This window comes from Lontra canadensis, unplaced genomic scaffold (genome assembly GCF_010015895.1).
Source record: "Lontra canadensis isolate GAN:19392208 unplaced genomic scaffold, GSC_riverotter_1.0 scaffold71, whole genome shotgun sequence".
NCBI classification, from domain to species: Eukaryota; Metazoa; Chordata; class Mammalia; order Carnivora; family Mustelidae; genus Lontra; species Lontra canadensis.
Genome location: NW_022631065.1, coordinates 1,376,101 through 1,519,033, shown reverse-complemented (window position 1 = coordinate 1,519,033; position 142,933 = coordinate 1,376,101). Strand labels below are relative to the sequence as shown.

Below are 142,933 nucleotides of genomic sequence, written 5' to 3'. Positions count from 1 at the left end.
GGCAGAAGAGAATCTAAGAATGCAGAGTTGGTATGCCCGTGAGAGGAGCTTGTCTCAGGTGGCCAGCGCACTGCACAGATTGTCTGGAACAGGAAGCAGGGGTCATCACAAGCTCAGGAGGAGAGAAGGAAATAAGCCAGCCTTGGTAGGAGAGAAGACAGAATGAGGGAAAGTGGAGTCACGCTCAGGGTGGTTAGACCGAAGCTTGTCAGGCAGAGATCAGATGGACAGTGATCTATTGGATTAGGATGACTCCAATGGCCACTTGGGGACTTTATTGGCCTGAGGTCAAATAGTTGGTTAGTCGCCCCCATTGGTTCTTTTTGACCTAACTGACCACTAGTATTAGTAAGTACTGACTTGGGGTCACCTGGGCCTGCCAGATCACCTATGGTGGTTGAACTGACTCATCAATTCCACAAGACAACTGATTTTACTATTGTTTCCAGGAAACAGGTAATTGACTGAATTCACCAAACCCAATAACTGTTCTGGCTTTTCCGAGACAGTCTTTAGATCCAATCTCTTTGGTCCTCAGACACTTTTAGGCTACCTGCTACTTACCAAAAACAGCCAGACCCTTGAGAAGGCTGGGGGAAAAAAAACAAAAACAATAAACCTATGAACAATAAGCTTGGGGACTCAGTCTCTCCAACAATAAAATGGGAAGGTTGGACTGGATCAAGAGTGGCAAACATATGGTGTGAATACTACCACTGTTCCTATTTCATCCATGGCAGACATTCCTAATCAATCGCAGCACTCATTCTCATGGGATCAGATGCAGCCTCAGACTCCTTTTCAACACAGGGCTTTGGGCAGCCCTACCAATCAATTAGATTTGGCATGCATGATAAAAAGCATTTGTCTTCTGGGCACTAGCTGGTCTCCAAGCCTCCCTCCAGCTGTGCTGATCTAGGATTGCAACTGATTAGGTATCTGAGGTCTCAGCCTGGAGACCACCAGATCGACAGCTGTCCCTGGGGCTTCCCAGGTCTGTGGAACTGCCCTTGAGCTGGGCCTGGGCTGAGCTGGTGCCTTATTAATTTTCCTCACTGCTAATAAATGTGCATTGCGTCAGCCCCACTCTGCCCCCTCATGTTCTCCGGCTGCCGCCAGCAGCGGGGACTTTTTCAGAGAGCTGTAAAAATAGTTTTTTTAAGGAGCTTGCACAGAAGAAGCAGCCAAGCCTTTTTTGTTTCCTTTCTTTTCTGAGGGAATGGGGGAGATGGGTAGGGAATACTTCACAATGAAGGAATGTGCTCCTTGGGGAATTTAAAGTTGTTTTCCCTTTTCTTTCTTCTTTTTTTTTTTTTTTTAAGAAGTTATCACACTCTGGTTTCACATCTAGCCACAGAGCATGTCTGTGAGGATTGGTAACCGCTCCCCGGAGATCACTGGCTTAAGCCAGGTCTTGTTAGGCTGTTGACAACTTGGTGCTGATGAGCGAGCCCTAATGAGCCGCTTGCTTCCTCCCCCCCCACACGCCGCCGGCTGATCCAGCTTCGGTGTTCCAGGGGGCTTGATGGCTCCATGAGACAGCTTTTCTTGCCTGCAATAGAGGCTAGGCAGGCAGGAGAACTTTCCTTCCAACGAGTGAATGTTTTACTTTTCCCACTGGTGTTCTGGGTTTTGCAGAGGTTGCTGACCAATGCTAAGATGCTAGGGTTGGAAAGGGTCTCAGGAGAGGTAGGCTCCAGCTCCCCCTCACTCTTCCCATTTCGTAGATGAAGAACTGGAGCTTCAGTGGGTAGGAAGGCAGGGCAGGAGCCCGAGGGAGGGCACTCCGAGTGGATCCTGGGAAGAGAGCGCCTCTCTTGCCTCCCAGACCACCAAGTCAAAGCTACAGAACTCTGATGAGGCTAACCCAGAGCTTCTCGAACCTGAGGAACATGTGCCGTTGTCTGAAAAGACAACACATCATCACTGAGTCCTGGGACACAATTGTACTCTTCTGCTTTACGCTTTTAAATTGTTATATAATTATCAAGCAAAACAAATCAATAAATTAATAAACAAAACTACAAAGGTGGTAAAACATTCATGACATTAAGTTAGTACGAGGACAGGAGATGGGGAGGCCAAGTCGGACATTGCTCAGAGGAAGCTGGGAGCCTGGACACGGAGCTCCTTCAGGCCAGTCCTCTTGTCCTCTGGCTAACTGTTTCTTCCTTGGGCAGGTCTCCTTGACGCATAAGATGATCCCGTGGCTTTTTAGCAAATTCTCCAAAGCAGGCAGTACCATGTGACCCTCTCCCCTCTCCTCTGCCATCCCACCCACCAATGGGAAGAACTCTTGTTGGGCTTTGCAAGGAAGCAAGTGCTGCTCCTTCCTATCTCCTTTGGGTGAGAACAGACCATGAATATGATGCTTAAGTAGACCATCTAGGGTGTTAGCAGCAGGAAAGCGCTGGTGGTTTAGTCGTAGAGAGGTGGCCTCAGCAAAGAAGTGACATGACAACAAAGGCTTGGAGGAGGCAAGGGAGCAAGCCATGGGTGTTTGTCAGGGAGGCGGCCTGCTGAGCCGAGTCCCAGTGCTCTCCAGCATGGTTTAAATGTCCCTTCCTCCAGGCAGTCTCCCAGAGTTGTTCCACCATGCTCAGAACTCGCATGGCTTTTCCTGCGGCCTGGAGCCCTGTGCACCATGTCTTGGAGCTCTTATCAGGCTTGAGTTATCCTTCTACTGGACCAGGAGCCCCTTGAGGTTGGACATCACACCTTCCCCCTCTAGAATGTCTGCCCTCTGTGGGCAAGGGTGTTTGCTCTCCTCACTGCTGTATCCCCAGCCTCAGTTGGTGACCTATGAATGCAAACTGATTTGTCAGAGGTGGACCAAGTAGGGGATGGGAACAGTCTGTCGTTTGCACTCAGGCTCCCGATTTGGACACTTCATCTCTCTGCCCCGGTCCCATCATGAGACCTGAATGGGTCCAACATTTGTCAGAGGAGTGGACGACTGCTGATTAAAACCCATCCTCCTGGGGCGCCTGGGTGGCTCAGTGGGTTAAAACATCTGCCTTCAGCTTAGGTCATGATCCCAGCGTCCTGGGATGGAGCCCCACATCGGTCTCTCTGCTCAGCAGGGAGCCTGCTTCCCTTCCTTTCTCTCTGCCTGCCTCTGCCTACTTGTGATCTCTGTCTGTCAAATAAATAAATAAAATATTTGGTGGTGGGGGGGGAAACACCATCCTCCTCCACTCAATTTATCAGCAGAGAGGCCAAAAGTTAGAGAAAATAGGCAGAATCTGACAGGCGCACCTGTTTCCCGTGGTCGGAGCAGCCATCCCTGTATAGAACAGGCTCTGTCTTGGGATCCACTTGCTCTTCTGTCAAAGCAGCTGGTTGGGCAAAAGTTGAGCAAGCCAATATCCTAGCTGTGCAGCGGGCCTTTGTTCATTCAGTCAGTACTTTCTGAGTGCCTACTGTGTGCCAGGGATTTTTCCAGTGGCTGGGATACAGCAGTGGACCAGGCAGGCCAAAACCCCTGCCCTCAGGGTAAGTGTTTGAAAAATGAAAGCAGGGAAAAGGGAGAAGGGGAAGGGAGACATAAACTCTACCTGGTGCTCAAAGACAACCTCACTAAGGCAACACAGAAACCCCAGAAGGGAAGAGGGAATGAGCCATGAGGATATCTGGGGGCAGAGCACAGCAAAGGGAAGAGTCAGTGCAAAGATCACCTGGACGGAGGAAGGTAGAGGGAAGAGGGGAAAGTGAGTCCAAAAGAGCTCCCTGCCTGGATGTCTCATCCCTGTCCCCTGGGCCAGTGTCCTGCTGATTAATGGTGGCCATGTGGACCCTGTGACTGGGAGCTAAGGAGGGGCTTTGGGGCCCTCAGGCTTACTGTATCCTACTTTTTGCTCACTGCCCTGGGTGGTCCTATCTAGGGCTGCTATGAGGACGACTCTGGGTGCTCTAGTCATATGTACCCCATTTCCTTGTGCCAATCCAATTTCCACTCTTGCCCCTTTCTTTTTTTTTAATTTTTAAATTTTTTTAAAAGATTTTATTTTTTTATTTGACAGACAGAGACCACAAGTAGGCAGAGAGGCAGGCAGAGAGAGAGGAGGAGGAGGAAGCAGGGTCCCCGCAGAGCAGAGAGCCCAATGTGGGGCTCAATCCCAGGATCCTGGGATCATGATCCGAGCCAAAGGCAGAGGCTTTAACCCACTGAGCCACCCAGGCACCCCCCTTTAAAAAAAAAACATTTTATTTTTTATTTGACAGAGATCACAAGTAGGCAGAGAGGCAGGCAGAGAGGGGGGAGGAAGCAGGCTCTCTGTTGAGCAGAGAGCCCAATGGGGCTCGATCACAGAACCCTGGGATCATGACCTGGGCCGAAGGCAGAGGCTTTAACCCACTGAGCCACCCAGGCACCCCTCTTCACCCCTTTCTTGATTGGCTGATGGACACACCCACTTTGGAACAATCAGGACAGCCAGCAATGAAGACTCCAGGTTCAGGAATATAGAATTTCATGCAGCAAGTGTCCAAGGTTCCATCCCATCCAGCTAAGAAGATGGCAATTGCTGGATGTCACCCTGCCAAGCTGTCCTATCCTCACCCATGGGTGTTGCGTGGGCACCAAGAATTTTCTGGGCAGGTTCCACTCAGCAATGCTGGGAGGGCTCCAGTGCTTGGATGCCAAGATCTGAGATGCATATGCCTGAGACCCTCGAATGTCCAGAAGTGGGGCCCTGGCATCTGATCCTGACTTGGAACGAGCCGGAGCACTGGGCTGGTCCAAAGGCAGGCCAGTGGCTCCGGCTGAGAGGTGGACAGCAAGAAACTCACCCAGGCTGGCAGCACATGCAGGGATAAGCGAGGATGCCGAAGAGCCCGGCACTATATGTAGCCCAGCTACTCAGTCCCCCAAATGCAAGTCCCTAAGTTCTCAGGAGACAGCAAAGCATGATGATTCAAAGCTTGGGAGTTTTGGTCAGTTGCCCTGGGCTCAAAGCCCACTTCGGTTATTTCCTTTCTTCTGGCAAGGTTTTCCCTCTGGGAATAGTTTCCTTATCTGTAGAATGGGTTTACCTCCTTGGGTCATCATAAGGATTTAGAGAAACAGAGCCTGTCATCAGTCCCTGTGGAAGTAATGATTGCTGCCCAGCTGTCTAGTATTTTTTCCCAGGCGCCTAAGACCCAGAGCTCTTGCCTTCCTTTCCCTTTCTAGCTTCATTCTTCTTTGGAACAGCCATCCAGGGGATGTGGACCCTCCCAATGGCACGATCGTGCTAGCCCAGGGTAACATTCAACAGTTGAGTCAGTGGGGGGATGTTTTTAATGTAGGGCATAGGTTTTCTTGGGGTGTCTGTGTAGTGCCATCCCAAGCAGAGGGTGAGACCACCTTGAGCCTCAAGAGCCCTTTTATCCTGGCAACTCTATGAATTCACAAATTCCATATTACTGTCATCGCAAGGCTATCACTGGTGGCTTCAAAAAGAGCAAGTTCCTTGCAGGGAGATGTGCGGTACAGGCAGAACATACCACCAGGGGGCGCTGCCTGGCTGCTCTCCGGCGCGCGCGCGGGCGCTCTCTCTCTCTCTCTCTCTCTCTCTCTCCCACACACACACACATTTTCCAAGGAGGCTGAGGGAAGGCAGAATCAGGAGCCTTGGGATGCAAGTTTACCCTGAGGCTGGGGGTCTATGGGCAGCTAGCCTGGGCCTTGAAGATCTGCCACCTGGTGGGCTGGGAATGACATTAACAGGGACCCTCCGCATCACTTGGGTCCTTTACAGTTTGCCTCCTGTTCCATTCCATCTTATGACGCATTCCATCTTATGACTAAGGGGATAATGCCCAGAAAATGAGCATCATGGGATTCCAGCGATCTTCTCTAGTTTGGGGGACAGCCGGTGAGGCGCTCAGGCAGCATGAGTGGAGCCCTTGATACTCAGCCAACATAGGTGCTTTCCCTGGAGCACAGCCTGATTTTTCAGTCCTGCCAGTGACTTCCAAGCTAGCCACCCCAACTAGCTATAGAAACCCCAGCCCGCAACTGTTCCCTGAGTCTGGGGACAGATGCTGGGATGCAAGGAGCCCAGGCGGTCTGCAAACAGGAGGTGCCTAAGGCCACTACTCACTCTACACGGTCACTATGGGCAAAGCTGTACCCGCAACCTCATGTAAGCCCCGTGACTGCCCTATGAGGCACAATAGCATGATCTCTATTTTGTAGGTGAGGACTCTGAGGCTTAGAGAGCACCCCTGCAGCTCTGGGTGAGGGTGGGGTGCCTGGTTTTGCTCCCATGTCTGCCACCGACTAACTAGATGCACAAGGAAAGGGCAAGCACGGATCTTAGCCTCTGCTTGAGTTCTGGAGAATGTAAAGGACAGGAGAGCTGGCTGTCCTCCAGCAAAGGTCTCCTGAGCACCAACTCTTGGAGACAGGGAGGAAGGAGACTGTGGGCTTTCAGGAGCTCACAAACTAGGGGGTCAGCCAGGTCCTCAATGGAGGACAGATTGCAGTCAGACTTGTGAGCGAGACTATGCAGAGGCCAGCAAGGGCGACAGGGGGCTGTGGGGGTCAGCCCAGGTTTACAGGAGGAAGGGACACTGCAGCCAGTCATCAAAGGGTGAGGAAGAGCGTGCTCCGCAGAGGGGAGATGTGGGAGACCTGTGAGCAAAAGCCAAGGTGTTAGGGTCCCGGGACTGGGTTGGGGAGACAGCAGATGAACAAGGGCTCCTCTCTGGGGCACACCCTTGGTCTTAAAAGAGAGAAGGAAGGTGCGGGAAGATGCTGGGTGTGCATGGAGGGGCATGCCTCAGAAGGCGCATGCATTATGAAGAGTCCTCTTGGTGGAAAAAATGAGGTTCAGGATTTACTATAGTCAGAAAACTGCTTGCCTCTGTGAGTGTGAACATGTACACATGAGGGTGCCTTTGAAGCGTTAGGTCAAAGTCATTTTAAATCTCCAATCTCTTTTTACTTTTCCAACTACCCTGAGAGGCTGGCTAGACAGAAATATCCTTAAGGACAGAGGAGAAAACAGAAGTGAGTGGGATGAAATGTCTGGCCTATGGTCATGAGGCTCAATGGTTGAAAACCCAAGATCTATCATGGGCTCCTGGTCCCAGCTCTGTGCTCCTGCCCCAGACTTCTGTCTGGACTATCATCCTATTTCCCAGGACCCCACATGCCACAGGCCACCATGCCACCTGCCCCCTCCTGCATTTTCAGAGGAGAAGCCCCACCAGGGAGCAGGAGTGAAGGACTGAAACAGAAAGATGAGGTCCCACTGGCTACACAGGCCAGAGCCCAAGACCAGGGTAGAGGGTCCATCTTCTTCTCCCAAACTGCTCCATGTGCCCGTCATGGCCTTTAGGAGGAACTGCTGCAGAGAAGGGACCCAGGAGGGGTGAGGCCCTGTGCTGGTCCTCCAGGGCAGACTTGGGGAAATTGGCCTTGGGTAAGAGCTCCCTAGTTTGACCTCTTCTTTCCAGAATCTCCAGGGGGCTGGCACTGAGGATCGAAGGTCTGGAAAGTGGACCTCTGCTCCCTGCCCATGCTAGTGGGCATGTGCAAAGCTCTCCCTTAGCACCAGGCCCGGCTCTGAGCACTGGCACACATACTCTCAATTTCCACCCCCCTCCAGGGGAAGGTTCGATTGTTACCTCCCTTTTATAGCCAAGGAAAGGGAGGCACAGAGAGGTGCAGTGACTTGCCCAAGATCACTCAGTTTGTAAGTGGCAGAGCTGGGGTTGAACCTAGGAAATCTGCCTCTAGGAGCTACTCTGTCCCTGTTATTAGTAACATTCATAAGCAGAGCCGTCATTTGACCAGTACTTCCTGTGTGCCCAGGTTTAGTTGCTCACAGCAGCAAGCCTGGGACTTAGGCACTATGCTCTGCGCACTTCTCATTTCATAGATGAGCAAATCCGGGCTTAGCAGGCAGCCTGGGGTGAGGTGCCTTCAGAATCTCACGGATGCCAGGTCTACCTGAATCCAAAGTGTCTACCCTCCCCAGCCTCTCTGACTCGCAGTGTGAGTGGGAAAACACATGCCTTTCTGAGCCTCAGTTTCCCTAGAGCCTAGGCCTTCTACTCCCGGCTCCCTGCTCTAGCAAGTGACCAGTGGGTGGGGTTGTGGAGCTGTGGCAGTGAGGGTCTGGGCAACTCAGGGCCTTTCCCTTCCCCCAGCAGGCCCCCTCATCTTCCCCCTCGCAGAAGTCCCCGCTCCGTTTTTTTGTTTTTGTTTTTGTTTTTTCTTAGTTGGTGATTTGGGACGGGGAGGTGCTGGGTGCAGAAGGTCCCTCAGAGGTCAGCTAGGCTGGGTAGAGAAGGCCCAGCTTGGATCTGGGGAAGGGCCGAAGGGCCCAGAAAGCCACGTGCTCGGGGTAGTTCTGCCGGGGAGCGGACGGTCCTCTGGGGAAAAGAGAGCGCCCCGGACTTGAGGAGGGGCGTGGAGGGAGAGTCAGAGGAGGCAGGTTCTGGACAGAAGGGATGGGGGTGGGGGGAGGTAGAGAGGACGCGGACAAAGGAGGCGGCCGGCAGCCCAGCTGTTTTGAAAAATGCTTCCTGTTTCTTTAAAGGCTCTCGCGGCTCGGGCGGCCGGGGCTGGGGAGGCGGCGGCAGCGGGAGCTGCCTCCTCTCCGGGCGGCGGCGCTGACTGATCTCGCGAACTGGGCTTCTGTGTAAACTGAGGCTAAACAAACACAGATGGAGCGCAGCGGGCGTTCTCCAGAAATGCTGGCAAGGCGGCAGCGACTTCAGATGACACTCTGAGCGCTCCGGGAACGGACAGCCCGGCGGCTTCGCGGAGCCGGCGGCGCAGCTGCCCCGGGCGAGGGGGAGAAAGGGAGGGAGGAGGGCGGCGCGAGCAGGGGGGAGAGCCCGAGACTCCCAGGCGCTGAGCGCGGCGGCCGCCCGGGCAGAGCCGGCGCGCAGTGTGCAGAGCGAGCGCGGCGGGCGCGCGGCCCGGGCAGCCCCACGCCCCTGCCTCGCGCGCTGCCCGCGCCATGAAGCACATCCCGGTTCTCGAGGACGGGCCGTGGAAGACCGTGTGCGTGAAGGAGCTGAACGGCCTCAAGAAGCTCAAGCGGAAAGGCAAGGAGCCGGCGAGGCGCGCGAACGGCTATAAAACTTTCCGATTGGACTTGGAAGCGCCGGAGTACGGCGCCACCGCCACTAACGGGCTGCGCGACAGGACCCAGAGGCTGCAGCCGGTCGCGGCCCCGGTGCCAGCCCAGCTGGCGCCGGCTGTTCCTTCAGGTGGGGGCGCGGACCCGGCTGGGGAGCGCAGGGGCGCTCGGGCGCCGGAGGTCTCCGACGCGCGGAAGCGCGGCTTCGCCCTGGGCGCAGTGGGGCCGGGACTCCCCACGCCGCCGCCGCCGCCGCCGCCACCGCCACCACCGCCGCCGCCGCCGCCTCCGGCGCCCCAGGGCCAAGTCCCCGGGGGTCCCGAGGCGCAACCTTTCCGGGAGCCCGGCCTTCGTCCCCGTATCTTGCTGTGCGCACCGCCTGCACGCCCCACGCCGTCGGCGCCCCCTGCGCCCCCGGAGTCTTCCGTGCGCCCAGCGCCCCCCACGCGCCCCGGGGAAAGTTCTTACTCGTCAATTTCACACGTAATTTACAATAACCACCCGGATTCCTCCGCGTCGCCTAGGAAACGGCCGGGCGAAGCGACCACCGCTGCGTCGGAGATCAAAGCCCTGCAGCAGACCCGGAGGCTTCTAGCGAACGCCAGGGAGCGGACGCGGGTGCACACGATCAGTGCAGCCTTCGAGGCGCTCAGGAAGCAGGTACCGGCTCCCAGCCGCACACCCTCACTGAGCCCGGGGACGGTTGCTGGAGTGGGTGGGTGAGTGGCGGGGAGAATTTAGGGAGGATGAGGGTGTGTGCGAGGAGCAAGTTATTCCCGCCCGGTTGGCCCAAGGGTCCAGACGGGTTTGAGCCCTCCTAGGGCAGTAACCTTCGCCACAGCTTTGGTACGGATCTTAGGGTGCAAAGTAGGGGCAAAGGGTCGAGATCTCTGGCCCAGGCACGACCAAGTTCTCCCGCCAACCCCCGGCGCGACCCTTCTGCGCGTCTGACTTTAACCCTCATAGTTCACTTTTATGGCAACAAGTATTTGTCTTCCCGAGTCCCTTGGGCTCGGTGAGGAGTGCAGAGAGGGAATGTGGGAATCTTGTCTTCAGCGAGGAAGCGGTGGGCCGGGGGGTACACTTCGTCTTCAGGCATTTAGCGTGGTCTGGGTTTTGGGAGGCCTAAGATGCTGCAGAGGGGTGGCCCTGGTTTTGCCAGCCCCCCTTCAGCCTCTACCTCTCAGAAGGGATGCCCCTGCACCCTGGCTGCTTTGGGGATCTGCAGCCCATCCCCTGGTATCCTTAAGGATCTGGGTTACAAACCTACATCCCCTCCCCAGGGTCAGCCTCAGGATCTGGCTGGTGAGAGCCTTCCCAGGGGATTCTCCCCTGCTGCCTTTCACCTCATGGTGAAGCAGCAGGTTCTACTGACAAGACGGTTGGATTGGGGGACCTTCAGAGCCTAGTTTGGTGGTGGGTCAGGGCTTCTCAGTTTGGGGCTGGTGGGTGCTGCCCTCACCAGACAGCGTCCTCTAGGGGGTTGGAGAAGAACATTTATCTGAGAATTACCCGCAATGGGGAGGGGCAGTTTTGCAATCACACTTTAAACAAGACTGGGATTGCCCTGGGGTTCTAGACTTCTCATTTTCTTAGAAAGAAGGGAAATCTAAGAAGAAGGTAGTACGTGCCCACTGCCCCCACCCCCAAAGGGAATGGGGAAGGATTGGTGTGGATGTGACAGGTTTGGATGGTCAGGTTTTTGCTTACTCTACAGCTGACTTCCTGTATGACTCCAGGAAAGTTACTCAACCTCTCTGGTTTTAGCCAACAACAAAGCATTTTAGAAAACTGGATCTTCTTTCTGGATCCCACTTTCTTCTTCCTTCTGTGGGCAGAATGGACAGGTGCATGTGTCCATCCATGGGAAGGGAGTTGAGCTCCTGGGAAGAAAGAGACTCTATGACTTGGGCCAAAGTGTCTTGCTTGGGTTTGGGTAAGATGCTTGGTCAGGGAGGTGGCCAGCCATATACCGGTTGGGACCCTAGGCAGTGGGCCAAGTGGAACATTCAGGGTTACTCTTGGGCAACAGCTCTGTGTCTGAATGCTTGGGGAGGGCAGCCTATAGAGCATCAGGCCACCCACGCCCAGGATGGAAGGCTGACAGCCTAGGCAGAAAGATGCCTTTCCACTGGCTTACCTTGCAACTAGGGAAGATTGGGGAGGCCACAAGCCAACAGCATCACAGCTGGTGGGTAGCCGGGTAAGACTGACACCTAGGTCCTCTGACTGCCAGTTCAGGGCCCCTTTTGTCCCTCTGGCTGCCACTTTCATTTCCGAGAAAGTGTCCTGGTCTCTGTGTAGTCAGCTCCACTAAACATCTCATTTACCCAGTGGTTTTTGCTTCTTTCATATTCTACCTTGCTTGATCTTAACATCCCGTCAGGTTGAATTACCCCAGTTAATGGAATGGAAAACTGAGGCCCAGAGAAAGAAGAAAGGAGACTTGTCCAAGATCACCTAGTGGGTTAGGGAAGATGACAGCAGTTTCTGGAATGCCTGTCTGGCCAAATGTGTCCCACAGTGCCCTCTGTATCTGTCATGTTTATTAACAATCGGAAGCTGGTTTACCCATGACTGGATCTGAGAGGAAATTATTTAAATCCTGGTCTCCTTTCACTTCTCCCCTTTCTGTGGGGGGCAGTTCTACATAAAAAGGACAGATTCGGGGACGTACCTATGCCTGTACACATGGTCATTACCCATGCCCAAGAGCACACACAACACATGGCCACAGAGGTGCCTGCCCCTGTTTGTTTCCTCCTTGCTCATTCTGTTCCTTCCCCGGAAAGCTGCTGGGTCAGAGTGGGCATCTGCCTGCTGTCTGCCACGGAAGGAAATGTAGGTAGGGCACTGGTGATCTCCGAGCTGGGGGCTGAGGCCATACCAACCACAGCTCCCATCCATGGAGAAAATCCTCTGACCTGAAGGAGCTCCTTCCTCCTCTGGGCCTCTGTTTCCCGCACGTTTAAGAGGCACATGCGAGTACACTTGTGCACACATACACGCTCACACACCCCAATCCAGACAACCTGTAGCCCTGGATCTAGGCTCAAGTTTGACTGTTTGAAATGGGCCCTTGGCAGAGAATGGAAAAGCAGAAGGACTATTCTGCCTGAAATGAAGGCTTGACCATCATGGCACCAAGATCAGTTCTGGGATTGTGACTCTGGTCCAGGGTTTTTTTTTCCCTGAGCAGCTTCCTGATGGGGTTAAAAGAGCACTGGGCAAGGAGTCCAGAGGGCAGGGTCTGAGTCATGGCTCTGTTGCCTCCTTTCTGCCTAACCAGGAAAAGTCACTTTCCCTCTCTGGGGCTTCAGTTGCTAAAGCTGGAAAATGACCCTAAGTCTTACCCCCCCCCCATAGCTTCTTTGCAAAGAGCAAATGAAGAATGGAATTGGGGCTGTAGGAGGAACAAATACCCTTGAGCATTCGTAGTGTCCGCAGTGCCAGGCAAGGCCTTGAGCGATGTGGAAATAAACATTCTGTAATCATTTTAATAACAATCATAGGAACTACCGTTTATCAGATACTTGTTTTGTGGCGAGCACCGTGTTGGGCATGTTATGTGTGTTAGTTCATTTAATGAAATGGGTGTAATTATTATCCTCTCCCCATTTCACAGATAGTGAAACTAAGGTTCAGAAAGCTTACCTAAGTTAGTCGAGGTCTCGCAGCCTTCGGCTAGTGCATGGGGCCTTGTGGGTTCTGTACTGCCTGGCTCCTCATCCCGCCATTCGCGGGATGTGGGTGTGCTATGCCTCCTGGGCCTGGAGCCGTCAGGGCCTGCATAGCTGTGTGTCACTGTCACTGTCGAGCCTGGATTCAAATCAGAGTCAGTGAGTCACTCCAAAGCCCAGGCTTTTAAGGGCTCTGCTTCTCAGCCTCTTGAATGCCCCGCAGCTGTCCACCCTCAGCACCCACCCACCAGGAAGCCTTCTGTTTGGTCCAACCCACTGTGCTCTTAACTGGGAAGGGAAGAGAGGGAGCTGCTTGGCCACGGAAGTGCAGGTGGGGAAGAGGCCCTCTGGTCTGGTGGAGGGGGGAATGTGTGGGGCAGATGGTCAGGCCACAGCACATGCCACTAGCCCAGCTGCGTAGGGCCCTTCCTGCCGCCTCATGTGAAGGCCATGTGTGCACAGCTGGGCCTGGCCCGTGTGCGGGGCTGCTCCAGGGCCAGGTGGGAGGGGGTCGAAAGGAAAGTCTGGCCTTGCTGGGGGGACGGGGCGGGGGTAGGGGAGAGGCCAGCATCCTGGCTTTGGCCTCCGGACGGCACATTGGGACATCTGGTGTGTGTGCAGCTTTCCTCCTTCCCCTCAAAACTTGAAGCCCCTCAGCTTTGAAGGAGGAATGGCGGCCTTGCAAGGCTGAGGCTGGAGGAGGCTGTGAGGAGCCCTCAGGACCTGCTGAGGTGACTCTTTAGGAAGTGGGTGCCAAGCAAGTCGGGCCTGGGTCCCCTTCTCTGCTGCCCTTGGAGTCTCCCGGGGGATCCTCACAGAGGGAACTCACGATGGACTATGAGGGGGGATGGGGTGGTGCCCCCAACCCTGCCCTTCCCTCAGTCACAGACCTCACAGCCTGCCAGGGGCCCATGACCCCACAGCAACCAGTGCGTGCCTCCCCAGGGAATGGGGACAGGCCTGCTTTGGGGACTCCATCCACATGGTTGAGGGGTGAAAGAGGCGTCCACTCTGCTCCCTCAGGACCACTCACCACAGTGGCTCGTTACTGAGCCTCATTGCACTGGGGGAAGTGCCCTACCTGAGCCTGTTGTTAAGTGTCTTTATGGTCCCCTTTCTAGGCCTGTGTGGCCCTGGGGCCATGGCTCACAAATACCAAGACCCAGGTTCTCAAGGTCCAGCCTCATGGCTGTGTGGAAAAGGGATTTTAGAGAAACTATTTCGGTAGAACTTGACAAGGACCTTGAAGAGCTCTGCACCAAGGGGTTTCACCCAGGAAGCCAGCCCTCACGCCGACACGAGAGGTTAGAGAAGACGTTCCAGTAGAATCGGGCGCTCAGAGGTGGGTCGTGCCCACAGTGCTCTGGGAGCTCTGCAGACCCAGGAGTCCCGACAGGCTTCCAGGAGGGCATCGCGGGCAGGATCTGAAGCAGGGGATGGCTTTGAGCACTTCACTGCATGGGCTGGTAGCTTTTCGGCGCTGTTTCTCTGTAGCAACTGCCTGGATTTGCTTCCTCACATCCCCTTCTCAGGTCGTGGGGACTTTGGTCATTTTGTTGGTAAGGAAGCTGAGATCCTTTAAGGTCATAGGGGACCTTGTGACAATCCCTACACCTGGTCCTCTGAAGCTTAAAAATCCTTACGGCACGGGGTGAGCACAAGGCAAGTCCTTTTACTTCCCTAGAAGTTGGGCAGTGTTAGGAATAGAAGACACGTGACTGTGCTGCCTCCTTTGCCCTGTGTCCTTTGACTAGTGGAGCAGACCGCTGCTGAGGGGGTCCTCTGCAGGTGGTGGGGCGGCTGGTCATGCCCAAAGGCTAAAGGCCCATGGGATCATCAGTCCAGAACTCTCCAACCCCAGGTCAGAAAGGTGGGCTGCCAACCCCCGAGGGCTATAAAGGCTTATCCAAATCCACAAGCTGTTGCTTCCAACTAATTGGAAAGAGCCCAGCTAAGGCATCGGATGCTTCTCTGCAGAGTGGAAGAGATCATTTCTACCTCACTGGGCCGTTTAAAGATAAATATAGGCATTGTATTAAAAATACCCTTAGTAGGTCACATAAGCAGCCAGGGGTGGCCTGGGTTCCCAGACATTGTTGTTCCCACTCTCCAGATGAGGAAACAAAGGCCCAGAGAACCAAAGGCACCTCCCAAAGTCGCTGGAAGTGCCTGCGCTTCAGACCAGCTCCTTCCACCCTTCTCCCCCTCCCAGAACTAGGATCTGCTGCCGGACTCTCACTTCGTGGGGGCTGGGCCAGGCCAGGGTGCTTCTGAACTGGGCTTCTGGGGGCACAGGACTACATCCTAGGGAATGGGTACCAGGAGGGTCTGGAATTAACCATGCGAGCCGAAGAGTATCTCCCACCCAGGGCAGGAGGATGAGGAGGGGGGTGGAGCCACCCAAAAGTTGCCCTTGGCGTCCTACATGTGGCCACCTGTGCTGGAGGGAGTCTAGGGAGCTCAGTGGCCATGAACCTTCCTGGACTACTAGACAGACAAGCTCCTGGCATGGCTTCAGGTCTTAGTTCAGTGAACTGGGGCCCAAGATGTCCACCTCTTTTTATCTTCATGTGCAGATGGGATAACCGTCTTTATTTGGGAGAAGGTTTTAAATGGGACAGAGTGACAAAACTTGGCCCAGACCCTGGACTGGAGCCCCTAGGTTGGTTGGCCACATCTGTTGCTCTGTAATCCTGCAATGACCCTGGCTTCTCATGTTCAGATCCTTCCCAAGATTCCTTGCCCACTGGCAGGAAAGCCCATCTGTTCAGGGGCCAAGAGCTCAGTGAGCCAGGTAACTCCCAGTGTGGCCCCTGGGAAAACACCAGGAGGGACCTGTGTCACGGAGCTATGCCCAGTCCCCAAGGGCCTCTGGCAGGTAGGCACTCCCTCCTGGGTGCTGGGTTGGCTCTTGAGACACCCCCCTTCCCCTGTGCCAGGACTCCAGGGAACCTTTCTGTCCCACTAACCTTGTTTATTTGTTCAGGCTGATAAAGCAGGATTCTCTGGACTCTGGTTGGGAACAGGCAAAGTGCATTGTTCTGCCAGCTTTTCTTGGATGGGTTTGGAGCCACAGCCGGGACTGGAGGGTAGGCGGGGGTGGGCACTGCACAGGAGGCGGCATTCTCTTCATCACCAGCCTGCCCCTCCTTCGGTTTCCTAGTCCAGTGAGTGGCAGCTCTGTGGCTGCTGGAAGATTTTAAAAGGGGACAGCAAACCTTGCCTCTGGTGTGGGGGCCATTTCAGGAGCCCAGCGGTGGGGAGGTGGCGGTGATAAGCAGGCATCTTGTCATGCTTCTCACCTGCTCCAGAACCCTGCCTCGGGGACCTTCTGCAGCCCCGCTCTTAAGGACTTACTGACTTACCTCGGGCCTCACTCTCTGCCGTGCGCCTGTGGTGGTGGGTGCGGTCCTGTGAGTAGATGGAGAGGAAGCCTGCCCATGGAAAGACGAGCTCAGTGGCCTGGGGTCTGCTAGCCCTGGACAGCTGGAGTCGGGAGTTGAGCCCAGATGGCCAAAAGGTATGTGGGCTTCAGCTCTACACTGAAAAGCTAAGTCTCCATCATCTGGGAGAAGAAAGGGTTTTGAACACTTTTCCAAACATTCCGCAGCCCCCTGGTGAATGTAAAGGTAGGCCGGTCATTTGTTCATTCATTCTCTCGTTCAACAAACTCTTTGGAGGGTCTGTTAGGGGCAAGATCTGTGCCAGGCCCTGCAGACGTGGGCCTCTGCCCCTCAGCTCTCTGGGAGACTGCCTGTTAAAGGAGTCACAGTAATCAGAAGTTGAGGACAGTCGGGGGGCTATTAGTGCACTCTTAAGGGCAGGGCCTGCTCTGGCTCTCCTCCCCTCACCCCCTAGTGCAGGATTGGGAAGTGAAGGTCCGAGAGAGCTCCAGGACAACGTGAGAACAAAGTGGACCATGCATTTTGGGTCCCCATCTGAGGGGACTCCCTTAGCCACGCTTTCTCAATTTCTGCACCAGTGACCATTCGGGCCGGGCAGTTCTTGGTGGCGGGGAACTTATAGTACCCTGTGCACTGCAGGATGTTTAACAGCCTCCCTGGCCTCTGTCCAGCAGGGGCCAGTACCACCTTCCCTCCACCACTCCCCAGTACTGCCAATTAAGAATGTCTGCAGATATCGCCTACGGTCCCCGAGGGATAGAATCATCCCCGGTTGGCCCAGAAGAGGGGCTGGTATATGGGGGACACTCACCAAATACTTGTTGAGTGTTCATGCTGGGGCAGCCCACTCTGCGGGATGGGGGTTAATGGGTCCCAGAGTCGGTGGTAGGGGTGGGTGCTGTGTCTTGATCTGGATGCCAGAGAGAGGAGGAAACTGGAGCCCTGGGGGCTGGGTAAGCACGGCCCAGCCATTCGGGTGAGTGGTACATCAGAGAGGGGATAGGTAGCACACATCAGATGGACGGTGTGGGAGCATTTCCACGTCTCAGCACAGTCTTCGTTGCTTTTTGCTTGTGCGGTTCCAGCACCGGCGGACGGTGTTAGAAAGTTAGATGCTTTGTCTCTTCACCCCGTACAAACCCCTGTGCAAATTAGTGAGCAGACGTCTGCTTGGCGATGAGTCACTGACAAGCACGTCAAGTCTGGTTGCGGCTGTAAATATTTATTATGCACCTGTTGCCTGCCCAGCAGCACCTGCAAGTCCAGAGGGCGTAAAGAAAAAGAGAAAAGAAAAAGGAAGGCCCTCCCGGCTAAGCACGGGCACTTTCCTTCCTGTATGTCCCCAGAGTCCTGGGTCCCTAACTCTGTTATGACACTAACATCTCTCTCAAGTGTGAGTTCTCTGAAGTCAGGAAGCAAGTTATTATTCAGAGTGGGACCCGCGAGTGTCTGACAAAACAAGGTCCGCTGACTGAGTGGGTGGGTGGTCGGAGTATCAGAGCCAAAAGAGAGGAAGCATGTCAGTTTTGTCAGAGAGACTCTCTCTTAGGGACTGTGGGGGACGGAGCTCTGTCAGCGTGGGACCTTACATGCTTCATTCCTGTTGCCCCGTGGGTGTGAGATGAGCCACTGTTTCTTCCCCTGCAACGGTGGGAACGCGGGTGTCTCCTGGAGATTGTGAGTGGACGAGTTGAGATGCGTGCAGGCACACAGTGGGTACTGAGAACAGAAAATAAAAGCCAGGTCAAAGGATTCAACAGGCCATCTTTGCTGCCCGGGGGTCCCCTCTCGGGCAGCGGGACGTCATTGTGAGTGGCCCCATCTGCCTGGCCAGGGCCCAGAGCCCCACCTCCCCCCCCACCCCCCCGCCAGCAGCCCCTCCTGACACCTTCTCAACCCCCAGGTGCCGTGTTACTCCTACGGGCAGAAGCTGTCCAAACTGGCCATCCTGAGAATCGCCTGTAACTACATCCTGTCCCTGGCGCGGCTGGCAGACCTCGACTACAGCGCCGACCACAGCAACCTCAGCTTCTCCGAGTGCGTGCAGCGCTGCACCCGCACCCTGCAAGCCGAGGGACGTGCCAAGAAGCGCAAGGTACATGCCAGCAGCCACTCAGCAGCCTCCCGAGTGGGGTGGGAGAGGTGGGAGCGGAAGTTGGGCATTCTGCTCTCAACCAGGCTTCTGATGGGGCCAGCAAGGTCAGCCTCCTGGAGGTTTGCTGGGGGTCGCTCCCTGGGATTACAGGGGTGACCCTACTCCTGGTCATGGGGTTGTCGGGTACCTTGCACAGTCACCCCGGGCCTCTGGGTCTGGGTGTGCTCCCTTCATGGGGAAGGTTGTAGGTCTGGAGCTCTTTTCTGGTTTTCCGTGCTCTGGTGCTGATGTGCCCAGGCGGCCCCTGATAGGTGTTGTATCAGAATGAGCCAGACTAAGCTCCCCTGAGCCGGGTCACAGGACTGGAGAGCTCTTCAGCACGTTTGGGAGTATGACTTGGCCTGGGGATTGCCTGCGGCCATGCATTAAGGCGAGTGACGTTTGTAATTCATTCTTTCATTCTGGAGAGATTTGCTGATCCCCAGCCCTGTACCAAGCATGCCAGACAGGACTATAAAGGTGACAAATGTGGTCCCAGGGCCCATGAAGCTCACAGGATGGTCGGAGTCATTCTTCTGTCAGTGGATACGGGTGGCAGAGTATGACAGGGTAGTCTCGGAGGTCTGGGCTAAGGGCGGTGGAAGGCCAGGTGGAGGAGGGAGAGCTTACTTCTGCTGCCCAAGGGGGTTTGAAAGTGCATCTTAGGGTAAGAGGTCTTTGATCTGGGCCCAGAAGGACAACCAGGAAGTCACTGGGAAGATGAAGCAGGGCCTAGCATCGAGACAGAGGAACCAGCCTGCACGTAGCTCAATGTGTTTGGAGAAGGATGTGCGGGAGGAAGGGTGGTGGGCCCGGCTATGGCCCCTGAATGGCCTGTGCTCCCCTGCCTTTCCATTTGGGGGTCCGTGCCAGGTAGTACTGAGTAAGGCTTACGGCAACCCTCTGGATCTCTGTTCCAGGGGAAGAGACACAGAGGGTGTGTCCACGAGGTGGATGGAGGCTGGGGGAGATGGCTGCCCCCCTGGCCATCCAGGGCTGGAGAGGGTGAGGGAGCCCAGTGACTGGCATCCTCCATCCTTCCTTCCTGGCCTGCCTCTCCCTCTCATCCCTGACATTACCCGCCTAGCCCCCCCCCCCCCCGCCAGCAGGCTCTCTCTGGGTTCCCCAGGTTTCCCAGAGACCTCTGGGCCCAGAGCCAGGAAGGCCTCCCCATGGACCGTCCTGCCTCCGCCAGGGAGGGCCCCACTCTGTCCCCGCTGCCAGCCAGCCACTGCCGCTACTGCGGTAATTGTACGTTGCATTCCTGGGAGTGATTTAACGTGGACCAATTAGATGAAATCCTCATCAAGTGGGTGAGAGAGGAAGCGCCACTGGCTGCTGGCAGGACCGCTTTCCTCTGGAAAGTGACACGGGTAAATTAAGGGCGTGATTGATGGCTCCGTGCAGGGCTCTGTGACAAAGGAGGTTTGTAAACTCTGGGTGAACTTCCCGTGGCATTGGGGCAGCCCGGAGGTGTGGATGGGCAGGGTGGGCAGGCGCCCGTTTGCTCCAAATCCACCTCTCATCCCCTTCCCCACCACCCCCCGCGTGTCCCCCACTCACACACCAAGACGGGAGGGCCGGCCCTTCCCTTCCCTGTTCCTTGATTGGAGTCCTGGCTGCGGAGGATGGGAGGGGAGCGGGGTGAAGATGCCAAACGGAGATGAGCTCATGGCTTCCCCTCAAATCCCCTCAGATCTGAGACACATTAGAGACCATTGTGTCCAACCCCCCATCGCCCTGATTGGGAGAGTGAGGTGGCAGGTTGTGGTTTGTTGCTGATAAGTGGGTACCGTGGGAACCTCATCAGTGATTTCTCAGGCCCTTTCCAGCCTCCATGTCCAAGTGGAGGTTTTGCCTCACCTCAGAAGAGCAGGGGACTGCTGGTACCCTGCGTCCCCTCCTGCTGCGTGGTGGGCCCGGGGCTGCTCTCCCCCAGCAGCTGTGTCTGCAGTCAGCACTGCCGGGAGGACGTAGATGGCCAGGGTCCTGAGGTGCCAGGATATCCAAGGACCTGTCCCTCCCCAGCGTTCTGCTCTGGCTGGTGGGTGGGGCGGTTCACAGGGCCACCCCTGTTTCTGTGGCTTGTGTTTTCCTGCATGTCTGTCGCCATGCACGTAGGTGAGTCCTGAGGTGTCCTCAGGGAGGGTCTCCAGTGACCTGCCCAGTGGCCCTGAGTGGCTGGGGCAGGCCCCCGTTTTGTTCATCGGAATCAGGGGGGCTGGTGCCCCTGGAGATCCCCTGATGGTTCATTCATTCAGTGTTTATTGAGCATGTGGAGTGAGCTCCGAACGGGGGACTTCACCCTCCGCAGTCCCTGTAGAGGGATGGTTTAGGGGCTGAGATCAAGTCTCTGTCCCCCTCCCCCGTGGCCACTGCGGGTTTGGGGATAGGAGTGAGCCAGGCTTACATGCTAAAGAGAGAGGGAGAGAGAAGGCAAAGAAGGGAAGAAACTAGAGAACGCATGCCAGGGTAAGTGAGTGGCTCAGAGGAGGTCCTCTGTAAATGGCAGCTGTGATGATGGTGACCCTCACCAGCTCGACCAATAGCAATTTCAGCCATTCCCCTCAATGGCACCCTCACAGTGAATGTGAACCCAAGAGGCCGGGTGACCCTTTCTTGGGATACCTCCATGAGAGACAGCGCACAGTGTCCTCTAAGATCCCTTGTATCTCTAATGAGCTGCCTTGACACCCCCCACCCCCGCAAACCTGTGTTAGGAATGGGATATAAAGTGAATTCCCCCCGCCCCCGTCAGGCCCCATCTCAGCCCTTCCCTGGCAGGGCTGGAGACCCTTGACCAGTGGGTCCTCTGTCTCTGGGCCTCCCAGGGCACAACTTTGAGGGCTCAGAGCCTCGTTAGGGAGCCAGGTCGTGCAGGGAGGCCCATGTCAGAGGCCGCCCAGCCCAGGGATGGGGGCAGGGGCAGGGGCGGGGGGAGGTGCGGGGGGAGTGGATGGGCCCTGGAGAGCTCAGTTCTGACTCTGCTGTAGCTGAGATAATGCACGCTAAGCACCTGGCTCTGGGCCATGTTTCTGCAGCTCCTGTTTTTAAAGCAGCAACTCCCGGGAGCTTCGGAGGAGGAGGAGGAGAAAGAGGAAGAACAGCAGGACTGTTTCACACCTGGGCTGGGGGGGCCTTGCCAGACCTGCAGAATAGCAAGGGACCGGTCTCCCACAATCCGGGGTGCTCCTTTCCAGCCACTTTAACCCCTGGAGTACTAACCAGAGGAAAATAACGGCTACTGACATTGACAGCATAGTTTCGACCCTGGTGCTAGATGGCCAGCAGCAAGTCCCTGCCTTCGGGTTGCGTGCAGGCCATTTGGAGACGGGGAGAGAAAAAAAATGTCCTGATGCACTGAGTGAAGGGCTCTTCCGGAAGCCTGGGTGGTGACTGGGCACCCCCCGGGGCTGTGCCGGCTGGGGGGTGGGGCTGGCTCTTCGAGGCTTGGTGGCTGGACCTGGTGGTTCCTGCTGTGTATGTGGACCATGCCCAAGCCCCAGAGCACAGGAGGCAGAGTTTCAAGGGCTCCTGCTCTGGCTGGATCTGTGTGCAGGGCCTTCTGTGTCCCCAGAGTGTCCACTGAGGGGCACTGTCCTGGCTCTGCCCCCACCCACATGTCCATGGTCACCCCTGCTGGGGCCTCCGTGTCCACTTCTGTAAGGTGGCTTACAGAACCTTACAGGCCCTTTGGGGTCGGGCTTTTCCTGTTTAATGACTGTCCGAATGACCAAACGCGTCGCTCTTACTTTCCCTGTGCCCCGCCGGGTGTTTCACACAGACCTGAGAGTTGCTCCCAGAGACTGCTGGGACCCCCAAGCAGTGCGTCCCAAGAACACTGATGATACCTGAGCTTCTCAGAGCCTGGATTACATGCTGGGCATGGAGCTTAGGTCTTGTGATGGATTGCCTTGTGACTTCCCGCCAAGTCTGCGAGGTGGGCATCAGGGCTGTCCCATTGTCCAGATAACAAAGCTGAGGTTCAGAGGCCTGAGGAGCTTGACCAAGGTCACTTAGCCGGTGAGAGAGGCATGCGGGGGGGCCTGCCCTTCCCTGTCCTGCCTCCCACATGGACATGGGTGCATGAGAAGAGGTTCTCTTTCCACATCCTCCTGGCGAAGTTACTGAGTTAAATACCATTTGCCTTCAAAGCCCACAGAGTCCATCTATGCTGGGATAAAAGGGGGGTGGGTGGGAAACCACCATCAAATTCCCTTCTAGTCATAAAAATGGATGCAATTTATTTTTTCTGGCATGCCAATTACAGAGACGTTTGTCACCAGCTGTTTGCTCTAACACAGAGTGTTCTCTCAGCTGCCGCTTCTCCTCTCACATTTGACATCATTAGTCCACAAGTCTGGCAGGGACTGGGCTGGAGAGATCATTAGCTGGGGAGCCTCACAGGTGAGCTCAGAGCCAGCTCTCCCCAGAAGGCAGAACTCGGCCCTCTGGAGTTCCGCAGTGGTTCCCGGGTAGGGTAGAGGTGAGGTGCTGCTTTCCTCTCTCCTCTCACACTCTCTTCACCGCGCTCCTGTCCCCTTCTCCAAATTGCACCCCTCCTGACATGCACTCACAGATCCCTCCCTTCTCTCCACAGCAAGGAAGAATCAGAGCCACAGAGCATGGGAAGCCCCCTCTGATTTGCTAACGTATCACCCTTTGGGATCCAAAGACCCTTCAGAGAACCCTTTCCCTCCAGAGCACCCCTTTGAGCCAGGGTGGTCCTCTGGAAATCCCTGCATAGGCTCAGTGACCCTTAGTCCAGGACACTGGAAAAAGGGTGTCTGTGTAGTTGCGGGTTGAGTTGAACCCTACCATTCCTGCAATTCTCCATGGTGCTGGCATTTAACTCTAAGGCACATGAAAGCATGACAAGCAAGACTGTGAAGTAGGAGAAGTAGAGAGCTTTGGAGCCAGAGACCTGGGTTTGAGTCCTGACACTGGCACTTTGTGGCTGTGTGACCTTGGGCATGTCACTTAACCTCTCTGATCCCAACCCCCAATCCTCTCTCATCTGTAAAGTGAGAACCCACATGCCTTCCTTGCCACCTTGCTGGAAGGATTAAATGAGGTCCCATGTGAGAAAGGGCTGGCATTTTCTCAGTGAGTGCCAGAGAGGAAATCTCAGGAATTCACAGCAATAAGGTAACAACTTCCTGTGGAACCCCATGAAGGAGTATCTCAGGGATGAGGCCATGCCATGGGTGCTGAATGACTGATCAACAAAAAGGCAGATAAGGATAAATAGCTCCGAATGGGGAATCCGTCCCTCTCTAGCACTTCAGCCCACAGCCCTGGTCCTGGACCCATAACGGGAGGTGAGCGTGCAGCCCACCCAGAAATTCCCAGGCTTTCGAAGTTCGTGGATTCATAACCACAAAACATGCCCAGTGTTCGGTTGCGCACGCTAATAATTCTGACAAACTGTCGCCAAGAGTCGTGTCAACCACGTGCTTAAGTGCCCACTGCTTGCCAGACTCCCACGTATGTCATCTGTACCTCACGTTTCACTGACCCTGCAAGTGAGGACCACTTCTCCCGTTGCACAGAGGGGAAACTGAGGCCAAGGGGGGTCGTGTGCCCAGGGCCATGTGCCTAACAAGCAGTGGAGCCGGTTCAGGCCCATGTCTCTTGGGTCCCAAAGCCCCCTGCTCTTCAACCTTGGAGGCCTGCCGGGCCCTCGTGCTCGCACGCTGCCCAGCGGGGTGGCCCGCACCCGGAGGCCCCCCGCAAATAGCGGGATGGCGCGTCTCACCCGGAGCAGTGGCTCTTATGTAAGCAGCCGGGGCAGCAGCACGTGGAGGCTCCATTTAGCTGTAGGGAGCCAAGAGCCGCTGGCGGTGGCATGGGGGGTGGCGCCGGGTGGGGTGGGCCCGGGGTGTCGTCGGCCCCGAGCGCCCCCAGCGCTGCACTGCCGGCAAGGCCTGACACCGGGTTAAGTCGCCTGGCGGCCTCTGGCTGCAGCTGGGAGCACGCCTGGTTCCCATTCGGGGCGCTGTGGTTTTGATTAGCTGTTCTGCGAGGCAGGCCTGGTGGCGAGTACATGGGAGATCCGCGGGAACAGAGGGTCCCCCGCCCGGCCGCCGCGGCCCCCCCTCCTGGCAGCCCCAGACTCCAGATGTTCCGAGCGCTCGCTGGGAAGGCCTGCTGGCGCCACGGAGGGCAGAGGGCAGGGAAAGCACGCGAGCTGGAAGCCCAAGCACTCAGTCACCGCGGGCCCTGGCCGCCCGCCCAGCCCGCTGCTGGCACATTCCCCAGCTCTCCCCTGGCCATCTGTTCCCAAAAAACCCTTTCAGAGCCTCATCATCACTCAGGATACAACAGCGCGAGCAGCTGGTTTGGAGGCAGAAGGGAAAACCGTGCAAAAGGTCCTTTGTGAGAGAGGAAACTCACTTATGAATAACAGGGCTGGACACTGTAAAAGTTGGCGGCTGGGATCCTTGTTTCTCAGGCGCCGCTGTTTTCTCTGGACTTTTTATCTCTGGTTTTTATTTTGTTTCCCCTTGTTTTCTTTTTATGTTGTTTCTTCCTCCTCTTACACCCCGTGTGACTTTTCTTCCTCCTCGAAGGTGCCCGAGGACTGTCTAATTGGTTCTCCTGGATGCTGCCAGATTCTCTTCCTTCTCGAAACTGTTAAAGTCGGGGATCGTTGGAAGGGACTGTTTTTGTAAAACCTCGGCTGGAGGGGACAGACGGGAAGGTGCCTGGGAGGGCACGCTGTGGGCAGGGCCCAGGCCGTCAGGGTTCAGGTCTTGGACAAGAGGCTCAGAGACGCCAATAGCATTGGGACCAGTGGGGGGAAGACAGAGATGACGCTGAGACCCCTGTCAGCTCCTCGGAGAGCAACACGGAGGTGCTTGGGGAACACAGTGACGTTAATAAACACCCTTGTGCTCGGGCCTCTCGGCTGATTGCACTATGACATGAAGCCTTTTTTAAGAACTGGCTGTCTCTGCCAGGAAGCTTCTGGGAGATGTCTGCCTGGAATCTGGGCACCTCCTGGGAACAGTCACCGGGTGGCCTGTCCGGAGCCCGTGGGGTGTTGGGGCAGGGCTGGCAGCTGGGACACCAGCATCAGAGAGGAAGGGAGATGGCAAGGTGTGGCCTGCCTTCCTCACACCCCCTGGAGCCCAGATGAGGAGCTGAGAGTCAGGCAGGGGGATGCCAAGTGAAGGTGGGAAAAGGGATGCCTCCTAAGTGTCAGAGGCTGGTGATTTCATGGCGGGGGAGGTATGTCAAGGCCAGGGGACTGGGGCTCTTCGCTTTCCTTTCTCAATTCCCTGCACCCCTTTTCTACTGCCCCCCATCCCAACAGACCCAGAAGCTCTGGAGCCCCTCACAGCCTCAGTGGGGAAAGCCTGATGTCCCGTGTGGGGGGCTGGCTTCTTGCAGCCCAAGGCCTCGGGAGTTGGAGGGCGTCTCTGTGTCTCATCTGCATTGTACCCAGGCCCCTGCTCTTCCTTCCTTTGCCCTCCTTTCTCCGCTCCTTCCTTCCCCATTTTAGCTGGAGAGAGGCAGCTCCGGAAGGACCAAATATTTATGTTGATGGCAGTTTCAGGGCCATTAATCTCACCATCTGAAGGGTTCAGAGAGGGTTGAGATCTACCCTCCTGCTTGGTCTCCACGAGCAGGTGTCTGGGTCTGGACTCTGAATCTCACCTCAGCTCTGCCCTGGGGTTGTGTGACCAGCAGACTTGCTCACGTGTCCTATCTGGATCACACCTAGCCTGCCTCCCGGACCTGCTCAGGGATGGAGGCACAAAGTATGCGAAATTGTTTTGTCCAAGTCCCTCCTTCTTCCCCTGTCTTCTGCCTGAGAAATGGGCTTTGTGGGGCCAAAGATGAGGAGAGCCTGGGCAAGGAGGAGCAACCACTGGCCCAGGCCCTTGGTTGTACTGTGGAGTCAGCCCAATGACCAGAATTTGTTTTCCAGCCTGAGGCCTCCAGAGGACAAGGGAGGCAGGGGGAGGACAAGCTTTCCCACTGCCTGGCCCTGAGCCCCTGGACCCAGCACAGTGGGAGGCCTGGATGAGAGGGGTGTCAGCAGGCCCCAGTTCTTCCCTTGCCTGGGAGCTCATTATCCCCTTTCCACCTGCCCTAGCAGACCAGAAAGCTGGTTCTAGGGGAAAATATTAATCCCTGCTTTCCTTGAGCTCCTAGTAAAAATATTTCTGGAGGGAGAAGTAGGAAGCCACTCCTTCCTTCAAGACCCTCCTGCTCTCTGCCCAGAATTCACAGCCACCTGGGACCTGGCCCAGCTGCCCAGCTGCTCAGTCGGGCCCCACCTGAGCTCCTCCTAGCCGCTCAGCCACAATCCAGGTCTGACCGCCTCGTTCCCTGCTCAGGACCCCCAGGGGCTCCCCACAGGCCAAGAGTAGAGGCCACACCCCTCCCCCAAGTGACCTGGCTCCAGCCGGTCACTCCCTGTGTCCCAATTTACACTCTAGCAACAAGGAACTCCTCGCCCAAAGGGGTTATTTTTGGCCTCTGCGCTCATGTTGTCCCTTCTGCCTGGAATGCCCTTTTCCCCTGTCTGTCTGACTAACTCCTGCCCATTCTGGAAGGCTCCGTTCCTCCTGGAAGCCCTCCCTGACCCCTACCCAGCCTCCTGCTCAGGGCCTCATAGTGGCCACTCGGCGACCTTTACCACAGGGGTGTGTATAGTCCGTTTCAGGAGCGCGTCCTGTGATATGCTGTGAAGTAATGATATAAATGTTCTGTGATGGGATCTGCCAGAGCTCGTGTTACGTCATTACCTTATACTTTTAGCTGGTACGTTATATGATATATTACATTATATTGTAACCCCCGTGCTACATTACATCATACAGTTTTTGTAGTGCCTGCTTCTCTAGCCAGACTGGGTGCCCTTTCGTTTTTGAGCCCCAGCTTCTGGCACACAGTAGGCCCCCAAATAATGACGCACCATTCCTTCAACTAAAATCTGCACAGTGGGGGCTGTATCTTCCTATGCTGAAGGCAGAGACTCTAGGGAAGAATAAACTAGGAGCCTCAGGACACAACAGGGAAATGCCCCCATGTTCCCTTACGTCCTTGTTCCCTTGAATCATTGAATAAAGCTTTGCAATGCAGATCACAGAACCCCCCCAAGCAGCAGCTTAAACTAAATAGGGGCTCCTGTTTCTCAGGAAAGCTGAAGGGAGACAAATGTTTCCGGGGCTCCAAGGCTTCTTTTGGTGTTTGCCTCCTGACTGCATAGTGGCTGCCACTGCACCGAGCACTTCATCCTTATGCTGCATCCAAACGCAGGACAGGGACCTTGCTGGAAAGAGCATTTCTCCTCCTCACTTCAGTTGCCCTGTCCAGACATCCCCTACCTGCCCTGGAAGAAGGGACACTCCCCCTGAAACAGAAAAACAATGGGATCTCTATGCTGGGAGTGCAGTAGGCTTAAACAGCCGCATGGCTCCTCCCTGGAGAATTGACCGTTTTGTGACAGTGGTTTTCTTCTTGGTGGGACTGACCAGCATCACCACATTAACTGCAGACTCTTTACCATGGCTCCATGAAATCAGTGCCAGTACCTCCATTTTCGGCTGCCTGCACTGAGGTTCAAAGGAGCTAGAGGGTCAGGCCAGGCCACTAGTGATCTTGAACTTCTCTGCACGGTGCTTTACAGTTTGCAGAGCCCTCTCATGCCCCTTTTTCACTTGACTCCTACAGCAGCCGCCCAGGATGCATGTTTCTAACCATGGCAGGTAGATGGGGAGGCTGGGACGCTGCGGTGAAGTCCCCCAGCTCACACAGCTGGGCAGGCCGGGCGGGGTGAGGCCGGCTCCTCACCCTGGGACACAAGTGCTTCTGAATCTAGACCATCTCTGTCCTCTGCCCCCAGGGTGGGAGTGTGAACTGCACAGGGAGTCCACCCTGGAGGCGGGGACACGTGGATCTGAGAGTCAGCCCAGTCACGTCTCCCCACCCAGTGATTTAGAGAATGGTTACCGGACTGGGCTGCCCACCGAGGACTTGGTTCCATTGCACAGACAGGGGATACCCTGTTTGTCCCTCTTCTGGTGTGTGTGTGCGCACGCGTACATGTGCAAGTGTGTGTATATGCATGTGCATGCACGCGCACATGCACGGACATGCACACATGCACACAGGTGTCCTGGTGCATCTGTAGGCACTGTCTCTCAGGGTCTCATGGGGACCTCCCACATGGTGGGAGGCCCGCATTGCATTCCCATTCAGGGGGATAGCAGGTGAGGCTGAGAACCACCCGCCTGCTACGTGACCACCACGCTCCCCTGCCCTCACATCCCAGCCACCACGTGCACAGCATGTGGCTGGGCGGCCAGTGGGGTTATTCGCAAAAAATTGACCCACTTTGGCCCACCCACATCCTCTGCAGACATACAGTGATTCTTACTTGTTCTGTGTCTAGTTCCATAAGCAGAAGATGATCAAGGAAGCATCAGGGCCCCGCACATTTACAAGGAACACATACCTCAGAGTGTTTACTATGTACCAGGCGTTGTTCTGGGTGCCTGGTCACTTCGGAGAACAAAGCAAAGGCCCCACCCCTCGGAGTGCAGAGCTGCGGACACAAAGGCCACGCATAAAAGCTCATAGGAGAGCCCCAGGGGGGCCTTCTCCAGAGCCCACTGCCCTTCATCTGTGCCCACTTCTTACAAGCTTGATTCCCTGGAGTCTCAGATCGGAGCAGCTGAACAGAAATAACCAATTCAAGTGGGAGGCCAGCTCCTGGAGCAGGTGCAGGGACGGCGCCTGGAGTCACAGCCGGTGGCCTGATGGTGTGGGAAGAAACAGAAAAGCAGAAAGAACAATGCCAGACACTCTGGAGAGCCAAGAGGCTTGTGCCATGTCGCGCCTATGGGGGAGGGGGCCCCAGAAGCCTCAAGGACCTGGGGAGGCTTCTGTAGCCTGATGTTTCTGGGCTTGACCTTGGGTTGTCAAGAGGAAGCTAAAGTACATCCAGTAACATCTGACTGAGAATGCAGGGAAATGCATCAGTTATTGGGAAGGGACTTGTCCAAGCTGTTTGGCACAGAAAATGCGAGGCTTCCTTTCCCTAAGGAAATCTGCTCCTGGGGAAAGGCCAGTTCTAGGATGTCAGCTCGGGGAGGGCAGGCCTCCTGGTCTCCTGTGCTCACTGCTGGATCCCCAGTGCCTCAGAGGGAGCAGGCATGGTCTGAACACGTAGGAGAGAGTTGCTGAATGAGTGGGGGAAATGAAGCAGAGGGAAAGGAAGCAGAGAGAAAGGAAAGGTTTCCAGTTGTTGCCCACAGCATCGGACAGGTGGCTCCTTTGTGCCCAGTACTGAGTGGGACCCTGGCAGTCTGAGGTAGAGATACGGTCCTGCCTCGGGAAGCTAGCAGGCCAATGGCAGGGAGCCACAGACACACACCCGTGTGCCCTGACGTGGGGCTGCCCAGTGCCCAGCGCTTTGCCTTGCCACCATTGTGTTCCTGAATCTTCCCTACAACCTCGGGTAGTAGATCACTGTTACTACCATTTTATAGGTGAAGAAACAGAGGCACAGAGAGGTGAAGTAACTTGCTCAAAGTCACACAGCTGGTAGAATGGGGGAAGTCAGGATTCAAACAGAGGCTGTGGGAGGCACTCCTGCTGCAGGGCTGTGTTGCTTGTGAATAGGTGTGCGTGTGCACATGCGTGTGGGCAAAACATTCAATTCTCTTCCAGTCTTGGCCTGTCCCTGGCGCAGCTGGAAGTTACTTTTGGGTCGTCGCTGATGGATTGGGGGGGCAGTGGGTAAGGAGCCCTGATCAGAGATACCACCCTGTCTTGGCCTGGATCCCACGGTGCCTCCAGGATCTAGCTGTGAGGGACCCAGGGACGGTGAGAAAGGGTAAGGGAGGTGTTTTTCCCACCTTAAAACTGCATTTGCATAGTGTTTGTGGAAGTCATTTGATTTTGGGGTGCGGTCCAGGGACCTTATGACCACCCATTATTTCCCGCACTGGTCCTGGGGGTCTCCTGGAGACGCACTGCGGTCTTTGCAAAGGCTTGCTGGCCAGCACTTGGGCGAGACTTGGCTTGTCTGCTCGGTGCCCAGTCACCCCAGCCGTCTGCCAGCTGTGGTAAGGACTGCCGAGGAGGGTACTGAGAATGCAGAGGCGTGGCAGCGGGGAGATCCCCAGCTGGGGAAGAAGCAGGACTGACAGGGATCTATTGACATGGCGGTTAGGTGTGAGTGTATGTGTGCAGTGTGTGTGGGAGTGGGGGGTGAGGGTCATGGGTCAGGGCCCACCTGGAAGTTGCCAGGGATCAGGGCCATCCTCACCTGGCTGGGCCACCTGTCTATCCAGCTGTCTGCTCCCCTCTAGTCTGAGTGCCTCCTCTGGTTGTGGGGGCAAGGTCATGGGCTCCTTGGGCTCCTGGGGTCTGGAAGAGCAGTGTGCAGCCAAGTAGAATTGGCTGGACAGCGTCGCAGAATGGGAAGCAGATGGGAAGCTGCAGCAGCTGGGCCTCAGGCCATCTCTCGGGCCAGCTCGACCCTCACAGTGCCCTGTGCTTTGGGCCGGGTGGGGTGGGGGCCAAGAAAGACAGATAGGCTGACGGATGGGGAGAGATAAACAAAGGAGAGGCCAAGAGAGAGTTGGCACAGAGACACACAGGCGAAACGTGGAGAGAGAAACCGAGAGACTGGCAGCTAGAGAGAGTGGCCTGGAGCCCAAGAAGGCGTCAGCATGGCGGGGGCTGTGGGTCTCGCTGGCCGTCCTTTGCAGGCTTAGTGGGGTCCTCATGGGCTCTGGCCCTGGCTCTGGGAGTGCCAGGCCTCCCAGTTCCAGCCACCTTTAGGCTCAAGGGACAAAGATTGAGATTTTCTTAAAACCCAGGAAGGTGGCAGCTAGGGGGATGGCTTGGGGACTTGCCAATCCCGCTTGCCAGCAAAGAAGCTGATCTCTCCAGAGGTCAAGGGGTCTGTCTGCCTTGCTGCCCTGCATCGTAGTGGGGTGACCTGGGGAAGCCAGAAAACTGTGCCAGACTCGATTTCCTCATCTGCAAAATGGGAGCAGCTACGGCCAACTCCCTGGGAGGGTGTAAAACAGCACACGCAAAGGAGTGGAGTGTGGCGCCTGGCACAAGGCCTGGCACGAGGCCACCCTGCAGCCTAGCAGGACAGGGGTGCTGAGGACAACATGACCTCTTCCTTCCCTCAGGAGCTCGTGCTGGGGGTGCTTGGGATGAGTGGGGGGATAATGGCCATCATACCACCAATAATTCGTGGCACAGAGGGATGTAGGGGTCCATATGAGGTGCGTTTGGAACACAGAGGAGAAGCACAGCTTTCTCAGCCTGCAGTGGAGATGGGATGTGGCGGGTTAAGAGACTGGACTCCAGTTAGCTCTGATTATCCCGGACTGGGGAGACAGCAGGGACCCGGCCAGGAAACCCCGCCCTCACTGGAGCTTATGGTCCAGGCGGTAAGCCATTAGGACAGTGTGGGGTACGTGGACAGCGCCCTCTCAGAGCTTGCCTGCACACCTGGGGCCTGGCTCCGCCTCTCACAGCTTAGCCCAGGACAGGCCCCAGGACTGCCAGCTCTCATCTTGGCATTGTCTGATGCGGTCGGTCATTCTTGCTTACTGGTAGGAAAGTGCTTCTGTATGTCATGGGCTGACTCAGGTTTGAATGGATCCACTGGCCTCAGGAAATGAGAGGCTTAGATTGCCAGACCCACCCATGCTCCCAGCCTGGGGGGCTGAGGCGTGCCGGACAGGGCAGCCCCTTAGCTGCGTGGACAGCTGTCTGCGCACTGCAGCCTGGAGCCCCTGGCAATCTCAGCCGCTCCTCTGGCAAGTAGCCAACACGACCACAACCGGGCACCTGACAGCATAGACCAGCCCCAGTGACTTTCAGCCTCACTCTGGAGTCACGGTATCAGCTGCCCCCCAGCTGGGACTCTGACCCCATGCCTGTCGCATGGCTGGCACCCAGTAGGGACCCAGTGTATCTTTGCTGAGTGAATGAATTCTCCCAATCCACGGTCCCCAGGAGGATTCTCCTGGCTCACGAGGGCCTCTGGCCCTAACTTTGCAACTCTTAGATGGCTGGGACCTCAGAGGGCCCTCCCAGCCCGGACACAGTGGGATCCTTGATTCACACCATGTTCCCGCCCTCGGAAAATAGCAGCCAACTCCAACTGCTCATAAATTTCCTGCCTGTCACCCCTGGCGCCCAGGCCAGGCAGGGCGGGAGGCGCTGGGGTGGGCTGGTCCATACCTGCTTCCAGTTCCCTGGGAAGTTGGGAGGCCAGAAGCCCGGGCCTGTGCTTGTGCCCAGAATAACCTCCGCAGCGCCTGGCCCATGGAGAAGATGGGAAAACACATGCGCAGAGGCGGACAGGCCGGAGCGTTAGAACACAAACCCCAGCTTCCCGTGCAGTTGGCACAGCCCGCTTCCACTTCCATAAAGTTCTATGTCGGTGTCAGAGGATATGTAAATAATAAACATTAAAAAAAAATAAGCCAGTGAATAAATAAATACCCAAGCAAATACCCCAAAAATACTCTATAGCTGTGTCTAAGCCTGAGAAAAGTAAAGGAACAGTAGTCACCCCATGTTCCCAGTGGGGAGATTGAGGTGACTAAAATTTTTCCTTCTGTTCACTCTTCTGTATTTTTTTCTAACCTTTCTATAATTAACATTATATAACTACCTACGTAATTTTTAAAAACTTAACTGCTTGACTGAGATGACGTCAGTTCACCCACTGGAAGTGTACAGCTGAGTGGTTTCTAGTATTTTCACTGCTATGTGCAGCCATCACCGCAGTGCGTTTTAGAACTTTCTTCTCAGGGGAGGAAGACAACCCCTATCCTTTAGTTCTCCCTTCCTACCCCACTGTCTTCCCTGTCCCCCCAGGGGCCGCTAGTCTGTGGGTTTCCCTGCTCTGGACACTTCATGTGAATGGAATCCTAGAACACGTGGCCTTTAGTGACTGGCTTCTTCCACTTAGCACACAGCTTTCCAGGTCCATCCATGTTCTGGCATGTGTTAGTACCTCCATCCTTGTTCTGGCCGAATAATATTCCCTTGTGTGGATACACCACATTTTGGTTACCCATTCATGAGGTGATGGACATGCCTTGCATAATTTTAGAAATTGTGCCTATTTTTTTTTAAATCCATCAAAAACAAGGTCAAGATGACAGTTGGTTCAATGTGACTATTTCTGATTACCTGAGACTTTTCAGAGTGTGATGCCTTTTTTATTTTATTTTATTTTATTTTTTAAAGATTTTATTTATTTATTTGACAGATCACAAGTAGGCAGAGAGGCAGGCAGAGAGAGGAGGAAGCAGGCTCCCGGCTGAGCAGAGAGCCCGACGCAGGGCTCAATCCCAGGACCCTGGGATCATGACCTGTGACGAAGGCAGAGGCCTTAACCCACTGAGCCACCCAGACGCCCCAAGTGATGCCTTTTCTAAGTTTTCAAACACCATCAAAGGAAGGACCCAGCTTTTTGCAGAGAGGTGAGCCAGCACTTTCCCATGGCTGCATGGTGTCCGAGGCCCTGCTGGGGGCACGGCTCCATTGTCTCATTGATTCTCCGCAACTGGCCTGGGAGGCAGGTACTATTACTGTGTTCACTTTAAAGATGGGGAAACTGAGGCATGGAGAGATTAAACCCACCTGCCCAGGGCCCCGCGGTCTGCTGACTCTGGGGCCACAGTGGACCCCAGTGTTCTGCATTTAGAACCAAACACAAACCCCCTTCCCAGCCCACATGTTAGTTACTGAGAAGTGAAAGCTAAAATAATACCTAATAGTGTGGGGGTTGAAAATGCATCTCTCGTGTACTCCCTGCTCATCTTCCATAGTTTTGTTTTAAAACAACATTTGAAATCTGACTGTTGTTTTTAGGAGAAACAAACAAACAAACAAAGCTGTCAGGATTTTCATTCCATTGGATCCTTTTCTGCATCTGGAAGGCTATCTCCAAACTGCTAAAATATTTAAAAAGGATAATTCTAAAATAGTTAAAAATGGTTAAGGAGGTAGAGTGGACTGAAAATGAATATGCAGATCATAAACTGAAAATGAATTTAAAAGGCAAAACCTTAGAAGGCAGATAGAGGAACGCCTAGGTGGCTCAGTGGGTCAAGCGTCTGACTTCGGCTCAAGTCATGATCTCAGGGTCCTGGGATCAAGCCCCACATCGGGCTCTCTGCTCAGTGGGGAGCCTGCTTTTCCCTCTCCCTCTGCTGCTCCCCCTGTTTGTGCTCTCTTGCTCTCTCTGTCAAATAAATAAATAAAATCTTAAAAAAAAAAAAAGAAGGCAGTTAGAGTCATTTTTTAAAAAGGCCCCTAAAATGGTAAAATTGTGCTGCTGTACACAGAAGTGATCGAGAGAGGAAGCCAGTCCTCATAAAGCCAGAGACAAACTTGGTAAGCGAAGGAGGTATCATTAGAAATAAAAAAAAAAAAAAAAAGGGAATTCAACAAAAGTGAAAAAGGTGCAGCATTGCTCCAGGATTCACAACAATTAACCCGACGTTTCCCTGAAGCACAGGCATATTTACAAAAATGCTAAGTTACATTTGAAACAGGAAACATATTCCGTGGTATATAAAAGCTATAGTAAATAAAATGCCCGTGACTGAAAATATTTATTTCCTGATTCAACAAATATTTATTGAGGTGCTCCTGTGTGTCTAGACTGTTCTAGGCTCTGGGGCTACATCAGCAAACAAAACAGACGGTGTCCCTGTCCTCGTGGAGCTGATGTTCTGACCACAAATGAATGGACAGATCAAAAGACGATTTCAAATTTGATGAACTCAACCGCTTTACCACACTGACCAAATCCCCTCCTTCACACTCAGCACGGCAGACCCGCAGAAAGAGACCTGAGAGGCCATCTTGTCTAGTCATGATCAAAGTTTATTTTCACATCAGACCCTGTTTAAAGGACATCTTCTATGGTAAGGGGCTAGGGTTTAGGGTGTCCTTCGGGCAGTGAGCCAAGAGCCTTTCCCAGCTGTACCCAGAGCCTTGGCCCAGAGGAAACACCCCCCCATAAAAAACCAGAGCTGGATGGGAGTCGAGAGGCCCTCTCAAGCTGTGTTTCTCACATGGGGTGACACAGGATGTTGCCCCTGGTTCCATGAGAAGGTGTCTGTGGTATGGTTGTCACAATGGGGAATATTTGCCAGCCCTCTCCTCTATATTTACAATTACCTGCCTGTAATTAAAACACACACACACACACCCCCTGCCCCTTCTGAAGGGGCATCCATGGGTTTGTCTCCTATCCCTCAAGCATAGCTGGTCTCTAGAAGAACTCTGAGGCTGGACCAACCTGCAGCCCCCACTGGACATTGGGGTTGGGATGCTGAGGTAGGAAAGAAGCAGATACTTGAAGTCCAGGGAAGGGCCACGGATCACCTCAAAGTGCAGTTGTGATCACAGGATCATATGAATTCAGCAGATAGTGGATAAATAAAGCCAGGCAAATTTCCTTACTGCAGGACTTTTCAGAGCCTTTAATATGCTAATATATGTAGTGACTTTCCAAGATGAGGCCTAGGTTTGTGGTGTTTCCCAGACTCATGGGATATACCTCACCCGTCTAGTATTCTACAAAGGACCCTTTGGGGGAAAGCACATGCCTATGTCTGTGTACTTGTACTTGCTGTATAAGTGAAGGAATTAAAGCACAGAGAGGGATGGTAAGTTCCCCAAGGTCACAAAGCTGTTTAATCTCAGAGGAGGTGCTGACACCGAAGACCCCATTGTATTCTTCCCACCCTGCCCCATTTGCCATAAGACTTCCTTGGATGGTTGGTGCGTATGCTGGGATTCCTGCGCAGAGGTGGGTGGTGGGAACCCAGGTCCAGCGTAGACACCAGGGAAAGGGTGGAATGGAGTCCTGAAGGTCAGGCTTTGGCGGGAGGAAACTGCTCCATTGCTCTTGGTTGCCCTTGGGCAGTGGTCATGGCTTCCGCAGGGTCCGAGAGCCAACAGAGGGCCTGGGACAGGGTCCCGGCGCCTTGATGGAGTGGCCAGTAAGACAGCTTGGGCGGCTGGCCGGGCCAGCTTTCTGCGCCTTTCCCCAGACCACAGGCAGCCCGGCCCGAAAGGGCCCGCCCAGGCAGTCAGCGCCCGGCTGACGCGGGCTGTAAATCACCCCTGGACCACAGACCCCGTGCCATCCCCATGGGTTTCCTTCCCGCCTCTTAATCCTCCTCCTCAGACGTGCGGTAACAGAAAGCAGATTCCTGCCGGGGCCAGCGCTGGACGTGGGTGCACGCAGCAGTGCTCCCTCCTCCCCTCTCCCCCTGCCTTTCTTCTGCCTGGCCTCTGCTAGCTGGGAGACCCCTCCCCTTGGACCCCCTGCCTCCAACCCTGCCCCCGCCTCGCCCCTGGGCCATGGGCCAAGCCCAGCGCCCCAGGCCTGCAAGGCTCCCCGAGGCTCCCCAGAGCCTGCGGTTGGCAGCCCCCCAGCCCTGTGGTTTGGCTGCGACCTGGCTCCCCAGGCCTGCAGTTCAGCCGGAGCAGCTTCTCTGCGCCCGAATAAACACCGCGGGTCCGGATTCAGATCCTGCTGTGGCCAGTTTCCTGTGCCACCGATGAGAGGGGGACACGAGCAAGGCCCCTGGTGGGGTGGAGGGGCCCCACAGATGTTTTACTTCAAAAACAAGCGTCTTAGCTGTGTTGTCGGGGATGGTTGCATGAGTCCTGCTATCATAGGAGCAGGCCGCGCCAGGGTAAAGCACCCCTGTTCCCCTGACCTGTTCTGGGAGGACGTGTCCTGACGGACCCATCCCTACCGCTCTGACCTCCCCCAAAACCTAAAGTCCCAGTGGTTCCTGTGACCTTTCTCCATCTCCTGCCCCTTCCTGATAGCAAGTCACACCCTGTGGTCCCCGTTCTCAGGAGCAAGAGCAAGGCCAGTGGCCAGAGGGAAGGTTCCAGCGGTCAGCACGGTGACGCCCTTACAGATGATCTAACCTAGTGGTTTCCAAACTGTGCTCCTTAGCACCCTGGGTTCTCAGAGCTGTCCCAGGCCTCACACTGGAGGGAATGTACCCTGCAACCCTCTCTCCCTGTGTCCCCCCTACCCCGCTGCTGCAGATACACCAGACCAGGTCTCTCTGTGTTCTGGGTTAGGCCTCCACAGTTCAGACCACATTTCTATGGCTTGAAAGCAAGTTTGGCAATTACTGAGCTGGTCCAGTGGTGTCATTTTCTAGATGAGGACACTGAGGCCCAGAGAAGTTAAGTGACCTCTCTCAGGTTCCCCCAGCGGGCGGGTCGTTGGGCCGCACCTCTAGCTGGCCCGGTGACTCAGGAACAGTGCTTTTGTCTGAACAGTGGAGGGAAGAGGAGCTGTGGACGGCCATCCCCATGGGGTGTGAGCTGGAGGGTTGTGCAATCAACACAGGTATCTCCGAGCTCCCTCGAGCCCCTGTAGCCTTTGCCCATTTCCCCAAACCGACAAAATCAGCAATGGCTCTAAAATGCAGTGTGGGCTCTGGGGGCAACGGGTCCTGGGTTCAGATGCTGGGTGCGTCCCTTATGGAGCCCGTCAAGATGCAGTCGCTTGCCGGGGCCAGAGGAGTCCCTCCTGGGGCAGCAAGGAGTAAATAAGAGGAGGGGCTGAAGGTGCCAGACCCTGCGACCAGTTGGCCTTTAAGAAACAGGAGTCAGCAGAGTAGGGTTTCTTCTGACTGTTGGTTGTTTCTTTCAGGAGTGACTGGTCCCAGGCTAGACCAAGGATGCTGCTGTGCGCCTTCTTTCTGGTCAAGCCTGAGGAGAAGGTGAGCTCTCCAAATCCAGCCTTGTCTTCTTCTCCAAGATACCACCAGATGCTCAGACCACTGCCTCTCAGGGTGGGGCAGGGGCACACCTGCCTCCCTCTCACCCTCCTGTCCCCCCTCGGCCACTCTGGTGACTCCGCACTTTGCCCTCTGCCTGGTGGGGAGGGGGAGAGCAAAGCCTTCCCCTTGCCCAGGGCTGCAGAAATTCATTGCCAAAGATTCCACAGAGACACTGAACAAATTGTGAGGACACCCCTCAATGAGAAGCCGCACCATTGCTCTATGACTTATGCTCCTCCTCTTGCCAAAGCCATCCCAAGCCAAAGATGAGTCAGCAATGATCCCACTGGAAACTCATGGAAGGGATGGACGTTTGGTGACCATTGGAAGGGCTCGACCCTCTGACCTGGAACTCTCTTTCTACACTGGGCCCTGAGCCGGCTGGGTACAAGATAAACTTTCTGGGGGTGGTGAGAGAGGGCTGGGGGCACTTGCATGGAGTGGGATATGAGATCCTGGCCCTCTTCTCGCCCTTGCACTGGCTGCCTAGGCCTCTGACCCTGATTCTCAGTGTTCCCTGGGCCCAGGCTCCTTGGGCCCTGAGCATCAAGGCAAAGGAGAAAGGGAGGAAAGAAGCAATATTGACCACCCTGTATTCCACCCCAGGGATTTGCCCCACCAAGGTCACCTAAAGTGTCTCTGTTGCCCAGCCAGGCCAGCCAGCCACGCCTTGCCTGTAGCTCTCACTCCTGGCTGGGAAAACAAGATGGTGCCCTGCACGAAGGCCAGTAGTCTTTTCCCAGTTATGCAGCAGGGAGCGGGGTGCAGAGGGGAGGAAGGGACCAGGGGAACGGGCCAGTAAGTTGGGGAGGGAGGAAGGTATGTTCAAAGCCAAGGCCTGTTCTTCCTTGTGCTCAAAAGGCCAAAGCTGTTCACATCTGTGCTCAACCATCTGCTTCAAATTGAAGTAAAAGCCCCAACATGTAAAGAAAACACTTGCTCGTGTTGAATGGACTCTGTGGGCAACCAGGACTGTGGCTGGTCAGTTGAGGGGCAGTTGTGGGGGAGGGGAGAGGCTGGTCTCGGCCTAGAGGTTGAGAACCCTTCAGGAGGTGGGCAGTATGTGAGTGTGTATGTCTGTGTGTGTCAGGGGGTAGGGGGCCCGCACCATGACCTCAGCCTGGACTAGTGACCAGGACGCCTGGTCAAAAATGTGAGGACCTCTTTCCACCTCAGACCTCACTCACTTCGTTCAGCCCCAGGACACCTTCTCTTGTCTGTTCCTCAGGCTCCTGGGCCGGGGCTGGAGTGTCTGCAGGCCCAGTGGGCTGACCGGAGCCTCCCTCCCTTGCACAAGCGTTTCCCATGCACAGCCCTTGGGCAAGAACCACATTGTTGAGGTGTTCTGGATCTGGGACAGAAGCAGGGGACCCAGATGTTCATAGTGCTCCTCAAAGCAAAGGTGCCCTGGAAGCCAGATAGAGTGGGCTTGGGATGGGGGTGACAAGGGAATGGTTCAGAAAAGGGGCACCTGGATGGCTCCATTGGTGAAACAGCCGGCTCTTGATTTCGGCTCAGGTCATGATCCCAGGACCCTGGCATCGAGTCCCGAGCTGGGAGTCTGTTTGAGGCTTTTCTCTCTCTCTCTCTCTCTCCCTCTCCCCCTGCCCTTCCCCCTGCTCATACACTCTCTCTCTCTAAATAAATTTAAATACATCTCTAAAGAGAGAGAGAGAGAGGTTGGTCACCTAGGACTCCAGGCACAGGTCACAACCCCACTCTCTCTTCTCTCTGAATTTCTGAGTAATGCTTGTGGCACTTCCTAAGGAAACAGGAAGTGTGGACCAATCAGCATCAAACCTATTGACATAAGAGGACCCTTTCTGTTATTAAAACATAGGGAGGTACCCCCATCCTGCTGCCAGAGGACCAGAGCCATTGCCTGCCCACCGAGAGAAATCCATGGCCTCCACTCCCCACCCCCTCTTGTTCCTGGCCTTCATTACATACTTCTATTGCATTCTGAAGCTGTCACTGGCTGCGTATCAGACGTGGAGCTAGGTGTCGGCAATAGACAGATGGCTCTCGCATAGCACTGTTCTTCACAGAGGTCATGGTTCTGTATAGACAAGCAAATAATTATGACGCAGTCAGATATCTAAGATGGTGTTGGGAACTTCAGGAAAGGAGAAACCAGCTCTCCCTGGGCAGGTGTCAGGAAGAGCTTTCCTCCAAAAGGGCCTTGGGAGTTGGGTCTTGAAGGATGAATAGAAGTTTTCTGTGCAGAGGAATAGGAGAAGGGTTTTCTACGCATAGGAATACTTAGCCCTGGCAGGACATTGGAATCACCTCAGGAGATGATTAAATATTGATATGAAGTATTTATGCCAAAGTCCCATCTCCAGAAATTATAATGTATTGGTCTGGAGTGCTGCCGGGGCACTGGGATTTTTAAATTTCCCTACGTGATTCCAGTGTGCCAGCAAGGTGGAGAACTACTGGTTTAAAGCGGGATTGGGTCTCAGACCTAAAAGCAGTTTATGGGGATGCAGGCTGGGTCGAAAATGCAGATGGATGGATGTGCGTGTGCGTGTAGCTCTGTGTGCACACGCACACACACGTGTGTGGGGAATGATTAAAAGTCTTTCTCCTTCCAGCTTCCCCACCAGCACAGCAGCTTGTGTGTTTTTGCACACACCCACACAAACATACACTTCTCCTCGTGTTCCCATGCACACCCATGTACACACTTGCATGTGTTCCTCAGGAAGGGAAATCCGTTTAAGATAGGTTCGGATCTCCTTGACAGTCTTTTAGATGGTTTTACATAAGCAACCATGCAAAAAGACCCTCGCCCACGTAAAAACGATGAAGAGCCACCCTCTTCATGTGTCCGGGTCCAGCTGAGGGTTTTGGTCCCGGAGCCCCTGCCAGCTTGTTTGTGACACAACCTCCTGCTTTGTTGTTTGCTCTGAGTCCCGGCCCCACAGCCCTGTGATGGCTCATCAGCCACCAGCTACAGAGAACCCAGGGCACCTGCATGAGAGTGCACGCACATGTCTGCGCCTATACCTCTGTGTGTGTCCCTGGTTCCTGCAGTATGCATGCTTCCTGCTCTCCGCAGGACAAAAACCCAGACAGCCGCTCCAGGATTTGGGGCTTCTGGCTCCACCAAGCTTCATATGATGCTTCAAAAACTCTGTGCATGGAGGCTGCACTGCTTCCTGGTTCCAGCCTCATACTACCCCAGAAGTGAGGCTTAGGTTCTGGGGAGGGCGGTCCGCAAGTCCCCGGGCCCCTCTCTGGGCTCACAGCTTGGCCAGGGCCCCAAGTGGACTCTGTCTCACCGCTCCGTACTCCCTTGGGTCCCTATGCCCCCCCCCTCTGGCCTGAGACCTCCTCCTACCCTCCCTCCACCACCCCAAGTCCTCCAAGGCCCTGGACTGTCCTTTTCCCTTTACCCCACCTTCGCCCCTTTCCCCTTTCTCATCGTCCAGTGAAGAGGAGGGGTAGGTCCCAGGAGTAGGGAACAGGGTGGCTGTGTGCGGGGACTGTGCTGGGAGCTGGAGGGACAGACAGAGCCCCTTCCTGCCCACAATCCCTGGCCGAGGCCCGCGCTGTGTTGGGATCAGCCATGGGAGGAGGCCCCCTGGGGGCTGTAGCGGGTACTGCACTTGCCTCCCTCTTGCCATGCTGTTTCCTGAGCGACAAAGTCATCGCCAGTGTCCAGGGGCAAAGCAAGACTTGGACATCTTTAAGTGTTTCCTCAAAAGGGTTTTGTACAGCCCTTCTCACTCGGACCTCTTGCTGCTGCCCCACTTGCTCAGCTGTGGTTTGTTTCCAGGCTCCAGTAGGACAGGGAGGCATGGCGGGTGGGGCTCTCCTTGGGAGGCACAGAGAGGGGGCAAAGAGAAGGGCAGCTGGCTTCATCCTCTGCTACCCACCCCCATCCTGGTTCTCACCTTGGCACCCGTCTTCCCTCTGAGACCCCAGACCCTGGACAAGCTCTGTCTGCCTTCCTGAAGCCAGGTACCTTCAAGGAACTTGGATTTGTACGTAATGACCTGGTTTTACAGATATTTGGGCACATATCTAACCTCCAGATGGTGCTATGAATTCCTAGAGGTCAAAGATTGGGTCTAATCCATTTCCAAATCCTCGAAAAGGCCTTGCAAAATGTATATATTGGTTTCTCTGTTAAATGAATAAAAAGTGGGAAATACGATGATTCACGCATTTGTTTTCGTCCTTTCACAAATAACTACCGAGCAGCTAATTTGTTCAAGACCCCGAGAGAATGGGACACAGGCCTTTTCCAAAACCTTAAAGAGGCTCCGAGGGAGAAGATCTAGAGCGGAGTGGAGGCTGGCCTGGGGCTTTTTGCTCCCTCTGCGGGTGAGCCTTGGAGAACGGAGCGCCCGCAGAGGACCAGGGCAGAACACAGGGGCCCAGGAGGAGCAGGTGGACAGCTATGGGCTGTGCGAGGATGAATGAATGGACGCTGCCACACCCCCGGGCTGCCCCCACCGCAGACATCGCCCATCGGTATCAACAGCCGTGGCTCTTCTCGCGGGGCTGGAGGCCACCTGACGGAGTTCCTGACAGCGCTCCGGGCAGTCACTATTAATCATTCAAAGAGATGCGCTCCTTTTGGCCTCCTGGAGCGAGTTTCAGTGGGAACGCCCTTAGGCCAGCCTCCCCGTGCACCCCAAGGAAGAAGTGACTGAGGCTAGGTTGGGAGACAGGCTTCTTTGTTGCCCATGGAGCTGTGTGGCGCCCCCTGGCGGGCCTCTCTGTCCCTGATCTACTACCGCCGACCTTTCCCCTGCGGCGGCCCATAGAGGTCTCTTTCTGAAGTCCCTTCCCTGGACCCACCTCAGCCAGGTCAAAATCCAGGCTCCCTCGCAGCCCATCGGACCCTCCTCTCCTCCAGAGTCTCCAGCGTCTCCCCAGTCTTTGTGATCCGCATCTTGGCGACCCCGGGGTGCTGGCCAAATCCCAGGTTCCTTTTCTCTGGTTGCCCATGAAACAACATTCTTTCTGAACCTTAGTGTTTGCTGCTGTGGAAACAGTTCTTTTTCAATCTAACTTTGCTCTGCTTGGATCCACCCAGCTGCCCCCCTGCCCCCCAGAGCACGAGTTCTCTCAGTCCCAGAACTTGGGCAGCAGAGGGACCCTGCTATACCCAACACCATGGCCTAGGTGCTTGTCCTCCGAGCCTAAGAGCTCCTCTCTCTCGCTCAGATATAAAAACATCTCGATCCCCACCCCAAATTCACAGAAGCCCAGCATGACCCCAAGTCTCCCAGGATTCTTGGGGGGAGGGTTGTAGCCCCATGGTTATGTTGGCTTTGATCTCTTGGGTCCATTGAATTCATATTCTCTCTCCCAACTGCCTCCTATGGCTGATCCCATCTCTCTAACCTGCTTCAGCTCAAGAGAACACAGACACTTTCCTTGATTTCCCCCAAGCATCATTTACATAAGGGAGCTGTATGTAGAGGAATTATTTTTCTCTTTCTTGGTGATTAAAAAAAAAATGTTTATACTCACAAAATCAAACAAGACCTTGCTTTTTTCTTCCCAATTTATTTAGCTGATTTCATGTATTTTTGACAGGTTCATCATGTTTCCGGCAGTTATAAATATTTTCCCCTCTGGCTTCACTCCCTGACACTACATTTCTGGGCCATGACTCACCCTAAGTTGTCCCACAGCTGGGGCTTGAATCCAGCCTTTTTTCTTCAATTGAATATCCCCCTAACCAGCCCTAAGTCCCCACCAAAGCCAGACCAGAAAACGTGAGACTATAAAATATGGTATCCAGTGGAAAGGTCACAGGCAAACAAGGCAGCAGCCTGGGGCTCTCACCCATCCTTAGCTGAGCAGGTATCTAAGGTCTTGCTTCCAGGAGGAGAGACGCATCGCCTGGAGAAGACACATTCCTCCCTTCAGGGCTTCCCGTAACCGAGGCATGTCTAAAGACAGCTGACTGACAACACCATCAGGAGCAGGGAAGAGGACAAAGCCTGCCCCCTCCCCCAAGAGGCAGACAGAGCCCTGAACTTAGCCCCGTGCCAAGCTCACACCCCAAACCACCTTCAAAGCCATCTGGCCCACAGACAACATGCGTTCATCCTCTGGGGTTTCATTTCCAGCTCCATACCAGAAGTTTCTAGAGAATTTTCCTCTTGCACACACATACATGCGTGCAACACACACTTCGTCTTTTTTTTTTTTTTTTTCATGAAGAACTCAAAATGCTCCCAAGACCCAAGAAAGAAATCTCCATTTTTGGAGAAGAAAATAAAACAAAAAGGCGTTTTTTGGGCACGCTTTGGGATAGCTATGTTGACCTTGGTTTTCTAAATAAATATCCAGGTTTGACAAAGATTTTAGTGCCTCTTCCAGGTGTAAGGGGAAGCCTCAGAAACCAAATTTGTAATTTGAGGAACAACTCTATCATGAATAGGACTGAGCCTTCTAAGAACAAAGGGTTCTATGATCCTCTCCATTGGGGGACACAGCATAATAAAGGCTCTGAAAAGTCCTGTGTAGGAAAACATTTAGCTCTGAAAACAAGTGCTTCTCCAACTTATTTCAGCACTTCCTCTTTTTTTTTAAGATTTTATTTATTTATTTGATAGACAGATCACAAGTAGGCAGAGAGGTAGGCAGAGACAGAGAGGGGGGAAGCAGGCTCCCTGCTGAGCAGAGATCCCCATGGGGCTAGATCCCAGGACCCTGGGATCATGACCTGAGCTGAAGGCAGAGGCTTTAACCCACTGAGCCACCCAGGCACCGAGCACTTATTCTTTTAAAATGATTTTTTTTTACTGTTGTAAAATATATGTAACATAATATTTGTCGTTTTGACCATTTTTAAATTCCCAATTCAGTGGCATTAAATAAATACACGTACAATGCCATGTAAGCATCCCCGCTATCTATATCCTAACTTTTGTCATCATCCCCAACGAAAACCCTTCCCATGTCCCCCAGCTCCTGCTAGCCTCTATTCTACTTTCTGTCTCTATGAATGTGCCTATTCTAGGTACCTCATGTAAGTGAAGTATACACTCTTTGTCCTTCCCTCTTGGGCGTATTTCACTAAGTATAATGTTTTCAAGATTGGTCCACGTTGCAGCATGTATCAGAACTTTATTCCCTTTTATGTCCAAATGATATTCTATTGTTTGTATATACTACATTTTGTTTATTCATTCTTCTATTGATGGACTGCATTTAATCTTTATTTCATACCCCTATGTCTTACGGGACACTAAGGGGGTTCCCTGGAACACAGTTTGGAGACTGCTGGTGTATGGAGTCACTAGAATGTTTGGATTTGGGATGGGCGAGGACTTTCTTGCCCCAGTCACTGCCAGAGGAGCTCTGGTCAGCTCAGTCTCCAAACTCAAGGTGGGGCTGAGGCCCGAGAGGTGAAGCTATCTGGGAAGTACCTTGGCCGGGTGGTCCTCGGTTAGTTCTTGGGGACATGAGGGAGAGCCTTTCCCTCCACCCCTCACCAGACACGTGGCCCTGCTGTGCCGTAGGGACCCACTGGGATGACTGACAGTTCAGGGTCGGTGACATCTGTCAGGGCTGCCTTCCCTGGCTTTGATGATAGGACTGGACAGGAGCCAAGCTGGAGGGGTACTGTTGCCTGAGAGGCCCCGGCCCCCTCTTGGCAGCCTCTCAGGTGTGCCCTGTCCTGTTCCTTCAGGGAGCTGGACGAACTGTCCTGAACCACGGCCCCTCCCTGCCCTTCCCTGTCAGCACTTTCCACAGAGACCTCTCTCTAGCAGGCAGACATGCTGGGCTCACTCCCCCTTTCGGAGGGTCTCCACGGCAGCTCTCTCCTCCCACCAAAATGGGTCTGGGAAAGGCAAGGGAGGCGGCACCCAGAGTAGAGCCTCCTGGGACTGCAGGGAGAACATGGGCCCCTTCAGGAACCTGGAGGCCTGGAGTCCGGCTTGGCCTGAGCTTCGACTCCATGAGTCCCCTCTCTTGAATACAAGTAGCTGGTGGCTCTCTCCAAGGTCCCTCATAGCAATGTCCAACCTGAGTCCCAAACTGAATGGGTTTTGCCTGCATGCTGAAGGTCAGGGTTCAGATGACAACTCCCCGCACAGGCTCAGCCTCTACGAGGAGCTGGAAACCCAGCCTTGTTCTTGCCAGCCTTGTTCAGCTGTATTTCTCCTCCTGAAACATGATCTGTTAAACCAGAAAAATTATTTGAAGGAGCAAAGGCCTGCCAGAGCTGTGAAACAGATCACAAAGAATGACAGCATCTTTAGAGAAATCACAAGTGAATGAGCGGCCATCTTTCTAATCCGGGTACTCACCTCCCCAGCCCCCAGCCCCGCCCCTCAACTGAAGGTCCTTCACCCTTGGTCCAAATTCCATATGTCTCGGGCCTCCCAGGACACCTCCTTTCCCCTCATGACACTGTTGCTTGTCTCTCCATCTATCTTCCTGGCTCACTCGTGGGCTCGTGAGCTCTGGGAGGTCAGGGAGGGAGTCCAGCTGTCTCCCCAGGGCAGAAGGGCCCTCAGGACCTGAGCCTTGCTGGAAAGCACTGCTGCTCTGGGATGGGAGGGCTCCTCGGGTTTCTCTGACCTGGTGAGGGTCTGCAGGGGGAGCCCAGAGGGTCCTGCCCATCCCACTCCAGCCTGCTGGATGTCCCGCAGGGCCCAGCAGAGATTCAGGTGAGGGAGAAGAGTATCAGGTAAATGAGTGTTCCCCGGTGTGAAATGAGTAAGAAGCACGAGCCACAGGGACCATGCAGTGAGGGGAATCGGTGACTACTGAGCTTCTCCAGCCCAGAGCTGTTCAGAGGATTGGAGGGAACTTCCCTCAGCCTCAGGACGAGCCAGGGGTGTGTTTTCATCTTTACCAGGGCCTGTGTGCACCTGCCTCCCGGCTCCTGAGCCCACCTGAGGCCCTGCCTCATCACAGACTTGCGGTCTCCCTCTCCCACCTGGGCCAGTCTGTTCTCAGGATATCTTCTCCCCTGCTCCCAGAGCCCAGCCCTGCCAGGAGAGGCCTGCCTCTCTTGCTTCTTCTCTGTCCTCTGGAGGAGCCCCTTTCACCTCTCCTGGCTCCTGTTTGCCCCCCTTCCCAGCCTGGTTTCCTCTAGGTATGGGTTCCAAGGCAGCTTCAACGCCATGGGTCACCTCTCTTGAGTACAAGTAGCCAGAGGCTTTGTGGTCTCCAAGGTCCCTTGTGTACCCACCCCAGGGACCTCCCGGCATGCAGGTTGTCCCAGGTGCAGGGGCTCTGACTCTGGTGCTCGGCCCTGCTGCTCACTCCTGTGTGACCCGGGGCAAATCACTCCCCTCTCTGAGCCTCAGTTTCCATCCACAAAATATGTGGTTGGACATGATGACTGAAGCTCCTTCCAGTTACGTAATTCTATCGCCCTAGAAGATCATAGTCAACACCAGGGTGAGTTAAAAATCTACTTATATTTCCAAAAAAAGAGGCATTTCATTCCATCTGCTTTTCTCATTCAGGACTGGCCTCGGCTGGCCTGGCCTGTCCCCTAGCCCTCTGGGCCCCTCCCAGGGCTTCGGCCTTCCTCTGGCCCCGTCCTCAGTCCTCAGTCAGGGGCTCATTTCCTCCCCTGGGCCTGAGTACTTCCCCGAGGAGCCAGTGCCTGCCCCTGCTGCCTGGACACTTTTTCAGAGGCAGGGTGTGGACCAGCTTGGCAGACACAGGCCTGCTCTAGATGAGACTCCGTTAACACAGAGATCTGCTGGGTGAGAGGCAGCCACCAGGCAGTTGCTCAGGGACACAGCAGAGTGGTCCACTGTTGCCTGCAGAAGCCCAGCTGCCCTTGGCTGCTGGCAGGGTCTGTCAGCTGCCGTCCTCTTGCTCCTTCTTGCTCTCGTGGGTTCTTTCTGTTTCCCTCCGTGATGGGCTCCTACAAGGAAGCACCCATCCTCAGTGACCAAAGTCCTCCCCTAAAGCCACATCTTCCCATCATTCTCCCTCAGGATGTTCATGATGCTAAGTCCGGAGTCGATACTCAGTATGTACCAGTCCACACAGTCGGTGAGGTCCCTCGGGGCTGCTCCCTACCTCTCTGGCTGTTTCTTCTCAGCCTCTTTTGCTTGTTGGCTGCCCTGGGGTTCGGTGCTCAGGCCTGTCATTCTCTCCCCTCCCTCACTCCAGGGAGCACACCCTTTGCAGGCCACTCATTGACTTCCAAATTCGTATGTGCTTCCCAGAGATGGCTACATCCCACCTGGAAGTAAAACCAGGTTCTTACGGCGACCTCCAAAGCCTGTGCCACCTGCCCCGGTTACCAACCTGACCTCACCACCTGCTCCTCTCCTCTCTGCGGTTCTTTGACAAACCAGCCCAGCCCGCCTCCGGGCCTTTGCACCAGCTGTTCTTAGAATGCCCTACTCCAGAATATCCCCATGACCTGTATGCTCACCTTCTTCAGTTCTTTGATCAGATGCCACCTGCTCCATGAGGCCTTCCCTGATTACTCTGTTTTAAACTGCAATGCTCCCTCACTGCACAGTCCCCAGCATTCTCTGTCTTTTTCCCTGTTTTATTTTTCTCCCCACACTCTTCACTGACTGACATACTATGTCTTATAAATGTATCTGTTTGCTTATTGATTTTTTTTCCCTCCCTCTGAAAGGTTAGCTCCATGGGATCAGGGATTTTTGTTTGTTTCATTCAATGTATTTTCATTCAATGTATCCCTAGCGTCTAGAACAGTGCCAGGCGCATAGTAGTAGAACAACAAATATTTGTTGAACAAATGACTTGAGAGCTCTAGCCAATATCCTTGCACATATAGCTTCACATTCTGAGCTTTTTACTTCTGCAGAATAAATCCTGGAAGTGAGGTTGTTATGTCAAATGCACACAGTGTAGAGTATTTTTAATTTTAATAAACAACTTTAGATTATTTTCCCAAGGGATTATAGCAAGTCATGCCCATTTCCCTGCCTGCGCTGGATGTCATATGACACTTGAGTTCTTGCCAATGTGTTAATGAGGGGAAGGCATCTTATTGTTTTAATTTTCATTTTCCTGATTAATAGAGAAGGTTGTGTTTCTTATTTATTGACTACTTGAATAATTATTTCTTCTCTCTTGCTCATAGCCATTATTCACTTTTTGGTGTTGGTTGGGGGTGGGGTGGGAGAACGGCTTACTTTTCTAATGAGTTTTTAGAGGGAATCTTCATTTCTTAAGAACAACAACAACAAATCCCAGATAATTCTGATACTTAGGAAGGTTCTAGAGCTGTTATGCTAGAGTGAGTATCCCCCTGGTTTGCCACAGGGGTGCCCTGGGGGTTTTAGAATTAAAGATGTTTTACAGGGTTTTTTTTTTTTTTCTGGCTTGTTCTTCATATTTTCTACAATGTACAGTTGTTACTTCAAAAAAGACTAAAAACAATCATAGGAAAGTCCTTGTGCTATCATGCCAAGTAGAAAAAGCATTTACAATTGGGATGTACTTTTTTAAAAAAAGATCTTATTTATTTATTTGACAGAGAGAGAGAGAGAGAGCGAGCAGGTTGCAGCAGAGGGAGAGGGAGAAGCAGCATCCCTGCTGAGCAGGGACCTTGGCAGGGGGCTCCATCCTGGGACCCTGAGATCATGACCTGAGCTGAAGGTAGATGCTTAACTGACTGAACCACCTAGGTGCCCCTAGGATGTACTTTTTGATGACAGTTAAATAAAAAGGCTCTCTCTAGGTAGAAACTCTAGCAATGAATTAGCCCAAATGAAAAGGAGAGGGATTATGGGTAATTTTTCCCTACATGGGAGGCAGGAGAGTGAGGCAGGGAAGAGGTGAATGGGGAATCCTCGGTGGAAAAGGATAGGTCGGAATAAAGGCACTCAGCCCACAACACGCTCTGCTGTGCCTTGGTGGACATCACTAATCAGTCCCTTCAGTGGTTTCACTGAGGTCCAGACTCTGTCTTAGAATCTTTCTCAGCCAGGCAAGCCAGGGAGCTTCCAGTCACAGATCAGAGCTGGCAGGCAAGATTAACCCATTCATCCATTCTTGCCCAGGCAGGAGGCAAACCAGTCAAAACCAGCCCCACAGAGGCCTCTCTTGCTGCGGCAGAGGCACATTTCCCAGGGGCCTCACAGTTGCCCTGGGACCACAGTCCAGTTGGCTGCTCCTGCCGAGAAGGGGCCCCTAGGATTTTTCAACCTGCATGGGCTCTCATCACTGATACCTAGCATTGCTTTCCGGAATCCCCTTTCCTCTGGACCCGGGGCTTGTTGGAACTGGGAACACTGTCCTCAGCCTGGATGCTAGGACTGTCACTTCATCCAGCCCCAGACACATCCCCTCAGGTGCCACACCTTGGTTGCTCCCACTATTGGCCTGACTCTCCAGCCTCTGACTTCTGTTCTCAGGATTCCTGGCCTGTACCCGGCCCCACCCCGTGGTCTCCGCTGTGATTTCATGCCCTGTGTCTCCTGGCACAGCCTGACTATCTAACCAGATTCTCGGCCCTGCCTGACTCTCCTTCCTGTTCTGCACTTGACTTGCCTGGGAGCTGCCAGATTCACGGCAGATTCACAGCTCACAGACTCACGGCAGGACACCCAGAATTCCTCACTGACCCTCCTCCTCCAGATCAGGTAGGTTGATTAGAAAGGACTGGAGGAAATATTTTTTACAGCTTCTTCTGTTTCGGGAAAAACAGTAAATGATATAGAAAAACTACATAGAAATGTATGAAAAAAGTTGGCAATAATTTAACCACCTGGAGATAACCATGCTTATCAACTAGGCAAACACCTTTCCCAGTCACTTCTCTGCCTCCACACCTGTTGAGATATGTTTGTATAAATCATCTTAAATGGGATCATGCTGTTATTCAACCTGTGATTTTCACTCACCCATATGTCATGAACATCATAAAGGACACCATTGATGAAAAACGTGTAAATTATATGCCACTGGATTCTTTCTTTCACCTGGCACATCTGCATTTTTGCTTCTTTTGAGTCAGAAACGTAATTTGTGTCCCTTTTCTTTCCCATAGTAACAGACCACCAATTTTTAGTTGTGTGTACCGCCACTACAATAGAGACAACACATCCCAGCTCCCTCTGGACTATGTGTGGTCATGTGACTGAATTCTAGCCAATGGGGTACGAGCAGCAGAAGTATACAGATAACTTTCCGGATGTGTCCTGTGGTGGAGTTTTATATGTGTCCACAAATTCTTTGGCGTTCCTTCTTCCATTAAAGTGAAGCCTAACTCCCCTCCCTTGAAGTGGATGCTGTGCTTTGTGACTGGATTCGATCGAACAGCATGTGGCAGAAGTCATTGTGTGTGACCTGCAAGATTAGGACAGAAGAAGCAGTTGGCTTCCTCCTTGCTCTATCTTGTAATAACCACTCTGGGGAGGCCAACTGCCAGGTCAGGAGGACAATCAGGAAGCCCAATAGAGAGGCCCACATGGCAAGGAACTGAGACTTCCTGCTGACAGCCACACGGGTGAGCCTTTTTGGAAGACCATCTTGAAGCTTCAATCTAGCCCTCAGATGACTGGCTGTCCTCCTTGACATCTTGACAGCAACCTCTTACTGACTCATGGAAACTGAGATGATAAATGTTTATTGTTTGAAGCAACTAAGTTTTGGGAGAATATGTTATGCAGCAGTAGACACCCAATATATATTCTTAAGAGGATGAGTGGGTCTTCCCTTCCTCTTTAGCCTCTCTCTTGATGGAAGGTGGACGTGTGGAGTGCCATCTTGGATCTTGCAAATGAGAACAACAAGCTGGGGATGGAGGAGCAACAACATGGATGGGGTCTGGGTCCTCCATGGCTTCATAAGCAGAATCAGCATAACAACTCACTTGTCTCTCCAAGAGGGAAATCAATAGCTGTAGTAATAAAGCCAGAGCTTCCCACTGTTGGGCCTCCTGATGTGCGTAAATGGGCTCCAGGTGTGTGAAGCTACTGATGCCTCCATCCCTGGGCCAGTGGCCTCTGCACACAAGCAACCTTGTTCTTTCGCATCACTGAGCTATGTAATTATTATCATTTTCTCTGCCACAGTGGAAATAAAATTTGGGATGCTTTGGATCTCTGTCACAAAAGCCAAATTTTATCCTAACAAAGACATTCTGCAAAGTGAGATGTCACTTGGTATGTTTAACATGAGGTCTCTGTAATAAGGCCCCTGGGTTGTCATCCCCTGAAGGGGTCTGTCTCACCTTGGCAGGTGAGGCTGGTGGGTGTTGCAGGTGGTCAGGCTTTCCCTAGATCCAAGAGGCCCACCGTGCTGGCGGTCGCTCCCCCTGTCTGGGCAGAGGGCCAACTCTGCAAACAACAGGAACGACCTCTCTTCACCAGCCTCAGAGAATCACTTTCCAGCTGCCTTTGATTCTGGCTCTCTTTCCCCTGACTGCATCCATTCCCCAAGATCCCTTTCCTTCTTGGGCTTTGCCCACCTCAGGAACAGGGATGGCGGCAGACCTGAGGTGGGTGCTTTCCTTCTTCTCATGTACTGTTCCATGTCATTGCTCCCTGATGATGGCCATGGGTCACACATCCACACAGAATCAGCCTCATTTGGACAGAATACTTTTTTTTTTTTAAGATTTTGTTTATTTAGGGGCACCTGGGTGGCTCAGTGGATTAAGCCTCTGCCTTCGGTTCAGGTCATGATCTCAGGGTCCTGGGATGGAGCCCTGCATCCGGCACCCTGCTCAGTGGGGAGCCTGCTTCCCCCCACCTCTCTGCTTGACTCTCTGCCTACTTGTGGTCTCTCTCTCTCTCTGTGTCAAATAAATAAAATCTTCAAAAAAAAATTTTGCTTATTTATTTTAGAGAGAGAGTATGCAAGTGCGGGGAGGGGCAGAGGAAGAGGCGGAGAGAGAATCCCAAGCAGACTCTGTTCTGAACATGGAGCCTGACGCGGGGCTCCATCCCAGGACCCTGAGATCATGACCTGAGCCATTTTCAAGAGTGAGACACCTAACCAACTGAGCCACCCAGGCGTCCCAATTCGGACAGAATTCTGTTAAGAGAAAGGGGCCTGATTTTCCTGATTTTGCCTACTCAGAACAGCAGAATCTCAATTTTAGTCACTAAGTAAGGTTCACCTGACCCAGGTAACCAGCTAAAGGGTCTTTCCTCTGTTTAAACTAAGGACTATAGGAAGTCGGGAAAAGGATTTGTTTTAGCATGAATGACCTCACGTTATGACGAGAAAACCATATCCATGTTATGGCATTGCTTCTGCAAACGTAAACTCAAATCTCCATGACTATGAATATTCTCCAGTAGCATTCGGGGGTCCCTGCTCAGCAGGTCCTCACTCATGACTGGTGGGAATTCTGAGCAATGTGACCAGGAAAGGGTGCTGGTTTGGCCCCAGTGAGCTCCTCTCTGGCCAAGCCCTGCTGCTCCGATAAGCCATTTACACACTCTCTCTCCACTTCTGCTCTTGGGACAGGGTCTTTTTGTTATTTCAGGGTCCTTATTTTCCAGTTAGTTTCAGGACCTGCCAAGGTGATTGCGTAAAATTTGGCTTTAGTCAATAACTTTTTTTTTCTTCCTTCTTTTTTCGGGAGATTGTGTGTGTGTGTGTGTGTGTGTGTGATAAAATACATGTCACAAAAAATTTACTATGTTAATCTTTTTTTAAAGATTTTATTTAAAAAAATTTTTTTTAAATAAAGATTTTATTTATTTATTTGACAGACAGAGATCACAAGTAGGCAGAGAGGCAGGCAGAGAGAGGAGGAAGCAGGCTCCCTGCTGAGCAGAGAGCTCAATGTGGGGCTCGATCCCAGGACCCTGGGATCACGACCTGAGTCGAAGGCAGAGGCTTTAACCCACTGAGCCACCCAGGTGCCCCTGTCAATCATTTTTTTAAAAAGATTTTTATTTAGGGACACTTGGGTGGCTCGGTCAGTTAAGCAGCTGCCTTTGGCTCAGGTCAAGATACCAGGGTCCTGGCATCGAGTCTCGCACTAGGCTCCTTGCTCAGCAGGGAGCCTGCTTCTCTCTTTCCCTCTACCTGCTACTCTGCCTGCTTGTGCGCTCTCTCCCTCTGCCAAATAAATAAATAAAATCTTTTTTTTAAGGTTTTTATTTGAGAGAGAGAGAGAGAGAGAGAGACAAGCTGGGAGAGGAAGAAGCAGGCTCCCCACAGACAAGGGAACCTGAAGCCAGGCTTGATCCCGAGTCGAAGGCAGATGCTTAAACGACTGAGCCACCCAGGCACCCCACCCCCATGTCAATCATTTTAACTGTACAATTCAGGGGTATCAAGTACCATCACAGTGTGGTATAGCCATCGCCTCTCTCCATCCCCAGAACTATTTCATCACTTCAGATTGAAACTCGGAAGCCATTCAACACTAATCCCCCCTTTCCCCTTCTTCCATCAGGCCCTGGTAACTCTATTCTACTTTCTGCCTCTACGAATTGCCTATTCCATATACCTCAGATAAGTGGAATCATACAGCATTTGTCCTTTTGTGTCTGGCTGATGTCACTCAGCCTAATGACTTCCATGTTGTAGGACATGTCCAAGTTCCATTCCTGCTTATGGCTGAGGATTAAGTTTTTAATCAACAGGTCTTCACCAGGGTTTGATGTTTCCAATACATTCTGCTAAATTCCCCTGGACATTCATTAAATCTGGAATTGACTTCACTCTTTCCTGCATCTTTGTTCTCTTTATCCTCTACATGGCGTCTGACGTCTGGTAGTGTCTGGGCAAGGTGTTTCATTTGGTTCTCTTGGATGAAAAGAGGTGCTCCCAGGTTGGAAGTCTACGCTGGGAATGGACAGCCTGGGGCGCAGCACCAACAGAACACATGAGAAGCCTCTCTCTTAGGTGACGGCTCAGGAACACTTGTCATCACATCCCACACCCATTTCCCGTAAACCTGTGTAGCATGCTTTGGTGTGTTCCATGTGTCTTCATGTTTCTTATTTGATTTAATCCAAACCCCATGATATAGGCTGGGTATCAGTGACCCCTTTGTACTCCAAGGAGACTAAGGCCCAGGTACGTGATAGTTCTTGCCTCCCCAGGTGGTCGGTGGCTTCCTTGAGACTGGACAAGAACACTCAAGTCCAGGAATTCTATTACCTCACAGGGGAACTCGAAGGCAACAAAGGCTTCGGCCTCCCTTTCTCTTGCATGGTCCTTCCTCTTCTTGCCTTGCGGGTTCGGACGGAGTGACATGGTTAGGAAAGCATGGAGAAATAAGGAAGACTAAACACTGGCCCTTCCCATTCATTCCTCAGCAACCCGCAAGCCTTGCTTTCTTTGGCGATTCCCTTAGGGCTGAGTCTGGCGCCCTCAAGAGGCAAGGGCGGGAATGTGGCAAACGGGGCAAAAAGCACAGACTTATTCCTGGGGACTCAGGGCTAAAACCATGGGGCTGGGAGCCTTCTCCTTACCTGTGTGGGCTCCTACAGGAAATGTCATTAACTACAGCCAATGTGAGAATAAGTGATTCATGCAGTGGTTCAAATATGACGAGAAGCAAAGGGAATGCTGTGAAAAATCTCTCTTGTCACCAGCACCCACTTTCTTCCTTAGGGGCATCAGAGTTTTCTACTTTTGTATATCGTTCCTGAAAAATGTTATATATACATGTGAGTACGTATATACACGTTACACACATATCAATATCTGCTTGGATGTGTGTGCATATGTATATGTATACATATTTTTGCTTGTTTCTTTCCCCCCCCCACAAATTGTAGCATATTGTACATACTGCTCTGTGCCTTGCTTCCCCCCCATTTAATAGAATAGTAATAGCAATAAGCATAGATTGTGCTTACCAAGCACTGAGGAATGTTCTAAGAATTTGATGCGTATTGATTGTCCTAATTCATTTACTCCTCACTGCAACCCCATGACATAACATTATTTTTTCAACACTGCTCATAATAAAAACCACGCAAATTAAAACAACACTGAGATACTGCTTTTCCTCCATCACACTGTTAAAAGTCAAAAAGCCTGCTAACACACCATGTGGGGAAGGGTGTGGAGAAACTGACAGGCCATAAATTGTTGGCATGCCATTTAGCAATATCTATCAAAATTATAAAGGTACAGGGGCACCTGGGTGGCCCTGTGGGTTAAGCCCCTGCCTTCAGCTCAGGTTCTGGGATCAAGCCCCGCATCTGGCTCTCTGCTCAAACAGCCTGTTTCCCCTTCCCCCTCTGCCTGTCTCTCTGCCTATTTGTGATCTTTCTCTCTCTCTCTCTCTCTCTGTCAAATAAATAAATTAATAAAATCTTTAAAAAATATATAGTGCCACCCTGGCTTTAAAAAAAAATCATAAAGGTACATAACTTTGAGCAGGCAATTCCACTTCTAGAAATTCTCCCTGGAGATATACTTCACAAGACACTGAATGACTTGGACACAAATTGCTCATGCAACATTGTGATCGCAAAAGTTTGGGAAAAAACTTAAATGCACATCAGTAGAGATTGGCTAAATAATTATGGTATATTAACATCCATTCATTGGACTATTAGGCACTTATTCTGAAAACAGGACAACTTTTTATGCACAGAAGTGGGACACTCCCAAATGGGGAATGTCTTAGTCCATTTGGGTTGCTATAACAAGATACCATAAGCTGGATAGCTTATAAACAACACAAATGTATTTCTCCCAGTTTCAGAGGCTGAGAAGTTCAATATCAAGATGCTGGCAGATTCACCATCTGATGCGAGACTGCGTACTGGTTCATAGATGGCTGTCGTTTCCCTGTGTTCTCACATGGCAGAAGGGGTGAGAGATCTGTCTAGAGTCTCATTCAGAAGGTCAGCGATTCCATTCATGAGGATTCCACCGCCATGACTGAATCACCCCACAAAGGCCCTACCTCTGAATACTATCAAGTGGGCAATTAGGTTCCAACATAGGAAGTTTGAGGGGACACAAACATGCAGTCTGGCACAGAGAGGTAGTGCAAGATCACGGTTAAGAATCCAGACTGAAGGGACGCCTGGGTGGCTCAGTTGGTTAAGCGACTGCCTTTGGCTCAGATCATGATCCTGGAGTCCCGGGATGGAGTCCCATATCGGGCTCCCTGCTCGGCAGGGAGTCTGCTTCTCCCTCTGACCCTCCCACTTCTCATGCTCATTCTCTCTCTCACACACTCTCTCTCAAATAAATAAATAAATTCTTAAAAAAAAAAAAAAGAATCCAGACTGAAGCCAGGCCCACTTGCTTTCTATTCTGGCTCTGCTCCTGTCAATTGTGCAAAATTGTACTGTTACTTAACCTCTGGTTTCCCCATCTGAAACGTGCAGCTTTTAATAACACCCTTGTAATACTCCCCACCAGCCCAAAGACAGGTGAGAAATAAATGCTCATGAGTATATGCCTTTGGGATTTTGTGTGTATTTGTTACACAGCATATAATTAACTGATACAAGCTCATGGTAGGTACTCAACTACCTTCTTTTTTTTTTAAGATTTTATTTATTTATTTGACAGACAGAGATCACAAGTAGGCAGAGAGGCAGGCAGAGAGAGCGGAGGAGGCAGGCTCCCTGCTGAGCAGAGAGTCTGATGCAGGACTCGATCCCAGGACTCTAGGACTGTGACTTGAGCCGAAGGCAGAGGCTTTAACTCACTGAGCCACCCAAGCGCCCCTCAACTACCTTCTTAATGACTCTGAGATTCTTTTGGTCTTTTCTTCGTGGCTGGTACAACTCTAGATATCATGGTCACATTCAAGGGAAAAGAGACACAGAGAGATGGTCAGAGAATTGAATTGAATTGAATTGAATCTATCTTTTTTTAATCAGGAAAGCAGAAGATTGACTTGATTTAACATGCACACACACACACACACACACACACATGCATGAGGACTGTATCTTCTGGTCCAATCCTGGTTGCAGGGGGACTGGGAATAGAGGAACAGGATTGTCATGCCTGTCTTAGACCAGCCATGAATTATGTTCTTGGGGCTAGTTGCATTTCTTTTCTTTTCCTTTTTTTTTTTTTTTAAGATTTTATTTATTTATTTGAGAGACAGAGAGAGAGAGAACAAGTGGGGGGAGGGGCAGAGAGAGGGAGAAGCAGGCTCCTCACTGAGCAGGGAGCCCAATATGGGACTTGACTCTGGGACCCCGAGATCATGACCTGAGCTGAAGGCAGATGCTTAACCACCCAAGTGCCCCCAGGTGCATTTCTATCCCCAACAAATTGAGTTTGTTAGTAAGGAAGAAGGAAAAATGGATGTTGGTAAACAAAGGCAGAGTCCGCTACAGGGACTCAGGCACATCCTCAAGACATAGCCTAAAATGATGTGTTTTCTTCTGGCTTTCTGTTTTGTTTTGTTTTGTGAAATGGAGCTTCCGGCGGGTGACAGGACAAGCATTCAGAACCTCTGCCTTCTGGACTTGGCACTGTGAAGTCCTCTTGGTCCCCGGCTCCCGTTCCAGGCCCTCACCTCAGTGGGTCCCAGTTTGCCCTCATCGCCCTTCAAAGCAGATCCAATCCCTGTGTTGTGGGGAGTGACCAGTGCTAAGCTAGTGGGGAGGGCTCCATGGATCACTTGGAGGACCACTGCTGAATTTCCTGAGGGCCTTTCCAGAGCCAAGCTGGCACAGGCACTGGAGTCTGATGTTTTAGTAGCCGATAGGACTCCTAGAGAGCCATAAATTCTCTTCCTGGTTTCCCCTCATAATAAGCACATAGTGCACTTACCCTGGGTGAGGGGGACCTGGATTCTTCTAAAGTCCAATCTGGTGGCTCTGTCGGTCAGGAGAAGCTGAGTTGTGGTGCGATAACCAACAGGCTTAAAAGTGTAAAGACATAGTTTATTTCTTATTCATTGTAAATATCCGTATGAATCCACTGGGGGCTCCATTCCATTTCTCCCCACTATGGGATGCAGGCTGATGACGTAGCCGCCATTCTGAACTTAGTGGTTGCTGGGACAGAGGGAAAGAAAAGATCTAGAGGGTCTCACAGCAGCATTTCAATGCTCCCATTTGGGAGAGACTCCATTGAGTTCTACTCACAGCTCCCTGCTGAGGACCAATCACATGACCCCACCCAACCACAGAGGGGCCCAGAGGTGTGATGCTGCCATGTGCCTGGAAAAGAGATAGCAGTAAATGTTTAGTGAGCCGCATTCATGATGACTACAGTAATTTGGGGAAAGTTGCCTAATTTCTCCAGGTCTCCTTTATTTCATCTAAAAGTAGTGTTTCTAAGGGGAAAACTGGGTATGGTCAAAGTAGCTCTTATAATCCCTTTAGCCACTGGATATCCATAGGCAAAAAAAAAAAAAAAAAGAACTTCAACTTAACCTCACACCTTATACAGAAATTAACTAAAAAATGGATCATAGACTTAACTGGGCTTGAACCCAAACTATAAAACTTGAAAAAAACGTAGGATCTAGGCCTGCGCATGATCCAGAAAAGGAAACATTAATAAACTGGACCTCATTAAAATGAAAACCTTTTGCTCTGCAGAAGATCCCACTGACAGTGTCAAAGACAATTTATACAAAGTTACATGTGATAAAATTTCCAAGAGCCACACACACAAATAAATACATGTATATCTGGTACATTTTGAAGATTGTACCACTGTGGGTTTCTTGGGTTTGAGATCCTACTACGGTAACACATGACCTTAACCCTCGGGGAGGCTCAGCGAAGGGTGCATGGCACCTCCTTGCACATTTCTTTGCACTTTCCTGAAAATTTATAATAATTTCAAAATAAGACAAAAAAAAAAGTCAGCCACCCATAAAGAAATGTGCTCTGGGAGCCGTATTATCCATAACATCTTTCTATTTAAGAGCCACTCGTACATCTATAAGATGCTCCCAATATGGTGACTTCTGGGATGGGCGTGTCAGTATTGGGAACGGACGACAGAGCCACCAGAATCATTGCGACTACCATTTATTTTTCCCTCCCTCTTTGTTTTATGGCGTTCACAGGTCTACATCTTTTTATGGGAAACCCTTGGGGCCAGGAAGTTTGAAGTTTATTTTCAAGGGGGTTTAGAAAAATAATATGTGCTGCGGCATGTAGCCTGTAACTCATGCTCACCAGCAGGGTGGGGGGCGGCCTCCCTTACCAAGCACCCTAACATTCATAGTCATCGTATTGCAGTGAACATTGTATTGCAGCACAACGCATTGAATGCATTGTATGAACATTCCCAGGAAATGGCATACACACAGACTAAAATGGTCGAGTGTCAGTTCAAGTCACCAAACGAGCCCATCGAGGTCCGCTTCAGCCCCACACATGACATACCCCGAGAGGGCGCACACGTTTGGCCAGAACTTTGGGTGTTAAGACTGATAGAGCAGCCACTGTGGAGTGCCACAGGGCGTGGCTGCTGTGACTTCTCCATGTGTGGAGCTCTTTGTGACCTGAAGTGTGTCTACACACGCCGCTGTGCTCAGGGTGTGAGTGACCCCGCCCCCGAAGGTCCATGACCAGAGCCCGAGTGGGGGGCCCTCACGTGCCTCTTCCTGGCCCTAAGACATCGCCCTCTCTGTACAGGCCTGTAGTGGGGGTCACAGCCCTGGGAGGAGAGGCACTTTGCCTGCTCCCCAGCCTGCTCACAGTCTCCTCAGGTGGCTGGAGCCGGAGCTGCCACGGGTCTGCGAGGGAGCCCCACCAGTGCCTTCTCACAGATGAATGAATGGAGGCCCAGAGAGGGTGAGTGACTTGTGTAGACTCACACAGCTACCCAGGGAACTGAGATGGGGGGTGGGTGGGGAGGATTCAGACAGGGGCAAAGGTGCTGGGGGCATGTTTAAAAGCTGGGACTAGATAAGCTCCCAAGCCGACTCAAGACCTCAGAAAACACCCCTAGCAGCCCGCTAGCAAGGGAGTGCCCCCACCCCTAGCACATCTGAGAGGTCCCCCCACTTTCCAGGCGTGTGGGTGGTGTGTGGGGGGAGAAAGGGTCATTAAGCCGCACCTGGCATGCCCCATTTAGTGCACCCATCCCCAGGGGTGCTGGTGGGCACTGCCGGCCCAGGCGGGAAGCCTGGCGGCGGGTGTGGGCACCCCCGGCCCCCCAGGTGGCCCCCGCGGGCGCCCCGTCCCTGTGTGGGCTGCTTTGACTCTGTGCCCGAGCCAAGCTTAGGCAAACCACGCCGCACTGGACGCCATTCAAGCTTTTACAGGCCCTCAAATTGGGGCTGGAGCCGGAGAGGAAATACTAAAATCCTGTGTACACAACTCTGTCTGCGCGTGCCGGGCTCCAGCAGAATCAGGCGCACGGGGCACGCATTTGTACTTGTCGGGGGCTCCGCTCCTTCCGCCGCTCTGTTTCTAAGGGGATCCCTGATGTGCCGCCCAAATCCAGGGCTCCTGAGCATGGGCCCGGTGAGGACAGACGGGTATGGGACTGCATTTCTCTCCTACCCCCAGGGCCCCAGCACACAGAGCTGGGCTCAGAATCCCTGTGATCCTTAAGCCACACATGCTGGGTGGCACAGGCCCCTGGCCCCTTGTGCCCAGCTGAGAGAGGCCGCTTAGAGGTCCTCCGAGACTGGCGCTGGGAACCAGGCTGACCTGGGTGGGAAGCAGGTTCACCCCTGACGATGGGCACTGGCATCCCTTTCTGTATCTGTAGGATAGGCCCAGTCGTGGTAAGCATCCTCAGCTTTCCTGTGAAGACTCAAGAGATGAGAGCAATAGGGAAACAGCCTAGAGTCTGACCCATCATAGGTACTCACTAAATGGTAGCCATTGTTATTATTTGTGTGGAGTAATAGTAAGAGCACCATTGAGATCCAGGTAAACTCTAAGTGCTACGTACAGTTTTCATTTTGTGGGGTAGAGACTAGAACCCCAAGGAGAAGGACTTACCTAAAGTCCCACAGCCCGTGATTGGCTGGGTCAGGCTTTGAACTCAGGCAGTCTCTTTCAGTCTTGGGCGCTTTGCTGCCCCCTTTGAACTGCTGGCCGGCCCTATGTGACTATGGCTTCCTCTGCCTGGCCTGAAGCTCCCTCATTTAGCCCCCACCCAGTTCACCGTAACGGTTTCATCCCTGCCAAGCATTCTCAAGCACTTCTCTTGCCCCTGGCCAGTCATCCCCCCCCCCGGGGCTTCTGAACCAAGGCTCCCCCTTCCAGCTCGCAGCCCAGGCTCAGCCCTTTCTAGTGCAAAGCTCTGTCTGCTGCCCAGGCCTTCGGTCCTCCCGGATCACGCCCTCCAGAGAGATCTGCTCCCTCTCTGAGCCACCCCAACCCTACCCCTAACCCTCACCCCCACACCTTCAGGTCTCCCATCCCCTTGAACTCCGGCCGCTGGGTGTATGGATGTGTTTGTTACCCTTGTTTTGGTCCCTCATTAAGATCTCTGCAGGTCTGGCCCAGTCTCCTGGGCAGAGCAGGGTCTTCCATTTGGGGAAAGTGAATTTTTAACCAATGGCAACTCTGGGCTGATGGGTGACATCAGACTGGTGTCTTACATGAGGGAAGGAATAGAGGGACCCAAGTCCACTTGCTTTGGGGAGGTGAGGGACAAGATGGGCATCAGTCCCATGTTCCTGGCATCTGCTACCAGACCAAGAAACATCCAGAACAATGAGAGCATGGTCTGGGCTCCCCTGCCCACAGGTGTTTGTGGGGTCCTGCCCAGCTCTGCCTTTCCCTCCCCCTTAATTGTCCTGTCGTCAGGGCCTCTCAGGAGCCCTGCTCATTCTCAGGTAAGGACAGATGCCTCACAGGGGTCTGAACTCCTTCTGGCTGGACTCCCCCACACAAGCAGCCCCCAGAGGGCATCTGTTCTCCAGCTTGTCCTCAGCTTGAGCCGAGCTGACCTGCACCTGCCTGGGGGTCTTCCAGATTTCTGCAAGCGCCCCCACCCTGCTTCCCACAAATAGCGCAAGCCCCCAGTGCCAACACTCTAGAGCTCCACGGTGCTGTGGAGATCGCATGGCTTTGGAATCTGGAGGCCGGGTTTCAGTTCCGGTGGTGGTTCCATGAAGTCTTGGGCACGTCCTTTAGTATCTCCTGAGCCCCAGTTTCCCCGTGGGAGCGATAGCAGTTGTCTCATTTCCTTGATAATAAGCGGCCTGAGAGGATGAGAGGGCCTGGCTGAAGTGTTCGTTGTTTGAGTTGGAGTCACAGCACTGGGGTGACCCGGGAACTCCTGGTGGTCTGGGAGCCAAGCCAGAGGGGATGACCCCGTGACCCGGCCCCTGCTGTGAGAAGGCAGGAGTTGCCCCCCTGTGGGACTCACAGCAGAGTGCTCCCTCCTCCCACGGGGGAGCCGAGGGGGTAGTTCTTCCTGAGTACCTCTCAGCTTTGACCCTTAAGGGTAGTATCCATGTATGGGGTGAACCTGCTGCAAGTTTGGGGGTGCCACGGGTGCCATGTGGGGACCCCCCTGAGGCCTAGCAGAGCTGCAGTGGTGCTCTGTGAGTGCAGACTGGTTCAGGACTACACATGAGCCACCCTGAGGGCTTCCAAACAGGGCACAGGGCTGAGGGGCTGAGGACCTGTTGGTGGGAGAACCTGGATGCCTGTCACCTTCGCCAACAGGCTGTTGAGGCCCAAGGGTCCTGGCGTCTGGACCGATTGCTTCCCTGAGAGGGGGATGGAGGCTGGATGCCCCATCCTGCTCCATCCAGCCAGGAGAACCCAAGGCCTCCTGGTGCAGGTCCCCGGCGGCGGAGCGCGGTCTGCACAGCACGACCTGCACAGCACGACAGTGCCCTCTGCTGGCCATGCTGGGCTGCCACGGGCTTCTGGAGACCAGGGCTGGGGGACCTCATGCCCACATGCGTAGTGCCTCCATAGCCCCTCAGGTGGGAGGTCTGGGAGAAAGCCCAGTAGGTGAGAGGCTCATTCCCATTTTACAGATGAGGAAACTGAGGGCTGGAGAAGCAAAGTAAGGTGCTTAGGAGGCCACAGCTATTGAATGGCTGAGCCAGACCCATCCTTCCACGTTCTTTCTCCCACTCCAGCGAGACTCTTCTTGTGTGAACATAACAGCACTCAGGCATGCTAGAAATTCCATTCTTTCTTCATTATTATTTCATTAAAATCAAATTATTTATTACTTGTTTCATTAAAATCAAATTAGATCTGACTCCACCTCTGCCAGGATGGCAGAAACATGCATTCTTTCTTGCTTTTAGAAATAGAAGAGGGGCTCTTCCTCCCCAGGCCTGTGCAAGAGGCCAGAGCCTGACGTGATGCTGGAAATGGGAGGAGGGCAGGGAGGCTCTGTGGCTTCCCTGACAAGGCTGGCAGCCCTGGGGCCCGGGCCCGTGCTCACTCCCTCCCCTGCTGCCCTACACAGCCAGCTCTGCCATCTGAGGTCCTGTCCCCTCCATGGAGGCAGGGGACTCTGAGATCCTAGCCATGGGGTTCTCCCAAAGCCCCTCTTTCTCCTCTCCCCAACTCCCACCCAATCCTTTAAATTACTTGAGATCCTGAAAATAAAAGTGGGAAAGACAGGTTGAATAGGGAGAGGAAAATTTATCAAAAAAAAAAAAAATAGCAAATGATAATCTCAGGACAAGGGCCTGCTTCTCTAAAATCAGCTGGGTAGCAACATAGGCCTGTGGGAAAATGCTATGTCCTTGGAGTGACCTTCATCCTCAGACAGTGAGTAGGTTGGTTGAATCCAGGAGAAGAAGACTGGGGGGAAGGAGTTGGGCATGGGGAATGGAGCATGCCGACTCCTCAAGGAATCCATGAAAGTTAAAAAAAGAGGTTATGGGAAAGTGGTGAAGGCATGAACATCGAGGGAGCCTGGGTTCTGGGTTGCAAAGCCACTGCTGTCTGAAAGGAATAAACATGGGGTCCCCTGTTGTCATCTCAAGTATGCAGTGGGCCTGGTAGGTCGAACTGTGGCCCTCGGGACTCTGCCTCGCCCAGATACACAATCCTCAGTCTTGACTCTGACCCAGAAACATCCACATCTGGGCCATAAACAGCCAGCTCGGTGTCACCATGTCCCTGAGGGTGGCCGTCTTGACCTTCTGGAGATGCATCTGTGTCTTTGAGGGCCCTTTCCTAACTTGGCAAAGTTCAGGTTTAAACATGGAGATGAGGAAGCCAATGAAGCTTTACAGTCAAACCGTCATGTTAAGTTTAGGAGTAACCTGTGTATAGTTGTTTCTTTAAAATATTGTAATTTATGAGAATCTCGCATAGTAAAAACTGACATATTAGCCTGATGCTTCCAGGTTTAGATGTGTGATAAACATAGACTTGTGATTTTAAGTTGGAAGGGAGAAAAAATTTTGACTTTATTTTTTGTGAATACTAATGGGATTTTAAAGAAAATTGGTGTTTCACTATGTTAATACATTCTAATTTTTCCTTCTTTTCTTTCAGTATGTTAAAACATTTTATTTCTTAGGCACATAAGAATTTATTACTTGCTTGTTAGAGTCATTAGTTTACTTTGTTAGGCAACCGCGGTGCTTACAAAGGAAATGTAATATATTAAATTTATAAATGCAGTTCAGAGTGTTTAGAGGAATTTAATTAAGTTTACAGATGATCTCTAAATGGAGCTTAGGGTCTTCAAGTTGAGTTAATAGATCATTAATCAAAGAAAATTGAAGGTCACTGTTCTTATCTTGCCATTTTTATAAACAGAATAACAAGATTTATAAACTGAGGGTAACAGCTTAAGGATAACTAGGTTATTTCTACTTTAATGAAAGGAACATTAATTTAAAACCTAAGTAACTTTAAGTAGTCCTTTCTGGACTGCCCTCCAACATAAAAAAAATAATTCACAGTGACAGCTATTCATGCTAATAGCTAACGTTTATAGAGTGCTTTACCCTGATTATCTCATTTAATCTTCCATTCCAGATGGGAGACACTGGGAGGGCAGGAATTTGCTCAAGGCCACGCAGTTAGGAAGTAGTACAAGATGGACGTGGGTTGGCTCTTTGACTCCAGAGACTACGCAATCAACCACAGCTCTGGAAGACCTAGGGGTTTCTAGGTTTCTAGGATGGACCCTGGGGTTTCTAGGATTTGCACTGAGCTCCCTGGAGAATGGGCTCACTTTCCCTAACTTATACCAGTACCAACCCCCACCCCCACTGGGCCCAGCCACTTCAACCCTCACCAGAAATGGGGAGGGGTCTTCTGAGTGCCTGGATTTAAACCCCAAAATACCATTTGTAGAACCACCACATATTCATGTCCTATAACACACATCATCTGATACCAGCCACGCCCTCATGACCAGTTACAGGCGTGAAGTATGGGAGCTCGCATATGTTCTTCCTCATTGTATGTATTTGACATCTTCCCTTGCTATCTTTCCTCTAACGATTTACATGAAAAGTGTTGGTTCACATTACAATACGGTTTCTAGGCAACAAAGTTCAGGTGGGGTAGGGGACTGAATTTTAAGAGGAATTGACCTTGCCCAGAGAAGGAGGCTGTGACTAGTGGGACTTGGTGTCTACTATTTTGCAGACAGAATGAGTGAGCACGTCCTCGTTTGTATGAGTAATGGTTGCATCCTTTATAGGTTTACCATGAGGATTACAATAATGTTTGCGAAGTGCCTCACCCAGGACTTGGTAGAGACTTTTATGGCTAGTAGGCACAGTTTCAATGCTATTCTGTCTGTCTGATCTTAAAAACCACCAAAATGCCCTGGAAATTGACTGGTTGGCATTTCTTTTAGGTTCCTGGACCCAATTCCAACACTGGGGAGTGGGAGAGGGGTTCCCCCCACATGACACAAAGCAATTCTCAGACACCGAGAACACAACTCAATTCCAGTATGATCTCCCTGGAGATGCATCTGTTTCCATGGGTTAAGGGCTCAGTCCTATAAGACTGCCCTCTACCCCCCACTTCAGATGCCAGGCACGACCCCCCCGGCTGTTACCAGTGCTTCTGACCAAACTTGCTACGGATGGGAGATTCCGAAAACCTCCTCCTTGGGTTCACTTAATCTGCTAGTGTGGCTCATAGAACTCAGGGCAACACAATGACCAGTTTATTGAAGGATGTGGTAGGTACATATCAAAGGGTGAGACACAGGCAAAGGGGCAGAGCCTCCAGGTCCTTCCAGGACAGCCAACAGCCCCAGTCTCCAGCTGTTTACCAACCCAGAAGCTCTCTGAACCCTGTGTCTGGCATCTGAATGACCAAATATGTATTTTCTATAAATCACTATGTAGCAGCATCCTACCTGCACATTGAAAATAAGGCACCCAGAGCCTTCTCATGCTTATGCCCCAGGATCTTCTGAGTTTGTGAACCCTCTTTCAGAATGCCATATGTGAACACCAAGGCTGTTGTCTGTCCCTGGTACTGGGGCCACAGACCCAGGGTCCCTTCAAAAATTCCTTCCTTCTTCTCTGTCCCTCTTTCTAGCCCATCTTTATTTTCCACACTTCAAGGGCAACCTTTTTGCTCTCCATCATACACGGACGAAGACATTTCATCTATGTGCATTTCCAAGGGCAGCCAGGAGGGGCTGTCTACACTTTCCCACTTTTTAACTCCTTCTGGCTCAGAAAAACACATCTGGGGGACCCCTGTTTCAGCTCCAGCGTGTAAAGAGCCTGGAAGTTGTCACCTCCATCCTGACACGAAAAAAAGCTAAACAAACTGACAGATGGAGGAGGCAGAAAATCAGTAAATACATAGCCGAACTGAACCGCACTATCCACTTTTCATTGTCTGGGTCTTTGACATTGAAGGAATATTCCATCCAATATGAGCAGAAAGCACATTCTATTCCAGCTCACATCAAACATTCACCAAGGGTTTGTGTCCTCTCCCCGAGATTCATACGGGAAGCCCTAATCCCAAGTGTGGCTAAATTTGGAGATGGGCCCTCTAAGGAAGTAATTACGGTTAATGAGATAATAATGATGAGGCCCTAATCTGATACACTGGGTGTCCTTATGAGAAGAGATGTCATGTGAGCACGCGGCAAGACGGCAAACCTCGGGAGGCCAAGGGGAGAGCCCACACCAGACATCTGCCCTATGGGTCTCGGACCTCCAGTCTCCAGATGTGTGAGGGAAGATTTCTGTTGTTGAAGCCACTCGGTCTATGGTATTGTGTTAGAGCAGCCCAAGCCGACTAAGACACCAAGGTAGATGGCGGTCTGGACAATAAAACACACATTAGCAAATGATAAAAAGTAGAAACCATACAAAGTATGGTTTTAGACTACAATGAAATTAGAAAGAGCCAGTACAAGTGAAGACCCTGGACCCTAAGTTCCACTGACTTAAGGCAAATCTCCTCCGGATGGTGACCCCACTTCAGGCAGGCGAACTCAGTCTCCCTGTGTATGACTGTGCTTGGCAAACCCCTCTCTCTCTCTCTCATTCTGTGTGTGTGTGTGTGTGTGTGTGTGTGTGTGTGTGACACTATGAGGATCTGATGAGGCAGCTAAGCCAGGCTTCAGGGTCCAGCCAGGTCTGCTGCTGGATTTGGTGGTCGGAAAACAGAAATTTCTGTAGCCAGGAAAAAAGAGAAGTGGCAGCTGGCTCGTGGGATGGTCCTGGAGAGACATTAGAATCTTTCCTCTGGCCTCATGCAGACAGGTGCATGCAGACTGGCGCACAGAGTCCTTCCTCGTCTAGGGGACATGATGCGACCTCCACTGACCTCCTGCAGGGGAGTGTCCACTCAGTCTCAGAGTGAGCAAGATTCCCAAGGTCTTCCCTTAGCAGTGGGGCTGTGTCCTGCTGTGGAAGCTGCAGGATTAGCTATATATCATCTTTGAGGCTCCCGAATTCTCTTTAGAAGTGGAACCTGGAGGGTTTTTTTGTTGTTGTTGTTTTGGGTTTTTGTTTTTTGTTTTTTTGTTTTGTTTTGTTTTGTTTTTTTACCGATGAGACATCCCTCTTCACCTCTGGAGAGCAGAGTCCACACCAAGGGAGGGGGACTGGTGTCAAATAAGGATGATGTTGGAAGGATCTGGCAGTGGGGTTAACACCCTTGACGTTGAAACTGTTGAAGCAATACAGTAAGATTATGACCCTTATGCAATCATTTTTTTTTCAACATGAGATGCAAGAAAATCTTGCTTTCAGATTACTTATGTCAGGGTTCATAAAAATTAGTAAAATTTCTAAAGCGTAGCATTTTAAATCTGATGTTACTAATTTAAATAAATACGGAGCATCAAACCCTTAAAAAAAAAAAGTGGAGTCTGGTTCAAGCAGCAGAAGGGAGAGCTGGACCCATGCTTTGGGTGAGGTGGGGTGCGAGGCTGGGAAATTGGCTACAGCTGGAGGCAACGAGAGCTGAGTATCTCTGATGCTTGACCTTGAGCACCTGAATGGCCACTGAGGGATGTCCTGGTTTCTGAGAAGGCTCCTGAGCCACTAGCTGTAGTGTCTTCAGAAGGATGAAGAAAATATGAAGGGGCGTGTGGGTGCTCAGTGGGTTAAGCCTTTGCCTTTGGCTCGGGTCATTATCTCGGGGTCCTGGGATTGAGCCCCGAGTTGGGCTCTCTGCTTGGCGGGGAGCCTGCTTCCCCCTCTCTCTCTGCCTGCCTCTCTGCCTACTTGTGATCTCTCTCTCTCTCTCGGTTAAATAAATAAATAAGATCTTTAAAAAAAAAAAAAGAAAATATGAATAAGACTATTTAATGGCTTTATTGAGGTTTAATTCATAGGCCATATTATATTCCTCTATTTGAAGTATACAATTCAGTAGTGTTTAGTATATTCATAGACTTGTGTATTCATTCATTACCGTAATTAATTGTAGAACATTTTCATCACTCAAAGCATAAAACCTAGCCCCCCTGAGCCATCACTTCCCAATCCTTCCCTATCGTCCAAACTCCAGGCAACCATTAATCTACTTTTTGTCTCTATCGATTTGCCTATTCTACACATTTCATATAAATTGAGTCATAGACTATATGGTCCTTTTAGACTGGCTTCTCCTAGTATGTTTTCAAGGTCCACCCATGTTGTATCACTAACTCATTCCTCATTCCTTTTTGTGGCTAAACAATGTTCTAGCGTAGCTATGCCACAAGGTATTCATCTGTTCATTAGTTGCTAGAAGTTGGGTTGTTTCCATGTTTTGGCTGACAGGAATAATGCCGCTATGAACATCCACGTAGAGGTTTTTTTTGTGTGGACCTACGTTTTCATTCCTCTTGCATGTGCACTTGGAATGAAACTGCTGGGTCATATGGTAACTCTTTGTGTAACCATTTGAGGACCTGCCTGACTGTTTTCCAAAATGGCTGCACCATTTTATACTTACAGCAGTCATGAGGGTTCCAATTGATCTCCATCCTTGCCAATACTCATTATTATCTTTGTAATAATAATAATTTTGAATAATAATAATAATAATAATAATTATTATTATTATTGTTATTACAGTCATCCTAGTGGGTGTGAAGAGACATCTCGTCCTGGTTTTGATCTGCATTTTTCTGATGGCTGGTGCTATCAAGCATTTCTTCATATGTTTATTCCATTTGTATATCCTCTTTAGAGAAAGGTCTATTCAGATCCTTTTGCCCTTTTTAAAATTGGGCTATTTGTCTTTTTATTACTGAGTTGTAATCATTCTTTACATACTCTAGCTGTAAGTCCATTATTGAATGTATATTTGTAAAATGTTGAATAAATGTAAATGTATTTACATTCATATACATGTAAAATATTGCATATATATTTGTAAAAATGTCCTCCTATCCTGTAGGTTGTCTTCTCACTTTCTTGATAGCGTCCTTTGAAACATAAGTTAATTTATGATCATATCCAGTTTAACCTTTCTTTTTTATTTTGTTGCTATGCATTTGATGTCTTATCTAAGAAGCCAATGTCAAATCCAAGGTCAAAAAGATTTATCCTCATGTTTTCTCCTATAGGTTTTGTTGTTTCAGCTCTTATATTTAGGCCATTGATCCATTTTGAGTGGGTTTTGTGTGTAGTGTCAGGTAGGGCTCTAACTTCATTCTGCTGCATATGGAAATCTTCTGCCCAGTTCTATACAAGATCAAAAGTGGGGTCTTGAAGTCTATTATTGTTGAATTGTCAATATCTCCCCTCAATTCTGTCAGCCTGTCATGAAACCTCATCATGGAATGAGTGAGCTGCGGTGAGGATGATTGGGGCCTCAGTACTCTTGGCCTGTCATGTCCAGGGTACAGCCTCCATCATGTGGCTGGGGCTGGGTAGAAGAAAGGAATCCCCAATCCCTTGGCTACACTCACCTCTTTAATCTAGAGTTGAAGCAGACGAGAAATGTTGATGACCTGTCCCTACTGGTGAGATAAAGTAGCTCTTAATCAGCTGCTGAGGGGAGATGAAGCTTGTCTTCTTGGCCACACTACCTGAAATGGAGCGTCCATCAAGAGATGGTTGGGGGTGGGGAAGGAGGAAGAGGGTGGTGGCTCAAATACTCTTGCTGTTCTTACCGAGTTTTAGCAGATTTTCTTGAAAAAATATTCCTTCGTTATATGTTCTTAGAATAATTTCCAGATATTTAAGCTTTTTTTCTTTTCTTTCTTTTTTTTAAAAATATTTTATTTATTTATTTGACAGGCAGAGATCACAAGTAGGCAGAGAGTCAGGCAGAAAGAGAGAGGGAGAAGCAGGCTTCCTGCTGAGCAGAGAGCCTGATGTCTCGATGGGCTCTATCCCAACACCCTGGGATCATGACCTGAGTCGGAAGGCAGGGGTTAAAGCCTGAGCCACCCAGGCGCCCCTCTTTTTTCTTTCTTTCTTTTTTTTTTTTTTTAACAGTATTAGCATCTCTGTGTCCCTGAGGAGGAGCTCTGTGCTGCTCCCCGTTCTTGTGAAATTATTAGAAAAAAAGGAACATGCCCCACAGAAAAATGTGCAAAGAGTAACAGGCAACTTACTTTAGAAAAAATACAAATGGCCAATTGACAGAAAAATATGGAGCCTCTGTAGTAGTCAAAGATACTCATTTCAAAATAACATTGTTTTTATCACATTGTCAAAAAAGAGAACAATGCTCAGGATTCTCAAGGCCATGTGTGAACGGACATTTTCCCACATGGTTGAGGGGAGTATAAATTAGTGAGACTCTTTTGGAAAGCAGTTTGACAATGCACACCAGGATTTTTAAAAAATGTGTGTCCCTGGGACACCTGGGTGGCTCAGTGAGTTAAGCCTCTGCCTTTGGCTCAGATCATGATCTCAGGGTCTTGGGATCAAGCCCCACATCAGGCTCTCTGCTCAGTGGGGAGCCTGCTTCCCCTTTCCTCTCTTCCTGCCTCTCTGCCTACTTGTGATCTCTCTCTCTGTCAAATAAATAAATAAAATCTTTTAAAAAAAAAAAGTGTGTCCCTTTGACTCAGTGATCCTATTACGAAGAACTTATCCCAAGGAAATTACCGAACAAGAATTCAAATATATATTATTAATAATATTAAAATTTAAACAACTTAATTATCCTTTCTGGAGAGGGTGGTTTAATAAATTATGGTGTATTCAAACATGGCCATAAAAAGGATGAGGTAGAGCTATAAGAATTAACATTATTAAAGGTGGGGGGAGGGACGCCTGGTTGGTTCAGTCATTAAGCGCGTGCCTTTGGCTCAGGTCATGATCCCAGGGTCCTGCTCTTTGGGAAGCCTGCTTCTCCCTCTCCCACTCCCCCAGCTAGTATCCCCTCCCTCACTGTCTTTCCCTCTGTGTGTCAAATAAATAAAATATTTTTAAGAAATGGTAGGGGAGATTATTACAGAGAAGTATGGTTTTTATGATTCCGTCCATAAAATCTAATCAATCTGTCATTTATGTATGCGTATGCGTAGAAAAAAATGGAGAACATATCTTAAACTCTTAACAGTGCATACCTCTGGATGGGAACATGGTCGATTTTAATTTTTAAATTTTTGTCTTTCTGAGACTATGTGTGTTGAAATGGATATCCAGTGGACATGTGAGATTTGTACTGTAAAGAAAAAACCCCGAGGTGGGTTTTTTACTGATGACAGGTGGAGGAGTCAGGGGCTGTGGGTAGGTAGAGACCTGCAGATCAGGAAAGTGTCAAGGCAGTGTGTGGGCTCTGCAGGGTCTGTAGGAGCTTAGTTGCCTCCCAGAACCTCGCTCTTCCAAACCATCCATTTTAGAAGTGACAAAGTTGGATGGAAGAGTCACCGCAGAGGGACAGGACTGGACAGGACTTAGTCATGGCACCTGTGAGGTACGGCCCATCAGAAAGGAAGTTGGTCAATGGGAGAGCTTCAGTGTTAGGACAACATTTTCAGCCCCCAGAGTGTGAGGTCCAGGCTTAGCCCGGCAGCCAGGGAGGAGGTAACATCCTGAAGGACATCCCGGAGGCTTGAGAGGCAGGTCCCACTGCACACCTGGGAACGGAAGAAAAAGAGGTAGCATCAGATCCATGGGAACGGGGACAGAAGAGAGGATGGAGGGCAGAAGCGTGGGAGGAGGAAGGGGCGTCGGAGAAGTGGTGAGAGGGTGCAGGAAGACGGGAAGCGCCCCCGCAGCTAACCAGGCGGAGGAGCCCCAGGCCAGACTTCTGGGTACTGCGCTCCACCCTTTGCCCCAGGGGCTCGCCTAGAAGCCCAGAGACCAGAGCTGTGCACACACCTCACAGACACTAGATGGCGCTGTGGTCCACTGTAACGGCCACACATTCCAGGGTTGGCAGTTTTCATTAAAGAGAAATTAATGGCGTGCAGGGCTCCCACCAATGCCCTGTTTAATAGACGAGAAACCCAGAGAGGGGCTGTGAGTTGTCCCAAGGCATATATGGCTGTTGTAGCAGAGGCAGGCTTACCTCCCAGCCTCCTGGTTCCTGTCCCCGGCTCTCTGCAGTCACACCCCAGAGACAGATCTAGAAAAGGGGCTGGCAGAATCCTGGGTCATGACGCCCACCAGGCCCAGAACTCCAGCACCACCCACTTTTCTGTCTAGTCCATGGTGAAGTCACTTCCCTGGGTTTTCCCATCCTTTCTCTGTCTCCAGTCCCCCACCCACCACACCCCTCATCCTCTTTCCCCCTGCAGCCACAATGATGTTTTTCAGCATAAGTTGGATCCAGTCACTCCCATTAACATACCTAGTGGCTCCAAAATGCTCTTTATCCTGATGGTCATTTTAGTCTGGCCTCTAGAAGCTGCACCCTGAGCCTCTACTTGCCTTTTGGATTTGGTCTGATAAAGTTGTTGTGTTGGGTCGTCTCCACATCTTGGCAAATCTGTTCACTCTGCCAGGAACTCTCTTCCCTATCTTGTTCTGCCCATCATGGCTTTGGTATCAGGTTGACTTTCTTGACATCCCCTCATCTGGTCCATGGTGCCCTTACCCTTTGCTTTAAAATGTGCCTTTGTCACATTTACTTCTTTAAAAAGTCTTCCTCTCTAGATAGAACTCGAGAGCTGTAGGACAAGGTCCATTTGGTTTGCAGCCTGTCCATCAGGGTCCAGCTGCGGCTCTCAGAAGGCTTACAGACACACAGGGGACTGTGGTGGCAGAGCGGGTGGGGAACTGGGGCTACGTGGCACAGGGCAGTATCTTTAGGACACCCTTGCTGGGTACTAAGATATAGCTGAGAGTGTCTCTTGGTCATGGTGCACAGAGCAGCCACCGGTCCAGGATCTGAACAAATGGTGTTCAGGACAGAATGGTCAGCCAGAGCTGCAGAACCAAGTGGCTGCCACAAGTGCCATTCGCTGTTAGTTTCACTCCCATATCCTAAGACCTGGTAGATTTCAGTGCGTTTGAAAATAAAGCAACCATTGGATTCTATTTCAGTAGCAAGTTTTGGAAAATGTGGGGGTGTATTTGGAGTAGGTAGATCTCAGCATGGCTTCTGTTCTGACCTGGTCCGAGCTCTCCCAGAGTGGGGACAACGGACCCTGGAACCAGACAATGACAACAACAGAGAGGGACCCGCAAAGCTGATGGTAGACAAGAACCCCACAATACCATACCTGAGGATACACCAACTTGGGGCCGCTTGTTCATTGGATGAACTCTTCAAAATACTTTCCTCTCCTTGCTCTCTTGTAACAAAGTGGGATCCATGGGTCTGAATAGAGGTTTTGTATTTTTCTAAGGCATAGGCAGGAGGGCCAAAGGGCTACTTAAATACAAATTTATGACATAAAAGAGATCATGTCTCTACTATGTGAAGACTTCGAAAAAGGCTGAAGAAAAGAAAAAGTGATCTAAATAAGCTCTTCTTCTATTTTGTATTTCAATTTTAAATAATACTTAAAATCTTATTTTAGGAGTGTTCAAAATTAGACAACAAAAACTGGACCGTCTTTTGTTTCTGCAGGAAAATTATGACATCTGACAAGTAGAAATGAGGTGGTGGTCTTTGCTCCCTGCCCCTGGCCAGATTCTTTTTGATTGTCAGCTCAATTTTTGTTGTCTTCCTGAAAGGGAAGATTCTTTCTAGTTGGAGGAAAGCCAAATCATTGTTCAATACAGGACATAAGCACGGGGTGAAGATGGACAGAGAGAAGGGAGCAGGGAAGAAAATCAGGATTGGCTTTTTATGAAGAAAGACCTGGGGAAGATTCTGGAAAAACTTGGATGTAGCTGCAGGCTGAGATGAAAGTGGTCAGAAGTCACCCCTTCTAAAAGTGGTTCCAAATGTCCTGAGATATACACTTTTAAGAAGCACAAAATAGGTCTCTAGGAATAAGTATGTAAAATAATAAGTTTGGTGATTATATTGTCCAAAGTAAGAATCAGGTCATTTGACCTGTTAATTGAATAGGACAGCTGGAACTGAGACCTCCCACCCCTTCCAGACGAGGGGTGCCCAGTCAGTGTGCATGAAGCCTACAGGAGACTCTCGTCTGTGAAGCCAGGGTTTGTACTAGACATTTCCTCATTCCCTGTCAATCGCCCGTGTGCCTAGTGGTGGCTGGGTGGGGAGAGGATGTGAAGTTGGCAAAAGATGGGGGCCTGTCCCTTCTGACCTCTCCTCAGCTCACCCCCAGGGTTTGCAATGCACTCCCATTCTTAAATTGAGGTCAAGCTTGTAAAGTGACAAAGATGAGCCACAGGCAAAAGATGGAGAGGGAAAGGCCACGACTGTAACATTCCACTCAACCTTTCATTTTAGGACAAGACTCTTAGTTTGGACTAGAATCTAATTTTGGTTGTGTGTGTGTGTGTGTGTGTGTGTGTGTGTTGAATCTCAGTCACTCTTCATACGAACATCACACTGGAATAGCAAACCACTCCAGAACAAAGCCTCAGTTAGGAAGCCTTTTGTCCACCATTATTTTAAAAGACAAGAGCACATAACTCAAAATGATCAGTTCTTTGGTAATTATGTCTTTTTAAAGTAGGCTTTATCGAGTAAATGATGTATAACAACAACAAAAAAAGGCAGACAAATATGTACATACATACAATGGAGGTATATTATCTTGGTTTCCAAATTCTGTATAATAAACTGACTGCCTTGACTACAAAACATAAACCCTTTGACACAAGACCTTCCCTATTACAGTGGGAAACACCAACCCCTACATCCACACTTTGATATACTTTGGCAGGTCTTTTGTGTTCTGATCATCCAAATTCAATGCCCCACACCTCCAACAGGCGATGCTCCAACCCTAGCAGGGTGTGCGAGAATTCAACTCCAGTCTGACACCATCCAACGGAAGACAGCCTCGGATCAGAGGTCTTGAGGGTTCATTCAGTCCTGCAAGCGCCCTCTCCACTTGTGACACCAGTCCCAAGCTCAAATTATCACCTGGGCTTCCACCTAAGTGGCTAACAAATTGGAGGTTCCAGTGAACCCCTCCAATTCAGGATGCAAAGCGCCAAGCCCTGGTGGTTATCTCTATTTCTGATCAGCCGGCCAATAAATCAAAGATCTCCAAGGGCCTCTCCTCAGGTTGACTAGTTTACTAGAGCACCTCACAGAACTCAAACATTTTACTTACTAGATGACTGGTTTATTATAAAAGGATAGAACTCAGGAAGACCCAGATGGAAGAGAGGCATTGGGCAGGGTATGGAGGGACAGGGCTGGGAGTTTCCATGTCCTCTCTAGGTGAACCACTCTCCCCAGTCTCCATGTGTTTGTCAGCTCAGAAGCTCTCTGAACCCCATCCTTTTGGGGGTTTGCAGAGGCTTCATTACATAGGCATGGTTGATTAAGTCGTTGGCCATTGGTGAATGATTGTAATTTTCAGCTCCTCTCTATTCCCCAGAGGTCTGGGGTGGGTGGGAGGGTGGGTGGCATGGAAATCACTTGGTTGCTTCCTCTGGTGTCCCCATCTCCAGGTGCTTTCCAAAAGGCATCTCATTAACATTACACAAAACATCTTAATCATTCTCAAGACTTGGGAAATTCCAAGGGTCTAGGGAGTGGTATGTCAGAAACGGAGATGAAGATCTCCATAAACTTTTTATGATCAGTCACAACAATACAGCAGGTCCTTGAAAAGATAGGGCACACACCTATTTTGGAAGCCTCAGTAATAAGTTGGTTTTCCGCAATGTATGGATATGTATATAGCCACTAAGCAGGCCTATTTAGCTTCTGGCATATTCTTTTAAGATTCATTTAAGTCACTAAGACAATTACATATAGAAAAAGTCATGTGTTCATTTACTGCTTTAGTTACCTGTGTTCTAGAATAGGCAAGGCCTTGTTATAGGTGCTATGGATGGAATAAAGTACAAAATTTTGTCTCTAGAGAGTTCATCCCTTAATTACAGAGGTCCTCTCAAATTTTCATTGCTTTAGAGCTGATAGTCCGTTTCTTCCCAACCCAAATGAAACCAGGCTGATAGGATATCTTGATATGTTAACCAGCCCATTCAAAATGACTTTTGCATCTGACTCTTGTCCCTAATCGCCTTCAACTGGCCCTCACTGCCATGCTGTCTTCTGTCACCTGTCACATTCATGTCACTGCCTGGTAGTGCAGCATGGTCTTTCCTGTCAAGGACCTAATCAACATTTTAAATGAACTCATTGTTTTAAATATCAATTTTCCTTGGAACCAATTTTCTTCAAGAAGTTAAAAAAACTTAAGTCAGGTAACAGGAGAGTGAAAATATATTGCTTTTAGAAATTACCAAATTTCTGGTGTATAATCCGTTACGAGCATTGCTTCTGTGGGGTATCTAGTGAAAATTCGATTTCTTTTATGTTTGCATTTTCTGACAATTCACTTCACTCCTTTTCTAGGCACACAAAGGCCAACTCAAAACCTGACAGCCCACTTCTTTCCAGAGGAAATTTGTAAACTTGTCTCCCTTCCTACATGTTTTACTGACACAGCTCACTAGAGAGATCTGCTTTTATAAAAAGTTAGAGCCAAATTTCATAGCCTTTACTTTTTGTTCTACTGTAGCCATCTAAAGATGGATGCTTTTCTTCTCTGCTCAGTGGATTGAAATTTAATATTGGGAATTGGTCAAATCTAATCATTTCAATAATGAAAGCAGAACTACCAAGACTGCAATTTCCTTTGTGGGGGGACGTTAATTTCTAGTCCATGACATGTGAGTGTACATGTAATGAATAGTTCTCCTGCCCAATTTACTTCAGTCTTATATTGAGTGTTGGTTGTAGGTAAAGGGAGATAAATACCATGTTTTGAGCACGCAAATCCACGTGGCCTACGATGACCTTGGGAAGTGGGGAAGGACAGAGAAAGATGTGTATTCTGGTGCTCTGTGTCCTGGGACCAGCTTCCCTTTGTCCTTTGTGCTACAGTCTTCGAGGCGAGTGTGTGACCCTCACGGAGGGTCAGTGCCTGGGGAGCAAACACAAGCTCCTTTGTTTGAGAGAAGCATTTTGTTACCGCGTGTGAATGGGAGGGAGGCGGGGTGTCACACGGTTCCTGCTGGCTCTGCAAGCTTACTAAAAGCTCACTGCATTCCAGGGGCAACTGTGCTAACTCACAGGAACTAGTCCTTTTCTTCCTTCTCAATGAACCTTATTGAAGGGTCCCAGAGAAAAGATGAAAAGGTAGACCACACTCGGGTGCTGTAAACCTGCCAAGGAGGAGAATAAGTCGCTATTTCTTAATCTTCCTATGATGCTGGTCTAAAAGGGTCTCTTGAGACAGTAACAAGGCCAAGTCAACAATCCCTTTGATAATCAAGTCCCAGAGCACTGGGTTTGGAATACAGCCACGAAGAAGTGGTCCTTGGTTTTAGAAATCTTCGATATCCTTAGGATACTGGGGCATGACTTTTTTTTTCTTTTACAACTGACCCTCTGTGTCAGCCACGCAAACTCCACTGAGCTCATCCCTGTTTAACACGAGCAGTTGAGTCAAAAAGCTGGCCTGACAACTGATTTTAACTAATGGGCCCAACAAATGATGACACCCCCCAAATCTGTGAAAACGGACATTGCCAATGCCTTATCAATATATTCTTGGGAAATGAAAACCCCCATGCCACACAAAGGAGCCATGAAGGGAAGGGGAATACCTAGAATGCATGAGGTTGTCTAGAAAATGCAATCCAGCTTTGCCTAAAAACGTGACCCATGTCATAGGGAGATACTCATCCAGTCCACAGGCATTTTCCTAAGGCCAGCCTAGGTTTCTGGAGACAATCTGCTCTCTGTAGGAGAGAAAAAGAAAAAAAAAAAAAAAAAACCCCAAACTGTACAACCCACTGAAATTTTCTGTGGCCCAAAGTTCTGGTAAGATGTATGTTAAAATACAGAACATGTGGAAGCTATCCTCAGTTGCCTCAAAATCAAGGACCACAGCCACATGAGAGGGATGTGCGTGCACCTACGAAGCCAGAGGGCGACATGAAGCCTGTTATTGGCACTCTACCTGTGACATCCGGAAGCACCTAGAGGTGGGTTCCCCAAAGGGTGAGTGTGTTGGGGTTGGGGTAAAGGAGGAGGAACTGCAAAGCCCAGGAGGCACTTCTAACACACAGCTGCCAAAGTGCTCAAAGTTCTTGAAGACGGTCTCTGATCAACTCCAACCGGCTGGTGGACGCCACGAAAGTTCTCTGAGAAAAGTATGCCTTTTTATGCACTTTGGGCACTTCCTCGCTGCTAGGAATTCAAAGGCGAGAGGCCTGGGAAAAGCCATGTAAGGATGCAACAAGGGATGTACGGAGGAGGGGTGGGCGGAGGGCCAGGCCCGAGATGGGCTGGAAGCTGCCAGGTGCCGGGCCTGGAGCCACACACTTCCCAGCGGCCCAGCACGGCAGTGGCTCCTGAGTCCATGTGGGCCCACGGGGAAGTTGTCTAAGGAGTTCAAACTCTGGCTTCAAACTGTTAAAAAAAAAAAAAAAAAATCAGGTTTCAAGTAGCCCCTGAAGGATGAGGGGTTGGAGCTGAGGGCTGGGGCAGAGAAGGGCTGGCCTTCCCTGAGTCACAGCCAGCCATAGACTATCTTCCTTACTCTCAAGTTTCAATGCTGTCACTTAGCTGGCGAACATTTCCAAGCATTTTCTTTGAAACAGTATTTTATAAAAGAGAAAGCAAAATCCATAGAAAATGTGAAGTCACCAACCCAGAGAAATACTATTTGGTGATGCCGGCGACTCTGAGCTTGACCCCAGGGCCCCAGAGATCCAAGGGCTCCTGTGCGTGTGCTGTGACAGGCTCCCCACCCTGCATGTGCTGGGGTGGGGGGGCGCAGATGCCAAAGACAGCAGAGCTGCAGGGGACCAGGATCGCAGAAGCGGTGAATGCAGGTGAGAACTGGACAGGGCAGGGAGGGAGCAAAGTAGCTGCTGACCCTCAGATGACCAAGACAGAAGCTGGAACGAGCCTGTGTTCCAGGAGGAAGCCACTGGCACTTGACATCTCTCCAAGAGTCCCTCACCAGCTGTCTGGGGTGTGGCCCCCTGGCAGGATGAGGCACCATCCGCTGTTGCTCCCTGCCAGCATCCCCCACTGACGTCTCCACCTAGCAGCATTCAAGGACATTTCGGGGAGATTATAGACTTTTCTTTTTTTTTTTTAAGTGCTCAAATTAAGTAGACTATGAGAGCTCCTCAAAAGCTTTTATTCTTCTGCTTCTTTTTTTTGTTTTTTTTTTTACCTGCACACTAACTGGTACACACTGCCAGGTAGGCATTTAAAAAAAAACTTTTTTTTTTTTTTAAATAGGCAATTTATAACACTGGGAGGATTTTATTTCAGTGTTTCAGAAAATGTGACTATTCTTGGAAAGGGTTTATCCTTCTACAACTTTGGAGGACAGAGATTGTGTGCTAAATTTTCTAAGCCACCGATTAATATTTAAGTGCTTTGGAAGGGCAGTAAAAAAAAAACAAACAAAACAACAACAACAACAAAAAAAACCTCTCGGGAAATTCAAGAGCTGTCATCATTTCAGGGGACAGAGTGGCTTCTGCAGCCCTGGGTGGCTTTATATATTCTGAAGATGCAGAAAATGTCTTCTGTGTCCCTCTCTGGCCAGGGACAGCTAGGACAGATCCTCTGGTGGACGGCAGCAAGTCTTCTGGCAGAAGGCAGACCAACAGAGAGGGGCCGGGAACTTCTCCGACCTGCCCAGGCCTCACGCAGCAGCACAGCTGACCTGGTACCCATGGTTTAGCTACTGAGCACGTCATCCCGGAAGCGCCTCAGACATGCGTCCCGCCAAACAGTGACAGGGAACCAGAATCTGGAATTCAGGGCTCTCAAGGAAGGAGTGACCTCCATTCTCCTTCTACTCAGTTACCTGGTATTCTATGTGCAGTAGACACAGAGTTTTTACAAATTAAATAACGTTCTTAAAACACAATAAAACATCATTACATACAAGTCTCTTTGAAAAGTCTTTCCAAGTCAGTTCTCAAAATTATCTTACAAAATGTTGTGCAAAAACACTGACCTCAAATAAATAGTGGGGACGGAGTGGGAAGAGTGAAACTTGTTTATCATGTTTTTTAAATTAAAAGTTAAAAACACCGGCTGCACTTCAAAGGATTTGCAGGATGCAGTCATGGAGAAGGCTCTGAAAAACCAGCCTTCAGAGTTGGAGCTGCATTGTCAGATGAGGTTTGTTTGTGCTCAGAATTCACAATGGATGCCTCCGCTGAGGTCCTCCACCACACCCTCTTTGACCAGCCTGACAAGGAATCTGGTCTCCGTTGTCACATTATGCATGGTTTGAAAGTTCATGGCAGCCATGCAGAGATTGTCGAAGTAGTGCAAAGGTGTTTTGGGTTGATTGAGATCATATCCAAAGCCTGCCAAGCTGACTTCATCACACAGGTGCGTGGCTAGGACGACAGCAATGACACCAATGGTGGGCACGTTCTGAAAAAGGGGAAAAGACAAGGCTTAGGGCCATTCACTGCTTTCCAAGTGGCACGCACGCTCTGTCGGTCACAGATGCAGCCGGGGGGCTGCCATTTTATACAGCGCACAGTTTCATTGATCACAGAATCCTGAAGTCTGAATCTAGACTCTGAAACGTGGTCTGTGATGTGAAAACCTTAGAACACACCACCGAGAGGTGGCTTGGCAGGTCCTCTTGCACCAAACAAAAATGTGTTCTTTGTAAGACTTCTACCTCCTGGTCTAATACGTGATGACCAGAACCGCAAAGCAAGTCCACTTCCTTTCTGACACAACGAGTATCTATAAGTTCTGCTCTGGAACTAGGAACGTCCACAGGACTGTCTACCATCCTTCTTGGGACCTGTTTCTGGAGGCCGGCCCTTCCTTGCTGGCTCCTACGGATGGTCTCTGCCTGAGAACAGAGCAGCCTCCGCTTCTGCCAGCGAAGACCGTGCTCACTTCTCACCTGAAACTACATCCCACCGAAGGCCCTCCTTTGCTTTCCTGGCAAATAACGCTTCTAGGCCATTTTCACATAGACAGCTGCTAAGCCAATTTCTGCCCACCCTCTGTGTGGGCAATTTTTAGGCCCAAATGAAGGGTATCCACATTTGTTCCTTCTAAAAGGTATCCTACTGACTGTAGCTTAATGTGCCAAATGTCTCAATGTTCTGGATTCTGATATCACCACTCCCTCCCTCACGTATGCTATTTTGCCCCTTGCCAATCTGGAATCGTGCTTTCTGGATCTCTGTCCCAGTCTTGGGCAAAATCGGTACACAGGGCAGAGAGAAGTACAGAAGGCCCTACAGCAGTCGAAGCACTCCCTGAAGGCCACCGGTTACCTATAATGACACTCTTGGTTGCACAGTTTTTCATGTGTAAATGTACCTGCTTTGTTCATCCTACTTGAGTCTGTGGCTTCCCAGAAACAACTCTCCTTTTCCATCAACTGGAACAACAGTGAACCCTTCAGAGTTGATAGTTTAAATGGATTAAGGACGCTCTACAGAACTCATCATTTGTTCAAAGTCACCTTCTGCTCCTTGATGTGAAGCATCTGCGTCACTCGTTAAAAGAAACTCAACAGTTGCTGAAGACAAGAGAAATTAACCCAAAGGAAGATGTCTTCCTGTTTAGCCACAGGACCCTAAAGCAGTGTCCTCTCTTACCTGTGACCGGCTCTGTACCTAGCCCATCGGGAAAACTCAATCAGTGTTTATAGAAGGAGTACGTGAAACCAGCTGCGCGGAGGGGCCGTGTGTGGAGAGCAGCTCAGAAGCCATGAAGAACCGCTCAGAGCATGCTCTTTCCAGAATGGACCCCCTAGGATCACACCCCCTCATCCACCAGACCTCCCTCCCTGCTGGAAAGCCGTGTGCATCAACGCGAGCCCAATCTGCTGTTTACTTTCAAGCTTTTCTCTATGCATCTCTATACACACATTCTTACTTTTAAACAAAAATGGGACAGTATACATGCTCAGTAACTTGATTTTCTTGTTTATTACAGTATGGAGGTGTTTTCTTATCCATTCGTTTTCCTGCATCCTTAACACTCACACAATACTGAGCTGGGCAGTCAAGCCTCAGGCTGTAGCCAGAGCTGGAGTTAGCTGTTACCAGAGCAGCACAAAGAACTAGTTTTTGTTTTAAGGAGACTATTTAGGGATTTGTTTTTCCTAGTAAGCAGAGAATTCTTCAAGATTTACACAGGTGTTTTAAAGAACATTTTAAATTAGAATTTCACTCATGGTTGGGGGAGCACCTGGGTGGCTCAGTTGGTTAAGCGTCTGCCTTTGGCTCAGCTCATGATCTCGGGGTCCTGGGATTGAGTCCCACACTGGGCTCCCTGCTTGGCAGGAAGCCTGATTCTCCCTCTGCTCCTCCTCTTCTCTCATGCTCTCTCTCTCAAATAAATAAAATCTTAAAAAAAAGAGAGAGAGAGAGAATTTTATTTATCGGGAAAACAGAAGAACCTGCCAATCTGTCTACTGATACTGGTTGACCACATCTAAGAGTCTAATTCAGTGTCTACAAATAGTGACCCTGACCAGCCTCAGGTATCTGCTATACAATATCTCAGGCCCCCAGTGTAAGAAGTGCCCCACCCCCACTTCTAAATTCCTTGCTTTCCTTTATATACAGAGATTTTGCTTAAAAGTTTAAGAAGGGGGTGGCCTGGGTAGCTCAGTCAGTTTAGTACCCAACTCTTGATCTCAGCTCTGGTCTTGATCTCAGGGTCATGAGTTTAAACTCTGCATTAAAAAAGCGGGGGGGGGGGCACCTGGGTGGCTCAGTGGGTTAAGGCCTCTGCCTTCAGCTCAGGTCATGATCCCAGGGTCCTGGGATCAAGCCCCGCATCGGGCTCTCTGCTCAGCGGGGAGCCTGCTTCCCTTTCTCTCTTTCTGCCTACCTCTCTGCCTACTTGTGATCTCTGTCAAATAAATAAATAAAATCTTTAAAAAAAAAAAGTTTAAAGATGATTTCCACTGCTTTTAAAAAAGTTATTTTTAAAGACACAACTCACAAAGAAACCAATAATAAAGGCATTGCCATCCTCCCGGTATCAGCACCGGCTTTGCAGGAAAAGAATTTCTATTGCAGTGAAAGAACTACAGAAGGCACGGGGGTTCTCAAATTAGGCTGCAAAATAAAACTACCCAGGGGACTTTGAAAATCCCAAAGTACAGACCACAGCAGAGAACAGTTAAATAGAAAGTTTGGGATGGGACCCAAGCATCAATGGAAAACACTGCTCTAGCAGGCAAACTTTACTTACCATCACCTCTAAAGTGATGGTAAATGTCAAGTCTGACTTGAGCGGCCCAGAGTTAAAAATGTAAAGAACTGGGGCACCTGGGTGGCTCAGTGGGTTAGGGCCTCTGCCTTCGGCTCAGGTCGTGATCGCAGGGTCCTGGGATCGAGCCCCGCATCGGGATCTCTGCTCGGCCGGGAGCCTGCTTCCTCCTCTCTCTCTGCCTGCCTCTCTGCCTACTTGTGATCTCTGTCTGTCAAGTAAATAAACAAAATCACCTTAAAAAAAAAAAAAAATGTAAAGAACTTTCCAGACCACCAAAGTGCCTTTCACTCTGGAGTCCCAGGGTCAGAACACCTTAAATAGTATCTCAGTGACCAAGATGTTAACATGTGGACTATACGAAGGAGATGAGTCACCAAGGGAGAAGCCAAGTAAACACTAAGGGGGCCTGAAGTCAAGATGCAGAACAGCCAACACGCACCAAGCCTGTGATCACTGACTATGTTTCTACACCGGGAGATGCTTCTGGGGATATAACTGAGCCTACGTAAAATTTGTACGGAGGTCTCCCTTCCAACACAGAGACAAACAGTTAACTTTCCATCGCAACAGAAGTACCTTATCTCGGCCCCAGAACCTTGACTGGGGCTCTGAGTACTGAAGGATGTCAAAGGCAGTTTCTTTGATAATAACTGGATTCAAAATTCTGAAGTGTTTCGGCTGTAGTGGGATTTTTTCCGCCACCTGCTTCCAAAAGAAGAGCCGCACCCAAAATGGCTAAGGGAAGAAAGAAGGAATCATTAGAGGGACTGAATAAAGCTCTCCTGCCATCAGAAGGTGAGCACGCACCCCTGCTAAGCAGCCCAGGAGATGTGGGTGGGACCCCACGTGCGCTGGGGGGCTGCACTGTGCAGCACAGTCCCTGAGATGGACGCGTCTGATGCCCCCACTCAGAGGAGCAACCCCAAAGGACCTGGTTTACGAAGGTGGCACTGGACAAGAAGAGGAAGGGCAGAACCAGCTCTGGTTTGTTTGGAGAAGATATTCCCCAGGAAACGACCCCAAAAAGCATCATATGTCCCCAGGAAGACCGGGTGAACAGATCTAATTTAAGGGTATTTAAGTGTCATGAGTGTCCCACTTAGATCAGACCCTCCCCCTGCATCCTCCCTCGGCTGACTTGGTCTAGTTCCTAGTTCTGTGAAGTCTCCTGGTAGCTGACTGCAAGTCACCTCCCACGTGCTTCATCCAACTAGACCAACTTCTATCCAATGGAAAATCCAGAAGATCATGATAAGTTATATCAGGCTTTGCAGAGAGAAATTCTCCATCAGATGATGCTTATATGGAAAGTCTAATATATCCTATTAATTTTACAGAAAGCTAGTTTTTATGTGCGTCTATAAATGTGACCATTGACCTCTGAAATTTACTTCAGCATAATGGGTGGGGCAACCATAAAATAATATGATCAATTATTATAATGAACAAAAGGGAATATGGCTGAGTTCATGCAGGCCATTTCCTCAATGGCTGCCCCTCTGGAATTCGGTGCATTTCCTCCAACAAGGGGACCGCCAGCACAACAGTTTTAGACAATCTCTTGGGGAACATTCCTAGAGGTTTTACATATATCCTTTTGAAAATCCACAATAATGGTTTATATTCATCCCAGTAAATGTAATTTCTGGATTAGTCAAAAGACATGTAAATTCAAACCTGGTGAACACGTTAGGTGAGCAGTAATAACAATTTTGGTCCAAAACCTGATATTCCCATTAAGTGTGATCACAATTTCGATGTGACTTAATCTTAAATTCTGAAAGTAGTTCCCAAAAAGGAGTACTGACGGTTTCTACAAAGGCAGTAGTTATTTAAAAGACAACACAAAAGTATAATTGACCCTTGAATGACATGGGGATTACGGGCGCCACCATCTCCTCCCCAAGTAGCTGAAATCCACAGAGAACTTCTGACTCCCCCAAAACTTAACTACTAGTAGCCCACTGCTAACCAGAGGCCTTACCGATAATATAAACAGTTAACACGTATTTTGGGTATGTATTTTTGTATTCTTACAATAAGGCAAGCTAGAAAAAGGAAAACATTATTAAGAAAATCAAAAGGAAGAGAAAATGCCTTTACAGTACTGCACTGTGTTTATCAAAAACCATCTGTGTACTAGTGGACCCATGCAGTTCAAACCCATGCTGTTCAGGGGTCAACTGTATACATTCCACTGTGTTTGTTTAAAAATAGAAGTCTGTAATTACAGTTAGAGACCCCTCCACTTTTTGTGAAAGAACACCGGAGAGCTGCATTTCTAGTGCTTACCAGGGTTTCGTTTTTTACCATTGCTTGAAGCCAGTTGAAGTCAACACTCTTAAATAAAACAGCAACAAACAAGTCATTGGAATAATATTCAAGGTCAGACAGTGGCGCGCCCTCTGGATAAGTCATCCTGATAGTAGTTTTATTACCAACATGCTCAGAATATCCTTCAACTGGTGCACTGTTTAACCTATTTGAATAAAAAAGACAAAGATAAATTGACAAAGCAAGCCATCAACTACTTCATCACATCGCGCAAGATCCCTTGTTGTGTCCCCGGCATGTCTATAGGGCTGGGAGTGAGCTGTGGGTTGGGGGGGTAAGGCCTCCCTCCCAACAGCCTCGAGTCCTTGAGGGACGCCCACACCTCCTCTATGAATGTCAAGCAATTCCAAATAATCCTGCCATTTTAAGCCCAAACATATATTTTGGACATCAGTAATGTTTCCTTGAAAGCTTCCCGCTATGCTCAGATAATAGGGGTTCTTGCCAGAATTTCAGAAAGGCAATCAGAAAGCAAACGGAGAATCCAGGCGAGGCAGACCCAAACCACAATTGTAGTGACAGGGTTGGGACCAAGGAGGGCATCGGGCCCAGATGCATCCGTAGAGCAAGGACTTGGGACACTTAGAACTGTTAGATCAACAAAGGCTCTTCCCAGTGTCATAGTTTTGGAGCAGATTCTAAGAATTCTTTTGAAAGCACCACCACCCACCTAGTTAAAGAGTTTAGTAATCTCACAGTCTGTTTGGTTCTTCCCTTGTATTATCACACTTGTGTTATCACATCTGTATTTATCACACCTAGATCTCGGCTTTCTTCTCTATTCTACTGCCCCTTCTTCTAGATCTGATACCTACCTACCTCCGGATTATCAAAAGATATTATTACACATGAGACCAAATGAAAGGCATGCCCCAGGGCAGTTATTCCCCCCCACCCCACTTTTCTTTCCAATTTTTATTTTAATATTATTTTTAAAAATTAATTTATTTGACAGAGAGAGACACACAGGGAGAGAGGGAACACAAGCAGGGGGGAGTGGGAGAGGGAGAACCAGACTTCCCGCTGAGCAGGGAGCCCGATGTGGGACTTGATTCCAGGGCCCTGGGATCATGACCTGAGCCGAAGGCAGATGCTCAACAACTGAGCCAAGCAGGTGCCCCTTTTCTTTTTTAAAATAAAGGACATTATATAAGTACATATATAGAACCTGTATTTTCTCAGTGTTCATTTCCTAATTCCGCATACTGTTCTGTGGTTCTGCAGTTCTAGAATAGAATGTCTTTTTTCTTAGGAAATGCACACGGATTTATTTAGGGGTAAAGGGGCTTGATACTTGCAACTGACTATCAAAGGATTCAGAAAAGGATAATAGTATAGATAGAAAGAAAATCATAAAGCACTGTGATAAAGTTGTTACCAGCTGGAGAATGTGGGGGGAAGGGTGAATGGGAGGGTCTTTGTACTATTCCTGCAACTTTTCTGTTAAATTTGGAACTGTTTCAAACCTAAAAGTTATTCCCTCATAACATGCAGCTTCTTAACTGATATTCTCCCTCATAATCAGGCTAAGCCACCATTTCTCTGTCCCCGGCACTCAGTGGCCTCCCAGTGGCCACATATGAAGTCCACACTCCCCAGTCTGGTAACATGTGGGCCACCACTGGGCATCAGGCTGCCTTCCTGCCCCTTGCCCACTCTCTCAGCTCCACTCTCCTTGGAGAGAGCAAAGTGGAGTCTCTCACGTCAGGCAGGGACCAGAGTCTAGCAATGATGCGGGTAGGTAAGGTAGAGCAGCTAGGAGAGATCGCCGGAACCCGCGTCAGCTGACCCCCCAGGACTGCTAAGGAGCAGAACCACAGGTGGTCTGCAGGGCCCCAAGATGAATTTAACCCCTTTAAAGGGGGAGGACTTTGGCAGCAAACTATCAGACACCTCAGGCCTGACCCTGCTTTATCTGACCACTTGAAAAAGGCCGGAAGGCTCCGCCTGACTGATGTCTGAGCAGAACCGAGAGCCTTCCCTGCTGGAACATCGGAAGGAGGAAGTGCCCAGAGCTGAGCCAGACGTGACTGAGGCCTTATCTCAACCACGCGCCCACAGACGGACTTCACATTTGGTTCCTTCACTCCCTGTGCCCTTCTGCTTACCTTGTTTTTTGTGTGGCTTGTCTGTATGCTCTGTCAGAACCCAAGTTGAATCACATGGTGAGCAGTCATTTGAGTTTGGAATCCTGAACCTGCTTTCTGACTGTGATTTAACTTTGCTCTGTGACTGAATCAAGCCGACACAGTGGAAAGACATACTCATGTGTGCGCCTTCCCGGCGTGCTGGGAACACTCCTCCTGCCAGGGTGAGGCTCCACACCCACCTTCGCCCTGCCTGCCTCCTCCCTGAAGTACCCAATCCCACTGCTTTGCAGGGCCCCCTGCCTCCCCCCACCACACCCCTCTTCTGGCCCAGAGTGCGCACCGTTGGCCCCCCCAGTTTGTCTCCTCTCTTCCTGTATGAGTCACAGATGGTGGGGGAGCACAGGGCCCTGTCTGCCTGCACACACAGCTTTCAGCTGCTCGCATGGGGCCTGGGATTAGGTGCTGAAAGCCTCTGACCGTGCGTCTGGACGGCTGGCATCCGGTCTGGACCCTGGGCCCTCTAGTGCCTCAGCATCCTCACTGGTGACATTAACAGTGATGGCTTCATGGAGGAATGAGAAGCTCTAAAGCACGTGACACAGCGTCTGGCCCACGGAAAGCATCTGGTACAAGGCAGCAGTTACCGCCTTCTTTACCCCAACCCTTACAGTCCTCAAAGCCCAACCCCACTCCTACTCCCTCACCTCACGCCATGCCTGCTTTCTGACCACTGGGGCCTACCGCAACCCTTTTGCCTTTAAACCAGGCTCTTACCCATTTCCTCCATCTCTTGGCTCTTAGCAGAGTCTGGTTCTTTCTACAAACACCCTACGGCCCCTGCCCCCTCTTCTTGTGCCCCCCTACCTTTGTACACATTCTCCAAAAACAGGTGCTACCATTTATTGAGCAATTAGCCCGTGCCCAGCATTAAATGCTTTACACTAAGTTCTAAGTGCTTTACGTCTGTGAACTCATGTTGTCTTCATGGTGAGGCTAGAAGGTGCGTACTTGTTACTGCCTCCAGATGAGGAAACAGAGGCCCAAGACAGGTAGGAAACTTGCCTGAAATCACAGCTACTGGGGACAAAGGCATTATGTGAACACACCACGTTTAGGCTCAAAATATCTGAAATGGATCTTGTCATCCTCCTCACTAACCAGAGATTTTCCCCAACTCCCATTCCTGACAGCAGTTCCACTAACGCCTAAGACCCCCCCAGACTAGAAATCCGGCTGTCCTCTGATGTTAACCAGCAAGCTGCCAGAAAGTCCCATAATTTACTTTTTCAGTATACCCCTTGGAAATGCATTAGTGTCCATTTCCACTTTCTCTGACTCACAACAGGCCCACACACTGAATGTGTTAACCACAACCTCGAAATCCCCAGCCCTAGCCTTTCCTGCCTTCAGTCAAACTCACACACTCAGGCTCAGCAAATCTGATGAAGACCCAGCAGGCACTGTACTCCTGGTTCGGTGCATCCTTCAGATAGAATTCATTACGACATCTCAAGAGCCTTAAAAACATCCAAGCATCTTTAAGCTAACAATTCTAAAAATTCTTAGAATTATTTCCAAGGAAATAATCAGAGATAAAGACCTAAGTTTGAGCTATGTAAGGCATTTTCACAATAACAAAGAAACTGAAAAATTCAAAATATCCCACAATAGGAGAACTGCTGAATCACTTACGATAGTCTCATTTAAAGGAATATTAAGCACTTGGAAGAGTTAATTTTCCAAGAACTATTTAATGGCCTCAGAAACTGTTCATTATTGTATTAAAAAAGCAAACCATTTGATAAGAATATGAATGTACTCATTAGTCTGTCTATAGAACGAAAGTGGAAAAAACACAGCAAATTCATAATGGTTGGTTATCTGGGCTCCGAGGGGTTATTTTCTTCTTTACCTTTTTCTAGATTTTTTTAATCTTCAAGAATGAACATATTTTCCTTTTATAAGGAAAACAATTTTTAGCCAGCGAAACCAGAAAGAATCTAGGATGAGTGGAGTTCAGACCGTGTGCTTCCTAGGTCCCCTTGCAGGGCGCACCCATACGCAGCCCTGCTCCCCAAAGCCAGGCATCCTACCAACTCATCCCCCACACTGTGCACCCCTTCTTGGTCCTGCCTAGCTCAGGCTTCCTTCTGAATCTACCCAGCCTTCCAAACCTCATCTTCTCTGCAAAGGTTCTGCCAAATTAGGATCAGTGTGGCACAGTGTGGGGCATCCATCATTTCTCGGGCAGTAAGCCCCCTGTGGGCAGGGACTGGCGGTGCTCCCTGTATCCCTCCCTGTTGCTGGTGTGACGCGAAGCAACAGCAGTGAGGTGGACCCTGGAGGTGAGCACATGTACCTTATCACGACATCGAACTGGTTAAGGGCATGGCCCAGCGCTAGTCCGTGGAGGATTCCGCCACTTCCAATAACCACACAACGCCTACAGCTCTTGGCTCGCAAGTGTTCAGGCAGGTCATGCTCAGGCAGTATCTCCAAGAGGGTCTGGACTTGACTGGAGAACTTCCGGAAACCAAAAGGTGGATCATACTTGTACTCGGCTTCGTTCACCTTAGGGGCCTCCTTCACGAAAGGTGGTAAATCTGGGCTGTACCTGTGCTCAAACAACCGGGACATGGACTTCTTCGCGAACTTGGGTCGGCACTCCTTTCGCAAGACTTGCTGAGCGTACTTCTGAGCTCTCTGGAATGAAATTGCATCAGTCTGAGTTGGGAAAACCTCTCAGGCACTGGAAATATCCTCTTACACACTGTGTCCTGTGATGTCTGACAGAGCTCCCTGTTGATTTCTGTCTTTTAGCACAAAACGTCTGCTTTTTAGAGTTAACTGATGCTCAGAGACGTAAAGAAATTACCTGGGAGAGTCACAGGACAGGGAGCTAACCTCAACAAGAATCCTTCCTTTGTTATATAAGGAAAGCATGTCCTTGTACCCCCACCTCCCACCCCTAGCCCAAGCTAGCTCCCCAAATTAATTTGGGGTGAGATAACATACTTTGAAGCATCTTATGTTTTATAAAACCTGTCACATGCTACCACAGGATGAACCTTGAGAACATTATACTAAGTGAAATAAGCCAGTCACAAAAGGACTATCTGCTTCCACTTATGTAAGGTCTCTAAAGTACCAAAATTTGTAGAAACAGAAAGTAGAATGATGGTTATCAGGGACTGCGGGGACAGGGGCAAATGGGGAAATGCTGTTTGATGGGTCCACAGTTTCTATTCTGCAGGCTGCTAGAAATCCACTCCATGGCAATGTGAACACACTTAACAGGGCCGAAGTGGACGTTAAAAAATGGTTGAGATGGTAAGTTTTATGTTTTTTTTTTTTAACCACAATTTGATAAAATTTTATACTTCAGGCTCTTATCTAGCAGGAAGAGAAACAGGCTGATTTATCAGTTGGGCAATGAGCTTCATAGAATCTGGAATGCAAGTTATTTTAAATATAATCAGGGCACAATGTCATGTCAACATAGGAGTGGTCTCAGTTTTGTACATGAATTTCCCTGCATGTTAATGCTTTGCCTCCATAAGGAATGACCGCTGAAGGCCAAGTACAGTCACCCAGCTGAACGAAGCACCCTGTGATGGGGCATGGTCCAAAGGCCCACTCACCCCAGGGCTTCCTCCAGCCTCAGTCTAGCCAGATGCTGCCTCGCAACCACTTGGCGGGAAGTTCTCCCCCTCATCACTGTGCCTTTTGTCCTTTTCTCCACATTCAGCAGCCTTGGCCCTGCCTTTCCCCTCCTCCCGCCAGGCTACTATCACACAATTACACACACACACCCACAAAGGCACATGCCCACGCATGCGTGCATGGGTGTATGAAGTCCCAGAGTTCCTGGGGTATTTATTTTAAGGATTGAATGTGTTTTCTAAACTGTGTCTATACTATTATGAGAATGATTATTGTTGCATATTGTTTTAAATATATGCCCCAACTATGTTTTTCCTCAAAGTTTTATTAGTTTTATTGTCTGGTTCCTACATAACAAATATTTTTGGAGGAAAACACCTATCTTATTATAGCAGAAGGCCCCCTGCTCCTCCCTTTTTGTGTTACAGCTTCAAAGAGTTATCAGTACCTGGGAAGAGCACACAGTCTGCATCTTGAGGACGCGGTCCCGTTTCTGGAAAGGGGAACTGATATTCTCTGGGCACAGAAGATGCTGCAGACACTACACATGGTCACAGTCATGGTCTCCCATTACTGACTCTCCCACACCTTACAATATGGTCGTTAGCCACTCACTCTGTGGGCTCAAGGTGGCATAACCAGTAAGAGGGCTGCGCTGGTGCGCTAACCCGGTCTGATGACTTCCCAGATGCCTAAAACCATAGCCTCTGTCTACACAGAGCAGCAGACAAACACCACCACTGAGACTAAGAGATTAGATACAAATTGGCATCTTCATGAGTATCAGCGGGAAAGCTGTGCAAGGACCAGTCGTGACCCCGAGCAGCACCAGCAAGGAAGGGCCAGCCCACGTCACTCCGCAGCCCGCAGAGACTCACCACCCTGTCAGCGGGGGCAAGGTAAACAGAGGGCCACCCACAGGACACACGTCTGTCTCGAGACTAGAGGCCTGAAGGTTACAAACAGCAAGTCTTAGAGAACAAGAGGTTGAATCCTTCGCTGTAGAATGACATGTCAAGCATCTGCTGTTGCAGATCTCCGAGGACAGAAATGAGCATCTGAGAAGGACCCAGAGGAACTCAGAGCAGCTTCGTGATTGGCGCACGACTGGAAAAAACAGTAGGTGACTGCGCCAGGAACCTGGGCTCGGCTCTCCTGGGCTGCCAAATTTCCTCTTTAGAAGTTTCATTTGGAAGGAGGGAAATTTCATTCCATTTCCATTCTGGCAAAGAGCTCCATTTCAGGCTTCAATTTTAATTTTCTAGGCTAGGAGAAGAGCATAAGGCTTGGTAAGCACCCTCTGACCGTGACTCTCACAGCTGCTTGCAACACAACAATCCCAGGAGGAATAAATGTTCGAAAGGCCACTGGAAACATCTACAGTGACAGCAGTTCTTTTTCTCCTTCTGTTTCATCTCATCTAGAGACGTGTTAGAAGCCCTGAGAAAGCCCTGGGGATCATTTCTTCTAATGAGAAGCTGGTCCAGCCTCTCTCTTGCCTCCTCCATGCTTCAAGGTGCAGCCAAGGAAAGCCTGGGGAGGAGAAGCATGCCTCGAGGAGCCATGACAAAGAAAGGACTGTGACCTTCCTCTTCCTCCTGCTACAGAAAGCTCCAAAGCTGGGAGCCAAAGCAGGCCAGAGAGGAAGGACGTGGAGAGGTCTGGGTGGCATTCATCCAGGGTGAGGGCCACAGTGGGGGCGCAGAGAACCGGAGACTCTCGCAAAGATACAGGAACTCCCACTCCTCTCAAACCAAGGCATGGAAACGAGGGCTTCGGTTTTTACAAGTCTTCCAGGCTGAGCTCACTGGCCGCCCACAACTAAGACTAAACAAACAGCTGGTAGTTCCAGTTGTCAGTGAGGTGGCCATCTGCCACAGGAGACCATGATGTGAAAATTCATTGAAGGGTGTTTAAAAAAGTCAAAGTAATTTTCCTCAGCAAAGTCTCCACTTTTGTTTCTACTGTATACTTTTGAGGACAATACTTCTCAAAAATATAAGTAAATGGCATAATTCTTCGTATAAGGCAATGTTCTCTTTTCTTTCTTTACATCTGGGACAGGGCACAGCACTGAGATTGAAGCAGAGTTTAGGGGCTGGAGCTAACCAAACCCGGTGGGAGTCCAACTCAGCCACAAACCATGTGAATGTAAGCCATGAGTTACCTCATGAAACTTTCAGTTCCTGCCTGGAAAAGGCTGGTCCTCCTCTCCTCCTCACCAGGCCACTCTGTGCCCCTGACATTACATGTGAAGACCGGAGTACCATCACAGAACAGCAACCATGGGCAAAGCCACTGCCCCCCTGAACTCACGTTCAAATTAGCCATCTGGAACCTTCTGCTGGCTACCAGCAGGGCAAAATCTGAATAACCAAGCCACAGAAAGAACACCACAGTTACAATTCAAGCAGTCAGTGGCAGCCGGGGACTGGTTGCTGAGGGTGTGGACAGAGAACAACAGGTGAGCAAACTCACTCAGGTGACAGAATGTTCTAGAATTGGACTGGGGTGAAGGTGATGTAACCGTGTAAATGCACAGATACTATCAAACTGTATGCTTAAGAGGAGTAAATCTTAAGCTGTGTATATTTTGTCACAGTAAATGGTTAGGAAAAAACCATCAGAAGATCTGGATGCTAGATACACTTCTAGATCTATGAACCAGCAGTGTAACCTTGACTAAAGCATCCGGCCCTAGGTCAAGGCTTCAGTTCCCTCATCTTCGATATTCAAGGATGGTCTGGGGTAAGGGGCCAACACTGAGGAGAGGAAAAAAGCAGTCTAGAGGTGCAGGCACCTGGACTAAAAACTCAGCCCAGGTCACTCTGCTTACCTTAGCTACATGAATGTAGATCTGCAGAGTCAGAGAGAAGTAAATTTGGCCATAATTAACTACACAGCAGAAAATGCAGTCCCCTGGGTGGTGTGTGTTTAGCTCTCTGAGAAGAGAGAGGGCTTAGTTCAAACTGTTGCAACCATGCGGCCCAAACCTAGACGGACAGGAATGCGCCCTCGTCTCTCCTCAAAAAACGTTTAAATGCAATTTCACATCTGCAATGTGCTTTCAAAGTGTCCAATTCCTGACAGAGACCACCGTCAGTCTTTTTAAAGAAATGGCATGTTAAGGGGCATCTTTAAATAGAAAAGACAAAACCCATGACCACCATGGCCACACTTCTGCTGCTGTACTAACACAGGCCGGGGCCAGCACAACCAGACCATGCTCAGAAACAAGGGTCAGCAGGGCCCCCGAACATGGCAGGCTGCAGAATATCCTCAACAGAGCCAACAGGGCCTCATGGCTTTGAGATCATCCTCTGCTAACCTACATCCCCAACAATTCAAATTTGTCTACTCGCTCTCAGTGGGAAGGACCAAACCCTACCAACATCCTGGAGACATGGTTTTCTTTGTAGGGAGGTCACCCCACCTCATAGCCATTCAGAACACCAGGACCACTTCCTCTACTCTGGGGACTTGAGAGAGGGTTTTTGATTTTGCTTTAGTGAAACATGATCTGATATCAAATTTGGAACTGACTCAGTGTGGCACTCAAGGCCTTTCCCTCTTTGGTCCTGGCTCATTTTCAGTCTTCTACCCTGCTGTTCCCCCACCCCAATCCTCAGCGATATCCAACTCCAACTGTACGTCTAATCTGCAAAACCTTGGGGGGCACATGCTTTCTGCACACACTGCTCCCTTGGCCTGGAATGAAGCAGGACAACCTGTCAGGACCACTGTGAAAAGTGGGGCATTCTGACAGTGTCAACAATGTGAAAAACCTATAAAAAAGAGTCTCAAGTAAAAAAATTAAAAAACACCCCTAATTCCACCATGGTCATAGCAGGCCTTCCCTTTCTACTTTATTAATTTCTGAACTGACCAAGGCTTTCAGAAACACGTTGCACTTTTATAACTACCCCCTGAGTCTTTCATCTTTCTCCATAACTATAGGGAACTTTCTACTTTATTCATTTCTGTATTATTTGAAGTTTTGGTGTTATTTTTGTAACTGGAAAAAATAATGATCTTTTAGATTTAGAACTGGGTTGATGTAGCCGTCCATGTGGGCTGCCTACCGGGTCTCCATTTCCCTGTTCCTTCTTAGGTAACTGTGGTTTTGTGTGGGAAGCTAACACCCTTTCTCCAGGTAGGCGATGGGGTCTGGAAGGCTGACCTCAGATACTCCCAATGCCCATCAGATACTCCCAATGCCCTTGTCAGGGATTGGTAAGGAATCCTCACAGCAGCCAATCAGGGCAGGGCCCTGGGAGCCCTGACAGGTTGTTATTGGCCCTGCAGTGAACTTAGGTTTTGAAACTGGTGCCATCAGCCTAAATGGAAGACTCCTAATCATGGTTTAGGGGAAAAGGGATAGTGAGATTTTTTTTTTTTTTCTGTCTACTATCCACTGGTGGATATGAGGAATTGAACAGAAACTATCTGACCTATTCCTTAAAGGGATATCAAACTTAATGTACATTACTGGATTGCCTGTTATTTAACTGTGGATTTTCTATTCCATTGGAGTTCAGAGATCAGGAACCACACCATGGTTCAGTAATATTTCCCCTCTCTCTGGAGTTGGATATACCTAAGTACATATTCCTTAACACAAAATGTTAGTACACAATCCCCACCTCCCAGGGCTTGCTTAAAGGACAAGTGGGAAAGACAGTTAAAATTCTACAGTGTAAGTGTTACGGTTAAGGTATAAAGGCATTTCCAGAAGACAGAGAAGGCTTATCAGATAAGACTTCTTAGATAAGGTAACTTCGGAGCTGAGAGTTCCTGTAAAAGATAAGGAGCAGAGAGGCCAAGGGAGGGAAGAGCTCCAGGCAGAGAAGTTAGAATGAACACAGTTAAAACATTGGGGAGAGTCTTCTCGACAAATGGTGCCAGAAAAACATCATAACTACATTCAAAAGAAAAAGGCTGGACCCCAACCTCACACCATATACAAACTCGGAATAAATTAAAGACCTACATTTAAGAGCTAAAACTTCATTATAAAACTTGCAGAAGAAAACACAGGCTTAGGAAATGGATTTCTTCGATATGACATCAATAGCACAAGGAACAAAAGGAAAAATAAACTGGACCTCATCAAAATTAGAAACTTTTGTGCTTAAAAAAGAAAGAAAGAGGGTGCCTGGGTGGCTCAGTGGGTTATGCCTCTGCCTTCGGCTCAGGTCATGATCTCAGGGTCCTGGGATCGAGTCCCGCATCGGGCACTCTGCTCAGCGGGGAGCCTGCTTCCCTTCCTCTCTCTCTGCCTGCCTCTCTGCCTACTTGTGATCTCTCTCTCTGTCAAATAAATAAATAAATAAAATCTTAAAAAAGAAAGAAAGAAAGAAAGAAAACTTTTGTGCTGAAAATGACACCAGCAAGAAAATGAAAAGACAATTCACAAAATGGGAGAAAATACTCACAAGCCATATTATCTGATTAAGGGACTAGTAGGCAGAATTTTTAGACAACTCTTACAACTTAGTAATATAAAGACAAATAACCCAATGAAGGACTGGCCAAAGAACTTGAATGGACATTTCTCCTTAGAAGACATACAAATGGCCAATGAGCAAACACAAAAAAGAGGCTCGTCATTAGTTACCAGGGAAATACAAATCAAAACCAAAAAGAGGAAGAACCAAGGGACTGTGAGGGGATTTAGTGCCTGGAACAGGCAGGGCTGGGACATGGGGCAGCAAAAGGAGGCTGAAGAGACTGGCAGGAACCAAGGCACAAAGAGCCCTAAGACCAGACTCGGGAGTTGATATTAAAGGTAATGGGAACAAGTCAGAGTTTGAAACTGGGAAGCACTATATCAAATTCAATTTTTGGAAATACTACTACCACCATAGTAGGGCATGCCTGGATGCAGAAAGGCAGGTAAGGAGACATGAACCTGGGGCGACAGGTGACAGCAGAGGATGTCAAAGGGCACCTGGAGCATTATTCCTATTCCCGGCATCCCAGAAACTGTCTGCTTTTATAAACAGCATCCACGTTTGCGAATCATTTCTACTTTAGATGAGACAACAAAATGCTTACGAAAACTACTATGTCAAATGGAGTCTGGGAAGTTTCAGAGGAGTCTCAGTGTACAGTTGAGGTTCTGTGTCAAAGGCACTGAGTCGGGGACCAGCACTGAGAGCAGGGAAGAGACCTGCTGATTCTTGCCAGCCTGGTACTGATAAAATTACAGAGAACCACAGACGCTCGGGGTTGCAAGGGATCAGAAAAGCCCATGAACCACGAATTGTCTGATGCCTGAATTCTATCTACAGGACCAAACTGTTACTCAGCTTTGCTTCAAGAGCTCCAGAGATGTGCCACAATGGCGGCCCATTAATCCCATCTTCGGACGCCTCGGGCCATCACATCCTTGTCCTTTCCCCTTGACTGCCATCTCTGGATCCGCACGGCTGCCATTAAGGCCACCTGAGCAGAGCTGCCTGTCCCGGAGGCCCGCAGCTGCCATGTGCAGGCCTTCTGTCCTTCTGGCTATGCGAACATTCCCATCCCTTCAGAGGTTCCTCGGGGACTTGGTCTCGAGTCTCTTCTCTGGTCATCCTCAGAAGTCATTAGGACTCCTTGGGGAAACTTACAGAGTAATAGGCATAATGATCAGAGCACTTGTCGGAGCTCTGCAGGGACGACGATGGGCAGACCAACCCTGGTCTATTAAAGCAGTGTGCAGGGAGCAGCTGTGGGCAGCCACGGAACAGGCCCTAAAGCTGCAAAGTAGATTTCACTGCAGCTGCTGCTACAGCACGTCTTCTCCATCTCGTACTTGTGAAATGGGGCGTCAGACCCCGGCATGCCAGCGCTCCCGTCTCTCCTCAATTAACCCAGTCTCGAGAGTGATTATCTTTGCAGTCAGTCAGATGGTCCACAGCGTAACTAATTAAACGGATGGGAGAAAGAGGCCACAAAGAGAACGTGGACAAGCACAGCGAGGAAGCAAAGAGAAGAGTTCATGGCTATCAGGATGTCTGCAAGGCCAGCCGGAGAGGGAGCCGGGAGGCCCAAGCTAAGGCAGAGGACACGTCCTGGCCCAGCAGCATGGACGAGCTAAGGCTGGTGGGATGGAGAGAGTCGGCCAGCCTCCGGGGACAGCCCAGCTCAGGACAGCAGGCTCTGGGACACACCACGGCTCCTCAGAGCCACACCACGCATTTATTAGTCACGCTCTTCTTGTTTTCTTGTTTCTCCATGCCTGTCTCACGGAACAGGACAGGCACTTTGCAGGACATAAAGATGGAAGTAAAAAATGCATGACTAAAAACCCAGACTAGAAGAAGAGCTCCATGCACATCATCTTATTCAACTTTGGGGACTGTCCTGTCCCACACATGTTGTTGTCCACATTTCAGCGCTGAGAAAACTGGGACTCAAAACAATTAAGTAACTTTGCCCAAGGTCTTGTCTTTGACTAAGTGGCATTCAGACTCGAAACTAGGTCAGAAATTCAAGGTCCCACATCTCTGCATCAGCCTACCTGTAACTTCTGGCTCCTTTCTGTGGACCTCCCCTACCGGGGCAGAGAGCAGCCAGCAGGAGCTCGGACTCTGAGGGGCACTGCTGAGTCCAAGGCCCGACTCCACCGCTGGCCGGTGAACGTAACTTTTTTTCTTTTAGTCTTTTTATTTTTTTTTAATTTTTTTTTTAAATTTCTTTTCAGTGTAACAGTATTCATTGTTTTTTGCACCACACCCAGTGCTCCATGCAATACGTGCCCTCCCCAATACCCACCACCTGGTTCCCCCAACCTCCCACCCCCACCCCTTCAAAACCCTCAGGTTGTTTTTCAGAGTCCATAGTCTCTCATGGTTCACCTCCCCTTCCAATTTCCCTCAGCTCCCTTCTCCTTTCCATCTCCCCATGTCCTCCATGTTATTTGTTATGCTCCACAAATAAGTGAAACCATATGATAATTGACTCTTTCTGCTTGACTTATTTCACTCAGCATAATCTCTTCCAGTCCCGTCCATGTTGCTACAAAAGTTGGGTATTCATCCTTTCTGATGGAGGCATCATACTCCATAGTGTATATGGACCACATCTTCCTTATCCATTCGTCCGTTGAAGGGCATCTTGGTTCTTTCCACAGTTTGGTGACCGTGGCCATTGCTGCTATAAACATTGGGGTACAGATGGCCCTTCTTTTCACTACATCTGTATCTTTGGGGTAAATACCCAGTAGTGCAATTGCAGGGTCATAGGGAAGCTCTATTTTTAATTTCTTAAGGAATCTCCACACTGTTTTTCCAAAGTGGCTGCACCAACTTGCATTCCCACCAACAGTGTAAGAGGGTTCCCCTTTCTCCACATCCTCTCCAACACATGTTGTTTCCTATCTTGCTAATTTTGGCCATTCTAACTGGTATAAGGTAGTATCTCAATGTGGTTTTGATCTGAATCTCCCTGATGGCTAATGATGATGAACATTTTTTCATGTGTCTGGTGAAGGTAACCTTAAACAGGCCGCTTACTCTCCCTGCCCTTCCATCGCCTCAGCTGGGAGGTCAGGACAGTTCCCATTATGAGGGTTAAATGCAGTTATATCACTGAAGCACTTTTAGAACAGTTAGTGCACACTAAACTATGATGATGAACTGAACTGGTTAACTAAACTGGTTAACTGAACTGCTTTACTAAACTTTAATAAACTAAAGTTCACTAGATGTGAACTTGGGCAAGCATCTTAAGCTCCCAGCCTTCATCTGTCAGAGGATGAGAATACAGGGACATGTCTTCATCGTGATGACAGTAAAGTGCCCACACACGTTGGTCTCCTTATTGCCTTCCTACCTGACTTCAGAGCATCTCTTCTTTCATCCAGGATGGAATGTTATTGCATCATCTAACCACTCGGATAATCCGTGAAGTTAGCATTTACTAGGTCAACTGATTTAGAAAAATAAATATAAATTGAAATGAAAAAGCTTGAAACACAGTGTGAAATCATTAAAATGAAAATAAAACCCAGGAATGACGTGATTCTGAGAGAACTTGCCCCCGGTTCTAAGGACGTGTGTGCTGGCAACGTCACAGCAACTAGCCCCACGGCGGGTGCCTTAGAGGGGGTCAAAGGCAACTCACCACCCCCCCAATGACTTCAGTGCATGGGGGAAGAATACTGGGGGATGGGTGGGTAGGTTATTTGTTTTGCTGGGGTGAGAGGGGTTGTTTCTGATTTTGGAGTGCTAAGATGAAGTGTTTCCCTTCTGTTTATAACTTTCCTGAGGACTTATTTATAACCCTTTAGAGATGATGTTTCTGGTTAAGTATAAGCTTGGAAATATTTTAATTCAAACCACACCAATGGTATATCTAACCTTTACACGGTCCGGGTCCACGTAATGCATTTTTTTCATGTCACATTCTTCAGTAGTATAATTTAACTTGAGAATATAAAGGATCCACACTCCAAACACAAGCAATGTACACCTGGAAAAAAAATCAATTAGGTATAATGATGCAGTTATGGGCTAATCAAGAGAAATCATGTGAAATAAGGGAAAACCTACCCCAGACTGAGCTTGCCTGCTAGGTAACATAGAAAGACAGCTTTTAAGGTGACCTTTGTGGTCAACTTAAGGCACCACTTCTTACTTTCCTGACAAGAAAAATCAGTCATTTATGACTGTTTTTGTTGTAATACAGAGAAAACATTTTTATGCAAAAATATGAATCACACTGTAGACCACTGGACTTTATAAAACCAGGTAATAGCTTTTGAGCTACAGAAACTCAGCTTCGATTTTTCGCCACTTTAAAATACTGTCAGTCTTTCCAATACTGTATGATTCCACTTACATGAAGCACAGACTCAAAAACCACAGAGACAAAAAGTAGAATGGGGGCTGCCAGAGGGCCAGGGAGAGGGGAAGCAAGGGAGTCAGTGCTTAACGGGTAGAGAGTGTTGGTTTTACAAGATGCAAAGAGTTCTGCAGGTGGATGGGTGAGGGCTGCATACCTTGTGAATGTATTTACTATCACTGAACTGTATAGAAATGGTTCAGATGGTAAATACTATGTTATGGCTACTTTACCATAATTTTTAAAAATGGGGGGAAATACTGGGAGCCTTAAAAAAAATAAGAAAACAAAATAAATAATCTACTCAATTATTGCTCTAAAGATTCTACCCAGAAATGAGGCTAACTGAGGTGAAAAAGTACCACCAGTCACCCTTAAGACCATCTACAAAAATGGCTTTTAAAGATCCAACAAACTCATATTATTATATAGTTTAAAATATACACATGCACACACATAGACACACAGGATTAGGAGAAAAGAATTGAGTTGAATCCTGGTTCTAGAAATCTTTTTTTAAAAAAGATTATGTATTTATTTATTAATCTGGAGAGTGGCAGTGCAAGTGGAGGGCAGAGGAGGGAGAGAGAAAGCATCTCAAGTAGACTCCCCACAGGCTGTGGAGCCCGATATGTGGCTCAATCCCATCGCCCATGCGATCACAACCTGAGACAAAACCAAGAGTCAGACACCCAACTGACTGAGCCAACCATATACCCCTAGAAACCTCATTTTTAATAAGCTCCCTAAGTGACACTGATAAACTAAAAGTAAAAAAAAAAAAGTTTAAACCTAAGTTTAGGAGCCATTGTTTTAAATAATTTGTGTTACTGAGAAAGTAACACAAATGAGGAATAACCTTAATGTGGAAATGATCTCTTTTCTAAAGAAGGGGCAATTTAAAAATACAGCATCTAGCACAATATACTATACCCAATAGATGCTAAATATTTCTTAATATGTAAGGAGGATGATGAAGGAAAGTATTTCTAGGAAGTGAAAACCTGGACAAGCACCCTATTTTTCCCCTGTGATGGAGTACCATGTTAAGTGAATAGGATGCTACCATCTGTGTAAAAGCAGGGGGAGAGTAACACACACACACACACACACACACACACACACAATTTCTTAAGTACACAAGACTGGTAATATTGGTTACCTTTAAGCGGGGGGCAGGAAAGATAGGATATCTTACTGAGTACTTTTAATATCTTTTGAATTTCAGATGTTGTGAATGTAGTATTACCTTTATTCTCCCCAGCTCCCCTCCCCCGAAAAGGTACTATCTTGATGCATATAATAATTCCCTTATCTTGATTACGAACATACAAATGAGGAAGGAAGGAACAACAGTGTGTTAAAAGTAGGCCCTGTACCTACACCACTGAGGACACTGCACTGGAATGCCTGGTCATGAGTCTGTCATGCCCACACTGTGTGCAGCGTGGGCCCAGGAGGACCTCGTTCACTGCCAAGGGCTGGTGTCCCACACAGTGCCGGGCATGTTAGGCCTCAGTAAATATGGGATGATGAACAAGAGGAAATTTGGAAAGAACCCAAATACATGGAGACTAAACAGCATCCTTCTAAAGAATGAATGGGTCAACCAGGAAATTAAAGAAGAATTGAAAAAATTCATGGAAACAAATGATAATGAAAACACAACAGTTCAAAATCTGTGGGACACAACAAAGGCAGTCCTGAGAGGAAAATATATAGCGGTACAAGCCTTTCTCAAGAAACAAGAAAGGTCTCAGGTACACAACCTAACCCTACACCTAAAGGAGCTGGAGAAAGAACAAGAAAGAAACCCTAAACCCAGCAGGAGAAGAGAAATCATAAAGATCAGAGCAGAAATCAATGAAATAGAAACCAAAAAAAACAATAGAACAAATCAATGAAATTAGGAGCTGGTTCTTTGAAAGAATTAATAAGATTGATAAACCCCTGGCCAGACTTATCAAAAAGAAAAGAGACCCAAATAAATAAAATCATGAATGAAAGAGGAGAGATCACAACTAACACCAAAGAAATACAGACAATTATAAGAACATACTATGAGCAACTCTACGCCAACAAATTTGACAATCTGGAAGAAATGGATGCATTCCTAGAGACATATAAACTACCACAACTGAACCAGGAAGAAATAGAAAGCCTGAACAGACCCATAACCAGTAAGGATATTGAAACAGTCATCAAAAATCTCCAAACAAACAAAAGCCCAGGGCCAGACGGCTTCCCGGGGGAATTCTACCAAACATTTAAAGAAGAACTAATTCCTATTCTCCTGAAACTGTTCCAAAAAATAGAAATGGAAGGAAAACTTCCAAACTCATTTTATGAGGCCAGCATCACCTTGATCCCAAAATCAGACAAGGATCCCATCAAAAAAGAGAACGACAGACCAATATCCTTGATGAACACAGATGCGAAAATTCTCACCAAAATACTAGCCAATAGGATTCAACAGTACATTAAAAGGATTATTCACCACGACCAAGTGGGATTTATTCCAGGGCTGCAAGGTTGGTTCAACATCCGCAAATCAACCAATGTGATACAACACATTAATAAAAGAAAGAACAAGAACCATATGATACTCTCAATAGATGCTGAAAAAGCATTTGACAAAGTACAGCATCCCTTCCTGATCAAAACTCTTCAAAGTGTAGGGATAGAGGGCACATACCTCAACATTATCAAAGCCATCTATGAAAAACCCACCGCAAATATCATTCTCAATGGAGAAAAACTGAAAGCTTTTCTGCTAAGGTCAGGAACACGGCAGGGATGTCCGTTATCACCACTGCTATTCAACATAGTACTAGAAGTCCTAGCCTCAGCAATCAGACAACAAAAGGGAATTAAAGGCATGCAAATCGGCAAAGAAGAAGTCAAACTATCACTCTTCGCAGATGATATGATACTATATGTGGAAAACCCAAAAGACTCCACTCCAAAACTGCTCGAACTTGTACAGGAATTCACTAAAGTGTCAGGATATAAAATCAATGCACAGAAATCAGTCGCATTTCTCTACACCAACAACAAGACAGAAGAAAGAGAAATTAAGGAGTCAATCCCATTTACAATGGCACCCAAAACTATAAGATACCTAGGAATAAACCTAACCAAAGAGACTAAGAATCTCTACACAGAAAACTATAAAGTACTCATGAAAGAAATTGAGGAAGACACAAAGAAATGGAAAAATGTTCCATGCTCCTGGATTGGAAGAATAAATATTGTGAAAATGTCTATGCTACCTAAAGCAATCTACACATTTAATGCAATTCCTATCAAAGTACCATCCATTTTTTTCAAAGAAATGGAACAAATAATCCTAAAATTTATATGGAACCAGAAAAGACCTCGAATAGCCAAAGGAATATTGAAGAAGAAAGCCAAAGTTGGTGGCATCACAATTCCGGACTTCAAGCTCTATTACAAAGCTGTCATCATCAAGACAGCATGGTACTGGCACAAAAACAGACACATAGATCAATGGAACAGAATAGAGAGCCCAGAAATAGACCCTCAACTCTATGGTCAACTAATCTTCGACAAAGCAGGAAAGAATGTCCAATGGAAAAAAGACAGCCTCTTCAATAAATGGTGTTGGGAAAATTGGACAGCCACATGCAAAAAAATGAAATTGGATCATTTCCTTACACCACACATGAAAATAGACTCAAAATGGATGAAGGACCTCAATGTGAGAAAGGAATCCATCAAAATCCTTGAGGAGAACACAGGCAGCAACCTCTTCGACCTCAGCCGCAGCAACATCTTCCTAGGAACATCGCCAAAGGCAAGGGAAGCAAGGGCAAAAATGAACTATTGGGATTTTATCAAGATCAAAAGCTTTTGCACAGCAAAGGAAACAGTTAACAAAACCAAAAGACAACTGACAGAATGGGAGAAGATATTTGCAAATGACATATCAGATAAAGGGCTAGTGTCCAAAATCTATAAAGAACTTAGCAAACTCAACACCCAAAGAACAAATAATCCAATCAAGAAAGGGGCAGAAGACATGAACAGACATTTCTGCAAAGAAGACATCCAGATGGCCAACAGAAAAAGTGCTCCATATCACTCAGCATCAGGGAAATACAAAGCAAAACCACAATGAGATATCACCTCACACCAGTCAGAATGGCTAAAATTAACAAGTCAGGAAATGACAGATGCTGGCGAGGATGTGGAGAAAGGGGAACCCTCCTACACTGTTGGTGGGAATGCAAGCTGGTGCAACCACTCTGGAAAACAGCATGGAGGTTCCTCAAAATGTTGAAAATAGAACTACCCTATAAGCCAGCAATTGCACTACTGGGTATTTACCCTAAAGATACAAACGTAGTGATCCGAAGGGGCACGTGCACCCGAATGTTTATAGCAGCAATGTCTACAATAGCCAAACTATGGAAAGAACCTAGATGTCCATCAACAGACGAATGGATAAAGAAGATGTGGTATATATACACAATGGAATACTATGCGGCCATCAAAAGAAATGAAATCTTGCCATTTGCGACGACGTGGATGGAACTAGAGGGTATCATGCTTAGCGAAATAAGTCAATCAGAGAAAGACAACTATCATATGATCTCCCTGATATGAGGGAGAGGAGATGCAACATGGGGGGTTAAGGGGGTAGGAGAAGAATAAATGAAACAAGATGGGATTGGGAGACAAACCATAAATGACTCTTAATCTCACAAAACAAACTGAGGGTTGCTGTGCTGGGGGGAGGGGGGTTGGGAGGGGGGGGTGGGGTTATGGACATTGGGGAGGGTATGTGCTATGGTGAGTGCTGTGAAGTGTGTAAACCTGGCGATTCACAGACCTGTACCCCTGGGGATAAAAATATATTATATGTTTATAAAAAATAAAATTAAAAAAAAAATCCAGGGAAATGGATTCCCCCTTAGAACATTTGGAGAGGGAAAAAAAAATATGGGATGATGACAGAAGGAGATGGAAAATATTAATGTACATTTCCTTTTTCCACTTTCCTCCTCCTACACCTCCTAAATTAGGGGTATTTTCAAGAGGATGATTTCCTTTTTTCCCCCCCTTTTTTTAAAAAAGGATTTTATTTATTTGAGAGCGAGAACGAGAGAGAAGATGGGGGATGGGGTGGGGGCAAGGGCAGAGGGAGAAGGGGAGGGAGAAGCAGACTCCACTAAGCAGGAAGCCTGAGGCAGGGCTCAATGCCAGCACCCCAGGATCCTGACCTGAGCTGAAGGCAGACGCTTAATCAACTGAGCCACCCAGGTGCCCCGAAAGGGTGATTTTCAACTTGGTTTGGCTGCTACCAAATGCAACCTCCAAATCCCTTCCTTACCAATTCTACCACTTATCAGGATATAAGGGTGACCTGGCTGAAACACCTGTCATCTTTTTTAGTGTTCAATATTTAAGGCTCTCCAAAATCCTGTAGGGGACTTTAATTAACTGTATTTTTAGATTAACTTGAAACAGCTAAGGGGGAAAGCCCTCCTTCATTACATAATACTGAGAGCACTGTGCACGTAGGAGCTGCTCTCTCAGTCACTGAGGCTCAGGGACAGAGCCTGGGCGCTCCTTGGCTGATGCTGCCCTCTCAAGGACAGCCAGATGCATAAACCCAGACATCTGTGTACGGAACCTGCACTGAATGTGCCTTTATATGACCTTCTCTGAGCAAGTATGAGAGCCAGCCTTCAGGTCCCACTGCACTCTTCTCCCAGTTCCCCACAGTGGAGCTGGCCAGAGGGATTCTCAAGGCCCGAGGGCTCATACTTACTTGAGGATGTCTTTAAGTATCAAGTTGGGTCTTCTCATCTTGTTCTGAGCTCGGGAGTACCATTGCAGAGAGGGTCTCGACCGATCACTTCTCAGTTTCACACAGTTATACTCACTGGGCATTGCTGTGAAGAGAGCAGAAGCCAGGGGCAGGGAAAGGAGGGAGAGTCAGGCAGGTGATGTTTATAAAAAGGCGACACAGCCAGAGCAGGGAGTACTACTCAGCAATAAACAGGAATGAACTTGTGATACCCCCAACAACCAAGTGAATCTAAGGCAACTGAGCCAAGCCAAGACTAAAAGTTTGCGTGCAGCATGATTCCATGTATGTGATACTCTTGAAATGTCAAAATTACAGAAATGGAGAACAGGTTAGTAGCTGTCAGGAGTTGTGGAGGGGTGGGCTGAGTATGGCTGGATGCTTGTGATGATGGAGATATTCTGTGTCTCGACTGTATCCCCATCCACATCCTAGCAGTGATGTTGTACTATGGTTTAGCAAGATGCTGCCAGTGGGGGAGACTAGTAAGGGGTACGTGGGATCTCTGTATTTTCTACAACTGCACATGAAACTATAGTTATCGCCAAATAAAAAGTCTAATGTTTTTTCAAGAGCCTTTACCTTTTGGAGGTGCATGCAGAACTATTTACAGATGGAACAGGGGATCTGCTTCAAAAAAGTCAGGAAGGGGATGGGTGCACGTGGGGGAATGGCTAAGGCAACGCTAGCTTTAAACTGATTGTCAAAGCTCGGCACCGGGTACCTGGGGCTCATTATGCAATATTCTCACAATTTTGTACATTTGAAGTTTTCTATAAGAAAAAAAGTTTAAAGAGGAAGTGTCACATTAGAAACTGAACAAAAGTGTTACATTAAGGAAAAAAATGGCAATTTTAAAAGATATTTTTCTTTAAAAAATTATATGTTCTTGAGTGTACCTGCCTATTCATCCTTTTGAATTCATTGTGTTCTCAAGTTTTTAATTTCTAAATAATATTCTAGGGGGTGTTGTAGTAGAAACCAGTATGTCCACCCCTGTATAAGTTTCCCCCTTCCTCTCAACTTGGTAAAATGATGGATTTTTATTTTTTTATTTTATTTTTTTTTTTAAAGATTTTATTTATTTATTTGAGAGAGAGGCAGTGAGAGAGAGCATGAGCGAGGAGAAGGTCAGAGGGAGAAGCGGACTCTCCATGGAGCTGGGAGCCCGATGCGGGACTCGATCCCGGGACTCCGGGATCATGACCTGAGCCGAAGGCAGTCGTCCAACCAACTGAGCCACCCAGGCGTCCCAAAATGATGGATTTTTAGCTAGGAGGGCAGCCTCCCAGCATAAAGACTACATTTCCCAGCCTCCCTTAGAACTAGGTACGGCCTCATGATTAAGTCCTAGCCAACAGGATGAGCAAAAGTGACGTGTACAACTTCCAAGTTTGCTTCTTTTCCTGCTGGCTGAAATACTGACACAGGGGGAGCCACTCTGGGCCACACAGACAGCATACCACCAACGGATGGTGGAAGAACAGCAGAGTAGGGGCCTGGGTCCCCAGGCAATCCCAAGGACAGAGCCGCCATTCTACCTTGGGCTGCCTGCCTCGGGGCTCTCAGAAGATGGAGAAAAACCGCTGTCTTACTTAAACAATTGTAATTAAAAGTGAAGCCATAGCTTGGCTAATGTAGGCACCTATTAGAGTATGCTATTATGATAAATGTATATATTAAGAAACAATATCTTTACTACAGTCTTTCAGCCAAGAGGCAGTTGTATATGTCATTACACACTTGATTTCCATTCAAGTTGTGTCATTTCCTTTGAAAAAAATCTTTTACCAAATTGATGTTCAAGTAGTTAATGTTCTTGCTACTGGAAACAACCTCTCCCTCAACTCCAATTCTACCTGTGTAGCAAGAACTTTCCTAGATGTGCACCTTCTGAATAGTTTCAAGAAGCAGTGCCAAGGACCTCACTAGCAAGCCCTTGCTGAAGAACAGCTGAGACCTAGAAATGTTCAAACACCATAACTGTGGGGTACTTTAACACGTGGCCAGCCAACTGGTAGGAACTAGCAGGCGACCCACAACCAGTACATATACAGTTTCTAAGATGTCTGTTTTTCCAGCCAGAATGACATGCCATTCACCCCAAGGCGGACCTCCAGTAAACAGTGACTGCAGTGTCAGAGAGGAGCCCATCTCCGCCTCTGCCTGTCTCTGCTGTGCTGGACAGCGCCGTCCTGAGTAAGCCTGTGAAATTCCCTTCCCGGGAATGGCCCACCCACTTCCTGATGAGCTGTGACTGTGGGGCCTCCTGGTAGAAGACAGCAAGACAGGAGAGAAGCAGCCCTTCCTGTCCCCTGATAGAGCGCAGCCTCTGGCAGGGGCGGTGACAGGCACAGGCAAGAGAGGGTGACTACATGTGACTCCAGCGGCATCGGTGGGCATTTAGCATCCTCAGTTTCTACTCAGGAGAAGTGACGGCACCTCCAACAGCTTTGTGACAAGTACAAGCTTCAACCCTGGATGACAGAAGCTTCCTGATCTCTGGCTAACACTTCTACACCTCTTTTTTAAAGATTTTATTTATGTATTTATTTGAAAGAAAGAGAGAGAGAACAGGCAGAGGGGCAGAGGAAGAGGGAGAATCTCACGCAGACCCCAAGCTGAGCCCTGAGCCCAACGAGGGGCTCGATCTCATGGCCCTGAGATCATGACCTGAGCCGAAAGCAAGAGTCAGATGCTCAACCAACTGAGCCACCCAGGCGCCCCTGGCTAACATTTCTTTCTCACTTGAATTTTCCAGCCTGCTGCCGTCTTTGCCATCAATCCCCTGCATGAAAGTCCTCCCTGCCCGAAGCACATCCGTGGTTTCAGGTTTCCTGCTGGGCACTGACTGCCACGGCAGATGGTGCTCCCCTGCCACCAAGTGGGATTGTTCGAGGAAGGGAGGGGCTCTGAGGGCAGCAGAGTCTGCCGTCCTGAACCCCTTCCTCTTCTCACTGTCACTGCCACACAATACAATCCATGCAAATGCTTAAAAACAAAAACAGGTGTTTTGGGTTTTTTTTCTAATCACACGGGAGAGGATCTCAGGAGAGGGAGTGTGAGAATACGGGATGCGCAGCCTGACGCCTGGGCTCAGCTCCTGCACTTACCAGTGGGGAAGCCTGGGGCAAGTCACTCTCACTCCTGCAAGCCCAGTTTCCTCATCTGTAAAATGGGGGTGGTCACATTACCTACCTCATAGGACTCACGTGGGGAAAGGGGTCACCCATCACAAATCCTGTGTACGTGCTGGTTGTCGCTACTATTATCACACAGAAAGGGACCTTACAGGCATCCACTCTCATCTGACAAGATTCATCTGTTGGGGCTTTAAGGCTCATGTCTTTTGGTCACCCTTATTTCCAGACGCAGTTTTGGCTCTAGCTCAATCATGGAGTCCTTTTTTCCATCCGTTCCATTTTCCTTCCTGGTGTTTCTAGAGAAGCAACATCCTCCCGAAGCCCCATGCTCTCCCCCAGGGTCTGGTCCTGGCCAGTAGCCTCGCTCTCCCCCAAAACCTCTCTCAACCTGTAAAACCTCTAAATGCTCAGGGCTCACAGGCCCCTCACTGGCCCTGCTCCCTGTGAGAGCCGAGCCACTCCCAGCCTGTCTACCTTCCTTCACTCCATCTGCACACCATGCCTGGGATACCTTACACCAACACGTCCTCTAAAACCTCTTGAACCTTCTTTTAAAATCCCAGACATACATCTTATGACTCAAGGGTCCTGGTCTCTACCACCAGTCTTCCCCTCGTCCCACAAATACTCACTCCAAGGCTTCACCACCTGCCTTTTCCTCACCACCTCAAGGGAGAGACCCCCCCAAACCCCTATCTCTGTGCGGACCTCTCACTTAAGTTCAGACTATGTGTCCGACAACCTACCTGCTGTCTTCACCTTAGACATTATGAAGGAGAACCTGGCATTTTCCTCTATTCCTTACATCATTTGGAAGCTGTGCCATCCACTCAGCCATCTAAGCTGAAAACCTCTGTCACAGAGGTTTTCAACTCAGGCTTCTAACTTTCATTCCTGGCCCAGTCAATCTCCAGAGGCTCTCGCTCATACCTCCTTGAACTTTCTTTTTTTTCTTTAAGATTCTGTTTATTTATTGGACAGAGACAGAGATCACAAGTAGGCAGAGAGGCAGGCAGAGAGAGAGGAGGAAGCAGGCTCCCCGCTGAGCAGAGAGCCCGATGCAAGGCTCGATCCCAGCACCCTGGGATCATGACCTGAGCTGAAGGCAGAGGCTTAACCCACTGAGCCACCCAGGTACCCCCTTCCTTGAACTTCTGATGCCCAATGACATTCCTCCAATGGTCAAGTCCCTGGAATCCATCTTGATTCTCTCCCCTCAGAGCCATCTTTCTAAAATATGTATCCGTTGAATGGTTTCCAGCTCGTCTCAGGTTTTATGACTCCCGGTGACAAACCTGTCACACTCTGGCCACAAAAAAATACTGTTAGAAGCCTGGATGTGCCAGAATGCTACCTCAGTGCCTTTGCACATGATGGAATTCCAGTGGGAATCCCAACAATCTGCCTGGTGAACCACTTTTCATCTTTAAACCCTTCTCCCCTATGAAGATCATTTTTCAACACTATGGCTATCCCCAGATACTTCCTCATCTTTGTTGACTGCAATGAGCTAACACTGTCTGTGTATATCTTAGGTTTCTTCTATCATTCTGCAAGTACCTGGAAGATGAGCTGCAGGGCCAGAACTCTGTTTACCTTTGTATCCCCAAGACCTAGGACAGAGCTTGGCACATAGCAGGTCCTTAGGAAACATCTCGCATGGATGGAATGTACATTACATGCCCATGACCTGTCTTCAAACAAGATAAGCATCCCCCAAAAATGTATCTTCCCAAAAATATCTAAGACAAAAACTGAAAAAAAAGTTAACAAAATTATAATAGTAAAGAATAAAGTATAAGCTCTACAGAAACATCTACAATGTCCAACAACAGGGAATCTGTTGATAAATGATCACTGCAGAATCTGTGGAATCTGGGACCACAGCCTCAGCACCACCTGGGAGCGTGTGAAATGCAGAGTCTCTGGCCCCCCAGATCTGCTAAATCAGGGGAGCCATATGATGAAAGTTTGAGAAGTACTACTGAAGTACCAGGTACACACTTTAAAAAAAAAGATTTTATTTATTTATTTGAGAGAGAGTGAGTTAGAGAGAGGGCATGAGCAGAGGGAGAAGAAGACTCCCCACTGAGGAGGGAAGCCCCATGCGGGGCTCGATCCCAGGACCTGAGCCGAAGGCAGCCGCCTAACCAACTGAGCCACCCAGGCGCCCCGGGTACATATATTTATTGACACAGAAAGATACTGTAAGAAAAAAAGTCATTTTATAAAAATATATAGACATATAGGTAGAATCATGTTCTAGGATGTTTCCATTCAAGGTAAGAGAATCTGACTTCCCACCGAGTTTCATCAAATCCTCTACTTGAGCCTGGAAGGTATTCTTCTGATTTACAAGAGACCACGTGGATTCCATGCTCCACAGCCATCACAAATGGAGGGCCAACCTGGGTCATCTCCACGAACTTACAGCTGACATACAGCTAGGTAAGTGGCCTTGAGACGCTCCCTCAGAGAACCTGGGATTTACCAGTTCATAGTCTTGCGCAACACCCACACTGTTCATTCACTTCTTTCATCTTTAAGACGAAATTAAGAATTAAATTAAATTTAAGAAGAAATTAAGAATTCGGTGGAGGACGGGTTGCATTAAAGGTTCAGGTACACAAATGTTAAGCCATGGGTGTGTTTTGTTAACAACTGCATAATGGTGCACCATTAATCCAAGAGTAATTATACTTTTACTTAACAAAACGATCAGAATGCAGGAGAAGACTGTTTATATATCCGAAAGTATATATAGGTATAAAGATATTGAGAAGTTATCAACAATTGCTATCAGCAATTGTGGGTAAGTTCACTTTCCATTTCACATTCTTTTTATACTACCTGAATTCTGTGTGTTGCTACTTTTATTTCTGAAAGCTTAAAGCCATTTTCATGGGGGTGGGGGAGGAGGGTCCGTACGCTATGATGAAAAGAAATCTGAAAACCACTCAACAAAAAATATTCTTAGGAACCTGAAGCATCTCTTTAGTGTGTTAGGCACAATATCTCATAAAAAAGCAGTTAAAGGCGAAAAACTCAAAACTAAGTTTCTGTATTTGGGGGCAGTGTGCTGAGCTGGTAAAAGTATATATTTATGGAGAAGCAAACTGAAGAACGTTGACACTCAGCAAGTCCAGCTGTCTGAGGAGCAGGCACTGAGCTCCCTCCCCCTGCCATTCTGTGTGTTCGAGCCTCACACCCAGCTCGACCTGAACATCAGAGGGCTTCAAAAAACTGCTGAGTGACATCAGTGGATGAACGAAGGGTGACAGAGGCTCTCTTAGAGCTTCAGAGGGCTCACACTCACCTGCCAGGCCTGGCATCTGCAGCCTGAGCTGGAGAAGCAAGGTGTCCCAAACATTTCCCCTCCGCTAAAGCTCTCCTCACCCCCACCTGCCCACCCACCCCCGCCAACTCTGCATTCACTTTGGTGATCTGGACCCTCCGTCTGTTCAACTCATTACCTAATGTAAAGAATGCTTAGTTTAGAATGATAAACTACTACTAGACATGCCCTACTTACCAAAACCACCTAAGTAACGTTTCCTAGATGCATGCTTAATTTTTCCTTTGCAACACTCACTATCATGACACATGTTATTTATAAAGTTCTCCTTTTGTCTCTTATCCCCCCAACCAGAATATGGATGACATGGAGACAGGGATCTTCCCTTCACTCATCACTGAATTCACAGTGCCTAGGATGTTAAGAGGCTCATAATAGGCATCTAGTACATATTTACTGAATAAATACTCAGTTTCTTATGAGAGTTTCAGAAGTGATGGTGGTTTCAGGCATTCCTCCAAGGCCTTTTGTTGGCAGGCCATCACCAATGGCCTGCCTATCTTCTTCCCTCCTATGGCAGCCTCCTGTCCTCCTTCCCCATCTCCTTCATGGTAGCTCTTTTCCTACCATCTCCTCCAAGTGCTAGGGCCCCAGGGCTTCTAGGTTTGACCCTCTTCTCACTCAGACTGCCAGGGTAAGAGCCTCCACGTCACAGCTTTGCTAACCATCTTTATGCAGAAAAGACTTGGCTTTCAAAATTATGTATTTCTACTCACACACAAAAACATAACATATTCTCAAATGCTCATATGCCTGATGAAGAAATAATCCTTGTTAAGGTCCCGATGGGTTAAGGGCAAGGTCCATGCTTTCAGTCCATTTGTAGAAATGGCATTAACATTTTCCAAATTAAGAATTAGTGATTCGAGGCAAGAGTAGAATAGGCACCACCAAGCAGGACAGGAGGAACTGCCAACTTACCTATATAATTACTGGTACAAGAGTGGACAGGGCATTCATATTTAGTGGGAGAAAAGCCTAGGCAGGATGTCACTAAATCCCAACAATACTTACTTCACTGGACTGCTGTGCATTTAACCTGCCAAAGGTCACGCCTGGAGAAGGGGATGAGAATTCAGACCCACATCTCTTCATCTCTAAGTCCATGCCCTTCCACCTGGGGATGCTTAGAAACGGTAGATATGCATGTATATGAGGGGTGTTTTGTTTCTAATAATGAAGGCTTGATGAAGCATAGACTGTTAGAAACAAAAATCTGAACTTGGAAGGCAGTGAGGAAGCCAATGTGGCCGTGGTGGGCTGCCTGGGAAGGCGAACAGGTACAGCTCCGATGTGAATATGGCAGCTGAAAGAGCATGCCTGGGAAGGTAGGAGGTGTCTGAGAGCAGAGGACTTCACGGCAGCAGAGGAGGAACACCAGCCTGCTGCCTGCTAGGCTGCCGCCCAGAACAGAGAAGCAGGGTACTGGACGCTTGCTGCTGTCCGGATGAAAGGGGAGCCCACGCCCCGCCCTGGTGAGGAATGGGAGGAAGGAACAGGACAGAGCTCTACTGAGAAATGATGAAAGGAAGACTATCAGCGGCAAGAAGTGTGCAAACAGAAAGCTGCATCCCAGTTCTGGAAAGACAGCGACGGAAGTCAATTTTTGAAGATTTGCGGTGATGTGATTACTATGAGGTGATAAAGAACTAGACAGAGAGACCCAGGAAGCAGTTGGAAGTATGGCTTGAGGATCGACAGAACATCCAGCCCATCAGCCAGCGCTGCCCACGAGGTCCAAGAGAGTGAAGCCCTAAGACATCCACAGTATGAAATAAATTAACTTCTCCTTGAACTAGACCAGTACGAGTTATATACCATCCAGGGAAAGCTGAGAAAATAGTTACTCAAATTGTGTTTGGGGTTTTGTGTTTTAGATGAAGACTTCTACTTGCTAAAGAAGAACAGAAGACAAGCCAGGAAGCCTGCGACTGGGGAGAAGCCCGCTTTGGGGTGCACAGACACGGGATGTGTCACGGTGCCCAGGAGAAGGCCCAGCACAAGCGGAGGGCACAGCAAAGAGGAGCTGGGTGGGGAGGGAAGAGGCACACTGTGGGCAGAAGAAAGGGAATGAGCAAAGCACAAAGGCCTGGTTAATTTGGGGAACAGCAAATGACTGGGTATAGCTGAGAAAGTACGGCCTGGGATGGGGGTAGGGTTGCAGGCAGGAGGTAAGGCAATATCGTGGTCCTGTTGGGCATCCAAGGGCTGGTGTCAGATCCGGGCTGTGAGTGCTGGCTGCTAACAGCACACATCAGCCCCCACTCAGCAGATCTGCCCCACAGCTGAGGGGTACAAAAGGCTAGCCCTCTGGCCTCTAGGTGGGATCACTCTGGGAGGGCAATTTAAGCTCCAGCACTCCCTGAGGGATCATATGGGAGCACAGATTTGTTCAGCATCTCTCCTTGTCTTCCTACCCAACCCCAACTTGGTGCCCTTTCTCCTGGCAGCCCCCTCAGTGAACCAGGGGTCCCTGAAGTCTTGTTTCAGGCTCTGCTTCTACCAAACCTGGCCTAAGACAGACCACTAGGTCAGCAGGTCAATGCATGCAAGACCACAGAAGGTCATTCAAGAGGGGTCAAGAAACGTGCAGGACAATTGCAGGGAAAGGAGCATAGCTAACAGAAGAGCGATGGCAGAGCCTGAGATGGGAGGCTGGTGGGGAGCCAGCACAGGGTTCTCAGCTGCAAATCCTGTGTGCCGCAGCAAAGACAGCGGCAGCCAGGGGTGCGGGGAGGGGGGAGAGGAAGGGCTTGGGCTGCAGCATCAGCAGGGCTTGGGATGGATCAGAGGTGCTTGGCACCCAGGAGGGAAGATAGTTCAAGTGACAGGGAAGATGGTGGAGTGCTCTAGAGAGAGGTCACAAGGATGGAAGCTTCCATTTCTTCTGCCCACGGCGTGCCTTTTCCCTCCACACTAAGATCAGTTTGGTTCTGCTGAGTCCAAAGTTCTGTTGGGCCATCAGGCTGATAAATCCTGTGGACAGCTGCAAACGAAGGCTTGGGGCTGTCGGGAAGGATCTCACCTGGATTAGCAGTCAGGGGGTGTCCTTGGCTGCAGGTAGCAGAAACCTGGGTATCATGGCTTTTAGCCAAGTGGGGGTTTCTTTTTCTCACAGAACAGGAAGTCCAGTGACAAGCAGGCCAGGGCTGGTATGCCACAGATGTCCCCAGCTCCCGCCAGCCTCGGTACATGGCCAACCTCTGCCCCACAGTCCAGGCAGGAAGGAGAAGAGGGATGAGACGGAAAGGAAGGGGCAACACTATATCAGGAGAGGGAAAACTGCCCCGGAAACACACAGGCTTCCGTCTATATCTCTTTGGCCAGAACGACATCCCATGCCTACCCCCAGCTGCAGAGTTTGCCAGGAACTTTTCCCAAGCTGGGCTGGCTGCTTCCCCAAACAAAATGAGGGTTCTGATGGTAAGGAAGGAAAGGGGGTATGTATAGTGGTCAATCGCAAGATACACCACGACTGAGATAAGGTCCTGGGGCATCTGGATAAAGGTGGTAGTTAAGACCGCTCTATAGAGATAAGGTCCCCAATTGGAAGACAAAGTGCAGAGCCCTCTTAACCCCGGGAAGCCCACCTGCCAGGGGTTGGGGAGGAAAGGAAGCAGCACAGGATGGACTGCCGGAAATCAGAAAAGGAAATATTAAGCAAAATCAGTAACTCTGATGTGACGATTCCATGCCTGGGTTCAACACAGTCTGAAATTCCAATTATTTAAGAAAGCAGCACGCTAGTTCCTAAGCAAAATGCATTTTAAATTGCTTTACCCTAAATAAGTAATACGGGTGCCCGCAGCAAAAAGAGGTGATTTCTAAAAGTTCACTTTATCAATTCTGTGAAAATGCAGAGATGGCCTGACAGACTGAGTCTGGAATGAGTCCCTTCCTTCCAGAAACCCAAGGTCGAGGGGAGTGAGAACAGGAATATATCCACAGTGGGGGTGGGGGGGGGGAGCTGTGGGACCAAGGAGACTTCAGAGGTGTGGTTTCTGCCATCCCACATGCACACACACAGTTTAGTCCCAGAGCTGACTTCCCAGGCCAGCTCGTCAAAGCGCAAACCCATCTGTGGACACGGGACAAACATGGCAGGGCTGGGGCCTGGGATCTGCAGAACAGCGGGTCCAAGTGAAGTTCTCCAATCAACTTTCTCCTACTCTCACCCTCCAGGGAGAGACTGCGGAGAGTAGGGGAGCAGCGTTTTCACCAGAAAAGCTCAAGATTACACCAGGCCAGAGCCTTGCCTGTGGCTTCCAGAGCCCTCGTGGACATGTTATTCCTCTCCTACTGATTCTAGGAGTCAACCTGTCCTCCTTATCCCCCCAAGCAGACAATCTAGGTGGCTAATTCCAAACCAGTTCTAGCTGTGGAACTTTTTGTTTGTATGAAAGCTCACTTAGAACCCTAAGACATAACACACATGAGCACACAACTGGGGGCGCCTGGGTGGTCAGCTGGGGGAGCATCCGACTCTTGGTTTTGGCTCAGGGGATGATCTTAGGGTCATGGGGTCAAGCCCCACGTTGGGCTCCAGGCTCAGTGGGAAGTCTGCTTGAAATTCTCTCTCCCTCTCCCTCTGCCCCTCCCTCTCACATGCTCTCTCTCTAATTAAAAAAGTCTTTAACAAAAGAAAAAGGAAAAGAAAAAGAGGCATACAATTGACCTTTTGCAAGGTTTCTCCACCTTAGCACGGCTGACATTTGGGGCTGGGTAATTCTTTGCTGTAGAAGACTAATCTCGTGGAGGGCATCTTGTGGATGAAGTTTAGTAGCATCTCTGGTCCTCCCCTTCCCCAGCTGTGACAACAAGCCATCTCCAGACATTGCTGAATGTCCCCTTGGGGGGGGGGCAAAATTGCCCCCGACGTTACCCACTGGAATAAAATCACTGTCTATATTAACATTCCAAACATCGCCACATTTTTAAAGTATCAAGGGTTATTAAACACTGCAAAAGCTGAAAACTCAAGACCGTGGATGACAAACTGAAAATACTTGAGTTTCAGTATGTAGTCTTTTTAATGTTTGGTTTGGGTGGCTCGGTCTGAAGAAACCTGATTCATCAAAGTAAGTGGTCGTGTTCTCACCTGTACAACGTGCCAGCCAACAAGCAGGCAGAGGCCTGCATTCACACAGCAGCAAGGTGTGGCCGGGGACAGAAGGCACACACACACCTTCCTGGATCCAAGCGACCCATGCAGAATACCATTAACCACCCCACTCCACTTCCACCATCAAAGGGGAGAATTCTCTGCACAGTCCTTTCCTGTTTCCACTGGGCAGGCAGTGTCTTACTTGTCTTTTAAGAATAGAAAGTTTCCCGTGTGTTCAAAACCACAGAGGAAGTGTGGGTTTGAGCTCTGGGGTTGAGAACACACCCAACCACCTCCCATCTTCTAGGATTTGTTCCAGCGAACTTATCAGTGCCTTCCACCAGATGAGAACAGGGAGGGATGGTTCTCTGTGAACCAGGAAGGGGCTCTCACCAGACACAGGATCTGCCAGTATCTTGATCATGGACTCCCCAACTCCAGAACTGAGAAATGAATGTCTATTGTTTAAGTCAATAGAAATAAACAAACAAATAATCAGTGCCTCCACCACTGCCCTGGCAAGCTGATCAGGCCCAGGAGCCACGGGAGGGGGCTATGAAGGACGCAGGGTCCCAGACCTCACCCCATAATGTCCCACCCAGTAGGACCAAGGAAGGACACCCCATGTGCAGTTTAACCAAATCCACCGAGTTATGTGGGCGTGGCACTTTGAGAAACTCTGCAGCTAGTTCCTCAGAGCTGTAATTAACAACAGATTAAATCTGTACCGTTAGCCTAAAGACTTTCAGATCCTCCTACCAACTGTGCAGTTGTACGAGGACCTGTTTTCTGAAATGGAGAACAAAAGTGTTGCTTCCTGAATGCAGTCTACACTCTACTAATTTTGACCACCAACTAAAATGCAAGCACGTCAGTGATTCTGAGGCACACTTTTGAATCTCTTACTAATCAACCAGTATTCCTCTATGGTTGAGAATACATGGTGACTGTCATTCAGCTGCTGGCTTTCTATGTGTTTAAAAGTGCTGAAGCAGGGACATCTGGGTGGTTCAGTCGGTTAAGCGGCTGCCTTTGGCTTGGCTCATCACCCCAGGGTCCTGGGATGGAGCCCCCACCCCACCTCTGGCTCCCCTCTCAGGGGGGAGTTTGCTTCTCCCTCTTCCTCTTCCCTCTGTGCGCTCTCTCTCTCTCTCTCTCTCAAATAAATAAATAAATAAATAAAATCTTTTTTTTTTTTTTAAGTGCTAAGGCAATTAATTCCGAGTCCTTGGAATACATAAACATTCTCCAAAATTAGAACATACCCTGGAACTGCACATGGTATTTCTCCAAGATTTTCTCGAGGTGACAAAGATGTTGATAGGGCTGCGCCTCTCACAGGATCAAATCCAGAGCCCTCTCCCCTCCCCACCTTTCTTTCTCCTTCCCCTCCTCCTCACTCCCCTTCTGCCTAGAGGCCTCCTGCTCCCATCTCCAACCTCAGGGTCTTCACTTGCCTCTGTCCCGCCTCCAGGTGGCTCTCTTCTTCACCCTCTTTATTCTGGTCTTTGTCCAAAAGTCGCCCTCCTTGTAAAATAGTGTTCCCACCCTGAGCGCTGCTACTCACTCCTGCTTTACTTCACTGCACTCATTACTACTCATACCTATTTGCCTATTGTCTGCTCTCCCCACTAAATATAAACTTCTGAGAAAAGGGGGCTCTAGCAATTTCGTTCACTGCTATAACCTCAAGACCTGCAACAGGGCCTAGCACAGAAAAGGCTCTAAACCCTTGCTGCAGGAAGGAAGTGACAAATGAATGAAGGCACTCATCAGAGGCCTGCATCCAGGTCCCTGCAGAACAGCTAACCCAAAGTTGGCATGGTCCTCACAAGAGGTGGACAGGAAAACCAGATCCTTCCCTGTGTCCAGATATCACAACCACTGGGCATTTGTGAAGCGTCCAAAGCACGTCTGATGCAGGGAGAACAGGGATGGGAATCACTGTGTGTGTGTGTGTGTGTGTGTGTGTGTGTGTGTGTGTGTATGCACTGGGGAACAGAGATAAAGTCAAATGACTGTCCCACCCACCTCCATGGGAAATAAAAGGGGCAGCTGGATTTGTTCTGTTTTTTTTAGGAGGAGAGGAAAGAGATAAAAGAGTCAACAGTTTGGCAGTTTGATAATGGCCAAGTCACCCCTTGTAGGATGCTTGCTAATACGTAAAAAGCAGGGTCGGAGGAGAACATTTCTACTGCCTCTTCTTCCACTGGGATTTATGAGTCTCACCTACGTTTAAAGTAAGAACAGGAAACATAAAACTTAGCTGATTCAATGGACACTCCTACATGATGACCATTTACAAAAGAGAAATAGGACACTGGAATAAGTGGAGGGAGATGGATTAAAAAAAAATAATAAAAAGGGAAAGAGAAAGTTGCGGGGAACACAGTGTGGAGAAAATGGAGTGGGGGCTGGGGGATAGGAAATTCTAGGAAAGGAGAGCTGGAAAGGAAAGACAAACAGCAAGGAGGAATAGAAGCTTCAGTGTTCTTATCATGGTCTGTTCCCTGGCGCTGGATGGTTTCCCAGGAACTCCTCTCTGCAAATTCTGATACACAGACCCACCATAGACCTTCTTTAGGCCCTAACTCAGAGCTCCCCTTTGGAATCCAAGAACTGCCCCCGCCACCCTTGCCCCCCAGGAGAGACTCCAGCCACAGCAGAGAAGGTTGCCCTAAAGAGCATAAAAGGCAGTGGGGGTGGAAAAGGACCCTCCCCCTTACGCAGAACATAGTAAATGCAGGATTTCTGCCAGATCATCTAACCTGAGGGTCTGTCAAGGCAGGAAGGAGGACCACCTTTAATGTGCTGATGCCAAGGCTTTGGGTAAGGCACACCATCCGAGGGCCTGGTGCCTTCTTTGCTGGCAAGCACTCGACCGGAGCATCTTGGTGAAGTGTGCTGAGCTCACGTATCAACACTCTCCACTGTGTTGAAATATATTTCTGAAGCTACAGTCTGCCTGCGAAGCCTCTTTTGCAGGACAGCTGTAGGTGGGGTGGGGGTGGAAGCAGGACCAAAGTCTAAACCAAGCAAACGTGGGGATCAGAGCTATCCGAGGACAGCCAGCAGGAGCAAAGTCTCTAGAACTGGAGCAGCATCAGACAGCGGAAGAAAGAAACCTTTCCGTCAGGCAAAGCTGCACCATTAATGCTCTGCCACCCCGTTTTCTGCCGATGCCAGGGAGAGCCAACCCAACGGCAAAGAGAGTTCAGTGTTACACGAAATGTCTTCACTATTGACCAGGAAAGGGGGGACCCCATGAAAAGCCCCCATGTGCCCTCTGTTGCTAGACTGGCCACAACACGACAACCTGTGGGCTTCTGAGGTGTTAAGCTCTATTTTTCGACATAACCTCAAACTGACAGAAAGATGGCAAGAACAGTACAAAAAATTCCTATACACCTTTCACCCAGACTCCCCAACTGTTAACAACCTACCACATTTGCTCTGTCATTCTTTATCATACAAGAGAATATCCACATTACCTTTTTAACTGTTTGAAAGTAGTTGAAAACGACATATTCCCCCGCCCCCCCAATATTTTAGTATTTCCTAAAGACAGGGATATTCCCTTACACAACCACAACATAATGATAAAAATCAGGGAACTGTTACTTCAATACCATCTAAAGACCTGATACAAACTTCTTGAGTAGTTCCAATAATGGTCTTGGAGCAAAAAGGATCACATGTTGCCATTCAACTGTCATATCTTTTCAACCCCCCTTAATCTGAAACAGTTGCTTTATTTTTCATGACCTTGGCATTTTTTTTCAAAGATTTTATTTATTGATTTGACAGAGAGGCAGGCAGAGAGAGAGAGAGAGAGAGAGAGAGGGAAGCAGGCTCCCCGCCGAGCAGAGAGCCCGATGTGGGACTTGATCCCAGGACCCCGAGATCATGACCTGAGCTGAAGGCAGAGGCTTAACCCACTGAGCCACCCAGGCGCCCCAACCTTGGCATTTTTTGAAAAATACAGCCCAGTTCTTTTATAGGATGTCCATCAGTGGAGATTTGCCTACTACTTCATGTTTAGACTCAAGTTATACATTTTGTGACAAAATATCACAGACTAATGCTGGGCTCCTCTCGATGCCTTTTCTCAAGAGGCAATAATGCTGATCTGTCCTGCTGCTGGTGATGTTAAATTTGATCTACTGGTTGGAGTGGTGGAAGGCAGGTTTCTCCACTGTAAAGCTACTATTTTTCCTTGGTAATTACTAAGTAACTTGATGGATGATACTTAGACAAAGTAAATATCCCCTTTCTCATCAAATACCTAGTTCAGCACCCACAGGTGGATTCTTGCCCCAATAAGGGTAAAATCCTATGTGAGGACAAACAAGGTCAAACTTCAGGGAAAAAAACTAGGGCTGGTTGAAGGAATGATTCAGAGAAAGAATTAGCATGTGAGACTTAATTCAAATAACTCTGGCTTAGGTTCATTCCTAGCAATTAAGGAGAAAAAACAAAAACACCACTAGATTTACTTTTGAGAGTACCCCTGAGCATCCATGAGCATGCTAGTTTCTTTCATGGTGAGCCACGCCTGCTGGAAACTCAGCCTTTCAATTCACAAGGTGTCCCATCGTGGTCAAAAGAGACACCCATGTCCAGAGAGTTGATGGCTGGAGTCATCCCCACCCTGGGGCCCAATTCTTCAGGGGCAATGCTGGGGGCTCAGCCCGGTGACTCATGGCATGCCATGGCATGGTGCAGGAAGGTATGTTTGAAAACAAACACCTCCAACTCTCTACTGCCTTAGATGAGCCACAGTCAGGCTTAGGAACCCCAATTTGGCTTATTTAAGAAGTATTTTTTTATAGCTGTATTATCACAAAGTGAGAAACTTCAGAAATTCTTTGACAGTGGAAAGAACATTTTGAAATCACATCCTGGTTATCATACCACAACCCGGTAATACACACTCTTAACATTCAGGTCTATCTTCTGTCAGTCTTTGCTCTTGGTAACGTATATTTTTATCAGGGCTGGGATCAAGCTGTCCACACCAGCCTTCTTCAAGCTGGGCTCCACTAGAGAATTAGGCCCAACAGAAAAGGATGTGAAAAGCTATTTTCTCAACTCTCCCAAGGATGGCCTATAACTAGAATCATTCCAGAAGCACAGAAGAGAAGTTAATTCATTATCCATGATGGCTGCCTTAGAGGAGGAGGGCTTAATTCTTCTACAGAGCCCAGTTGCGGGGGGCTGGTGCATACCGTGGGATAATTTGCTCTATTTCCCTAATCATCCTTTAAATAAACATTTAATAAGGCACCAGGCACTGGGGATATAAAGATAAATATGGCACGGCCCCTTTCTTCTTTAAATGAATAATCCAGCCAGGAAAAGTGAAAATCCCTTCACATGCCAAACACCAAACAGCGCCATGACAGAGGGCCACCCAGGAACTGTCACTTCCCTCGCAGACAGCAGGGAGGCTTTCCTGAGGCGATGATGGGCAAATGAGTCCCTAAAGGAGGAGCAAGACTTCAGAGACAGAAGAGAGGAAGAGGCATTCCAGAGGGAAGGAAAGCCATGCCAAAATGCCCAGAGAGACAGGCTCCAGCCCAATCACAGGGGACCTGGTGAGAGTGGCAGAAGATGCAGCTGAGAAGGAACCAGGCCCTCCCAACTGGCCCCAGAGGAGGCGGCACCGGCGGCCCTAAGCAGTTCCGGAGAGGGGGCGCCCAGGTCCCACTGAAAGGAAGGAGGCCAAGAGGAGAGGGTGATCAAGAGTGAGGTCACGGAGATCACTGCAGCTGCGGGAGCTGGGGAAGCCGAGCCAGAGCAGGTGCAGTGAGAAGGAGGCTGATCACGAGACATGGAGGAAGGAACGTGGTGACCAAGCCGGCAGGGACTCCTCTAGCGCCCGGCCAGCTGAGATCTGGCCTGCGTTAACAAACTCAGGCCAGGAAGGGGAAGGAAAGAAAGCAAAGCCCATGCAGGAGGGCACCCCATGGTGCCACCATTCTCTGGGATGGTTGAATGACAGGGGTGAGGGTACCCCTCAGAGGAGGCCAGAGGGAATGAGATGGGACACTGGAGTAAACTGAGGAAAACTGCTCATAGAACCGCCCTCCTTTCTGGGTCCCTCCAAGCTCTGAGAAAACACCTTACATAATAGCTCTCCAGTGGGGGGGCCCCCTGTGGCAGCAAATTATACTTGCGGAACATGTTCCTGGAGAACAAGCCTGGGGTGACCCCATGAATACCACAAACAGAGCAAAACCTAGAAGCTACCTTTCTTTCTTTTTCTTTTTCTTTTTTTTAAGATTTTATTTATCTGAGAGAAAGAGCACAAGAGAGAGCACCAGTGGGGGTCAGGGAGAAGGGCAGAGGGAGAGGGAGAAGCAGACCCCCTGCAGAGCAGGAAGCCTGGGCTCATGACCTGACTTAACCGACTAAGCCATCCAGGCCCACTAGAAGCTACCTTTTTACCAGAAGATTTCTCTCTTGATTTAAAGAAAATACAGGTATTTGGGCTGAATGAGTAATAAATCGGGGAAAATGAAAATCCGTAGAATTGACAATTAACAAAAGCGACTCTGGGACCCAACATAAACAGGCTCCAACATGGAGACCTTCCCCCAAACCTGAGTAAAAAGGGAAACGCAGGGTATGAGATGATGGGAAAGTGTGTGTGTGAGCCCTAAAAGAACCAGGATCCTCCCCCCACCACACACACACACACACACACACACACACACAAAAGGGTTGGGTTCCTGCATTCTGGCATTACAAAAGTGACATCGCCAAACCAGACCTGAAGGGAAGGGAAGGTGAAGACAGTTTACACAGTTATCCAGGATTTGATAAGCCTCACAGTCCTAGAAGAAGCAGACTAGTCCCGTAAAACCCAAATCAGAAGGCAGTAATGACCCTAGAAAAGGGACTGAAGGGACCACAACTGGAACCTGGAGTCTGGCAGGCCTGGGCAGTTTTGAGACTGAAGGAGAGGAAAAAATCCTATAGAAGGAGAAGGAAAGTTTTGTCTGGGCCCCTTTAAGCTCAGAACGAGTGAAATATGTTTGAACTCTTAACACCAACAACACATATTCAGGTCTGTAAGGAACAGGGTTAAAACAGAAAATTTCCTTTTATGCCCCATACACATCCCTTTTACTCTCTGCTCCAAATATTTGGGAAGCCATTATTTGGGCAGGCCCCTAAGGAGGCCCACTGCCATTCACATAACCAGTTTCCGTCAGGCTGGGAATATGGGCCTAGGGCTACAGCAACTAGCAAAAAGAAACTCAGACAAGCAGATCAACCACCACAGTCATTATTTCCACAGTTTTTCTTTCAAATTTATCCTGCATGGGACAGGAAGGCTGCATTACAAGATGTTTTAGATTTGGGGAGGGATGTATGTATGGGAAAGGGTTAGAAAAGGCCCTCCCAGGAAGGAAGGAATAGGTCTCGGTAGACATGGGCAGACAGGGGTCACCTGGGCGGGACAGCAGCGGGAACAGCAGGTACCGAGGGGAAAACTTGGCAGGGAGTTTCTGAAGGTCCAGCCTAGGAGGGAATAATGTGCCGAGAGAAGCTGGAAAAAAAGAAGCAGGCCATGCCGAGGCAGGTTGGAATTTTATCCGGAGATAAAGGAGCAACAGGGAGGGGTGGGGGGCAGGGAGTGAACTGGGATTGGATTTTGGAGGGAGCTCTCTTGAGGTCAGACTGGAGATGGGGAAGTCCTCCTGTGCCCTGAGACCAGTTAGGAGGCTGCTGTGGAGACTCAGGGGAGTGATGATGGTGTCCGGGGGAATGCACCAGCCTGTACTGGGAACAGAGCCATCTCAGCCACCACAGGTGACCTTCTCAAGAACTTCGACAGGAGCTGTTCTCATGCGGGAGGGTCGCTGGTGCCTCCTCACCACCTCCAGGGCAGACTGCCTGAGTCAGAATGCCCCCTAGACCCTTCCTCTAGGCTCTGTCCCCTACAGTTTCTTAACTTCTCTGAGCCTCAAAATCCTCATTTGTACAATGGGAATAATAATGACACCAAACTCACATGGCTTTTGTGAAAATTGAGCTGACATACATAAATATATAAAATGACATAGATATACAAAACATGACACACATACATAAAACATGTCTGGAACAGGTGAGGATAAAGGGAGTCGGTACAGCATTTATCTTTTTTCCTGTCCTATCTATGTGTTGTAGCATGTGGGTCCATTGGGAGGGGTTGAGTTTAACAAGAGGATTTTCACAAAGAGCCCACTGCCTCTTTGCGAACCAAAAAACACTGCTAGATTCCTCTGATCCTAGATTTGCTTGGCAGGCACCTGAACCCCACCACCAGAATGAGCTCTAACTGTCCCCTTTATCAAGACAAATCATCTCAATGTTTACAGGCAAAGATGCAGAGCTGTGCCGTCCAATGCAGTTACCACTAGCCACATGTGGCCGTGAAGTACTTCATATGTGGCCAAACCAAATCGAGATGTGCTCTATATTGAAATTCACACCGGGCTTTGAAGACTGAGTTTGAACAGAAGAATGTAAAATTCCTCACTAACAATTTGTATATTGATTTCATAATATAGTGGACATATTGGGTTAACTAAAATATTTTATTAAAATTAATTTCATGGGGTGCCTGGATGGCTTGGTCGGTTAAGCGTCCGACTCTTGATATCCCCAACTGAGCCACCTAGACCACCCCTCATTGGATCTATTTTAACGGCTATGTTCCTAACTTCTTAATTTAGCTAATTAAATCATTACTTTTTGCTGTTTTTCATGTTAATATGAGCAATTAAGACTGTACATTTCCCCTAAAAACCAAGTCAGTTGCACCTCACAAGTTTTTTTTTTCACAAGTTTTTTTTTAAGTGTACAATTCATCCCACAGGTTTTGACATATATGTTTATTATTATTACTTATCTTTCAAATTTAAATATTTTCAAATTCAAATTTTCAAATTTTTCAAAGTATCTTTTAAAATGGATATAATTTAGTTGCACTATGTTCAGAGAACTTTGTCTGTATGATACTGATTCTTTTAAATATGTTAGGATTTACTTCATGACCAGGTATATACTCAAAGTATAATCTTCACTTCCTGTTTTCTATATAATCAGTGTGATCAAGTGTATTGTTTGCTGGAATAATCCCTTATTTATTTTCAGTCAGCTTGTTCTATCAGTTACTCAAAGATGTATGTTAAAATCTCCCAGTATGCTGGCAGATTTGTCAACTTTTTTTATCCTTCTGTTACTTTTTACTTACATAGTTTGAAGCTGTGTTATCAGGTGCATAAGAGTTTAGAAGTTCTTATGTTATTCAGAAATTGAAACTCGATGTACCTGTTTCTTTTTAATTTTTTAAATGTAGCTACTAGAAAATTTTAAATTATGTTTGGCTTGGGTTATCTTCTCACTGGACAGCACTGGTCTAGAGAAAGGATAAGCAAGGAGCCCACACCAACCAAGTCCTGGAAGACTAAGGACTTGACTGTAGAAAATAATAAGCAAAGAGAAGAGAGTGTTAGCAGCCCTGCTGAAGTACCATACTCTGTCTTCCTCTCTTGCTGCTGGAGTCTAGATAGGAAATGAGACCAAGATGTTTGTGAAAAGCAGAAAGGAGATGAAAAACAAGACAGAAAAGGATGAAAAAGCAGAACATGAGAAAAAGCGGCCAGGGAAGAAGGAATTGTACACATATAATAGAACAACTACTTCTGCTCTGAACTCAATACATTTAAGCCTTTAAATATGAACATGACAGTATTAAAAACAGCCTTAATGTTCAAAAGGCAGAACTATTATTCCACTAACGTAGAGCTTTTTCATTTGTTATTTTTTACCAAATTTCTCTCTTTGAATTAATCATATCATATGATACTTAACTATAATGATTCCAGATACTAAAAACTTGAAGGGAAAAGGAGAAGGATTTGTAGGTTTTAGGAGTTGGTGAACCATCCAATAACTTAATCCTGGATATTTTCTTCATGCCGGAAGAAGAAAACAGAACTATCTTGCATGGCCTCAAAAGACAAACCAAGAAATATGCTTTTCCTTTAGGATGTGGGGGAATTCTTAGCAGAAATCCAGGAGTACAGAGAAGGCAGATCAGAGAAGTAGAAACAAGTACAGAAAGTATGACAGTACAAAAGCAGAGGGAGAAGAGGTTCTCAGAAGTGTTTGCAGCAAGAAGGCTGAGAGCTGAGATATGGTAAAGCAGTTTGGCCAGAGAAACTCTTCCCTGACAACATTGCTTTTGTTTTCCCCTCAGCTCCGCCTGTCCTGCTGCCTGACTTGGGAGACTGGGGCATAGAGGTAACTGCACTTGCCGTGAGCATATGGGACATGGGCCATAGCCAAGTAGAAACGGATCATGACTCCTGGTGGGACTCCTGCCTCCCTCCTTAGTGAAAAGTCAATGTTCCATCCATCAGCTAATAGAAGTATTACTAACCCTATACTAATAAAAAGTAACCACTAATTACCATTTAATAACCATATTGATCACTATGCTAGTAACAATGTAATTATTCAAAAATTGGAATAAAATAGCTTTGCCTGCAGCTCCCAAAGTGGAGTACACACGCCCATGGCCCCTTTATTACACACTGACCGTACGCCCATCAGAAATGCATACATAGGGCTCCTGGTTGGCTCAGTGGGTTAAAGCCTCTGCCTTCAGCTCAGGTCATGATCCCAGCGTCCTGGGATCCAGCCCCGCATCGGGATCTCTGCTCAACAGGGAGCCTGCTTCCCTTCCTCTCCCTCTGCCTGCCTCTCTGCCTACTTGTGATCTCTGTCTGTCAAATAAATAAATAAGATCTTAAAAAAAAAAAAGAAAGAAATGCATACATATATATATCAAAGATAGGTACGAGAACAGTCACCAGTCATAACAGCATTATGTACGATAGCCAAATGCTGGAAACTGCCCAAATGTCCATCAACAGTGCACGGATAAATACGTGATCTATTATTCACCCAATGGCTGGAATCAGCAACAAGAGTGAGCACGCTACAACGAGAGGCAGCACCATGAGTGAGTACCAGAAACCTAACTCATGAGGGAAGATGTTCTCCCAGACACTGCAGGATCCTTGGGGAGGTAGGGACCCGCAGGGAGCACACAGGGAGCTCCTGCTTCTTGATCTGAGTGCAGGGCTGTGTTCAGTTTGGAGAACATTTGTGAACAGTACACTTACAGTATGTCTACTTTTCTATTGTGTATGCCAAAGAAAGAAAGAAGCAAGCCTAGGTAAGACAAGCCTGGTAGTGTCCTTGGACTCCTCTAATCTCATTTGTCTCTCACTCCCATGCACATCTTCCTTGCTCCCCCCACTCCCCACCCCCCAGCATGTGTGCTTAAAGTCTCTCTCCTTGGGGAGCCCACCTGTCAGCACCATACTTATGGTTTCTTCTCACACCAGGCTGGTGACTTGTGGCCCCATCCCCATTTTGAATGCCTTTGCTAACTCAGGTCATTTACGCTGATCCAGCCCTAGCTTTTCCTTTCTGGGCAGTTGGAAAGTTTGTACCATCATTGTGTATCTTCCCAGCTGTTTTATTCTGCCAACACTGCGCAGCTAGACTAAAGACACAGAGCATGCCCTCTGGGAATGATCTCAACCCTCCATAGGCAGTTCAGATTAAATTGTTCCTCAGGAGCTAGAAGGGTGTGGAAGATGAGCCTCGATCCTTCTCCCAGGAACTGCTGGCTCCAAGACACACTCCTCTGCCCACACCCCTCCGCCCCAGAACCTGGATGGAATCCCACAGAGAACTCGGAACATCTTTTTATTGTCTGTTCCCCTCCCCAGAGCCAACCTGCTAGATACATTTTCCCCACTGCTGCCAAATAGCAAGGGGCTAACTTGGCAGTTTGTGCCAAAATCATAAGCATTTTCAAAATACGTAGTCATAAACGTTGAGTTTTTGGAATTTACGCCTGTTGGCCCTCTCACTCTTCCATTAACCCCCTTATGCTTTCTCATCTCACCCATTTCTTTTCTGGCCTGAGGAAGAAATGGCTATAGATCATAACTAAGGTTCATTTCATTTTACAAAAACAGCAGCATGCACATAATGGACAGACACGAAAAAATACTCGTGACATCCTGGTTATGGGGCTCTGGCAGCTCGCAGGCATCTCCTGTCCAAGCAAGCACTGGTTAGAATTTAGGTGATCGTAGCTCTAAGACTAGAAATGTAAGACATTCTTCTAAGCTGTCAAACTCTCCAGATTACACAAGCGAAACCACAACGGATGGTGTTTTTGAGTCTGTGCTCCTTTACTCAACAGACGGATTTCTCTTCCAGTTTCAGGACATGCAGCCCACTACGGAAGAGGATTAGCAGTTATAAACCAAGAGGAGAGGGAGGCTAAACACCAGAGGGCCAGAGATGAGTCTCCTTCCTCTTCCAAACCCCAGCACCCAGCTCCCTGCTTGGCACCACAAGCAGGCAACCAAAGGGTGCCAGATTAAACGCAGCACATGAAACTATTTTCTCTTTTAGAAGAACCATACCTAATTAAGCAAAGGCCACGAACACGAATTAAGACATGAGGATATCAAATTCATTTTTCCAAATTATCTCCTGATCTGCAGGACCCTCTCTTCACTGGCCAACACATTCTTCAGTCAGAACCACTGATCCAGAGGCCTGGAAGGGACCACAGCCATCAGCAGCTCAAACCTCCCAGTAGAGACCAGGAGATAGAGCCCCACCTGGGGACCAGTGTCGGCCAAGGTCACCCAGCTCTTGTGGAGCAGGGACAAGATCCCGCCTCTCCCTATTCGCCCGGTTCCTCTGAGAGATGCCCTAGGAAAACCTTATGTTACTTACACACTAACGGTGTATAATGAATGCATGCCCACGTCAAGTCACCTACAATTCAGAGGAAATCAAAGGGTCACCAAAACGTGCCTCTTCCGTAGGGCTGCAGAGAGGGGGCAAGAAATGTCACTGCCGAATTTCTACCTACAGACGCCACACATCGTGCCTTTCCGAAGGATGAAATGAGCAGTTTGGGAACCTCCTAATTACCCTGCAAAGGGTCCCCCAGTCCCGTTCCAGGATAATGAGTTAACTCTGCTCCGCCGGCTAGGAAGCTTCCAGCAATGAATTAAACCCCGAGCCGCTGCGGGAAGCCGGGGGAGAAAGGACCACTGCGGCTGGACCTGACATCCTGGGGGTTCACCCCTGTGCCTCTAACCACGTCCACGCTGGCGCGACGCCCCCCGCCCCGTCCACGGGGCCCGAGACCACGATTCTCAGCCCGCGCCACCGCGAGGCGCGTCTAGGGGCGCCGTGCCCTAGGCGCTGCCCGCGGGGGCCGAGGCGGAGCCGCCCGGCCAGCGAGGTAGGGGCAGGGACTGATCATCGCCGCCGCCGCCGCCGCCCCCAGCCCGCGGGCCCCGCTACGCCGAGGAGGGGGCTGCGCCACTTACCTCGGCCGGCAGGTGCCGCCGCCACCGACTCTGTTCGCAGCTGCAGGGGACGCCGCTCCGCGCAGCCCGCCGCCTTCGTCCGCATGCTAGGGAGGGGGCGCCGGCCGGCCGCCAGTCCCGGGCCCCGCGCCCCCGCCCGTCCCCGGCGCCGCGCTCGCGCCCATTCAGCGCCGGACCATCCGCTCCCCCGCACGGATGCGGAGGAGGGACGTGGGGCGGGGCCTGGAGTCACGAGGACAGGAGAGACCAATCCGAACTCGCGAGGGGGGGGGGGTCCCGCGGCGGCCCCGCCCCCGGGACGCGCGACCCCTCCACCCAGCATGGCTGGGGAACCCCGAGGGTAGGCTGGGAGGAGCCAGGGTGTCGAGCTCCCACGGCTCACTGGAAGTCTGCGTGCGGTTAGCTGATGAAGGAACAAAAGGTACAGCTGGACTGGTTGTAGGCTTTTACTGCGCTTAGGACTGGTACTTGCGGAGCCGGTGGATGGAGGGGCTTTACGTAGTCACGTGCTTCACTTGCCAGCACAACACCTCGGGCTCACCAGGGTTCAGAATTCCTGGGGCCATGAGACCCTTGAGAACTACACCAGGGCAGCCTGGGCGTGTGTCTGGGGACTTGCAAAACATCTTTTTATTGTTCCACGTGTCCAAGAAGAAGAAAATAGTGCCGATTACCCACTAGTCTCACAGTTGGGTTATTGAGGCCCAGAGAGCACAAGTGAGTTACCCTAAATCACTGAGCCATTTGGTGGCAGAGCAGATCAGAACCTGCTCTTGGAGAGCCGCTTTCCATACCTCAGGAGTCTCCCTTGATTCTGGAGAGGAAATGTCATAGATATTTTTAAGGCATAAATATTAGTGAATCCCCAAATTCAAGAATGAAAAGGAGTTTAAAGCACTGATATGTTATCCCTTTAACACAGCAGAATGTGTATAGTGTGCCTGCAACATTTCTGTGCTTTAGCACTTGTTGGCTCCTCAGTGAGCTCGGTGAAATTGGTCTACCTTCAGAATTTCCTTTCAGGTGAACAGATAGAATCACGTGATCACCGGTATCAGTGATACCGGTTCCGGTTTAAAAAGGAAGATCCTAGACACTGAGTCAAATGTATTTAAGTCAACTGAGAACTTTGTCACTCTTTTTTGCAACAGTTTGTAAAGGGTTTGCACAGCTCCCAACGGGGTTTGGAAATGTCTGTGTTCTTTCCCTGGTGGGGGCCGGGGTGCTGGAAAAAATGTGGTATCTGGGTAACAAAGGTCCGAAAGGGAAATCTTGAAAAGGAAAGGGTGGGGGTGGGGAGACCCTGCTGTCATACTTTCCAAAGAGATTTTGCCATAAAAATGTTTCTAGGTCATTCTAAGGTGAGGACATGGGTGCATTTTTGAATATATTGGAGGAAAAGCTGTCACAGAGATCTAAATCCAGTAGATTGGCCAAGGCTGGCCAGGCAGAGCAGCTGCGGGGGAGGGAGGGTGGGGGTTGGGGGGGCAGTCAGTGACAGCTTCAGGGAGAATGCTGAACACCTCACCACTTCTCTCGTGGAGACCAGCCCAGGGCCAGACGGCTTGATCAGATACTCTTTACCTCTCTTTGCCCCATCTTCTCTTTCCCTTTCTCCCAAATAGATACTCCTTGTTGGTAAAATGCCATGACAGCATTATGGCTGACATAAAGATCCAGGTGCCCTGGCTTGGAAGAGTGGGTGTAAGGTGGGTGTGAGAAAGAAAGGGAACTTGAATCTGCCTCCTGTCCCAGCCTAACGGGATGGCTGTTAAGCTTATGCTGCACCCACTGCCTCGTTCACCCCCTTCACACTGGGTGGGAAGAGAAGCTGACTTGTGCAACAAGACAAGCCCCTGCCCTGAAACATCTTTTTTCCTAGCTGCAGAGTTGTCCTAAGCTAGTGCTCTGCATTGAGATAGAGATCCTACCAACTGTAGATTAAGATCAGCCGCTAGCTCTCAAAGCCTTACCTGGAATCTCTTCAGGTCAGTGGCTCGTCTCAGAAAAGCTCAGGACCCTGGCTAGCAAAGTGGCCAGACTGTTTGTAAATCTGGGACAGCTATCATGATTTTGTAATTCTTTATTTAGCTCCTTATGTTCATTACTTAGGTCATTCTGACAGCAGACATTGTGGTTGCCCCCAGTATCTGCTCCCTCTCCCCCGCTTTGATGCAACATATGGTTTAGGTAAATTTGCCCCACTCTTAACTGTATGAGTGAGCTTTGATGGGTCTAGGTCAGAGGTTCTCAAGGTATGGTCCGTGGAGCCCTACGGGGTCCCTGAGGACCTTTCAGGGAATCTCTGAAGTCAAAATTAGTTCCTTATGATCTAAGATATAAGTTACCTTTCTTATTGATGGTGCAAAGGTAAAGGTGTGCAAAATACTGGTGCCTTCACACATCAGGGCACTAATTCCACACTAATATCCTTCACCGCTACACTCATGGTAAAAAAAAAAATTTTTTTAATTAAAAAAATGCGATTTGGTTTAAGAATGTTCTTGATGGAGCAGTAAATATTACTTAATTTATTGAAATCTCAACCCTTAAGCACATATCTTTTTAATATTTTATATGACAAAGTGGACAATGCCCATAAAACTGTCCTGCTGGGGACTGAAGCAAGGTGGTTGTCCAGGGGAAAGTTCTCGTGTGACTGCAAGCCGTACCAGCTGGTTTTGTGAAGGGTGGGGGTCATGGAACACCATTTTCACTTGAGAAAGCAACTGACAAATTACAGTCATTTAGTAGACATTTTCTTGACAATTAGGTGAGCCTGTCTCTCCAAGGAAAACAATGGGCTGTTAGTTGCCAATGATGAAAAAATTCCAGCTTTCAAAAGAAATGTAGAATGTTGGAAGAGTTTGTATCACCATGGGACAGCTTCTCAATATTTAAGGACTTTTCTGATGGGACTGATGGTGATGTTAACAAATATATGATTTGGGGATAATGGATCATGGATGATGCGCCAACGCTTGGAAGACCTGCACTTACTCAGTGAATCAGGGTTTTCCAGATGGCTAATGCCTGATGTTACAAAATCACAGATGGGTTAAAGATGAATTTTAAATGCAAGGCAGACAATGGACTTTTAACAGTGTGAAAAGTTTATAGATAAGGTTTCAGATTCCACAGTGCAACAAGCCTTGAAGATATGACCTCTTGAAGAGTTTTGGTATAGTACCAAAGAAGAATAGCCACAATTATCCTAAAAAGCTGTTAAAATACCCTCCTTTCCAATTATATATGGATGTGAAGCAGATTTTCTTCCTGTACTTGAACCAAAACAATTTGCAACAGATTGAATACAGAAGGAGATATGAAAATCCAGCTGTCTTCTATTAAACCAGATTTAAAGAGACTTGCAAATTAAAAAGTAAAGAAAAAAAGAAGCCATTCTTCTCACCATCTTTTTGTTTTGGAAAACATAGTTATTTTGGAGGGGATATTAATGCCTTTTAAAACATAGTTATTTCTTCATTAACTTGTTATAGCATGTAAATTTATTATTTTTATGATGATTTAATTTATTTTTAAAAATATTTTATTTACTTGAGAGAGAAAGTGAGTGAAAGAGAGAATGAATGGGGGGTGGTGGGGGGCAGAGGCCCAGGGAGAGGGAGAAGCAGATTCCCCATCAAGCAGAGATCCCAGGACTCTGGGATCATGACCTGAGCTGAAGGCAGCTACTTAACTGACTGAGCCACCCAGGTGCCCCTCTTTTATTAATTTTAATAAATATAATTTCTAATTTGGCAAATATCAATAGATTAAACCTCCATTAAAAAGATTATTTGGGATCCTCAGTAATTTTTAGGAGTGTAAAGGGTCCTAAGACTAGAGCTTGAGACCTGCTGGTCTAAACCACTCAGAGTCATCCCAACCTCCTTACCACTAGGATTGATTCATGGGTGGCCATAGGAACCAGACTGATCCAGTGAGAGGAAATCTCAGATTCATGGGGTGGTGGGAGAGAGATGCTCTCATCTCCAGCTAGACAGGAGTTAGTAAGTACCCCAGAAGCTACTGATAAGGCAGTCATTTTAGACTACAAGAGGAGCTTACCTCAGAAGAGAATAATGCTGAGGGAAGCAGAGAGGGAAGTTAGAAAGAAACCATGCCCTTTATGACGTTTTTGAGCCACTAGATCAAACCAGCCCTGTAGCCCATCCTGCCTCTATACAATCCAGTTTTATGAGTCAATGGAGTCTACTGTGGGTTAAACTAGGCAATTTCAGGCACCCCCTTGATGTTTTGTGTACCTGTTTTTTGAATATTTTTATCCCAATTGGGGCCTAAGGCCTCAGGATAGTATACTTTCTAGGGTTTATTCATTTAGCTTTTTCATCATATCATCAATGTAAGTTAGCTTCTGAAAGGAAGCTGGAAAGCAGAGCAGACACCTAACTCTGGACCTAACACAGAAAACTGGGACCTAACACAGGAAGGGGACCTAACACAGACAACTGAGGTCAAAAGTGCCAAAAATACTTGTGAGAACAATAAGGAACAGTGGCATATGATCTTGCCGAGCAAAATTATAGCAGATTTTTATTTTCTTTTGCTGTTTTGTATTTCTCAAATTGGAAAACATGAGCATGCACTGCTCTTTTAAGGAAAGAAATAGAACTATATTATTATTTTTTAATAGCCCTTGAGAAGCTCACAGACTTAGAGAGCAGACTGGCATCAGGATATGGCAAGCGACGTCTCGGGCTAAAATTGCTAGCAGGAAAGAAGATCTGTAAAGGTTGCCAATAGGCCCGGAAGACAAACTTCCCTTCATTTACAGCTTTGCCAAGAGCCAACCTCAAAGATTCGAGGGGATGAGCAAGAATCCCCAAGGGTTAAGGAATCATTAATTATGCCTCAAAGTGGCTGGAATATTTACAGTTGAGAAAGAGAAAGAGAGAGACCAATGTGAAGAGTAGGTCAACACTAGAAAAGGCTTGAAATACCACATTAAGTGAAAACAAAAAAATAGGACACAGATTATATGCAAACTTCTATCATGTGGCCAAAAACGAGAAGAGAACTTGGAAAAAGAAAACAGTTGTGGTGTTAGGGTGGTAGGATCATGAGTAATCTTTTTTCCCTTTGTAAGAGATGTCCTTTCATGTTGCTATAATGTTGTTTTTTACAATAAATAAAACTGAAGGGAGTCATTGGTTCCAATTACTGAGGTCTCAGAGGCTTTTCCAGATGGCCTGTTTCTTTTTGCCTGCCAAATGGCTCTCATCTGACACCAAGACAGAAGCTGTGCCTTCCCTAGGGCCTGGCATCTTCGAAGCTGTTAGGGGTGATGCTGTTGTGACTATCCTGTAGGTGGCCAGAAGGAAAGGCGGGAAGGAAGCTGTAGACTGAGGCTGTGTGGGAGGTAGTGGGGGAGGGGGAGGCAGCCATCCCTCACCCTCTACCATTGCCTTGTTGTCGGGTTTCCCACCCAGGTGTTGTCTTTGTATTTTTCTCCTGGTGAGCTTCACCTCCTATTCGACTCCCATCCTCCTCCTCCTGAGATGCTGTCCCTCCCTTGGTCCCCAAGGGCTGGAGCACAGCTGCAGCCAACAGAACACAGGCCGTCTGCTGCCCTAAAGCACAAAGGAAGTCAATCCCTTGAGGTTTTCTAGGAATGTTTCCTGTGAGCAATCATGGGGAAAAAGCAGGAGTAAAACAAAGGAGGGAAACATCAGGGGAAGGCTGTCTGTTGACAGAGGCCGGCTTGGATTGAGGAAACAGTTGCACACAGACTGAATCCTTCTAGAAGTTGCAGGCGGGCCCCATATTTGGGCACATCTGCAGGCTACCGTTCCATTCTTCCTCCACCTATATATTCACTGCACAAACATTTCCCAAGGGCCTGATATGGGCCAGGTATGATGCTAAGTGCTATACAAAAATGATCTCATTTTATCTTCACAACCCGCCCACCCCTTGCAATAGGTCTTCTTTTATCCCCATATCTTATCTACGGAAGTTGAGACTTGCGAAACTTAGGGACATGCAATAAACTGCCAAAGGTCACATGGCTAAGAAGTAGCAAAGTCAGGATTAGAACCCAGGCCATCAAACACCAGAGTTCACCTAAGGCACAGTCCTTTCCCAAAAGGTCAGTGGGTCTAACTGAAGAGAAAGACACTTTAAAACAAATGAGCAGGGGCGCCTGGGTGGCTCAGTGGGCTAAAGCCTCTGCCTTTGGCTCAGGTCATGATCTCAGGGTCCTGGGATGGAGCCCTACATCAGGCTCTCTGTCAGCAGGGAGCCTGCTTCCCCCTCTCTCTCTGCCTTCCTCTCTGCCTACTTGTGATCTCTCTCTGTCAAATAAATAAATAAAATCTTAAAAAAAAATGAACAAGCAAAACCAGTAACACTGTGAGATATAACAGAAGGGCTATTCATAAGCTGGCATAGTGGTGTGGCCATTGGGGTGGGGGAGGGGAGTCGTGGCTGGAACTGCCTCAGAGCTGCTCAAGGACAATTGACTCTGGCTTTGAAGGATGAGGTGGGTCTATTGGTAGTATATCAGTTTGGGCCTGTATTCATTTTCTATTGCTGTGTCAAAAATCTCCACAAATTTAGCAGATTAAAACAGCACAAATATACTGTCTCACAGTTTAAGTCCAGGTCCAGTGTAACCGAATTCTCTGCCTAGGGCCTCACATGACAGAAATCAAGGTGTCGGCCAGGGCTGCCGGTCTCAGGTGGGCTTGGGGTACTCACTCAAGTTCACCGGGTTCTGGCACAATTTACTTTTCTTGCTGTTACAGGAGTAAAGTCCCTGGGGTTGTTTTGCAAGCTGTGGGCCAAGGACCACCCTCGGCTCCTCAGGGCAGCCCAGGGGTTCTTGCCCCATGGCTCTATAGAAAGTTCGCAAGGTAGATGGTTGCTTTTTTCCAGGCTAGCCAGAGGACAGCTATGTGACTTTTTATTCTACTACCAATCGGACATAACTTTCTGCTTTTAAAAACCCCATGTGGCTAAGTCAGACACACTCACGAAGGTAATACCCTTATTTTAAGATCAGCTGATTTAGGACATTAATTACACCTGCAAAATGTCTTCACAGCAGCAGTAAGTTAGCATTCGATTGAGTAACTGGGAGAGAGTGTGCATCCATCAGAGGCTAGAGATTGGGGGCAACATCTCAGAATTCTGCTCACCACAGTAAGATTTAGCAAATGGAGAAGATGAGGAAGATCAATCTAGAAAGAGGATACAGGGTGAGCAAGGCTTCTGGGAGACTGCTGGAAAATGATAGAAAAGTTGAGTGTCTTGTTACCAAAAACACGAAAGAGTAGATTCTGGAGAAATCCACCCTGTCAAAAATCCCTAAGATGCCGGGGAAACTATGAAAAGCCTGTTTTTACATACAGTAAGGCTGAGTTGGCAGGAATGGGAGGAAATCCCTCAAAGGCAGAAACAATGAGGAAGTGTGAAGCAGGAGAAGTGAGCAGGAGCCAAATGAAAGAAGAAATAGAAAACAAATTCAGACTGAAGTGGGATATGAGAGTAGATTGGAAATCCTTTTGAATACCCAGAACCTTCAAAAGACAGAAATTTTAGTGGATGTTGTCAGACCTTGCTCCCCAAGGGAAGCAGTGGCATACATGCCATAGACCATTACTTGCTTAAGATATCTGATTTTATTTTATTTTAATTTATTTATTTGAAAAAGAGAGAGAGCACACAAGCGGGGGGAGGGGCAGAAGGAGAAGGAGAAACAGCTCCCCACTGAGCAGGGAGCCCAAAACGGGGCTCGATCCCAGATTCCTGAGATCATGACCTGAGCTGAAGGCTGACACTTAACTAACTGAGCCACCCAGGTGCCCCAAGATTCTAAATTTTAGTTCAGAATGGAAGCAAAAGAAAAACAAAAGTTTCCCCTGAGAATTTCTAATCAGAAGCCTGTCCTTATGTAAGTTTGGGGCTGGAATTCATACCCTCTTTGTGACCAAAAACCTTTTAAAATGGTTGTAGGTTCCCAGGATCCTGGGATCTGGCCCCATATCTCCCAGTCAGGCTCTTCACTCAGCAGGGAATCTGCTTGGGATTCTCTCCCTCCCCCTCCCCTGCTCATTCTCACTCATAACCTCTGTCTCTCTTCTCTCTCTAAAATAAATAAATCTTCAAAAATAAATAAATAAGCAAGTCATAATGCAAGATTGAGGGCAAAATAAAGGCATTTTCTGACAACAAAAATTGATGGACGTACCCTAAGTAATGAAACATCTAAGGGATGTACATTAGAGAGAAGGAAAATGATCTCAGAAGGTCCGAGACGCCAGAAGAGTATGAAGCAAAGGCACAAGGGAAAGAGTTAAAAGGTGAAACTTGATTCTGAGAAAAACAACCAGCTGAATGCACAACACCATGAAAATCATTCACGAGCACCCTAAGAGTGGGAGAAAAGCATTTGTAGGGGGGCAATGGGAGATTTGACTGGGGCCAGAACTTGAAAGGTTTACCAGCTGAGGGTGTTTGGACTTTATTCTCGTGGCAGGAGGAAGATATTGACTTCTTGTTGTTATTGTTGTTGTTGTTGTTGTAAAATGATAAGATGCAATGCCTGGGAACAGGATCAAGCAGGTGGCATCCATGAGTGAGGGAGGCTGGGTGTGAGACAGTTGGAAGTAAGCAGATAGGAGGGGACTCCGAAGCTGGAAAGCCCTATCTAAAGGGGTCAGTCACTGCTCAGCTCTTATCTACTGCTGCCATGTGGGAGTTGAGCTCCCCATGTTGCCAGATCTTTCGTTTTCCAGAGAGGCTATAATCGGAGGTTTGGGTCAGTTTTGGTGTTCTCAGTGTTTAAAATAGACCCATGGATTCAATTTTTTTGAGAAAATTGCATCACAAATGAACATGTGTGGTGAGACAGAACTTTCACATGGAGGGCCTGAGGGTTTGTGACACCTGGGCTGGTAAAACTGATGATGTGGAAACACTGATCTGGTGGAGTGTGCAAGGTCTGCCTGTGACGCTGGTCCCAGCCCTGCTGCCTCTTCAAAAAT

The 142,933-nt window shown here is 49.1% G+C and overlaps 2 protein-coding genes across 4 annotated transcripts; one reads left to right on the top strand and one right to left on the bottom strand.

The window, feature by feature from the left end:
- Nucleotides 1-8,240: 8,240 nt before the first annotated feature.
- On the top strand, nt 8,241-38,893 carry ATOH8 (atonal bHLH transcription factor 8). Its single transcript, XM_032880646.1, has 3 exons — nt 8,241-9,743; nt 18,071-18,262; nt 38,007-38,893. Exons 1-3 carry the CDS (start codon nt 8,961-8,963, stop codon nt 38,010-38,012), a joined length of 981 nt encoding a protein of 326 aa, XP_032736537.1. The 5' UTR covers nt 8,241-8,960; the 3' UTR covers nt 38,013-38,893.
- A 43,034-nt stretch (nt 38,894-81,927) lies between these two features.
- On the bottom strand, nt 81,928-134,114 carry ST3GAL5 (ST3 beta-galactoside alpha-2,3-sialyltransferase 5). Of its 3 annotated transcripts, XM_032880643.1 has the most exons (7): nt 133,923-134,108; nt 108,846-108,969; nt 102,565-102,676; nt 91,914-92,257; nt 87,423-87,609; nt 85,707-85,865; nt 81,928-82,304 (listed from the first exon to the last, which is right to left on the bottom strand). In XM_032880643.1, exons 1-7 carry the CDS (start codon nt 134,005-134,007, stop codon nt 82,056-82,058), a joined length of 1,260 nt encoding a protein of 419 aa, XP_032736534.1. In that variant the 5' UTR covers nt 134,008-134,108; the 3' UTR covers nt 81,928-82,055. The 3 variants fall into 3 exon arrangements, with proteins under 3 accessions (XP_032736534.1, XP_032736535.1, XP_032736536.1); XM_032880644.1 differs by lacking the exon at nt 85,707-85,865 and having other exon boundaries at nt 133,923-134,114; XM_032880645.1 differs by lacking the exons at nt 91,914-92,257; nt 108,846-108,969; nt 133,923-134,108 and having other exon boundaries at nt 102,565-102,666.
- Between the last annotated feature and the right edge of the window lie 8,819 nt (nt 134,115-142,933).

What these genes read in the sequence shown, in the direction of transcription:
- ATOH8 (XM_032880646.1), top strand. Translation starts at nt 8,961, where the DNA reads ATGAAGCACATCCCGGTTCTCGAGGACGGGCCGTGGAAGACCGTGTGC. An exon ending in TCGAGGCGCTCAGGAAGCAG is followed by an intron (nt 9,744 to 18,070) that starts GTACCGGCTCCC and finishes CTCAACCCCCAG; the next exon opens with GTGCCGTGTTACTCCTACGG.
- ST3GAL5 (XM_032880643.1), bottom strand. Translation starts at nt 134,007, where the DNA reads ATGCGGACGAAGGCGGCGGGCTGCGCGGAGCGGCGTCCCCTGCAGCTG. An exon ending in TGGACCCGGACCGTGTAAAG is followed by an intron (nt 92,258 to 102,564) that starts GTTAGATATACC and finishes ATTTCATTCCAG; the next exon opens with AGAGCTCAGAAGTACGCTCA. An exon ending in CAGTTCGATGTCGTGATAAG is followed by an intron (nt 87,610 to 91,913) that starts GTACATGTGCTC and finishes TTATTCAAATAG; the next exon opens with GTTAAACAGTGCACCAGTTG.